The sequence below is a fragment of the Cupressus sempervirens genome, chromosome 3, assembly GCF_028749045.1.
Source record: "Cupressus sempervirens isolate cs-2001-9-10 chromosome 3, ASM2874904v1, whole genome shotgun sequence".
Lineage (NCBI taxonomy): Eukaryota > Viridiplantae > Streptophyta > Pinopsida > Cupressales > Cupressaceae > Cupressus > Cupressus sempervirens.
In genome coordinates, this window is record NC_143120.1 from 437,822,900 (window position 1) to 437,967,078 (window position 144,179).

Here is a 144,179-nt window from a genome sequence, read left to right on the forward strand (position 1 = left end):
TACAATGAAAATTAGACAATCATTTTACATTTAAACCATAACCATATTAATGCAAACAACTGCAGTTCATATGTTTCAACATATTCAACTTGGTAAATAAGGGAAATAAATAACAACAGTTTCACCAAAATCTCAATGCACCAAATATTGGAGATAAATAGACATGACTTTGAGTAGCCAAAAATGGACATTGAGTTGTTATGTTGTCAGATGGAGCAATGAGGTCCCAAGTTGAAGGCGGGCATGAAGGTGCTTCCATGAAAATTAGGCATCCATCTGGCTTACCCCTACAAACTGAGCTTGCCATATTGTTCACATGTATTTCCATTCTTATTATTTTTAAGCTTGGTCATGCTACCCTCCAGTAAACACAAACCTCCATACCTATTTTTGAGCAAATTGCTTTTACTAAGCATCTCTATTTTATTCATAAATAAATGAATGTTGTAATTTGGTATACTAGTTAATAAGAGGAAATAGTTAGTTCAATTCAATCCCCCATTAAATTTGAAACTAAAGGCATAATTATTTAAATCTAGATTGACTTTTACAAAATAAAACTAAAACTAAAATAAACAAGATTTGAACTATAATAATATACTAATTTGTGACATTCTAGAGTTACTCCCACACATGACATGTAAGCTTTGTGATGAATGACTATACTAGAGCTAAAAAAAACATGGGTCATCCACCGCTCTCTTCCAAATCCACTGGTACCACTGCACACTCCTGATTCACTCTCTAGAAGAAATTGATATTAAAAAAACTTTTTGCAAATAATTCCAATCCATAACTTGCAAACGGATAGAATATAAATTCACATAATCATAATATAGCTTAATGGGTCAAAACTACTATCTCCAACATAAGCAACAATAGAAAAATGCATGATTGCATCAAATGCATTATTTTTAAAATTGACTTTTTGAAGCTGACTTTTGACTGATCTAAATTTACTAGGTACAGGTTTTCATTGAATGTTCTCATTTTTAAAGAAATCTTAATGTTTTCTTATTGTATTTCATTCGTCGTTATCATTTTATCAAATGTCAAATAAGTTATATCTTCGTAGGGTAGACATTATGCAATACATATGAGAATGTGTAGTAGGAATTTAGAATTTAATGATATGTACATGCCATCAACTAATTCTAAATACCATGTTATTGCTTTCTATTTTAATATAAAATGGCATGTTCAAAATAAATAGAATTATAGTGAGGAGCACTACTCTTGATTGATTTAAAGTAGTGTTTACAATGAATATGGTCCATATAGTTTTTTAGTCATGAAAGTTAGCCACATTTTTAAGATATCAAAATATGTAAATATAGGTCATGGAAGATATTAATTTATTAAAAGAACACTAAGCATTCATTTTTACATGTGAAACAACATTTATTTTCTCTAGATTTTCATTACCCAGATTTATCAAAAGTTCCAAGTCAAAAAAATTCATGGAGGGGCAATAGACTTTGTTGATTATTTATTTATGAAATTTAGGCATGATTGAGTGAATGTTGTAAGTCTATCCATCAACACCAGAATATGAGATATTGATCTTCTACAAAATGAGATGCATGATGTAGAATTACATTTTTATACATTTGCTAAACAATTATTTACTCAAATGCCAAGTTAATTTTATTTCTCAGGTTGAACTAACATATTTTTGTTTTTATAATTTTAGTTTTATTCATGTACTTATTAAAATTAGTAAAAGGCTATTGAAATATCCCAAAAATTGCACTTTTTTTTGAGAATTACAGGCTTATATTATTTGCCCATTCTTTTTTCATTATGCCAAGCTGGCTCAATTCTGTATTACAATATTACATTTGTTATATGCGCAACTAAATTTTTGAAGCAGTTGAATTTCATCTCTTTAGCCATTTTGTTTCTTAAATGATTAATCTGGATTGCTCTTATCCTAACATATTACATATGATAAGAGGAAGCTTTGTGAAAGCTTTATATACTAATAGAAGTCAAGTCACAGAGTTTGTTGTATATTCTAGTTCAACACTAGAAATAATTTTTGTGACTGGTAACAATATTCACTTTGTTTTCACCAATCAGAATAATCCACAAATAGAATGATACACTACATGATAAAAAAAATAAAAAGATGTTAGAAAATGATTGATTATGGTGTTCTTGTTCATGATGGCTGGAGCACACATTTTGGTCATTATTTCTACTTTTTTGAGTCACTTAAACCTTTCAAAATTATTTTTATGCTGGGAACTCTAGGTTATAGTCTTAGAAAAGTATTTTATTCATTAACAATTGCTTCAACCTGGCTTGTAGGTGAAGTACACACAATGTTCTTATTGCTCAAATAAATTTGATCCTTTCTTAGATTTGAGCCTAGAGATCATTCGAGCAGATTTCTTGTTGAACGCATTATCCCATTACATGGCAGTGGAGCAGTTAGATGGGGGTGTGAAAAGAGATCAATGTGAATGATGCAAAGTAAAAGTGAAGGCTCTAGAACAACTCAAAATTGATAAAGCACCATATGTTCTTGCAATTCATCTCAAGCGCTTTAGTGTAGTTGGATCTGGAGGAAAAATCGACAAAAAAGTAGACTTTGGTTGTACATTGGATCTCAAACCATTTGTTAGCAGTTCACATGTAAGTAGCCCTTACAATATTATTTGCCAGTGGATCACATTTTTAGTGGAATCTAATAATATAGTTTTTGTAATACCTACTGGTTTTTTAATAAATTTTGCACATTTGAATGATATTCTAGTTTCTCTGTCTATTGATCAATCACGGGAGGGCAATTTTAAGAACACTCTTTATGGTGTTCTTGTTCATGATGGCTGGAGCACACATTCTGGTCATTATTTCTACTTTATTCATTCATTCACAGGCATCTAGCATGTTTTAGATAATAATTGGGTATACATTTGCTACAGTTGTGAAGACATGTTTAATTTTGTGGAGCAAGCTCATTATAATTTGTGTATAACAGAATACACAAAAGAACTACAATTTTATGTAGAACCTTTTCTTTATATGGTAACACTAATTATATTGAAGTTGCTTAGACTGATTGAAGTTATTCTTATGACATTTTGTACTTTAGGTCTATTCAGTCAGTGAGAAAAGTGTGCTTTCCCAGAAAGCTTACATGCTATTCTATATACAAGATAAGAAAACTAGCATTCAAATAGTAGGTGGGTCTGAATCTCAGTATAAAGGCTCTAAACTAAAGAAGAGGGTGTCATTGAACATTGGACATCCAAAGGAAAACCACTTACAAGATTCATATGCCCCCCAGGTGACAGAAAACATGCATTCTTTCCAAACAACAACAATCTCTTTTAGTGTTGCAAGTGTAAACAAGATATCCCAACAGGTAGAAAATTTGTCAAATGTCAATTTCATTTTAGAAAGTCTAGAAAAGAACACAAGTTCTAGCCAGTCATGCAGTAAATCCAGATCATCAATAGATCGTGATGTTACATTACAGATGGTGCCTCCAAGAACCAATGGTATTCAAACAAATAATGTCTTCTAGTCAAGTCATACCATAAGTAATGGATGCACATCGAATGGGTCTAGTAATAATGTTAAGAAGCAGGAATCTGAAATAAAGGGAACTGATTCTATGGATAATTTTAATATTATGGTTGTTAGACATTCTCAGAACTGTGATGTGAGCAATGATAATGAGAACTATATTGGTAGAAATTCTAAAGCTTATTCAAAAATTAATGGTAACAGATCATGAGAATGTCAAAAATTCTACAAATGGTTTGATAGGTATTATTACTCGGCATCATGCTACTAAACTTCCAAAAAATGATTCAAATGGTAAACTTGTAGTTGGTGAGCATCTAGAGAATGGTAGTGTGGTCCACAATTCTATAGATAATGAGAGGCTGCTAAGCTCCTATCCCTGGAAGATGGTTCCTTATTTCGAGTGCTTGTTTTTTGTATTTAATGCTACAGTGTATATGTTTGTTTTTGAGAAAATTGCTTTTAGTCCTAATGAATCTTTATATGTTCCTTTTGGCAAGGAGGCAAAAATAGTACTTTTCTCTGTAAGGGAAGGGAAATGAATGGGTCATGTGTAAAAGTTATGCATCCACATAGGTTGCAGAAATATAGTCAAGAAACTAAATGTATTTCCAGCCAAAAGTACCAAAAACACCATGGCTGAAGGCACAACAAGCTAAATATGCTTGTGGTGGGGTCGTTGTGGCGGCGACAGTAGTTTGCGTCGTCACCACAGTGGCCTCGCCATAGTTCTTACCGTAGATGTCATAATTGCGATGTCCACTCGACCATTGCGACAGAACGTGTGTCACAGACATAGCGTCACCGTTGCAATTCTTGCATGGACGTCGCAATTGTGACAACTAGCGACATCGCCGCCACAACGAACCTACCACCAAGTGTCGTCACGTCCCTGTCGCAATTTGTCGAGGACGTCACAATTGCGACGTCTAGGGAAGTAATGGGATGGCTACCGCCACAGCGACCCCATGGCTAGATGCCGACGCGACCCTGTCGCAATGCTTGGGGTGGATGTCGAAATTGCGACGTACATTGCATGCATTGCGACAGGATTTGTGCCAGAATAAAGTGGTTTTATTGCGACAGATAGGCATCAAAATTGCAATGGCAGAGGATAGATGTCGTAATTTGCAACTAAAAAACAACGACGTCTATTACTATCGCTGTGGTGACACATTGCCGTCATAATTGTGACACTTAGCTGTCACAAATTGATGCCAAATGTATTAGTGTATATCAGTGTGACATACTATTTTATTGCATCTTTGGTTCATGCTTGCATAACTTATTTTCTCTAGAGAAGCCATATTAATTGAGCTACTTGTGGAAGTATAATATATATAATCCATAAGTTTCATCATTTGAGAGGGTGTGCTCATCAAAAGCATCTAATCTTTATATTAAAAGAATATATTTTGGTTGTGTTATTAATATCTATTTTCAAGTGAATCTTGCATCTTTTGTGCAACCAATTTCTAGAGTACAATATATTTAATTGGTGGTCATAATGACTAGGTGAGTCAAAGGTTGGGGATAAACACAATTATTTAGGTCATTTTTTATTTGTGTGGAAGAAGATATTAGAATGGCTACTTGAATTAATTCAATCTGTCAGTATAATGCGTGTAACAAAATTTATTCCTATGAACATAAATGTTATTTTAGGGTTGGTGTAGTAAGAAAGGCAATAGAAATAGTGGATGAAGATCAGGCACAAACTTTGACCTTATACTTTTATGCTTGGACGTATAATGCCTTCAAAATGATTGAAAAGGAAAGCTTTGCTATGAATTATCTAATATTAGACTACAAACTTCTTTGACTTGACTAAGAAGTAGTCTGAAGATGTAGACTATAGGATGCAGTTATATATGCATTGATTAATGCACTTTTTTTTAGATGCTAGCTATCTTACATGCTACTTTTTATTATTTACTGTGTAGTTAAAACATGCTTTAGATCTTCTAGATAATAGAGGGCACACTAGACTGGCTTATTATTGGGTTAGAATTCTCTGAGGACAAGTCAATAAAGTAGTGTTTCTAAATGTGTTCCACTTTTAAATGAGTTCTTAAGTTTTAGAACTTATGACAACTAAATGAAGACAAGTGATAGAGAATGGTGCTACAACTCAAATGGATCACAAAGCAACATAGACAAGTTTTAGAATTGGCCAAGTAAGTGCCTATGATAACCTTTTAATTCAAAACTATTTCATTGAATATAAATTTTGGTATCTATGAAATTGAGTTCAAAAATTTTTAATGTAGAAATAGTACTCTCTATAATAAAAACAATACTATCTATTATACAAATAGGACTTTACACAACACTTAAATTATTTTTTGCACATTTTCTTGTATACAATGAAAGTTCTCTAAGTTGCTTCCATTTGGCAAGGTTGAATGTTCTTTGTGTTTGAGATAGCTGGTAATATCTATTAATAACCTGATCAACATAGTTGTATAAAGGATTTTACACTTCATATGTTTGAGTTACAAACTTGTTATATATCCATGATGTTTTGTTTGTTGTCTTTGGCTCTTCTATTGGCTACATAATTTGTCTTAGGTTGTCAAGGTTCATTTTTTTATTCTTAGAAGAGGTCAGTTAAATATTAGTCTATTTCTAAACCATTATTTGGAACCTTTTGTTTTGCAAGCCACCATTTTTTTTTTGCAAACCTAGCTACAAAACTTGAATTGGTTCGAAAAATCAATTCATTCTTGGCCTTCCCCTATAGTAGAAGTCTCCTAGTTTTTCTTTAAAAATATATGTGATTGCAATAGATTTATCCATAATATAGGTTTTTTATAAATAGTATATGTTTTCTGTTTAGCTTTATTAAGCCCAAGATCCACTGGAATCGTAAATGCTCTATTATGTGGTTGGTCAAGATTATGATAGGTTTTCAAGATGAAATGTTTCATTGGGGTCTTAGTTGTGCAAGAGTGGGAGTTATTAAGATTAATTTAGTTAAATTATATTTCCATAGTGGGTTGGAGATGGACATCAGAAAGTTCAATTAATATGAAGATGGATTGTTTTAACCATATGCCATGATACTAGGAATTGAACAATCTTTGTTGATATTGGAAATTGGATGACAACCTGCAGAAGAGTTGGTAATTAATGAAGAAATAAGTAATTAAAATGTCCATACATGTTCAAGGTAGTTTGGGGGAGTAAATAGGAATTAGAAAAGAAGTCCTCAATTGCTAACAGGGGTTGTAAAAAGGATCCAATCAAGGATGCTTTCTTGGAAGACAAAATTAAAGAATATTTTACATAGATGATGAGCAAGGCATAAGATTATCTCAAGTGACCAACATGTGTTTGGGTAGATTTTTGGAGATATTTTTGTTTGATAAGTGGGCATTGCAAATCTTAAAGATGATAATATGGTATATGTTGAGAGAGATGTGGTTTGCAAATCTAGAAGTTCAAATACATTTTTGTGGTGCAAGGGATGGAATGTTATTTTAAATGGTTCTCAAAATTATTGTCCAAAAGGATTAGCTTGAATCATAATTGGTGGAAAAGATGCCAACATCTTTTGAAATTATTGTAAAAAGGTTTAGATAAGGTGGAAAGGGTGATTCCCTAAACATAATTGAAAAATACTAGAAGGAAAATACATTACAATTGGTTTATTTGTTATGGTCAAGGATTTGTTTTTTCAAATTTAGAGAATGTTAGGGTCATGTTTGTATGTTTTGAATTTTAATTTGAGTGGTAGTTGACCCTCAATGTTGGTTGGGAGAGAAAATGTCGAAAAGTGATGAGGTGCCTTAGCAACAATTGACCTCAAAAATCTGTTAGGAGGAGAGAATTTTGAGGATTATAAAGTGCTTAGTAGATCTTGCAAGGGTAGATGTTTCATGTAGATATTTTGTAGATCTATTGTTATTTATTTAATGTGCAATCATGAAATTTTTTTTATATTATCTAATTTTGTGTTTCTGAGGTTTTCTTACAAGTAAGAAACATTACTTGATTAAAAAAATCACAATGTCTTTTAGACTCATGTGGTTCTTCTTGATATGAACATTCCATCTGGCCTGACTTTTCTTTTACCAAGTTGTTAATTGCAAGTTGTGATAAGGTGGAAAACATCTTTGAATTGTATTAACTTGAATATTTTGGTTTTTTGGGTCAAAATATCTAGATCAAGACCCCATCATTCTACACATGAACTTCTTAGAGGGTGTCAGACTAGTGACATATGGTGGTAACCAAAAAAAGCAATCTGTATAGCAGTAGGCATTCACTTTGAGTGTAATTATTTTAAATTCTATTGTAGGATCACGATGTGCTATTTTTATAACATTTTGATCTATTGAAATAAGTTGTTTTACATACAATTATGTTCATATAAATCATTCTCATTAACCTTTCCTTTTGTGATATATGTGTATAGATACACATAACTATATTGGCCTGTTCATAATAAAGACAAGAACAAGAAGTTGTCCATTGCTTTCATTGAATCAATGAGGGAAGTAATTCAAAATGTTAGGAAAGTGATATGTTAGGAAAAAATGATTAGGTTAGATTAGGTTTTTTAGATGAACCAGAGCCTCAAGAATTTGGGAGGTTGCAAGTTCTGAAAAAAACAAAAAAGTATTGCTTATGTTGGTGGATTAAGGTGGTTTTGTTATGCTTTTCTCTATTGGCACTTGTAGTTGCTTTCATCATCTAGGGAATGCCAATTCTAATTGACCAGGTTTTGAAATGTTTTAACTCCTTTTGCTTTTCTTTGGAGATCTATAAAATTAATTTTTCATTTTCTTTTCATCATTGATAAATTTGGTATGCCATCCAGCTTAATTGAGATGGCATCATTTTTTGAGTACGTATTATGATAGTTTTTTGACTTATCCACTACAATTGACGATTTTCCTTGACATAATTTAGTTTTATATGGAAAATAATATGACTACTATAGATCTAAGATATCTAGGAATAGCTTATATATGGCTCCATTTCATTCTTGTGGAGAAATTTAAACCATTACTATATGGTTCCCTTTCACCTTCCATTTAGTCATATGTTTAACCATGCTTTATGACCTTTTATCTCTTCCACATTTGGTGGGAAATATTTTCTTTTCCCATCATGTTGTTTATGATGGTAACCATCCCCTCATCACATCCTTTATTATAGTAACTATCTCCTGGGCTACAAGCAATGGCAATTCTTGGATAATGTTATAAAAGTGTGCTCCATTGCTTCCTTATCTTCATCATCAAGCTTGAAATAACTATATTGGACACATTTGGTCTAATGGTAGTGCTTGTTTTGAAATTGTTGAAGTCTTCCACTAGTGCCCTTAAAGTTTCATTAGAACATTTTGGACTATTTATCTCTGCTAGATCAAAGGGTTTTGGGATCACCAACAATTGGAGGAACCTGACTCGCAAGGAAAAAACACTTTCTTCTTCTACAGTTGTTCCCTCTTCTTGAACCTTGCAAACTTCCCTTTACTAATGCTTTAGTATATGCATAATGGTTCAATCTGGTGAAATTTTGTTGGACTTAGTTGTGTTATATGGTAGGGAATAATATGATGGCCTTTAGGTATGCTCAAACTATAGTTATTGACAATAAAAACTAACCTTTTAACTATCTCTTCTCCCTTATCTCTTTCTCCAAGCTTCTTGGGAATAAAGTCCTATACAAATAAGGTTTAGACTTTAGAGCTTATAAAGGGGAGTTAGTTTACCCACATTGTTGTAATTGTTTACACTTCATTCTATAACTCGTGTGTGGTAAACTCATTGTTGTAATTGTTTACACTTCATTCTATAACTCATGTATGGTAATTGTTTACACTTCATTCTATATTTCTACTTCATGTGCTATTGAAATGGCTCTAAGGGTGAAGCTTGTCTAAGGTAAGTCAACTGTATGCTTGTACTCATTTTCATCTTCAATTTTGCCTTGAGATGTTTTATGTGTTGTTGTCATGATGAAAACCTTCTTTCCAAATGAAAGACTTGAGCAAGACTTATCAGAAACTAAAACACGAAATGGGTATTGTTTTTTGTAGCAAATAGATGCATTACCAAATCACTTGAAACTGGGAACGGATGTAGAGTTGTGTTTAAGAAAAATCCACAAAGAAGAAAGTGCAAGGCCAAAAGAAGTAGCCAACAACCTATTTCCTCGTAGGGTTGTACATGTAATAGTTAAAGAGGATGCAATGCTACCCCTAATTGGACATTGAAGAATTGCCTAGTCCATAGCCCTTAAATAAACAATGTTGACCAAGTTGAGATTAGAAACATTATTCAACACACTTTCACTTATTTTTTCCACTTCAGTTTCTACATCAACACTCACATAGGGGACAGAAGCCCACAACAAAAATGAAGACTGTTGGTCTATGGTACAAGTTAATCAGTGATGAAGTGGACAATAAAGAAGTGACCTCTCCACAACCCTTACAACCACAATGTCGACCTCATGGGGATTGGAAACCTTATATTAATTGGTGGCTTTGACCCCAAAAATTTTGGTTGCATCTGCATCTCTCACATAGTTGATGGTGCACTATGCATAAATGTTCATTTGTTCCATGTTGTATCACACAATTGTTTCTTATTCAAGCCATTTAATTTGCAACCTTTTAAATCTTTGTAAAGGTAAAGTTGAAGTAGGAGAATTTTTCTTCTCAAAGGTGTCCTCTAATTGTAAAGTGTCCATTCCATTATCTATTGAACTATATATGTCTTGTTTGTTGAATAGATAATGGAATCAATGCTTTACAATCAGAGGACACCTTTGAAAAGAAAAATTTTCCTACTCCAACATTATCTTTGCAGAGATTTAAAAGGTTGCGAATTAAATGGTTTGGATAAGAAGCAATTTCTTGATACAGCATAAAAAAAAAAATTCAACCAAACATGGTGGAAATTTTGACCAATGCTTGTTAGTTTTCTACCAAGCATTAGTCGAAATTTCCACCAACTAAAAAAAAATTGACCAACCATCGGTGGAAATTTCCACCAATCACAAATTTTTTGACGAATGGATTGGTGGAAATTTTGACCAATCAAAAAAAAATTGATGAATGGATTGGTCAAAATTTCAACCAACATTGACAAATCAGGACCACCAAAATATAAAACTTTTAGAAAAATATATTGGTCAAAATTTTGATGAGAAAAACTTCAACAAACATCTTGGCCAAAATTTTGACCAACCTAGGTGGAAATTTCAACCAAATTTGGTTGAAAATTGAGCTCAAATTTACTAGTGAGTTTAGTGAGAGGAGTACATAATACAAGATACATTACATAATTATGGCATATCAAAATCGATAGCTAGATACATAAGACCTTTTCCCATTGGCAACATGAATATTTTGGGGGAGTCTTAATAATACTATTTGGCAACTTCAAAGAATTACCACTTGTTATGGATGAATAAAACTATATGTCACAATCTGATGCCAAGTTGTTGTGGTGCCATTTCATAATAGTTGTTACTTTACAAGTAATCTAGTCCAACAAGAATATTAGAGAGACACAATAATATTTTTGCCAATTGTTGTTGAATATACGTGATGCAAACAAAACAGAAGAATAATGGAAGCTTCACATGACTCGTAGAGACATATACCTTTTAGTAAAAAAAATATACATATATATTTTTCATAGTTCTATACACTAATTCACTTCTAATGATTTAGTAAAACTACATAATAGAAGGTTGTTGAAGTTATTGAATTTCCTAATCACAATAAGTACATGCTCAATAAACTTTGCAAGAAGAAATGACAATGTAAGTAATTATGGACAATAAGAAAAATATATAATCCGTTGCAAAGAAAAATAAGTTATGCTTACAACAAACATATGGATAGAGAGAGGAATTGTTAATATAACTCTTTGTTAAAATTTTTAACATTGATGTTACTATTTCATACATACAAAATAATAAAGATTATATTAAAAGTTTTCACATCAAAAAACAACCATCATTGTCTAATATATATAACACTATCAACATAATGCTTGCACCCTTCAAAAATGAAAGTGCTAGTTATTATCCCTCTCATATATTACCCATAACATATTTTACTACAGCAATGTGACAATCATGAAATCAATCCTCACCATTCAATTTTATTTCACCTTTTCTCTACCACTTTTCACCACTTTCAAATGTTTGGCTATTCAAAAAGTGGTTATTGAGGGTTTTGTATGAAAAAGAATAGGAGTCCAAGCATGGGGTTTATTGAGAATGAATAAACCAACCATTTTCTCCATGTGTGATGTACATTCTAGACAATTCTAATGCCAGCAAAATTGCTCATGTCATGACATGCAAATTCAACTCTCCCAAAGAAAGAAAGCCTTGTGCTTCATGATAGTATCCTAGTCAAATTTGGGGATTAAAAATACATAAACATGAAAGGGATAGGTGAAGGATGCAAAGAGATATTGTATATATTATTAGGCATATATTAGTAATGTTGAATTTATATCAATCAGTATCCCTATGTTTAGACATAAATATGCTAAAGAAAAAGAAAATACTCATTGTAATTTTATGACAACTGTCTACTTTGTATGTCTGATGTTATCCATAATCATATTTGTGGCTATTGTTAAGTGGTCCAAGGAGAAATATCGCTTGGCCTATATTAACGATCACTTGAAAACAAAAACAAAAAAAAATTAGATCAAAATAAGAATAGGGAGTCTTTCTTTAGTTATCTTTAAATTTAGAATGGGATAGAGCCATAGAATTAAACTAATTTTACTTGTCTCAAATTGGTAACAGTCTTGTTAGAGTATTTTGTAGGTTTTCAACTACTATTAATATTTTCCTTTACATGTATTCATTTATATGCTAATGTTGTAAAGTTGCTTACAAATAATTACAGTTGAAATCTTTGTAGTGTCAATCTCTAACTAATTAAAGAAGTATGAATATGTGTTCTCCTAAAGCCTTCTCTTAAATGGTCAAGGTTATTTTGTATGATACAAGGCACATTAGTAACATTGTTAGTAGATAATTGAAAAAGCTAGTAGTTACTCCATAGGGCTAAAATTTAAGGCCATTTTTTTGTTCATGTTATAAGAAGATGAAGTCTATCATGCCCAAAAATACGAGGGCAAAACACACACAAATTTTATTTTATTTTTAATAATAAAGTTCACTAAGGTTGAAGAGTTGAATAGGCAAGTGCAAGAATAGATTCACTACATTTTCACTAAGTTTGCAATCATGAGGATTGAATTGATCATTAAATATGATCTTTCATTATTAAAATGATATCGACATTAGTTACGTTACTACTTAATTTAAATTTCTTTAATTATAATCTAATTTTAACAATTACTAACCAATTTTCAATTAAAGCTAACTTTAAAAAAAATACAAGATCATAGTTAACACTAAGCACATTGAAACTTTTATACATATCAATTAATTTTACTATTTAATTTAAAACTAATTCCCAAATTTGTAATTAATCCTACAAAAACTTTTTAAATAACAAATGAACTAATCTAAATTAAATCTAACTAATCTTAAACTAAATTACATTAAAAAACTTTAACAAATCAAATCTTGATAACACAACTAACTTACATACTTTAAATAATAAAAAAATAAACTAACATACTTAATAACTAAACTAAAACTAACTATATAAAAACTAAGATTTATTTCAAAACACTATAACATCCTAATCTAATTTCTAACCTATCCCTACACCCACATCCACATAGTCCCCCTCAAAACCTAGCGCCTACCTATCTGACCAAAGGGTGGAATGAAAAGTTTTATCCATACAAAATAAATCTACCTCCACTCAACACTTCCTAACCACTAACCTAGTGCCAACACATCCCTTCTTCATGAAGACTTGCGCATTTCCAAGTGCTTCCCATGGGTACAGTGCGCTACCCAAGTGATATTACTCTCTGACACCAACTACCAAGTGATGTGCTGACAAGGGATGGAAGGCAAAGTATAATTTAAACAAAGCAATCAAATATCCTCACAACACTTCCTTCCCTCTAAACTAGCGCCAACCCATCTCTTCTTCCATGAAGACCTGCACGCTGTCCCACAAGACTATACCTGTGTCAGTCTTGTCCCCCCCCTTCTTGTCACAAGTGGGAGCCAAGTTGGCGCTCAAGGGGAAAAAGACTAAGTTTTTTTTTTAAATAAACAATTTTGTTTTAATCCATCCCATCTGTGAAATGAGATCAGCGCGCCAAGTAGAAGGAAGAAGGGGTTGGGGTGATGTCACCCCATCATGACAACGTTGACTTGCTTTAAAACCCCTTTCTAAGACATTTCCAAATGTTGGCGCCAACTAAGGGCACCGGCTACGGTGCAACATATTTGCACCGTGCCGTTTGTGTTTCCGTCAGTCTCCCCACTCCTCTGAGGCACCGGCTACGGTGCAACATATTTGCACCGTGCCGTTTGCGTTTCCGTCAGTCTCCCCACTCCTCTGACGGCTTCTCCGACATGCACGCTTTCAACTCTCCCGCACTCTGTTGAAAGTGCTGGTACATTCCGGTAATGAATATTTCCATTATGTGACGATGATCTACCAACTTTATAAAGAAAAAGGTTTCATTATGTGACAATGAAATATAATATTTGTATAAGACAGACAGCTGTGATATATCGTTGAGAGTTTACAAAGAACGGCCTGATATTTTTCGAAAAGTAAGATGTCTCGTATGACTTTTGAGTATATCTAGATTCACATACTTCTTGTTTTTCTATTTGAAAAATGTGTCTAGAACAATGGCAAATTCATTTTCAAATAAAAAATTACTTCAAACTTTTCATTTGTGGATATTCAATAAATAGATAAAATTTTGTGGGATAGAAAAATGTAAAAGAGGAGGATAGGAGAAGGGAGACTAAGAGTGGTTAGTTTCATTTGGTTGGATTAGATATTTTTTGATGTTATAGATTGTTTATTTATATAAATTTTTAAGAGTATGTTTTTTATCAAGTAAGATAGATTTAAAAAGATCTTAAACTTCTTACATAAAAAGGATAGAGCTTGAAGCACAACCAAATGACAACAAACAAATAAGAAGAAATACTAGAAGACTACAAAAGACAAATATTAGAAAAATTGGACCGACCTACTCAAAATCAAGGTGGATGAAAAATATATTCCAACGAACTTATATGAAAATGAACAATTGGGAGTCATTAAATCATTGACATAAACATCTACCACCCCTAAATCATTATATGGAGAATCCATCATCAAAAAATCTATTGAAAATCTTCCTTAAACATCTACTTTGCAAACCTCCTTAAATATGTCTTCCGAATTAAGTGTTATGTCCTACTTTTAAATGCCTCACCCACTCTAACACAAGAATGATAGATAAATAGAGAGTCTTCATAGTCAATCTCTTGCACCCAAGTTTCAAATTTTAAAGATAAGGTGATTTGAGAGGGAAGCTCGTGAGTTTTTTCCACAAACACATAAAATCTAGTGGAAATATTATTCTTGGCAAAATAATTTTTATATGGTTAGTGAAATTAAATTGACTTTCGTAATTAATTAATTAGATTTAAATAAAGCTTCTTACTCATCTTATATTTCAGTATTAATTTTATCTAATTTCTTCAATCCTAATTTTTTTAACACTTCACTCTATAGAAATATTATTCTTGGCAAAATAGTTTTTATATGGTTAGTGAAATTAAATTGACTTTCATAAAAAAGTAAATCAAATCAATTTTTTTACAAAATTATTATATTAAAAATTACAAATTTTTAAAATTTGTCATATAGTTTCCATCTTTTTGAACTATAGACAAAAAAAAAATATTACACACTAAGAAATGTAGAAGAAAAGGTTGGTAGTAATTGTAAACCCTAATTGGGACATTAAAATATACTATATGTTTTTAAAATAGATTTTTTTTTTTGTTTCAACTTTATCATCTATTATCATTACCATTCTTCCTTCATCTTTCTTATTTCTTTATTTCTAACAACTATATATTCATTATTTGAGTACTCTCTTTAAATTTAATAATACAATCTTTTAATTTTTCTATGTTCAAAGATTATATTATTAAATTCAAATAAGTAACCATTAGGTTATTCAATAGTAAATTATTTAACTTCAAAATTACATTCAAATGATAGCCATATCAGAATTAGAGTTATAGAAAATATTTTATACTTATATATTACAACTTTATTTTTATTCAAATGAATAGCTTAAATATTTCTTTCTCTCATAAATTAATAGTTAAAAAATCTTACTCACACTATCTTCCATAAAAAATATTTTATGCTTTTTTAATAATTTAATACTTCTTAACCATATAACAATTAAAATATTAGAATTTTTTTTTTATTCGTAGCTTTAAAGGGCTTTTAGTGCTAAATGTGGAGAATATAAAAACATTAAATTATTTGATTTAAATTATTAGATACTAATAAATGTAGAAAAAAAGGTTGGTAGTAATTGTAAACCCTAATTGGGACATTTCATGTTGAATACTCAGTTCGTCAAGGTACAGGTCCTTTCTCCTATTTTTTTGTTTCATTCTAATTTAAATTTGACACTCACTATATTTCTTGAAATTACATTGACTTTCATTATTAATTAATTACAAAACTAAATAGTTGAATAAAAAAGTATTTGATTTAAATTATTTAAATTATTAGAGAATAAAAAAACATTAAATTATTTGATTTAAATAAAGCTTCTTACTCATCTTATATTTCAATATTAATTTTATCTAATTTCTACAATATTAATTTTTTTAACACTTACTCTATAGAAATATTATTCTTGGCAAAATAGTTTTTATATGGTTAATTTAATTTCACTAACCATATAAAAACTATTTTGCCAAGAATAATATTTCTATAGAGTGAAGTGTTAAAAAAATTAGGATTGAAGAAATTAGATAAAATTAATACTGAAATATAAGATGAGTAAGAAGCTTTATTTAAATCTAATTAATTAATTACGAAAGTCAATTTAATTTCACTAACCATATAAAAATTATTTTGCCAAGAATAATATTTCCACTAGATTTTATGTGTTTGTGGAAAAAACTCACGAGCTTCCCTCTCAAATCACCTTATCTTTAAAATTTGAAACTTGGGTGCAAGAGATTGACTATGAAGACTCTCTATTTATCTATCATTCTTGTGTTAGAGTGGGTGAGGCATTTAAAAGTAGGACATAACACTTAATTCGGAAGACATATTTAAGGAGGTTTGCAAAGTAGATGTTTAAGGAAGATTTTCAATAGATTTTTTGATGATGGATTCTCCATATAATGATTTAGGGGTGGTAGATGTTTATGTCAATGATTTAATGACTCCCAATTGTTCATTTTCATATAAGTTCGTTGGAATATATTTTTCATCCACCTTGATTTTGAGTAGGTCGGTCCAATTTTTCTAATATTTGTCTTTTGTAGTCTTCTAGTATTTCTTCTTATTTGTTTGTTGCCATTTGGTTGTGCTTCAAGCTCTATCCTTTTTATGTAAGAAGTTTAAGATCTTTTTAAATCCATCTTACTTGATAAAAAACATACTCTTAAAAATTTATATAAATAAACAATCTATAACATCAAAAAATATCTAATCCAACCAAACGAAACCAACCACTCTTAGTCTCCCTTCTCCTATCCTCCTCTTTTACATTTTTCTATCCCACAAAATTTTATCTATTTATTGAATATCCACAAATGAAAAGTTTGAAGTAATTTTTTATTTGAAAATGAATTTGCCATTGTTCTAGACACATTTTTCAAATAGAAAAACAAGAAGTATGTGAATCTAGATATACTCAAAAGTCATACGAGACATCTTACTTTTCAAAAAATATCAGGCCGTTCTTTGTAAACTCTCAACGATATATCACAGCTGTCTGTCTTATACAAATATTATATTTCATTGTCACATAATGAAACCTTTTTCTTTATAAAGTTGGTAGATCATTGTCACATAATGGAAATATTCATTACCGGAATGTACCAGCACTTTCAACAGAGTACGAGAGAGTTGAAAGCGTGCATGTCAGAGAAGCCATCAGAGGAGTGGGGAGACTGACGAAAACGCAAACGGCACGGTGCAAATATGTTGCACCATAGCCGGTGCCCCAACTAAGAGGGAGATAGTTAATGCAAAAAGTTTATTTGGTGGGAGAAAGATATTTAGGATATTAAGTTAGATAGTTATTAACTTATACATTTTCATGTTATAATATACTTATATTTCCTTTTAATATCTAATTTTAAATTTAAGAATATTTTCAAGAATATTTTTTGTTGCAATATGACATTAAATCTCAAGCCCATACAAAATTCAAAGGGCTTTTGCTCTAGGAAAGTATAAATTTTTTTTTGTGTCATTTTTCTCTAAGTGTTGAAAATTTTAAGAACAACAACAAAAGCATAAAGATAAATTATTATTTTTGTAAGTATGACTACCAATTTTGTCCATTTATCAAAGGAGGGTATATATATAATTTTTTTAATCATTGATTTTCGCTAACACCTAGTTAAGCCAAGAATTTAATATCTACTTAAAATAACATTGGAAGATTGATTTTTGGTTTACAATAATCACAAATTTGAACCTTCATTTATAACATAATTTTCATTTTCAACATATAAGGAAACTTGAAATTTTGCCTAATTGAACATCATCATTTCATCTGATTTTTGATGTGCATCCATATAACCAAAAATTTCAAGAAAACTCATGAGAAGCAATAATATTCAATCACTATTTTATTTGCAACTTGATTCAAGGGCTCCGTCGAGAAAGAACCAGGAAGAAGACCTGGTGTCGTTGCCATTACAACAAAGTTTTTAAATACAATTTACATAGGATTCCAAATCCTGAAATTACAACAATCCAATTAAATTAACTTCATGACCCTTATCAAGGGTTCCATATCATTTTCGGCAATACATTACTAAGATCGTGGAGGGAACAAAATCTGACCGGGTGACAAACAAGCATGACCAAGAGACAAAATCAAACATGCATATTCATACTAGGTTTTCACAACAGGATTCACAATGAATCAAAACTAGGGAAAGGTGGATTTTTCTAACAAGAGATGTTAGACACAACACCAAAATAGATGCCCAATCAGAGCTATAATTCAAGAACTTCCATTCTTCCATTTTAACATGCCAAAACTCCTACGAAGTTTGTGCTAATAGGTAGGGGTCCATAACACCCTACCGTCTCTCCCTCTTCTCATCTTGAGAAGAGACTCTACACTGTTGGAGTCCAACTAAAAAGACCTTTCCCAAAATTGGCCACTTCTTCCCTATCCAAGAGTGAGTAATGCCAAAACACCCATACAAGAAAAATTTGAAAGTCAAACAAAAACATGAAAGAAAAGCATTCAAGAAACATGGTTTCAATCCTTCCCAACATACCCAACATACATACAAGCATACAAATAAACAATCCCAATAGCATAAGCATGAAACAAGCATGAACAATCTGAACAAAGGAGATGAAGAACTCCTACCTTCACAAAGAGGTTATGGTAAATGAACAATTTTGAGAAGAGCTTTTCCTTCCTTGCCTTCAATCTTCGAAGACTTCTCTCTAAAAGTAGAGATTGGGTAACAACAAAAACTACTCCAAGAAGGGCCTCTAAATAAGATCCAAATTCAACCACCAAAAAGGGCAATAACTTCCTCCACTCACCTACAAATCTAGAATTTTCTAACTCAACCAATCCTAAGGTTAACCACTGAGTGGAGTTGAGTTTATGCAACTCATGGTAACCACTTTCAATTTTCGCACAAAGGCAAAAATAGACTTTTTGAGTGACCTCAAAAGTCAACAAAAGGGGCTTAGGGGGTGGAAAATGCCCCCAACCCATACCCATACCCCTTGGGTTTAAAGATTTCATGTTTTAAAGCCTTAGGAATTGATTTGGAACCAAACAAAAGCTAGTAATAATTAAGACCATCTAACAACTCTAAAATGTAGATTAAGCACTAATACAGATTAGGGGTGACTAAACTTGATTAAGAAACAAATTAGCAAAAATGAGACTAAATCTGACTTAGGTCCAAAGCTTACAGAGATAAGCCTAACTGGCTTGCTGGAATGCATATGAAAATTCATGAGTGTCAAGTGATACTATCAGAACATAGTTACGAACATTAACATTTACTGATCATGAAAAGATACATTCATACATCTCACAAAATAATTAAGTTACGAACAACAAGGTTTCCACAAATAGCACATAGGGATCAGTTCCATTCCTCTGTCGAGTTTCTCAGCTAAAATATCCTGCACACTCATTGCACACATCAATAGTCCCATAAAATCACATGCACATATGTATATACATATCAGGAAATCACATAAATTAAAACATACATCTATAAATCAGTCAGGGTTTCTCTCATCCTACTCAATTCTTAACCATTAAAATCTCTTAATCAAAGTGTTAATCCTACATTTACTTATTTCATCAACATACATATACATAAAACATTAAATGACGAACATCAAATATCTAAAAGTAACATCACACAACATGAAATAATATAATATGTTCAAAGCATCAGATAATGTCCTGACATCTCGAGTTGTAAGTATAAAAATAATAATGTATCTCTATGCTACGATGGGTCGAGGCGAGGCCTCACAAAGTCAATATCATGTTTAAAGTTCCATCAAAGGGATGTCATTTAACTGAGATAATGAGAAACAAGAAAGTTTCTCATAGGAATGACATTTAACTGAGATAATGAGAAACAAGATATATGCAACATAATGGATAGTGTTGATGAACCTAGTCACTAGTTGTAGTGCATTAGGAGATTCCAATGTTAACAACAAAGAAATATAAATAGTTTTAATCTAATGCCACATATGACCCTTCGACAAACAAGATGTCAAAAAGCCCAAAGGGGCAAAACAACTATATGAGACAACAACCTATACCAAAATGATACCAAAAAAATTCAGTTACATTCAATTACAACATTGTAATCATATTATCATTCTTCTAATGATATTCTCATTAATGTATTTGACTTTCTATCGTGCCCTATTATAGTTTCTGGAAGGAAAACTCCTAAAGTTGCTATGTTCTTTTTATGTATAAGGAATAAAAGTCCATACCTTTTATTTTTATGTTATTTATTTTTATAAATGTAATATAAATATAGTTATGATGTGTTATTTTATTTATTTGATACATGATGGATTGATATTATTTTTAACTATGTGATGTACACAATGTTTATCACTTTTGAGTAATGATAAATTCTTTGTTGTGATGTTTTAAATATTCAATCATTACTCTCATAGTCAAATTTATTTACAAGTGTCCAATATAAAGCCACTGTAAAAATTAATGTACAATTCTCCAAGTCAAGTCTTTGTAAAATAACTATCATATCACTTGGTGATACAACAATAATTAGTTCCAAATGGTGAAATATTGTCCTCTCTCTTTTGGATAGGGTCCTTCTCCCACTCAATCTTTATCTTTTAGTTATATTATAAGATTTTTTTTTTTTTACAAGATCTAACATTGGTTTCAAGACCCTTTTTCCTTTTGTCTTGTGAATTTAACCACCTTAAGTTATGCTTGAGGGGTTGTTGGTGTGGAAGTAGTATTAAAAGACTATCTTATGCATATACTAAACAAACATTAGTAGGAATTTTTATTTTTATTTTTAAAGTTAATGTTTCTCTAAATGTGTCATAAAATTTCTTTTCCATATCATTTATTCTTAGGAAATGTGGATTTTGTAAACTTACAACCCCACTATTCTTAATGTATTTTAAAAGATAGATCTCAAAAAAATTGTCTTCAAAATTATATATTACATCTCACATATATATTTCAAATTCTAGATTTTTTCAAGTGATTATTTATCTATTGGTGAAGCTAACTAATTATTGTTACAATTGAATTAACCTACAAGTGTACAATATTAAGCCACTACAAAATAAATGCATGACTCTTCTGATTCAAGTCGCTACAAAATAACTATCATATCACTTGTAGATACAACAATAATGAGTTCCAAGTGGTCAAATTTTGTCAAGATGGAGCATTAATAACAAGATGTCCATAGAATAGAGCATTGAAATCATTTATTCTATTCTATAACTCATTTGACAAGATGTGTAGTTTTCACCTTATCCATATCCCAAAAGAATCAAAGCATGGGCCTACAATTTTAACTATATATGTAGCCCTCCCATCATTCAAATATCTTTGTTAACATATTCATAGCATGTGGATAGGAGCTCCTATGGTGAATAACAAAGATAACTCATCTAAACATTAGAATTACATTTAACAAGTTTTAAGAATCCCATCTTTGGAAGAGTAATGGCCCAGTTATCAAATACACACCTAATAGGAGTGCTAAAGATTATAATTATATAATTGTAATTTTATTCAAATTAGAAATTGCACAAAGTAACATACCATAGAATTGTATGTTGTAAAAGCTTATAGTTTTTAACATAAAGATTTCGTTTATTTTAGGAGAAAAATCCCTAACTATGAAAATAGTACAATCTCAATAACCTCTAGCTTTGATATTTTAAGTCTAAGCTTTGTAGAGAGGATAAGCCCAAAAGCTCTCTAACTCAAGGGATAGTTGATTGCTAGAGAAAAAAACACACGATTAGAAAGCTAAAACCCATTTTTTTAATCTAAAAAGCATAATGGTAGGTAAACCTTTAAAGAGTAAAAGACATTACTTACTACAACCTAAACATGTATGTTTGAAGGAATCAGCTTTGCCTTGCCAAGAGTAAAGGAAAATACTTTCCAGCATCTAGTTTACACTTTATGTTGAAAAGAAATACCCTGGCCTTGAGAAAATTACCCTTCCAATGTACCACCTATATTACAATTAGGTGACCTTGTAATTAATCAAATTTGTATGCACTCTCACTTGTGTGTTTTAGGCAATCATATTTCTATTGCATATTGCCAAAGATAGATGAGAAAAATGAGACAAATTAAAATTATTCTATAATTTGGTAGAAAAATTATGTCACTAATAATTTGTAATCCTTGGCACATAATTCAGTCATCTACATTATCAAAGCATGATGTTTTCCAATGCTTTTGTGGGAATCTCTCTAGAGAATATTTGTGGATAACCTCTATTATTCACTAGAAAATGAATAATTTAATGTACTGTTAGATAGCCAAAAGCTACATGGGGGATTAGATCAACTCAACTCTTCAATCTAGGAAATTAGAATTTATTTCATCCACATCCCTATTTTCTATAGGAAATTTGCACATTCTCACCAAGGCTTAGATGAGGCATCACATATATGAAAATCAAAAGGTATAGTTACACCCTTAAAAGGAGGACTCTTAGCAATGAGATATCAAGATGTTGATTTTTAATCTTGAATTAGATGATCAATTGTGATTGTTATATAAAGTACTGGAATGATTTCAATAGGATAATGATCAAGGGGGATTAAATTTTGATAAATAGATATGTTAAATATGACTGAGTATGTTGGCCTTTCTTGTTTAATAGGGTGATCAATTGTGAATTGTTATAATATTTCAATAGTAGAGTAGTTATGTTTAATTCAATCAAATTTTTTTACTACATTTAATAGGGGAAGGTATAGAAAAATAAATGTAGATCTACAAAGGAAATAGAGAGATAGGAAAATAATGGGAGGGACATATGAATGAATGTGAAGAGGGATGTGTATTTAGAGATAGAGAGATAAATAGAGGGGCGGGAAGAAAGAGGGAGAAGATATAGGGAGATAGAAAGTGGTATATATATATATAGATATATATATATATATATATATAGAGAGAGAGAGAGAGAGAGAGAGAGAGAGATAAGTACACATACATATAGACATGAAGATGAGAAGAGATAAAGAGTGAGAGGAAAAAATAGAGGAGATAGGTGGAGGGAGGGAGAAATAGATAGAGATTTAAATGAAAGAGAAAGAGAAAGATATTTGACCATCTAAATGGGGGAAATACATTAGGGATAGAGAGGGATGAAGAGATAAATAAATAGTGATACCAATAGAGGTAGATGTGGTCCAGGAAGTACAAAGATGTAGATATTTAAAGGATATAAAAGAGGTGATGGAGAGGGATGGATAGAGATAGGGAGATATGGATGGATAGAGATAGGGATAAATATAGGGAGATTAAGAGATAAAGATAGAAATAAATCTTGGGATGTGCATAAGAAGAGATAAAGAGGAAGATATAAATAGAGATCTGAATGGTGAGATAGATTGGCAAAGAGATAAGAAAATATCAACAAGATGAAAAAAGTGATTTAAAATAAGACAAATACATAATTAAACTTCTATACATATATAACCCCATTGCACATTAAGATCCAATTGCTAATACATTTTACTTTTTAGTTTGCTGGATGGCCATTTCCTTTTGTTAGCAGTACAACTATTGCAGTTCACTGAAATTAGACCAGTGTAGCATTCTGCACAGTAAGAATTCACATGTAAAAACTGAACCAAAGTCAACCGAGAAGGATTAGATGAGTTTGATAGAAATTTCTTTTTTAAATGCTTCTCTGACAATTCTTAAAGGTTGGTGGCAGAAGTTAATGTTCACCGACTAAATAGAGACTGTTCATTTACATTAACTATCCAACCTGTCTTGTTCAACAACTAAATAAACACTGCTCATTTTCAAATAACTCTCCAACGCGTAGCTTGGAATCACATAAGCGGCACAGGGACTTTGGCCATGGGAATATTATTGGTAAGCCTTAATTTCACCGTTCTTTTTATAATTCAACGCAAGAGTAATAGTGCTACTGCAATTGAAGCTCGAGATACATTTTTTCTGGGCACCACGCTTAGCAGAAATGAGAGAATTATCTCAAAGAACGGCACATTTGAGTTGGGATTCTTCAGCCTCAACGGAAGCAACTAGTATATTGGCATCTGGTACGCCCAAATTCCAGAGAAGACGTATGTTTGGGTGGCCAACAGGGAGACTCCCACCAAGAAACAGCCAGGCATTTTGAAGCTGTCAAAAGATGGTAATCTGGTGCTGTTCGATGCAGAGGACGCATCTATTTGGTCAGCCAACACAACAAACAAGGCATCCCGGGCTGTGCTGTTGGATTCTGGCAATTTCTTAATGCTGACCAGTGTAGGCAATGAGTCTAATATTGTTTGGCAGAGTTTCGACAATCCTGCAGATACCTGGTTGCCGGGGATGATGTTCGGTGGATATCATCGAAAGGTATTTTCATGGAAAAACTCAATGGATCCTGCTCCTGGGCTCTTTTCCTTTGCCATGGATCCATCAGGGGCCAAACAATTTGTGCTCACATGGAACAATTCTGTACAGTATTGGGCGACTAGAATTTGGGACGGCAAAATATACAGTGGAGTTCCAGAAAGTGGACTCAAACAAACCTTGATTTTCAGCATGAAGAAGAACAGATCTGGTTTGTTTCAATCGTATACGTTGGTTCCTCCCTTCAATGCACTTGTACGTTTCGTTCTTACTCAGTTCGGGGAAGCAGAGGAGCGCATATTCGATGGCAGTAAATGGATCCTTCCTTGGTTTGCTCCCAGAGATTAATGCGATGTTTATGGTGCCTACGGTATCTATGACTCTATAAATCTTAAGCTCTGCAGCTGCGTGGAAGGCTTCAAACCCACATACAATCACGACTGGGTTTCCCGAGATTGGGCGTCCAGTAGATGTGTTCGGAAGAGCCCATTAAACTGTAGCACCGATCAATTCATCCATCTTGGCATAACATTTCCCGATGATTACACTCTCTCATACCCTGCAATAGCCACAAAGAAAGATTGCGAGGAAGTCTACCTGCGCAACTGCTCGTGCACCGCATTTTCTTTCAACCCGCCTTCAGGGCCCTGTAAAATATTCTGGTCTGGAGATTTTCTCAATATGCGCAACTCTACTAGATCAAATAGTAATTCTAGTATCTTCATTCGGATAGGACGTGCCTCTCAAGTTTCAAAGAAAGGCAAGATTACCAGAACTATTGTGGGCAGTGCTTGGTGTCATTGGTGCACTCACGGTGGCTCTGATTTTCTATTTAATTTATAATTCGAGGAAACGTCAGCTACAATCGATAGAAAGGCATGCGGATTCCTCAGACTCTTTTCTCAAAATGTTTACTTACAAGGAGTTGAAAACTGCAACAAAGAATTTCAGGTGCAAGTTGGGGAGCGGAGGATTTGTGTCCGTATTCAAAGGCTCTCTACCAGATGGCACAGTCATGGCCGTGAAAAAGATGAAGGGACCTGGACGATATGAGAAGCAATTTCGAGCAGAAATCAGTTCCCTCGGAAACATACAACATGTCAATTTGGTCAGGCTTCGAGGGTTTTGTGCACAGGGATCTAAACGGTTATTAATCTATGATTACATGTCCAACGGCTCTCTCAATTCTTTATTGTTTACAAATAAATTGAAAAATAAACGAGAAGTACTCAATTGGAAGACCCGATTTGGAATCGCATTAGGCATTGCAAGAGGGTTGCTTTATCTCCATGAAGAATGCAGAGATTGCATAATTCATTGTGATGTTAAGCCTGAAAACATTCTGCTGGATGGTAATATGTCACCGAAATTGGCCGATTTTGGGCTGGCAAAGCTCGTGGGTAGAGATTTCAGCCATGTGCTGACTACTATAAGAGGAACAAGAGGATACTTGGCTAGGATACTTGGCTCCAAAGTGGATTTCTGGTGTTCCCATCACTCCCAAGGTTGACGTCTATAGTTTTGGTATGACCATTTTCGAACTCATTTCAAATGAAGAAATTTGGATTTTAATGTGCAAAACTCAAGTATGTTTTACTTTCTTCCATGGGCTAGAACTCAAGTTCACCAAGGGAACATGATAAATATTGTGGAGGAGGGTGTTGTAGAGGAGGTAGACATGAAAGAGGTGAGAAGATCATGTGTTGCATGTGAGAAATATATTAAATTAAATTTAACACTCACAACTCTAAACCTAAAATCTTTTCTTGGCACATGAAGGTGCCGAGTGCCAGTTTTGCTCTCAACACTTGATGGTGCCGAGTGATAGGCAACAGGTGCTAAGTTGGCTCAGCACAAGAAGAGCTCAGCACACAAAAAAATGCTCGACACCAGAAGAGCTCAACACACAAAAAATGCTCGGCACCAATGGATGCCGAGTGAGCTCGGCTCCAACTAAGAAAGAGGATGCTGAGTGTTCTGTTTCAAATTGAATAAATATAACTTAAAGAATTTTTCAACGTGAATGCTTTCACCATTAAAACCAGAGAGCCAAGCTTTAACCTTTCAACCAAGTTTTTCAAATACAATGAATAGAAGAGGAAGAACAATACATTCAAGTATGCCTGCTTGCTTTTCTATTCAACTAAGATTTAAACTATTACAAAATTTGAGAGCATTTGGCTTCAACTAGAAAATTCTAAAGTAACCCTAAACTGATAATACTTTAAACTTCAATAAACTTTTAAACTTGCAGCTCTAATGGCTACATACAAAGGTGCCTAGAGCAATCACTGCTTCAACAAGACAAAACAAAACAACAATAAACTCACAGAGTGAACAGGGGAAGTACGTGCAACTGCAGGCACAAACTTGTTTTCTTCTTCTTTCTTTGCTCTGGTCTGCAACTACTAATCTGCTTGATCTACTTGAAATTTGAATAATCTAACTAAATAAATATGAATGAAGAAACATTCCCTTTTGTCACATTCCATTTTCTCCCTCATTTCTGATTTCAAAAATCTCACCCATCGTATTTATGTTTCGATCTGTTTTGGATGTCAAAGGTGGTAGGTGAGCGTTTGGCTCTAGGGGCAAACATCAATTGCTGAATTAAATATTTCAACACTCCCCCTTTGTCCCAAGCCAAACAAACAAGGATCAGTGCTGATCCAAATCAATTACACCAAGACACTCTCTTAGGTATACAAAGATCCAATGCCTAAAGGCTTAGTAAAGATGTCTGCTAGTTGCTGCTCAGACTTACAAAATTCTATCATCATATCCCCATTCTCCACCAACTATCTGATGAAGTGATATCTGATCTCAATATGCTTTCTTCTCCCATGGAAGACTGGATTCTTAGACAATGCAATTGATGAGATGTTGTCACAATAAATTGTGGTTCCATCCTCTTGCCTTTCATTCAAATTTGTCAAGATCCTCCTTAGCCAAATTGCTTGACATGCTACTGCATTTGCTGCTATGTATTCAACCTCTGCTGTAGATTGAGCAACAATGGGTTGCTTCTTGGATGCCCATGAAATTGCACCCGATCCCATGTGAAACATGTATTCGAAAGTGCTCTTTCTATCATCTAAACTTCCAGCCCAATCACTGTCAGTATGACCTACCAACTTGAATTCATTTGATGCAGTATACAAAATTCCAAATCCCTTGGTACCTTTCACATATCTTAGGATCGTCTTTCCCACTTGCCAATGGGAATCTTTTGGTGTTTTCATAAATTTGGAAATTAAACTTACTGCATGCATTAGGTCTAGTCGAGTTGCAGTCAAATACATTAAACTTCCAACCATACTCTTGTATAGTGTTGGATCCACTCTTTTGCTATTGTCTTCTTTGCTCAACTTCAGACCTACTACAATTGGTGTGGGGGCTGCCTTACTGTTTTTCATTTTGAATCTCTCCAAGATCTGCCCTACATACTTTTCTTGAGAGATGAAGATGCCATCATGCATTTGTTTTACTTCAATGCCTAGAAAATATTGCAAGAGACCTAGGTCTGTCATTTCAAATTTACTTTTCATGGCCTCTTTAAACTCACCAATTAGAGCCTTGTCATTTTCAATAAAAATTAAATCATCTACATACAAGACAACAATCAATACATTACCATCTGCTGCCTTGATGTAAAGAGTGGGCTCACCATTGCTTTTGCTAAAGCTATTGCTCATCAAATATGAGTCAATCATACTATACCATGCTCTTGGAGCTTTCTTGAGCCCACAGAGAGATCTCTTCAATCTATATACTTTGTTCTCTTCAGTTGCAACTTCATAACCAAGTGGCTGCTCCACATATACTTCTTCTTTCAATACACCGTTTAGGAAGGCGGACTTCACATCCATTTGAAATACCTTCCACTTGTCCTGAGTTGCAATTGCTATGACAACACGCACGGTTTCCATTCTTGCAACTGGGGCATATGTCTCATCATAATCTCTTCCATACTGTTGTTTGTATCCCTTGACTACCAACCTTGCCTTATGCCTATCAACTTTTCCTTCAACATTGCATTTGGTCTTATAGACCCATTTCACTACAATCACTTACTTCTTGGGAGGCAATTCAGTTAGCTCGCATGTCTCATTCCTTTCTATAGCATCTATCTCCTCATCCATGGCCTTACACCATTTCTTCTCCTTAATAGCTTCTTCAAAATTTATTGGATCACTATGAGAAAATAATGCAAAATTAACACTCTCATCATAATCTTCATACCTTTCATCTTGGTATATCTCCCTAAGACTTTTGGTCTTTCTTGGTAACAGGGAGGAGAGTGTGGGATCAAAATCTTCACTGCTGCTGCTTTGTCGACCAGCTCGGTCTTCACTGTTACTCGGCACTGACACTCAGTCATACCTAGAGGAGCTCAGCAATGACTGAACCTGCTTGCCTTTTCTTTTATTTTCTCCTTCTTCTTGCTGTTCATTAGCATCTTCTTCTCTCATAATTGGCACTTTACTTGAAGTGCTTGGTGACTCATCAGTTGGACTATACAACGACTGATTTTCAAGAAATTTCACATCTCTTGAAAGCAACATCTTCAATGGGTCATACAATTTGTATGCCTTTGATTCTGAACTGTACCCTGTGAAGATGCACTTCACACCTTTTTTATCTAATTTCTACCTTTTCTCTTTAGGCACATGAGCATATGCAACACATCCAAACACCCTTAGGTGTTCAACTATCCATCTTCCTCATGACCATGCTTCCATTGGAATTCTATCATGAACTGCCTTTGTAGGACACCTATTAATTAGGTAAATTGCTGTTGCCACAGCCTCTCTCCAAAATTTAGTTGGAAGACCTTTCTCTTTCATCATGCTCCTTGCCATTTCAACAATGGTGCTATTCTTTCTTTTAGCCACTCTATTCTGATGTGGTGTGTAGCTGGCTGTGAGCTCTTTCTTTATGCTATGTTTCCTGCAAAAATTTACAAAAGAATTGGAGGTATACTCCCCTCCTCTATCTAATCTTAGGACTTTGATGTAGTGTCCACATTCTCTTTCAGCCTAGGCTTTAAATTCTACAAATTTATCAAATGCTTCAGATTTATTTTTAAGAAATACATCCATGTCCTACGACTGAAATCATCAATAAATCTCATGAAATAAGTACTCCTCCCAATGGAAGTAACTTGCATAGGACCGACTAGGTGAGTATGCACTAACTCTAATGGATATCTAGCCCTCCTAGAATTTTCAGAATTAAAGGGAAGCCTATGTTGCTTACCCAAAATACAAGCCTCACACTTGTCACATGAATTTCCTATGCGTGGCAAACCTTCTAGCATTCTTTTATTTGATAACAAATTTAAACCAGCATAGCCTATATGACCATACCTCAGGTGCCATAGCCGTGAGGGGTCTTCAATCAAACTCCTTAGAGTTGATTGTGTGGGAGGTGTAGCACCAACCTGAGATGAGAAACATGTCTCTATCTTCAAGGGAATCATTATGTTCTTTTTCATCTGAACTGCTGCAAGTAAATTCTTGCTCCCATCTTTTTCATGGATGACAGACTTGTCATTCTCCATCAGCACCTTTTATCCATTTTGAATGAGCTGACCAATGCTCATCAAATTGTGCTTCATACCAGGGGCAAAATACACATTTTTTATTTCCTTCTTCTCACCTTTCTTGGTGCATACCATAATAGATCCTTTGCCCACAACTAGTAGGGTTCCATTGTTACCCATCTTAATTTCTGATTTGAAACTCTTGTCAATGAATGAAAACAAGGTTTCATTACCACTCATGTGGTTGCTACATCCATTGTCGAGGTACTAAACCTCAAGGCTTCCTTCTTCACCAACATTACACATGATAAAGGTAGTGGCATTATTTCCACTTCCCATATTCACATCAGTCATATTTTTTTGTCCTAATTGATCATTTTGCTTCTTTCAGCATTCATTTGCATAATGCCCATATTTATGACAGTAGTAGCATTCTACATTATTCTTATTTGAGTTGTAATTTTTCTTACCTCCTCTTGAAGTATTTTGTGAGCTACTTGCTCCATCTGCTCTTCCCGAGCTTTCTGCTGCAACATTCTTTTGTCCTCCATTACCTCTGCCTCTGCCTCTAGAGTTTCTGCCTGAGCCATTTCTTCCTCTCCCCCTTCCTCTTGGATTTGACTGAGCTTTGAATGCTTGCTCTTGGGAAGAAGAAGATACAGATCTATTGATCCTATGCTCATGGGTTTGAAGTGTACCCATTAACTCATCCATTGTCAAAACAATGAGGTCTTTTGCCTCTTCTATGGTCATGACCAAATTGTCATATTTATGAGGTAAACTCTTCAATATCTTTTAGACTATCCTCTGCTCTTGATAGTCTTCTCCATTTGACTTCAATTGGTTAATCACATTGGAGGTCCTTGAATTGAAGTCTGCAACTGATTCGTTCTCCTTCATTTGAAGGTTCTCAAACTGCCTCCTGATGTTCTGTAGCTTTATAGTACGGACTTTATCAGTCCCCTTGAAGTTCATCTCAAGGATATCCCATGCTTCCTTTGCATAATTTGCTGCTGCAATCTTTGAGAATACTATCTCTGTTATTGCTACTTCAATAAGACTTAATGCCTTTGCATCTTTCCTCCTTGCCTCTTTCAAATGAGTCTTCTATGCATTTGTGAGAGTAGCATCCTGAGTTGGGTTTGTTACATCATTGAACCCATTAACTATAAACTACCACAAATTATTTGCAACCATTATAGTCTTCATCTTCTTTGCCCATGTATCATAATTTTGTTCATTAAAGGATGGTGGCTATTGCCATATCTTTCTTGCATCTCTTGCCATGTCAAATATCCCAAGAAAACAAATGCCCTGACTCACTGTGGATGTGGGGCCTCAAAGCTCTGATACCATGTGAAAAATATATTAAATTAAATTTAACATTCACAACTCTAAACCTAAAATCTTTGCTCGGCACATGAAGGTGCCAAGTGCCAGTTTTTCTCGGCACTTGAAGGTGTCGAGTCACAGATTGCTTGGCACTTGATGGTGTCAAGTGACAGGCAACAGGTGTTGAGTTGGCTTGGCACAAGAAGAGCTCGGCACACAAAAAAATGCTCGGCACCAGAAGAACTCAGCATACAAAAAATGCTCAGCACCAATGGATGCCGAGTGAGCTTGGCTCCAACTGAGAAAGAGGATGACGAGTGTTCTGTTTCAAACTGAATAAATATAACTTAAATAATATTTCAACGTGAATGCTTTCACCATTAAAACCAAAGAGCCAAGCTTTAACCTTTCAACCAAGTTTCTCAAATACAATGAATAGAAGAGGAAGAACAATAGATTCAAGTATGTCTGCTTTCTTTTCTATTCAACTAAGATTTAAACTATTACAAAATCTAGGAGCATTCAGCTTCAACCAAAAAATCCTAAAATAACCCTAACCTGATAATACTTCAAACGTCAATAAACTTTTAAACTTGCAGCTCTAATGGCTGCATACAAAGGTGCCTAGAGCAAACACTGCTTCAATAGGACAAAACAAAACAATAATAAACTCACAGAGTGAATAGGGGAAGTACATGCAACTGCAAGCACAAACTTGTTTCTTCTTCCTTCTCTGCTCTGCTTTGCAACTACTGATCTGCTTGATCTGCTTGAATTCTGAATAATCTGACTGAATGAATATGGATGAAGAAACATTCCCTTTTGTCACATTCCATTTTCTCCCTCATTTCTGATTTCAAAAATCTCACCCACAGTATTTATGTTTCTGTCTATTCTGGATGTCAAAGGTGGTAGGTGAGTGTTTGGCTCTAGAGGCAAACATCAACTACTGCATTAAATATTCCAACACTGCATTCAAGAGTGTTGGTGTAAATAAGTACTTTACTATTTACACTTACTTAAGTTTACTTAGGTTAATGCATTATTTAATTATTTTGCATTGTTTTTATTTTTATTTGTGAGACACTTAGTAGTTTGCACACCTTGTGATTTGTCATGTTGACAATACAGGAGTATGCAACTTTATTTGAGCACATGGTATCTACAACACTATTTTGCGTATCCCACCCTTGTAGGCTTATCCTCTCATCACCACACTTACTTTCATGCTTAATGAAGGATAATCCATATCTAGTGGACATGTGCTTGGTTGTATGATACATCATGATGCTAACTTCTATGCATTCTAGAAGCTTTCCTGAGGCCTTTATATTCAGGCACTCCTAGTGTACTCATGTATCAAATTATTGAATACATTGTTATTTTGATCATACTCTCTCCTTTTTTGGTCTACAATTGTGCTTGTGTTTGAGTTTTTAGTTCTTGGGTGAATTTTGCCCTTAGGCAAATTCTTACATGGTATTAGAACTTGGAGATTTTTTCATCACAAGTCGTTCAAGACCTCTTGCTTCATTACCTCAGCCTGAATTTGGAGTGCTGCAGAAATTGGAAGCATCCAACATCAGATATGACCTCTCCATTGCATTCAGAATGTTGAACTGGTAAAAATTGACTATAAGCATGCCTACCTTGGCCCAAAGTCAATCGTGAGGTTAAATTTTTTTGCAAAGTGGCCCTTGAAGGCACCGATTTGTAATTTTGGGCATGATTATTTTCGGATCTATTGCATTTATTTTTTAGATCTGAACATTATCTCTTCTCTGTAATTTTTAGATTTATTTTTCAAAAAATTTAGATTTATTATTCGAAGCAGAGAAAGTAACTTTTACAGACCCAAGGGATCAAATCCCATTTCTGTATTATATTTTTGGTGGCATTTTAATTATTTGTAGGGCATCTTATATTAAATCTGCGAGCTTCAATATTATACCTGCAGCAACATTAGTGAAATCCAGCCACATAACACAAGCCTCGACGAACTCTTTTGTTTAAACCCCACGGCCCTTTGTTTATAAAGGCCGCAGAGACCCACAACAGCGTAGATGTGGGATATTGCACACGAGTTCCAGCGAAACCCTCCCACCCCAACGACCTGCGGCATTGTTGTCAAAAATTCGGCATGATCTGCAGTAAATGCTCTGGCTGCAACCACAGATCTTCAGCGTCGACAAATAGGCCCTACGTTCCCGATGCAATTTTTTGCATCTTCAGCATGCTATCACATAGTCTGGCAAGGGTTTGAAAAATTGGCGTGTTCTTTTTCTCTGGTCTCGCGCTTCAGTCTGGCATGCTCAAACCTCTCACACAACATCCGTAGATCCGACGACTTCAAGGTTTCCAGGCACGCCTTTGTCATTATCGGCAACTATGTCCTTGGTGGATGGCGAACAACTCTGCAGTCACCATTAATATTTCTAGCGACTGGTAGTTTTTAATCTGTGACCTCCAATTTAAACTCCTACCCTTTTTGCCACGTCACCTGTTGTGACTGCATGCCCCGCCACGTCCGCGATTTAATATTTGACACGCAGGATCTGCCACAACCAATCTGGTCATGCCACATCATCCTATGGAAATTGGTTTGTGTATTTGCCACATAGGTTTAAGGATTTCACATGTCACATTTTGTATAGTACAGACTATTGACTCAGCTTGCCATGTCAGCTAGTGGGTCCATTTCTGCTGACATCATCATTTCAGGAGCTTAAATTTGATGCTCGTCTAAACATCATTCTAGGGAATTTTAAAATTGCTTTGACGACTATTTGATCGTCAAATTTCAACTCGCAATTTCTCCTCCAAACCCCTCTCTAGATTGCTTTTCATTTTGGTAGCCTAACTTTGTGAGCTCCTAACTTGGTCATCTGGACTCTGATTCAGGTGCAATTTTTTTTGAAATTAGGTAAAATTTCCTAAATTTTCTAGTGGTGGTGTTTTTTTCTAGTTTTGGTGCACAAATTTTGAAGAATTGGCTTTTTTTGGCGACTGTACCTATATAATCCTGCCTTTTGCAACTTCAGAAGCTTCGTATGGGCACATTAGGTCACTTTTTCAGGTTCTATTTTTTTTCAAAGTGCATATTTTTTTGTCTACTTTCCAGATCTGAAGTTAGATTCTAGGGTTGTGTGGACTAATTTCTCACTTTCAGAATTAGGCCTTCTTTGGCATTGTAAAGCTTTGATTTTTTTTAGAATTGTTGTAAATCTGAGCTACAGTGCTTAAGTGACAGAATTCAGCCTCATAAGGTAGTTGTAAAAGAAAAATTAGAAAGTCCACTTTGTTCATTTTGACAAGTGGCCCATTGTAAATGCACTACTTATAAAGTCCCAAAGCATCTCTTTTGGGGGGGTCTTTTGATTGAGTGAAAAGGGGGGGTGTGTACTGTGTTTTTTGTGTCTCTCTATTGTGCTCTTTTCATTTCTGCATCATGGGTTTTAAATGTCCTCCTCTCACTTCACGCAACTATTCTACTTGGAAAGATATTGCATGGAGGAGATTAATGGAAAAAGAATATAGTTTATATGTTGATGGTACAATTATCCAACCTACTGATGCTAAAGAACTCATTGATTGGACAATTCATGACCGACAAGCTTTAGTTGTAATTAGAAGTTGTGTACATGGGGATCTTCTCTTTCACATTAAAAATTGTTCATAATCTAAGGAAGCTTGGGATAAACTTGAACAGTTGTATGGTAAAGTGGATGAAGAAAAGGGATTTTAGATTGAGGATGATCTACTTCTCTTAGATCCTAAGAATTATGACACAATTCAAGATTATATCATCAAAGTCAATGAGTATAGGGCACTTCTTAAAGATTGTGGAAATCTCATTAAGGATGATAGGTTGATACATCACATCCTAAAAAAGCTACCTACTAAGTACACCAACTTTGTTTCGAGTTTTAATACTCACAAGTTGACCATGGGATTTGCTTACCAGAAGCCTTCCTTTGATGGATTTGCAGACATGTTGATTGTTGAACAATCTCACTTGGTGAATTTTGAACTTCTCAAGTCATCTAAGACCAAAGCCTTGGTGGCTAGTGATGATTCAAAATCAAGTCAAGGGGGAAAAAGCAACAAGAAGAAGAAGCAGTGGAAGCAAAAAACACAATCTGAGACACAACATGACTCCTCTCAACAAGGAAATTCTTCTTTAAACAAGAAGGGAAGTAATGAAAAGAAGGACAAACTCTTTTGTGCATACTGTAAAAAGCCAAATCATGATGAGCATCATTGTAAAACAAAAAGAATCGATGAGTTAGAAAATCTACTCAAGAAGAATAAGATTCAAGTGCTAGGTACTTCCAAGGATTCTACTCCTAACCCTTCAAAGGGTAAAGGTCAATCACTTATGGCCAACACAAATTCTTCTTCGGAATGGATACTTGACTCAAGTGCCTCTTACCACATGGGTTCTTCAAGGGAAGACTTTTCTTCATTGAAGCAGTCACAAGTACCACACATCTTCGTCAAAGATGATGCAAAGATGGAAGTTGAAGGGAAAGGACATGTTAAAATGGAAGATGGAGAATTCAAAGATGTACTCTATGTTCCAAATCTAAGCTCCAATCTCCTCTTAGTTTACCAAATCACTCACCTTGGAGATGGTCATAAGGTTGAGTTCCTTCCCGATTCAGTGATGGTGCGAAGTCTCAAAGATGATTCACTAGTAGCAGTTGGGAAAGTCAATGATGACAGGAGGCTTTATTCCTTCTCCCATTTTGTGCCTAAGAGTTCTTCTCAAGCCTTGTTAACTCACTCTCATTCAAACATCAACTTATGGCATGAGCGGTTTCATCACCTTGACTACCACTATCTTCAACAACTTTGCACATACCAAATGGTCAAAGGTCTACCTCAAATTAAATTTTCTAAGGGTAAATGTTCATCAGATTTAGTGGATATGCATCTAGAGGGAAAGTTACAAAGAGGGAAGTCTTCTAGAGCAACAAGTGTTCTTCAAATGGTTCACATGGTATTAGCAGGTCCTTTTACATTCATCCAGGGTCGCTACATACTCACTTTTGTTGATGACTTTTCAAGGTTCTCTTAGGTCTACTTTCTGCATAGTAAGAATGAAGTTTTGGACGCATTTCTAGACTTCAAGGCTCATGTAGAACGAAAATCCAGAAAGGCCATCAAAGTACTCCGCATGGACAATGGAAACATGGATGTGAACAAAAGACTTAAGGACTTTTGTAAACATCAGGGAATTGATCTTCAAACTCCTTCAACATTCAGTCCACACAAGATAGATGTTGCAACATTGAGGATTAGAACTCTTAAGTCTATGGCAAGTTGCATTATTCATGCCAAGTCTCTCGATCCATCATTAGAAGTCGAAGCAATCTCCAATGCCGCTCACATTCTTAATTGTTCTCCTCATCCAGCCTTAGATGGAAAAACTCCTTTTGAGGCATGGTGTCGCAGAAAACCTATTGTGACACACTTCAGAGTCTTCGGTTGTCCTGCTTGGGCAAATAGATCTTCCAAGGGTCGCAAGGCACAAACACCTAGGCCTTGTACTTTCATTGGTTATGAAGACAGTGTGAAGGGATATAGACTTATGGATCCAGAGACTCATGAGATTTTTGTGGAGAAGGATGTTCACTTTGAGAAAAGTTCTCCTAGCTTATCCTCTACTCCTCTCCGCACTTCATACACAGTGGAAACTGATAGTGACACTAGCGATAGTGCTTCAACAAGTTTAGACATGTGGGGTTCTGTCGACAGTTGTAGTCAGAGGTCACATCAGTCCAGTCCACATGCTTATATTGCCACAATGAAAGGTCCAACACAACATGGTACATCTCGTCTTCCAGCTCCAGCATTAGTTGACTTGGGAGACAGACTTGAGAACTTACATCTTCTCATTGATGATGATACTTCTATAGTTGTTGCGAGGGCTCACTCTGACCCTCAAGTCCATTCTCTACATGATCAATCTTTCGAGGTTGGCGTGATTGTGGATCCTTATGAACAACAATTACTGGATGTCTCTTTGTCAGTTGAGGAGACAGATGGTTCAGTGGAACAGGTTCGGTAGACATCCTTAATAGATCTGCATTCATTCTTTTCAGTACAGTTGGAAGGGGTGAACTTCAGCATCAATACAAGGATACTTGAGCAGGTTTCATGGCCAGCACACATCTTCAGGATTGTACCTTGGGCATTGTTTCTTCCTAAGGGGAGGAACACCATTCTGCATTCTTGGACCAGCTTCTTCATCGGAGAAGTTTTCACTTGTTGGCATTCTTCTTTTGTGGGGGGGAGCCTCTTATGTCTCTCTTCTTTCTCTCATTCTCTTATGTATATACTGGATGTATGTTGTAATGGGGGGGTCTTGATTTCTCCATCCATCGATGCATCCTCTTTCATCTCTCTTTTTGGGGGAGGGTTTTTCCCATGAGGTTTTCCCTCTTTTCCCACTTTATGGGAGATTGCATTTCATTATGTACATGGGTACCTAACATGGCCTAGTAGCCGGGACCCATTATGCATCTTCATCCTAGTTTCATAAGCTTAAGGGCATCCCCTAAGTTGCACTTAAGGGGGGGTGTTGGTGTAAATACGTACTTTACTATTTACACTTAAGTTTACTTAGGTTAATGCATTATTTAGTTATTTTGCATTATTTTTATTTTTATTTGTGAGACACTTAGGAGTTTGCACACCTTGTGATTTTTTATGTTGACAACACAGGAGTATGCAACTTTATTTGAGCACATGGTGTCTACAACACTATTTTGCATATCCCATCCTTGTAGGCTTATCCTCTCATCACTGCACTTACTTCCGTGCTTAATGGAGGATAATCCATATTTGGTGGACATGTGCTTGGTTGTATGACACATCATGATGCTAACTTCTATGCATTCTAGAAGCTCTCCTAAGGCCTTTATATTTAGGCACTCCTAGTGTACTCATGTATCAAATTATTGAATACATTGTTATTCTAATCATACTCTCTCCTTTTTTGGTCTACAGTTGTGCTTGTGTTTGAGTTCTTAGTTCTTGGGTGAATTTTTTCCTTAGGAAAATTCTTACAAAGAGGAGGAGGAGTTGAGGCCAAGTATAGAGCAAGTGGTGCAGATGCTGGAAGGGAAGAGAGAGCCTCAAATGCAACAGATTATGATCTCTATCCTAGACCAACATACCTTAGTGATACTAGCAGTTACATCGATGTCAATGGCAATGGTACTAATTAGAATGATGTATGTACAATAAGGTAAGTGATAATTCATTTTAAAATCTAGAGTCAGATTATTGAAGCTTAAATGTTAGCCAACTAAACTAAACATTGTATATTTATTTCAATAAATTAATATATCCGAGTATTTTATACTTGTCTTTGAACATAAATTGTGGTTTTCAGTTTTATAAATTAATAGATAAGCCAAAGAGAAATTGTTTTCCTCTCCCCCTCCTTGTTGCTAACCTCCAATGTGAGGGCTACTACTGTCAATTTTGATCTCAACACTGATCTCTTCTATTTACAATAGTTTCCAAAGGGTAGAGGGAGGACGTGATAGAAGGGCACAACATGAATCTAGGCTCTCAATCTAACAAAACTTGTTATACATCTTGTAGGCTTTGAAATCTTAAGTCGCTGACTTCTAAACATGTTTTCTCTTCTAATCAAATTGAAAAGCTAAGTATTTGTAGTAGCATATTTCTTATACTTATAAATTTATAAATTTATTTTATCGAAAAATTGGAGTCTCAATTTTAGGAACAGCTATGTCTTTCCAAATTTTTAGTCATTTTTTATAGAACATATATAATAATTAATAAAATTAATCATAAGAAACAATGTTATATGTTAAATTATTAATAGATTAAAATAATTAATTTTTTGCATTTTTTCTTTTTTAATGTTTGTAGTTATTTACATTAAAATTTTGATTATGTTTTTTAATTTATGAAATATTATATCTATGAATTTACACATTAAAATAAAATTAAGATTATTATAATATTTTATTAAATAATCATAAATAAATTTAATTTTAATATAATTAATTTAGCAATACAACTTGCAAAATCTATTATAAAATATTGTAATAGTTAAAAACTAATACTTATAATACTTTATTAAATATATAATTAAATTATAATTAAATTTACAAATTAAAATTAGTTAAGGCAAGTACCAAGCCACTATGTGGCACTTGTTTAGAAATATAGTGAAGTTAATTCAAATTTTAGATAATATTTGATATGTGAAAAAGAATCTTATTATGTGTCATTGTAAAATTATGAGATCTCCTTCATTTTAGAATCTATATTATGACTATGGAGATCCAAAGCCACTTTCAAACATCTTCATTATATATAAATGCAATATTATATTTTATGTATTTACTCTAACGAAAAAGCATTAACATGTATGTGTTAAATACATTATTTAGCTTTTATTGAGAGACATATATTTATTTTGCTATTAAAATATTCATCAAGAGGGTTATATGTTTTACTTAACTGACATAATGTGTATATATTTTGGCTTGTATTTTCTAAGCCATAAAAGGTACATATTTTTTGAATCATAAAAAATACACATATATTTTGCTGATTTTTCTTTTTTATGATGAATGATCACTTTTGTGTTCACCATGTTGGTACACATACCCATTACTAATATCTTTTTGAAATTAATGAAAACCAATCATATATCAAGAAGATCCACTATGTTAATTTAGTGTATCATAACAATTGTGTAATGTTCCAAAGATCAAGCATTCACATACCTTAAGGAAAAGAAACATATCATTTATTTTTTAAGTTTGCTAGACATTGATAAATATGAAATTAATAATTTACTATTATTTTTAAAATTTGAATTTTGTTTGTTATATTTCTTATTTCTAATTATGTTATATACACAAATCATAGGTTCATTTTGATTCTCCCGACTAATTTTTTTAAAAATATTTTCTAACTAATATTAAAGATTTTTACTTGGTTCATGATTAACTTTTAATCTAGTAAAGTAAACATAATATGGCAACTTCGATACATGGTGGACACTAGGAAGTTTTTTTATTAAAGAAAGTAGTGAAGGGTGCTAACCCATGATACATCTAGTAAACACTCTAGAGACACTGTAACATAGCATATTAACAACACCTAGTGCCAGACATCTAGCAAACACATCAAATAAAGTCTACCTCTATAAAAAAAAACAAAGGTCTGAATGTGGAAAACACACTAGCCATGGTTGCATTGCCAAGGATCGACATGGGACAAGTCCCCTTAGTAGTTGCATTCTCAAACTAGAAAATAAGAACAAAGGACCTGGGTGAGCCCTTCAAAACTATTAGCAATGACTTGGTCATAGGAAGAAAATAAACAAAGAGGGGGAGACAAGCTCATCCTTGAGGGAGACAAACTCGTCCTCAGAAGGCTCAAAAACCAACCTTAGGCTACAAGTAGCATGTTTTTCTTTTACGCTTGTAGCCATAGGTCTATAGCCAACATAACCACCTATTTAGGTGAGCATTCCCAAAAACCTTTTGCCCCTCTGCACACTTCCTTCCCACCACAATATCAAAGGGATCCACCTCAATAGAAGGAGGAGGAGGAAAGATCATGAAACCAATTCTAAGGGAGAAAAACTCCCAAACATCAATTCTATCACTAATGGTAGCCTAGCTACCTTCCCGTCGAATTAATACTACCTCCACCACCAAAGTCACAAGGAACTCCACCTCTATAGGAGTCAATCTCACTATCAAAAACTTGGAGGGGGAAACCAAAAAACTTCAAGTCTATCACTTAGAAGGAACACATTAAATCCACAAAAGGGGAATAATAGAAATTTTCCTCCCCATATAGCTTTCTTTCACCTTAATAAAAAGGAGCCCCACCTCAATAGGGATAATGGGGAGGAAGAGAATCCCCAAAAAATCCTTATTTTAAATTCATCCTGCCTTCCAAGCATTGACCTTATGAGAAGGATCATCCAGCTCACTATCAAGAATACCCACATAGCATATCACCACCTTAATAGATGATATCTCCACCTCAATAATAGTTGTGTGCTTAATAAACAATAGTAATAACCTTTCCTCAAACCAGGAAGTCAACCAAAGGTGCCTTTGAAACCAAAGGTAAGACTTTGTCTTTATAGAAATCTTGAGGCAAAAATGTTTGGGAAAGAATAGAGACCACTCGATTCTCAAAAAAAGAAAGTACCAAACTCTATTATTGGGAAGTACCCCAAGAAAGAAACCTATACTTAACCAAACACAAGGAGCCAAAGAGGGCCCTTGAGAAATTAGGCACTAGTCCCCATTAGGAGAAGAAAATTCTCCACTAAAACATGAATAATACTGAGCCATAGAGGGCCCTAGAAAATTTTAAACATCCTCCTGGTAGCACCCAAAAGAACCCATCTATGAATCTGGGAAAAGAACACCCACAAATTCCAAATATTGACAACATCATAAAGAGCCCCATATCTCAAAGGGAAATAAGGAAGGGAAAAAGATGTAACTTTCTTGGCTAGAAGCACAAACCTGTGTCACCTTTGGTGATATTCATAGGGGTTCTAGTGGAAACAGTTTCGGCCAGAACATTTTCAACCATACAGATGTGGCACTTTCTAACGTCGACATGGTAGTGAGGTTTTCAGCCAAAACCCTTTTGCCGAAAGCATTTCAATTGTAACCCCTTTGGTTTTATAAATAACCAAAAATTTCTCTTGACAATCATTTTCACTGTTCATTTCACTGTAGTGGCTACCAAGCAGTCAGAGTGTTTCAACCATAACAAGTAGGTGTATTGTTTGTTTTTTGTTTTTTTGTTTTTTTGATATTTTTTATTTATTACATGATAATATTAATTAAATAAATTGTTTTAAAGTTTTTTTAAAATTAAGTTTATTAAATTTAAATTTTTTTTTTAGTAATTGATAATAAAACATTAGTTACATTTTACAAAACATTAACATAGTAAACATTTTACAAAACATTAGCATAGAGTTAAGTAGTTGATAATAAAACATTAGTTACATTTTAGAAAATATTAACGTAGTAAACATCAATGTTCAACAAACCTATTAGTTACATTTTAGAAAACATTAACATAATAAAGATTAATAGCAAACCTATTGGTTACATTTTACAAAACATTAACATACTAAATATTAACAACAAACCTATTAGTTACATTTTACAAAACATTAACATAGCAAACCTATATGTCCTAAATAACATTACATTTTACAAACCTATTAGTTACATTTTAGAAAATATTAACATAGTAAACCTAGATATACTCAATAACATACATACATACTTTTTATTCACATACATGAGCTAGATGTGCATATTTGAGTTAGATATTCATATACATGAGCTAGATGTACTAAATAACTTGTGCATATTTTTAATTACATTCAACTTTGTACATATTTATATACATACATGTTTTAAATTAAATTTAACTTTTAGTTTTATATGAACTTATATATGTATATCTTAACTCTGCATTTATAGATATCTAGATCTTTGCATATATCATTATGGCATCTGGTACTGGCAGGGCACCTACATCCTTAGGGGAGGCTAGTGTTATGCAGGGGGTCCTAGTGCTGAGTTGGGCACAACACGTAGACCAACATCATCTACTAAGGAGAGACAACGTTTATTTACAGATACTATTGCTAGATTATCTCATGCTCTCGAGTATCTTGATTCTACATTGTTAGCTTCTACCACTCTCCCTAATAGAGAGAAGGTTGTTTCTATTAGAGATGAGTTGTGCTAGATGATCGAGATGATCTTTAGGTACAACCCAATTTATTACATTAGTATTGAGACATTTTAATCTTCCCTTTATCACAGTGTCACTAGCACTGTGAAGTATTCACAGATTGATGGTTAGGTCTCCACCACTATGGTGAAGACCATGTTTCCCTTTTATATAGATAGGGCTACGGTTAGATGTTATTTAGCAATGAAGTGTATAGATCAGCTCATTACTCCATTTATATATCCTTGATGGTTAGCCATGCATCATAGGTGGCCATAGAAGGATGAGTTTCCCCTTTATTTCTACAAATAATTTTTTGTAGAATTTCATTTACATCAAGATGTTGAGTATACAGATTTTTCAGGTCATGTTGGACAAGGCCAATGCCGATTGTCAAACAGATTTAGACCTGCAAACACCCCTATGCTCGTTAATAAATGGGCAATGGTGGGTCCAAACCTTTTGGTCGTGTCGAGAGGTCCAAAAATGACTGTTGTGGGTTTGAGTGTTCTTGATGATACAGTCAAGACTCAGATATATTCTAGCATTGCCACAGTTGTCACATAGTTATAGGAGATATCTTCAGATAGATGTGGCAGATACATGTTATGATCTCGTGGTCCTGTTTCGATAAGTGCATTCTCTAGCACAGGAGCTGATGATATGTATGAGATGAAAGATATACCATCACCACTAGAGGGTTTGGCCATATCAAATGTGGATGCATTATTTTGTATGGCATCTTATTTAGCATCTGATCTTCCTAGATCATATTAGGCATTTTTGACAATCACAGGGATTCCTCTTCATGATATTGGTGGACACATCAGCCATATTTTATCATGCACAGTGGGACCATAGCCCTCACAGAGATAGGAGGATATCCCTGCACATTCTACAACACCTACTCCTACAGAGGGTCATACATCTCATGTCCCCACAACACCTATCTCCACACCTACTTGGGATCCTATAACACCTACTCCTACACAGCCTGGCCTTAGAACACCTACAATCTGTGATTCAAAGATCACTCTATCACTACATGACTCAGATATTAGTGAGATTGGTAGAGCATTACATGATGCTACGGTAAATATGGTAAATTTATATATGTTTATATTTATTTGTTACTATAATTTACACATACATATTCTTGAGTGATTCAATTTAACTTGTGTACATGTACATGTGTGTTCTATAGGATCTTAGTGATAGTTTGTTGCATTTTGGAGATCTTCAGACCCCAACAGATCCTCCATGACATGATTCACAAGTATGTTATGTATTTTTTATTATATATATATATATATATATATATATTTAATACATGCACATATGCACATGAATATGTATAATTTTATAATTTTACAAATTACTTTCATTTGACATAGGGCACAGATCCAGATCATAGAGCCTTTTAGGGTCAAGGATTAGGAGGGGGATGTGATTGATGTTAGTTTACACATGGATCTATTTCATTGATGTTTCCAGGATATTTTATATATACATGTCATTTTAGATACTTTTATATGGATGTACATGTTATTTCAGATACATTTGATGCATGTGGTATTTTAAAGATATTTGATGTGGTATTTTGGAGACATTTTATATGGTATTTTGGATACATTTTACATGGGTATGTATACATTATTTCATAGATGTGTTATTTTACATAGATGTACATATTATGTTCATGTCTTATGTTCATGTTGAATGTATGTATGTTTTCAATATTTTAATCAATAAATTTAAAACATATTTAAGAACATAACTTGAGTACTAGAACTTAATGTCTTATGTACACACATGTTAAACTAATCTTTTAATGTCTTATTCTTTTATGTTTATGTATGCGTTATTCATGTTTCTATATATGTTATTCATCTTAATACCTTATTCATGTTTTCAATATTTAATCAATAAATTTAATACATATTTAAAAACATAACTTGAGTACAAAATTCAATATTCAATATTCATACATAAATTCAATATATTCATGTATATTTTATTTCATAGATGTATGTAACTATGTTCATGTATTAAATGTAGGCATGTATGTTTTCAATATTTATGTAAATATGTATATGTTATTATTTTTAATGCCTTAATCTAAGTATAATTAACTATATTTAATGACATGTCTTAAGGGTAACATATACATGTACATGTAACATATAAAGAGTATAACCTAGAAAGAATGTATGTTACAAAATTTAATTAATAAAATATAACATGTAACATGTAACATAGAATATAACATATGCATGTAAGAACATATAAAGAGTATGACCTAAAAAATGCATGTTACAACATTTAATTAATAAAAGTTAATACATATAAGAACATAAAGATTATATACAAACATAAAGAATGTATCCTATAAGAACATAAAGATTATATGTACATAAATACATAACAACATTAACAATCATATGTAGAAAACATAAACAATGTATATAAATACATACAAATACTAAAGGGGTTGTCTTAAGGAGAGGTCCTAAAAGGTGGTACTAAAGGGATGTCCTAATAGGTGGTCTTAAGGGGAGGTCCTAAGAGGTTGTCTTAAATGAGATATCCATGTCTAATTTAAATAAAAATAACAAAACATGTCTAATTTTGCATATCCAAGATAAATGATCCAATGTATACAAATTTATAAAACAAATATCCTGTCAACATTAAATGTGAAAGTATAAGAGCTATATAGACATAGCTGAATTAGAGCTCCACAATAAGTACATAGGTAAACTAGAGCTCTACAAACAATGTATTGTTAGGATCCTCTCTAGTTTTTATTATCTCTAGAAGTTTTTCATGTTCTTCAATAGACAGTTTCCACTTTTGATTTCCATGACATCCTCTTCTTTGTATTGCTTCAAATTGTAACTTGGTTGCCATAACATGGTTAATATAATCTAAAACCTTTCCTCCAAGCTTGTATTCAATAAATTCAATACCACTATCAGTTACCCTTGTTTGTTGATAATATGTTCCTTCAATAACAACTGATCCAATTGGATATGACTATTGATCAACATCTATATTTCCTTCTAGTAACTTGTGTTTTTCTTTTGTGCATCTTAAAAGATAATAGTCCACATTATCTAGGAAGGTTTGAACTTCAAAAATATCTCTTGCATCTATATAAAAATATAGATAAATATAAATTAATTTTAAAATGAATATATATATATATATATATATATATATATATATATATATATATATATATATATATATATATATATATATATATATATATATATATATATATATATGCACACAAACCTATCATAACTCAATAAAAAATGCACTCATAATCAGCTAAATATATAGGATCATGAATGTCAATGTCAATGTTATCATCTTCAAAAGGAGGCTTTCTAACTATCTCCTTCAAATCCTGATGTGAAACATATCCATTAACAATATTTTCACATGTACTCACTGGATTGTCCTTAATGCAATCATCACAAAAACATATTTTCTCTCTTACTTTAATTACTGGAGGTTTATGGTTTCGTGTAGTCATCACTTGATGTAAGCTTCTAATACCAGGGATCGTTTGACAATTGTAAGGATTAGAGCGATCTATATCTATTACAAATACAAAAAATAATTGTCATATTTCAAAATATTTATATATAATAAAAAAAAATCAACAATTTGAAAAATACATTAAAAATAAATATAACTTAGTTCACCTTTCACTTCCCAAAAGTAACGCTTATTGTATTTAGTATCTCGAGTAGCAAAATGAACTTTGCACCATTCAACAATTTGATTTTAACTCTCTATCCTATTCCTTGTATGTACATACAATATGCATATATATAAAATTCAAAAGTATATATGCTACTAGTATTAAACGTGCACATTAAATGCATATATTTACCTACAAGTTCATGTTGTTGAAGTGCATGCTTTATATATACTCCCGCTCTATCATGCTCCCCTTTTCCATGTCCACTTTCAAAGAAATTCCATAAAAACCTAACATTGGTTCTAGCACGTTGCATTGCTAATGAATTAAATTCTTTTGTAGATTTGAATTGTCCTGTGAACATTAAACATGATAAGTATCTACAATTATCTATGTACATGTATCAAATCGAAATAGGTATGTACAAATAAATATAAGTTAAACTAAAGTTAAATAAATGTGTAAGTTGATGTATACTAACCTGCACATCCATCAGAGATCTTCAGAGAACATTGCAAAACAATGAGCCACATAACTCCTATCATGAATTCTATCATCACTAATATAGAAATGAACCTCTTTGATGATGATGCATTCATTTTCATCCAACCTTTCTATCTGATCCACTTCAAATTGTGCATGTCTCTAGGTCACTTGCACAAATATTGCAACTTGTTCATAATGATAATATTGCCCTTGCAGCTCTGTTTGATGTGCAAATGTATAATTATTAGAAAAATCTACAACTGAAAGTATACAACTAGGTGGAAAACAATTTTTGGAATCATGAAACTATTTAGCTTGCCATCATGCACCATGACAATGTTGGATATGTGGATATATCAATGGACGAAACTTGGTCATAAACTCATCATAACGCAATTCAGTCTCCTTCAATACAATTTTTCTAGATTCATCTCCTATCTTGTTTTGGTATGTCTCATATTCATATCTCATCCATGAAACTAGTGTGGATTCATTAATATTCTCAATTTGCATTTCAAAAAATTTGCATAAATCTCCACAATCTTCACACTAATTTTTGATGCATTGTACTTTGAACTCATCTGAATCTTCTAATTTATCACATAATATGGACTTGTCACTTCACAAATTGTGTTGTATTGCTAGGGATGACTAAATTAGGATCAGGTACTACCATAACTTTTTTATATGATTGCAACTGTAGTCCAAATTCAACATGATTTCGACAACAAGAAGTTTCACGCATCCTATTTATGTGTACAAAGGAAGGACACAAACTCTCAAACATTCTCTGACATATTTTGACATTTGAAAATTCTTGCTTGAATGTTTGAAATAATTTGAACTTTGAGTTATATCTATGAAATGTTTTGGATGTTCAATTTTGGCCCTTGTCTCTTGATCTTTAATTTGTATAGTATCATTCCTGTTGGAAGAAACATGAGAATGTGTGGTCCAAAATTCAATAACTTGTCTTTTCACATCTTTAAAAATTGTCTTTTTGAGGAACTCTACAAATATTCACCCAATTATTCTCAATGTTATCATCTAGCATATTTCTCCTCTTGATGCATCTTTGAACAGTTCTTCTAGATATATGTAGTACATCAAAAATTGCATGTACCTTTTTTCTATGTGTCAATTTTATACTAGATATAGTAGTCATCAATGCTCTATGTGCATTACTCAAATCACCTCCTCAAGTTGTGTTGTCAATTTTGTTATAAGCATTTTGCAAGTTTTCAACTATTTTTTAATTAATATTATGTGCATGGTTTTTCTTGTTATCAACACCCAACAACTCTAAAATAGGTCTCATATCTTTTCTCCTAAATAACTTGACAAATAATTGTGCCTATCTAAATATACTTTTATCTTTGAAATATTCATCCCACATGTTCTAACAATGCTTTCTAATAGTGTTATCATTTCTCATATCTTTAGATGGAACTTGGTTAAAATTTAGTTCCTCATCCAAATCCATCAAATTTGTTATGCCTTCTAATTTGTTTCTATCAATAGAACTATCAGTTTCTTCCTCTTCATTACTGTCATTCTCTTCATGAATCTCATCCTATTCAAGAATTTCAGTAGGTTGGTTTTGGTTATGTTTTCTATGACCTTTCATTTTGCCATCTCTTTTCCTATCATATTTCTTTGATCTTTTCCTTTTACTGCCTATTGAATACTTTAATCTATAAAAAACAAAAAAATAAATTTAGATTTTGAACACCAAATAGTAGCTAATGCTTCAATTTAGAATACATAAAAATAACATAAGTAGATAGGAAAAAACACCTTAAAAATATTCGATCCTTTGTGATTCTAAGGATTTCCATGAAATAGTTGCTGAAAATGGCTTAAAAAATCATTGTCTTTTGAAAATGCTCGTCTACTTTCTGTTGTTTTCTATATTTATTAAAATAAAGGAAACACAAATTTTATTTGTTACATGAAGCAGCCTGGAAACTAACTTATTTTATACATGAAACTGCCAAACTAACCACTTGCAGTTTGTTGGGCTAATAGGGGTCCCAGCCGAAACTTTTTCAGCTGGAATAGTTATGGCCAAAACAATTTCAGTCATAACTACCTATGTGGCATCCTAGATGGTAGCCACACAAGCAAAAATAAGAACTTCTACAAACTTCTCACTTTGAAGGCCAATTTGACATACTAAATTGAAGTTTTTTTAAAAACTAAAAATATACTTTTGTACGTCTCAAAGTCAAGATTATGATCATATAATTTTTAAATTATTTTGATTATGGATAATATATTATAATTTGAAAATATTACAAGTAGGTATTTTAAGATTCAAGAAGATGTCTATTCAAAAATAGGAAAAAAATAGTAAATCATGTTCAAAAATTATTATTTTTGAATGCTACATTAGAGGAGAGAGTCTTCTTCAACAATATGTAATTTGTTCTAAAAAATATATAGATTTGATAGAAAAAGATTGATGGGAGAAAAAACTGTCAATTTTTGATAACTTTGACTTTGACCAGTTATAACTTAAAAAATATTAGCGAAATTTCAATTTTTCTTTTTTGGTGCACTAGGTATACATGCCAACTCTAACACATTCCAAAATCATACCAAAATATGAACATTTGCATTTTTTTTTTGACAGGAAAAAAACTCTATATTTTTAGCATTTTAAAAAAATTTAAAAATAGACTTTAAAAATTCAAAAATAAATAAAAAGTTCACTTAATTTTTTATAAAAAAATTACAAACATAAATTTCATCTAATTGTACACATTTCATTAGTTTACATCATCTTTAAATTCTAAGCACAAATGCCCATTTTATGTCATTAAAGTTGAAGACTTTAAATTCTAATATCACTTTTCCTTCATAAAAGGTGACATATATTTGTGCTTTTACCCTCTTCCAAAGAAGAACTACAGAGCATCCAAAACGTATTGGCCCTAACCTAAAGACTCTTCGAGTTCACAAATCATGCTTGAATCCTAAGAAAACCCAAACCAACAAGCTTGTCCAAAAAAGCCACAAAAAATAGACAAAGGAGCAGAGTCCCAACAAATCCCTCAAATCAAACAAAATAGAAGGGTTTCAAGGGAATGGTGAAACCAAAAAAGCCAACTAGAATAAATCTAGATGGCTCTCTAGAATAGAAGGATTATCCACCAAATGCACCCAAGAGATGAAAAGTGGGACACATCCCAAACAACCAACTCCAAATAATAGACCAAGAGTCAACAAATAAAAAACCCTAGTTTCCCAAGAGAATCTCTGAAGCTATCCAAGTTTGATCTCCCACCAAAACAAATACACCACTACGAATAGATAGACTACAAGCCACACAACCGCAACCCCCAAACCCAAATCACCCCAACAGTCTTAGCCCACAACCCTTATCACCCAATAACCTAGGTCTAGATGTAGGAACCCAAAAGGAAGGCACCAAAACACCCCATCCTCCTCTAGACCATCCTCGTTCAACTCCCCACCTCTATCTCCATCATTTGATCCTTCAACCCCAAAAACCCTAGCTACTCCATTTTGATCGGCACTCCCACTCTCCATTTTTGCTTTTTCTTATCAATAAGATAATAATATTATCTCTTAATATTGGACACTAGGAAGTTTCTTGAAGTGTGTGTGTGTGTGTGAATGTATGTATGTAGATACATATATACATACATATACATACATATATATACATATGTATATATATGTATGTATATATATGTATATATACACATACATATCTACATACATATATATATATATACATATATATACATACATATATATACATATGTATATATATGTATATATATATATATGTATATATACACATACATATCTATATATATATATATATATATATATATATATATGTAGATATGTATGTGTATATATACATATATATATATACATATATATACATATGTATATATATTTATGTATATATATGTATATATACACATACATATATAGACATATATGTATGTATACATGTTTGTACATACATGCATACATACACACACACACACACACACACACACACATATATATATATATATATACATATGTATATATATTTATGTATATATATGTATATATACACATACATATATATACATATATGTATGTATACATGTTTGTACATACATGCATACATGCATATATATATATATATATATATATATATATATATATATATATATATATATATATATATATATATATATATATATATATATATGGCTTGTAATTTTTCCAGTTTCCTCCTAAGGGTGCATTTATATAGGGTGTTAATAGCATCTAAAGGAGTTTTACATGTTTATCAAGATCAACTAGTAAATTCAAATTGATTTATCATATTTTTGTATAAAATTTGGCTATATAAGATTACAGGAAGACCTTATGAACATTTTGCAAATAAAAATATTTAACATTAATTTAATCATTAAACTATGTTTTGAGTGTTGAATGATTAGTACTCTCTTATTTATTTCACACGTGAAAATTATACATATTTAAATATTGAGGGTGATTAATTTAGAATGTTGAGTAGATTTTAAATTGATTGATTTGGCTTTAAATTTTTATTTGACCAAAATAATTTATTTCCAATATTATAAAAAAATGCAGTTGTGTGAAATTACCTTATAAAATAATTTATTTAACTTCAAAACCCAAATATTATTTAATGAGATCTAACAAGGTTTATTTGTATCAACAAGACGTGTCCATAAAAATTGATTAGTTACTCCCTTCTTTTTTTCAATTTGACTATATGGGTGACAATCATGATTGGCTACATTTTTAGTAAGATTAGGAAGTTAAAGGTAAAGGATTGCAATTTTTACCTTTGGTTATGTTGTTGGTGTAAGAATATAAAATAACTACTTACCTACTCCCTTGACTTTGTGATCCAATTATATAGTTCACAACAATATTAGACTGTAATTTTGAGAAAAGTCCAAGAGTTAAAGGAGAAAAATTGTGATATTTACATTGAGATTGATATGTTTGCCACATATTCTCTTGAATTTATGATTTAACTATAGGGTCTACAATCAAATTTGGCTATTAATTTTTAAATCTATTACAATAATATTCTCTCACCCCAAGAATGTGTGTATGTATGTATGTATTTATACATGCATGCTCCAAATCTATAATATGTAGGCATAGTAACTATAATTTGTTTGAAAGCTTACATGCTCACTATGTACTAAAATTAGAAATCTTACAATAAAACTAGAAAATAGAAAAGGACATAGGTTTTTCTTCTCCAAACAACTACTACGAGACAAAAAAAAAATTAGGAATGAAGTGGCTATTGTATGGTAAGAAACCAATTTGATAAAAAATAGAGATTGATAGCTTATTCTCATTGAAATACGCCATAGGATGTTCATAATATGTAGAGATGGTTGTGGTGCATAATCAACCTACTAACCATAGAATAAATAAATTTAAGTTTATTATATATGTTAATTTTGAGTGATAGAAGGATTCTCGCATGGAAGGTAATAAGAAGCATGTTGCAAGATATATTTTCCAACGCATAAACTAACAATGAAATGTTCTTAATTTAATTCTAGAACAATATTAAATACTTCTTTTATATATTAAAAGCAGGGGATGTGAGAGTGGATGTGATGGATGCATGGGATTGATGTATCACGTGATGGAGGACTGGGAAAACAGTCAGCTGCGTAGGCGGCTCCATCACATGTAGAAACAGAACCAAAGTCAACAAAGATGCCTCTAGATGTGTTTAACGAAAATATCCATTTTAAATGCTTCTCTGACAATTCTTGAAGGTTGGTGGCAGACGTTAATGTTCACCAACTCAATAGAAATTGTTCGTTTACATTAACTCTCCAACTGATCTTGTTTCCCAACTCAATAGACACTGTTCATTTACAATACCTCTCCAACGCATGTTGGAATTATATAAGCAGCACAGGGACTTCGGCCATGGGAAAATTATTTGCAAGCCTTTTCTTAACCATTCTTTTTATAATTCAACTTAAGAGTAATAGTGCTACTGCAGTTTAGGCTCAAGATACACTTTAGCTGGGCGCCTCGCTTAGCGGGAATCAGACATTTATCTCGAAGGACAGAACATTTGAGTTGGGATTCTTCAGCCCCAATGGAAGCAACTGGTATATTGACATCTGGTATGCCAAATTTTCAGAGAAGACTAATGTTTGGGTGGCCAACAAGGAGACTCCCGCCAGAAACTGGCCTGGCGATTTCATATTGTCAAAAAATGGTAGATTGGCACTGTTCGATGTGTAAAAGGTTCATTTCTAACTGGCCTGGCGATTTCATATTGTCAAAAAATGGTAGATTGGCACTGTTCGATGTGTAACAGGTTCAAAGAAATGAAATGAAATGCACACATACAAGCAAATTTTATTAAAATAACAAAAGAATATATACAACCTAAAAACTGTTCTGGCAGTTGAGAAAACTATATTAATCATTACATAATCAAACTGCCAGACTACTTCTTAAACTAAAGATATCCCAAATGATTATTTAGCATTCCCCCCTTAATCTGAAGGGATATTTGTCATGCCAAGTAGCATTTGAAATTGTTCAAATTTAACACGTCTCAGTGCTTTAGTAAAAATATCAGCAATTTGTTCTTCAGTGGAACAATGTTTCAGCTGTATAGTTTTTACCTCAACATGATATCGAATCAAGTGATATTTGATGTTGATATGCTTGGTTTGATCATGGAATTTAGAATTCTTTTCCAATTGTATTGTAGAATTATTATCAACAAATAAAGTTGTTGAAGCTGTCTGTGCCTCTTGCAAGTCGTCAAGAATTTTCCTCAGCCACACAATTTCCTTCGTAGCTTGAGCTGCTGCTACATATTCTACTTCAGTTGTAGAGTCAGCAGGAATTGTTTGTTTCTTTGATCTCCAAGTAATAGCTACTGATCCTAAGGTCATCAAATAACTAGAAGTAGATAACCCATGCTCTTTGTCACCATCAAAATCTGAATCAGCATAGCCAGTAAGATGGAAGTCTGAAACTCTTGAATATTTTATGCCAAGAGTTTGAGTTCCCTTTAAATATTTCAAAACACATTGTGCTGCAATCCAATGCCCCTCACATGGTTTATGCATAAATCTGGACAAAATTCCTACTACAAAGGTAATGTCAAGGTGAGTAGTGGTGAGATAAATCAAACTTCCAACAAGCTACCTATACTTGGTTGGATCTTCAAAACTATTTCCTTCATTGGATGAAAGCTTCATATTTTGCTTCATTGGAGTGGAAACAAAATTACAATCCTTCATGCCAAACCTGTATAATAAATCTCCAATATATTTTCTCTGAGAAATAAAAATGAACTTAGGATTTTGAATCATTTCAATATCTAGGTAATAATGAAGTAATCCCAAGTTAGTCATATCAAAACATTTTTTCAACTCTCTCTTAATGGATTCTATATAACAAGCATTATTTCCTGTGATGAGAAGATCGTCAACATATACAACTAGATACACAATTGATTTACCAATTTTCTTGACAAAGAGAGTTGCATCATCAAGACTAAAATGCTTGTAGTCTAATTTTAGGAGGTGCTTAGTCAATTTTTCATACCAAACACATGGTGCTTGCTTCGAACCATACAAAGATTTTACCAATTTACATACCTTTTGTTCCTGGCCTTTGAGAACAAAACCTTGAGGTTGTAGCATATAGACATCTTCCTTCAAATCTCCATTTAAAAGGGTTGTTTTAACATCCATATAATGTATATGCCATTCTTTTTGTACTACCAAATAAAACAATGCTCGAATAGTTCCCCACTTGGCTGTAGGAGCAAAAGTTTCAGTGTAGTCAACACCTTCTCTCTGAGCATATCATTTTGCTACAAGTCTTGCTTTATGTTTATCAAGTGAACCATCAGCTTTATATTTGTTCTTATATACCCACCTACAGCCACAGGTTTGGCACCAATTGGAGGATCCACTAACCTCCAAGTTCCATTTTTTATGAGAGCATCATACTCCCTTTGCATTGTACTTCTCCATGCATCACTTTTTGTTGCTTCTTGAAATGAAGAAGGTTCGTCAACAATAGAAAAATTTAATTCAAACTCTTCATACCTCTGAGGAATTTTCTTGGTCTGCATTGATCTATGAATTGATTGCTTTGATGTTTTATCAACCTCTAGAGCCTTTGAATTAGATTCTTCACAAGCTGGTTCACATTCTTGTGCAATAGGTTTAGATGGTTCACATTCTTGTGCAACATGTTCTTCACAAAAGATTCATGATATTTTGGAATTGTTATCTTCTCTGTCACAAACTATTTTAGATTCTAAAATTTTTTGAGAGCTAGTGTCTACTCTTTCAATAGGTTCTTCATTCCTCGTAACTTCCAAAGATTGACCTAGAAAGGGAAATCCCCCATTCAAGAGTTGGAAGTTCATTATCCCATTCATGATAGAATTTTTTTTATTAAAATCTATCAAGATGAGAAAGTTGTTTGTCAACATTGTGTGCATCTTTGTCAAATTCAAGAAATATGACATCTCTAGAAAGAACAAATTTTTTATTCTCCTCATCATATAGACGGTAAGCTTTGGAAGTAGTAGAATATCCCAAAAAAATGCACTTTCTACTCCTAGCTTCTAATTTATTGCTCAAGTGAGAAAGAATTAAAGCATAACATGTGCAACCAAAAACCTTAAAATGCTTAACTCTTGGAAGATGGTCGTACCAGATTTCATAGGGGGTTTTACTTTGCAGTGCAACAGAAGGACTTCTATTCTTTATGTAGACAACACAAAGAATTGCTTCTCCCCAAAATATTAATTTAACATTTTTGAAAAACATCATAGATCTTACTGTTATCTCTTGTTCACCTACCAAAGATTCAAAATTCAAATGTTTAGCCTGTCCAACAGCTAGTCCCAGAATTAATATTATTTTAATGCCTAAGAGACATCAAAAAAATCTAAGTGATCAAACCTTGTAAAAGTTTCTACGGCCCGCAAGTTCTCAGCCATCAGATCTAAGTCAGATCGACGGTTGGCGCTGTCTCGCCATCGAAAGTTGCACGGTTAATTACATTAGCGACATCACGCCTTGTTGACGCGTGTCCGGTGGGTCCAACTTGTAGGGCAAACATGTTTTGGTGGTAAGAAAATTTTGCGGCACCGTGGATGCTATGTCGCTATCGTGTGTTGGCCAAAAAATCTGCATAGCGACATAACACCCGACGGAAAGGTCTAACGGTAGGCAGGTTGCGTCAATGGGAAAGTTAGCGGCGGGTGGTCAGTTTTACGGGCCCAACAATTTTCAGTGGAAAGGATGTGCAGAGTACAAGGAGGTTCTGACCGTCAGATTGAGATTGATCTACGATGGGCGCCATCGCGCTATGGAGAAGTTACGTGAGATTTACAACAGCGACATAGTGCCTGGGCATCACGTGTCTCACAGTAGGGTCAAGGCAATACGAACCCTCCAGGTTGGTGCCTTGTCAGACCAAGGTGGTGTTGCATTAGTCCAATGGGGAACAGCCACGTATGCCAGGTCAGAAGACAGTCAGCACATGGGACCAGATCTTCACCGTCGCCAGTGTAAGAAAAGGTTAACTTCTCTACTGTCGGATCTACAAAGATCAACAGTAGGCACCATCACGCTATGGAGAAGCCGTACGAGTTTTATGTTAGCGACATGGCACTTGGAGGACACGTTTCTTCGTGGGTCCAGGGTCAGAGGCACAGGAAATATAGGCAGCGTACATGGCTAGTTTCTATTGATTGATGCACTGAGAACAGTACCTATCTTGCCTATCATCAGATCAAGGAGATCGACAGATGGCGCCATGTCGCCATGGTGAAGTTGTGCGATCTTTACCATAGCGACATGGTGCGATCTCGCCACGTGGATCAGTGGGGCCAAGTTGCAACAGGGTACGTCGGTCAGATATTGCCAGGTGTCGTTTGGGTGTAGTGCGATTGCTGAGGTGGTGCCAGATATGATGGGCTCGGGGTAAGGACAGTGCGGAGCATGAAGAGTCTTCACAATCGTCAAATCAAGGCAGATCGACAGAAGGCGCAGTCTCGTTATGGTGAAACTGCACGACGGATACCATGGCGATATAGCGTCTTGCCGACACGTGTCTCGCTGGCTCGGCCAAGGTTGGCGATTAGCGGTTGACAGTTAGTGTCATTGTTATAGTTAATAATAACAGTTTGAGGGGTGGCGCGGTTAGTCCAATAAAAGGAGGTCAACCACAGAGGACTTCCTAGGTGGCAGAACGAGAAGAAGTGATTGGCCCGCTTGGCCTAGTTGGCTTGTGAAACTAGGTTGACTCTTTGAACCACGCTGATTCATGAACCTAAGGGGGCGAAGGTGATTGATTTTATCTTGCGATCTGATCTTCATGATCAATCCTGACCTACTAGAAATGAATGCAAAACATGGGGAGACACTCCACCATCTTAGTCAATCCATCTACCCAATCAGAACATTGATGGCGGTTTTCTCAGTCCTCTCAGGACACCTGTTGCAACAAGATCAAATTTTCCTTAGATTTCCATGATTGTCCTCTGCAGGACTTAATGGTAGGTAGCTATAGGGTCACTTTAGTAGCAAAAAAGATCTCAGTTATGCCTGAGCTATAAAGGCGGATTTTTTTGTTTTTGTAAGGGGACTCCTTTTCTGATTTCTCTGCTACTGCTCGTAGGTCTACAGTGTAAAATTCCCTTTGTCTCTAAGCTGTATAACATTCCGTATCATCTCCTTCAGCCATCAATGCGTATGTGCATCCATCTGGCCTCTCATTGGTGTATTGTTGAGATCTGTGACTGGCATACTGTATCTATTTTGGGCTTACTGGATAATATATACAGTGAAATCCTTTCCTTGTGTTATTCAGTTTGGTTCCCTGATTTGTATGTGGTTATGGATTGACATAAGTCTGGGTGTGTATGTCTTTTGAATGTTATCTTGGTTTTGTAGTGCATATATGGGCAGAAAGGAAGTCTGAACACTCTATTTTGGTGCATCACCTCCTTAGATTAGACTAGGTAGATTTGCTTTTGTGCTCTTCTTGTCCCTTTTTCTTTCCAAGAGTAGATAGGTGCACCCTGATAGTAAGAGGAAGCCGGCCTTCTTCGGAGACTCAACCTTGCAGTTCAAGTCCCACAGCTTGGAGGTTGTTTCCATGTTTCACTAGGTTGTCCTCGTGCATAGGCCTTGGACAAGGGTGCAAACCTAAGTGACAACAATTTTTGGCACACCCGGTGGGACACTTTTCAAACAAATTTAAGGTCTACTGGTGTCAAGAAGAAAGAGTTTCAGAGATTAATGTTGAAGAGGTAGTGCTGGCTTTAGTATTCAAGCCTTTAAGAGGTTGACCCTTCAAAGTACTTAGCGACTCTGAACATCAACAAATCTAGTTCCAGGCCAAAGCTGCAGTGATTCATGCCCAGAGCTAAAACAAGGGCGTCTTCTAGAGGTAAATTTCAATATCAAGATCTTTCTCTTTCAAATCCTAGAAGAAGGAGGACTAGAACTTCATTATCACCAGTTAGGGGTGTAATAACAGTTAATATACCTGTAAGATCTGTCTCTACTCTTCCTGTTGCTCGAACTCGGCCTAGATTGCCATCAACACTCATCAATAGAACACTTGTTTACATGGCACAGCCAAGAGTTCATGCTGTTGCCACCTTTAATGGTGGAAGTCCTCTATTGTTAGCCCAAAGACATGATATACCAGTATCTGCACTCAAAAGTATACCTGATTTTACTGGTGAAACTTCCATCTCCCCTTTAGAGCATATCCAAGAAGTAGAAAATGTCTGTAATATTCATGGTATTACAGAGGATGATGTTGCTGTCAGACTTCTAGCCTCATCTTTAAAAGGAAAAGCATTACAATGGTATAGAGGCTTAGCTCACGGTTCTATAACTGATTGGGATGGACTAGGAGCAGGGTTATGCAAACATTTTGAGGATAGAAGTGACTATCTATCACTTTTAGAGCATTTGACTACTATAAAAAGAGCCCCCCATGAGTGTATGACTGATTTTAACTATAGATTTCAAAAGACATGGGATAGAATACCTACTACAGTGAAACCTACCCCTGGTAATGCCTTCTTGCATTACCTTAGAGCTTTTAACAGTGATATTGCCACTACAATCCAAACTATGGAAGGAGATACTTTGCCTAATGCCTATGAGATAGCCATAAAAGCTGAGAACATCCTAATACAAGGAGGAAAGTTGGCTCCAAGGCCCCCTATGCCTTTCTTTCCTAATGTTCCCAACCACCAACCATCAATGGCCCCTCTTCCTACAACTTCTACATCACAAGCCCTTACTCCAGTTCCCCAAGCTTCCACATCCTCAAATAGGATAGATGAACTCAAAGAAATTCTCCAAGGTCTAGTGTTGAATACAGATAAGAGAGAGAAGACCCTGGATAAAAAATTGCAAGAGCAGGGGAGGGAGTTGAAAGACCAAGGGAAGAGATTAGAGGATAGTTTCTCTATGATACAAAAAATGAGTAACAAGGTGGTGGCCTTGGAAAGGCAACAAGCTCAAGGTGGCAAGCCTCCCCAATTGCAATATCAAGCTCCAAATGGTGGTAGGCCTCCTAATCAGTAGAATAGCTCTTTTGATCAGGGTAGGCAAAATAGTCATGCTTCTACTTCAAGCTCAAATCAGAACAGAGCTATAGTCCCTCAAAATAACTTGGCCCAAGACCAAGATTTCCGTCCTTCCTGCAACTATTCTTATGCCTATTGCATGTGCCAGAAGGTAGAATCTTATTTGGCCCTAACTGACCAAGAATTTGCAGCAAAGCAACTATACAAGGAAGATCATCCCAAGGAGGCCTCATATATTCAAGGACGTGATGATTGCTCTTTCATGAATCATCAGATTGGGGAGCATTGTAATGTAAACCAGGATTCCGTTGCTAATAACACAAGAAGTAAGAAGAGAGCTATGGAACATGCTGCCCCTCCTTCTCCGAAGCAGGCCTCAACTTCAAGTGCTACACCTCATGCACATGCAGCAAATGAACAAACAAGTAATTCACAACAGCAAAAGCAAGATTCTAGAAAGAAAGATGCAAGTGATCCTTATGTTGCTCCATCTCAACCTCTTATAAGTGCAGCTCCCAAAGTTTCTACCAAAGATCCTAATACACCTTTTAGTGTGGTAGAACAAATGAAGAAGACAAATGTGAACATTTCTATGTGGGATGTTGTTGCTATCATACCAATGTAGAAGAGGATGTTGTAGCAAGAATTAGAGAAGATTGAACCCAAGGATCAACCATCTACCATGGAGAGTGCCACAAGTCTAGTACAACCAACAGGGTATGTGGAGACAAATAAAATGGTTAGACCTCCTCCATTCTATGTTTCTCTGATTATAGGGGGAAAATTAGTCCACAATTGCATGATAGATTTAGGGGCTAGCAGCTCAGTAATGCCTAGGTGTGTTGCTGATGCTTTAGGAGTGAAATATGAGCCCATTGTTAGGGATGTGTTACAGTTGGATGGTAGTACTATCAAAACTGTAGATATCTTAGGAATGTGGAGATGGCCCTACACGCATGCCCTAGTTGCACTGTGATTCAAGACATATCTATTGCTGAAGTCAAGCCCTATTTTGCCATCTGTCTTTCAAGAGATTTCACTACTCAAATTGGTGGATTCATATCTGCTGATTGGTCATATATGTCATTTAAGACCAGATAAGGAGCCAATGCCTCAATTAGAGCAGAACCTCAAGCTCTTCATCACACTGAATCTTACAACCCCAATCCCATCAACATGAATTGCCCTATTCTAGAGATGGATGAAAATGACATAGTAAATGAGCCTGTTACTTCTATAGTGAAGATAAATGATTTCTTCTTGGATGAGTGGACAAATGCATTTCAGTTTGAGCCTATGTTAGAAACTCTTAAGACATGCCTTAGTACATATTGCACAATAGAGAGAGATGCTCAAGTTCCTGACCTTGTTAGGACTAATGATGATATGAATGGAACATGAAGTATGTACTTTGATGGGTCAAGGAATAAAAATGGATTAGGGGCTGGTGTTATGTTGATCTCTCCTACACAAATAAGATACTACTTCTCCTTTAGACTCCAATTTAGTTGCACCAATAATGTACCCGAGTATGAATCTTTGATTCAAGGTCTCTTACTTGCCCAAAAGAGAGGAATTCAAGCCTTGAGAGTATATGGGGATAGTGAGTTGGTAGTTAGCCAAGTGAGAAACCAGAATATCACCAAAAATGGCCTGCTCAAGTCTTACAAACACAAAGTCTCGGATTTGCTTGAGGGCTTCAATGCATTTAATATTCAGAGCATTCCTAGGAAAGAAAATAGACATGCTGATAGACTTGTAGCAGTGGGTGTAGCTTATGATGTACCAGGGAATCTTGAAGAAGAGAAGAAGAAATAAATAAGGGTGGTAGTGAGGCCTGCCATCCCTGACAACAACACTCATTGGCAGGTGTTTGATTTTGATGAGAAAATTGTGAGTTTCTTGCAGAATGAGGCAGAATTCTCAGATAGAAATCAGTCAAGACTACAAGATTAGTATGGTGATCAGATCATTCACCTTAGTTCTAACAAGTTTCCCAAGGGTCTCATAACCTTGGAGAGTGTCTTTAATTCCGATGATCAAACAAGAGGCAAAGGAATGAATCTAGCTGCAGAAAAGGATGATTATGCCCCAGTTACAATTGCTAATGGAAAATCTCTGAATATGGGGAAGGTATGTTCTGAAACTGAGCAAGAAAACTTCATTCATTTATGTCACGAATTTAATGATGTATTTTCTTGGACATATGATGACTTAAAAGGGTTTGACCCTAGTTTGTTTCAGCATATCATAGATTTAATGTATAAGGCCAAACTAGTAAGGCAAAAATAGAGGCCAATAAATCCTAAGATTGAGCCCCTAATGAGAAAAGAACTATCCAAGTTGATAGAGGCTAATATAATATTTACTATCAAACACTCATCATGGGTAGCTAACCTTGTCCCTGTAAGGAAGAAGAATGGAGAAATCAGACTGTGTGTAGACTTTAGAGACCTTAATTAGGCTTCTCTTAAAGATCACCATCCTCTCCCTTCCATGGAGCAGATTCTGTCCAAGGTCAGTGGTTCAAGGAGATTCTCTTTTCTTGATGGATTCTCTGGTTATAATCAAGTGCTGGTTAAAGAATCTGACAGATATAAGACAACATTCACTACTAAATGGGGCACCTATGCTTATTGCAAGATGCCATTTGGACTAACAAATGTAGGTGCCACATTTCAGAAGGCAATGGAGATGGCCTTCAAAAGATTAATTGACAAATTCATCTTAGTATACCTTGATGATATAATTGTATATTCAAAAAATGTAAAAGATCATTTTGATCATCTAAGACAAGTATTTCTAAGATGTAGAGAGTTTGGGGTTTCCCTTAACCCAGCCAAGTGTGTCTTTGCTACGAGCCAAGGAAAATTATTGGGACACATTGTATCTGAGGATGGGCTGACCATTGATCCAGAGAGAACAAAGGCAATACTTGCCCTTCCTCTTCCTAAACATAAGAAGGGGCTGCAAAGTTTCCTTGGTAGAATAAATTTTGTGAGAAGGTTTATTCCTAATCTTGCTACCATGGTGAAACCTCTTACAACTATGCTTAAGAAAGGTATGGTCTTCTCATGGACCAAGGAAGGGAAGGATAATTTTGAAGAGATCAAGACAACCATAGCCTCAACCCCTACTCTCACAAACCCAAATTTTGAGAAAGATTTCATCCTCTACACTTTAGGTGGTGAGTCAAGTATCTCTGCTGTCTTGACTCAAACAAATGACAAGGATGAGGAGCAGCCCATAGCCTTCTTCAGTGAAGGGCTCAAGGAATATGAAGATAAGTACAACTTTTTAGAGAAACAAGCCCTTGCAGTCATCAGAGCCTTGAAGAAATTCAAGCACCTCTTATCCCACAATAGGATCCATTTTTTGAAGCCCCATGCCAGTGTAAAGGATTTCCTGTTAAGCAAAGATATCAGTGAAAAGAGAGCTAGATGGATCACTAGGGTAATGGAATATGATGTTGATATTCGGATTACCAAGCTGGTAAGAGGGAAGGGGTTGTGCAAAGAAATGTTATTAGGCTAGGATTCAAATGAAGAGGCTACTATGGTAATAACAGAGCAGCAAGAGGAAGGAAATGTTAATGGTCCAAGGAGCTGGATAAATGATATGAAGAGCTTCTTATCAGGGGATGGATACCCTCAGGGATTGGACAGAGCTAAAAGGAGACAATATAGACTGCAGTCCATTCCCTATGTTGTGATTGATGGTATACTATTCAGGAAGGATTTTAATGGGACCCTGTTGAGATGTATTGAAGAGGATCAGGCTAAAAGGATGATTAAGGAACTTCATGATGGCCCTGATGGTGGCCATTTCTCTACAAGAACAACTACCATGAAGATCATGAGGGCTGGTTATTATTGGTCATCTTTGTTCCATGATTGTTATGGATATGTGAGAAAATGTGAGAAATGTTCTTTCTTCTCAGGAAAACAGAGGCTTGCAGCTTTTCCCCTTCGTCCTATTTAGGTGAATCAGCCCTTTACTCAGTGGGGGTTGGATTTTATAGGTCCTATTAATCCTCCATCTAGTGCAGGTCATAAATGGATATTGGGTGCTACTGATTATTTCACTAGATGGACAGAGGCAGTTGCCTTGAAGGATGCCACAGAACCATTAGTTGTTGAATTCCTTGATGGAATTGTATCTAGGTTTGGTGCTCCTTCTACTATCATCTTGGACAATGCTAGGTCTTTTGTTGGAACCCAAATTTGTGCATGGGAAATGAATCACAATATCTATCTAAGCACATCATCAAATTATTATCCCCTGGGTAATGGTTTGGCTGAGTCTTCCAACAAGAATCTGATCAGAATCATGAAGAGGACAATAGAAGACAATCAGAGGGTCTGGCATAAGAAATTAAGAACTACTCCGTGGGCTAATAGGATAACACCCAAGAGATCTATTGGGAATTGACCTTTTGTGCTGGTATATGGTAGGGAGGCTAGACTCCCAATTTCATTAGAATTCCCATCCTTGGAATTGGCTCATCAGCTTGAATTGATGGAGGATAGTACCATGTCAGTAAGAATGGTAGAGCTGATTGAACTAGAAGAAAAGAGAATTAAAGCTATGCAAACCTTAGAGACACATTAGCAGCAGATGAAAAGGAGTTTTGATAAGAAGGCTAGGGTTAGGACCTTCAGAGAAGGAGATGTAGTTCTAAAGTGGGATTCTGACAGAGCAAAACCAGGAAGACATTCCAAGTTTGACCCACTATGGAGTGGCCCCTATCTGATTGCCAGTTGCAAATAGGCTAATGCATTCTAGCTGAGCAGACCCAATGGTGAAGTTTTGCCCATTCCAATCAATGGGATTTATCTTAAAGCTTGTTTCTGATTTGGATCGAGTTCCTATATATAGGCAGTTTAGTTTCTTTTTTGTTGTTTCCTCCTTTTCAAGAAGTGTGCGGGCACAGCCATCTCCCTATGAGGTAGCAGTTTTTAAGGTGTCTTAAGAGCAGAGGGAGTTTTGTTTTTTGTTGTAGTTGCAAAGCTAGGGCTTTCAATGTTTTAATCACTCACAGGAAGGGTTAGGGTTTCACAGTATGCACAGACCCATTTTTTGACTCCATAGCCCAATGGATTGATCCCAGGCACTGGTCATACACATAGCAGGCTTTTGCCCCTTGTAAGTCGCCAGAAATGTTATCTCTTGTTCACCCGCCAAAGATTCAAAATTCAAATGTTCAGCCCATCCAACGGCTAGTCCAAAAATTAATATTATTTTAATTCCTAAGAGACATCAAAAAAATCTAAGCGATCAAACCTTGTAAAAGTTTCTACGGCCCGCAGGTTCTCAGAAGTCAGATCTAAGTCAGATCGATAGTTGGTGCTGTCTCGCCATCGAAAGTTTCACGGTTAATTATGTTAGCGACATCACGCCCTATTGACGCATGTCCAGTGGGTCCAGCTTGTAGGGCAAACATGTTTCGGCGGTCAAAAAAGTTCGCGGCACCATGGGTGCTATGTCGCTATCGTGTGTTGGCCAAAAAATTTACACAACGACATAGTGCTCGATGGAAAGGTCTGACGGTGGGCAAGTTGCGTCACCAGGAAAGTTAGTGGCAGACGGTTAGTTTCACGAGCCCAGCAATTTTTAGCAGAAAGCATGTGTAGAGTACGAGGAGGTTATGACCGTCAGATTGAGATTGATCTTCGATGGGCACCATCGTGCTATGGAGAATCTGTGCGAGATTTATAATAGCGACATAGCACCTAGGCGCCACATGTCCCTCAGTAGGGTCAGGGTAGTATGAACCCTCTAGGTTGGTGCCTTGTTAGACCAAGGTGGTGCTGCATTAGTCCAATGGGGAACAACCACGTATGCCAGGTCAGAAGACAGTCAGCACATGGGACAAGATCTTCACTGTCGCTAGTGCAAGAAAAGGTTAGCTTCTCTACCATCAGATCTGCAGAGATCAACGGTAGGCGCCATCATGCTATGGAGAAGCCGCACGAGTTTTATGTTAGCGACATGGTGCTTGGAGGACATGTGTCCTCGTGGGTCCAGGGTTGGAGGCACAGGAAATACAGACAGCGTATGTGGCCAATTTCTATTGATTAATGCACTGAGAACAGTACCTATCTTGCCTGTCGTCAGATCAAGGAGATCGACGGATGGCGCCATGTCACCATGGTGAAGTTGCGCGATCTTTACCATAGCGACATGGCACCCTTTCGCCACATGGATCAGTGGGGCCAAGCTGCAACAAGGTACGTCGGTCAGATATTGCCAGGTGTTGTTTGGGTGTAGTGTGGTTGCTGAGGTGGTGCCAGATATGATGGGCCCGGGGTAAGGACAGCGTGGAGCATGACAAGTCTTCATGATCGTTAGATCAGGCCAGATTGATAGAAGGCATTGTCTTGCTATGGTGAAACTGCACGACGGATACCATGGCGACATAGCGTCTTGCCGACACGTGTCTCGCTGGCTCAGCCAAGGTTGGCAGTTAGCGATTGACGGTAAGTGTCATTGTTATAGTTAATAATAACAATTTGATGGGTGGTGCGGTTAGTCCAATAAAAGGAGGTCAACCACAGAGGACTTCTCAAGTGGCAGAACGAGAAGAAGCGATTGGCCCGCGTGGCCCAGTTGGCTTGTGAAACTAGGTTGACTCTTTGACCCATGTTGATTCATGAACCTAAGGGGGCGAAGGTGATCAATTTTATCTTGCGATCTGATCTTCATGATCAATCTCGACCTACCAGAAATGAATGAAAAACATAGGGAGACACTCCACCGTCTCAGTCGATCCATATACCCAGTCAAAACATTGATGGCGCCGTTCTCAATCCTCTCAAGACACCTGTTGCAAAAAGATCAAATTTTTCTCAGATTTCCATGATTGTCCTCCGCAAGACTTAATGGCAAGTAGCTGCAGGGTCACTTCAGCGGCAAAAAAGATCTCAGTTATGCCTGAGCTATAAAGGCGGATTTTTTTGTTTTTGTAAGGGGACTCCTTTTCTGATTTCTCTACTACTGCTCACAGGTCTGCAGTGTAAAATTCCCTTTGTCTCTAAGCTGTATAACATTCTGTATCATCTCCTTCAGCCATCAATGCATATGTGCATCCATCTGGCCTCTCATTGGTGTATTGTTGAGATCTGTGACTGGCATACTATATCTATTTTGGGCTTACTAGATAATATATACAGTGAAATCCTTTCCTTGTGTTATTCAGTTTGGTTCCCTGATCTGTATGTGGTTATGGATTGACATAAGTCTGGGTGTGTATGTCTTTTGAATGTTATCTTGGTTTTGTAGTGCATATATGGGCAGAAAGGAAGTCTGGACACTCTATTTTGGTGCATCACCTCCTTAGATTAGACTAGGTAGATTTTCTTTTGTGCACTTCTTCTCCCTTTTCCTTTCCAAGAGTATAGGTGTGCCCTGATAGTAAGAGGAAGCCGGCCTTCTCCGGAGACTCAACTTTGCAGTTCAAGTCCCACAACTTGGAGGTTGTTTCCATGTTTCACTAGGTTGTCCTCGTGCATAGGCCTTGGACAAGCGTGCAAACCTAAGTGACAACACTTACCATATTCAAGAGTGTTTGATTCATATGTTTTGCTACACCATTCTGTTGTGGGTTATGTGGAACACTTTTTTGATGCTTAATACCATTTTCTTACAAATAATTTTCAAAATCTTTAGAAGTGTACTCACCACCATTATCACTTCTTAGGGTTCCAATAATGAGTTGAGTCTCATTTTTAATCCACAAATGGAAATTTTTGAAAGTATCAAAAGCTTGAGATTTCTCTTTTAGTAAATAAACCCAACACATCCTGGTATAGTCATCAATAAAAGTCATTATGTATTTTTTTCCATTTGCTGATGAAAAGGGCATAGGCCCACACAAATCTGAGTGAATGAGACCCAACTTTCTAGAAGCTCTAAACATAGAATCATGAAAAGGTTATTTACTATGTTTGCCTAAAATGCAAGCATCACATTGAGAAATTTGTTTTGGGATAGTGGGAAGTCCTTGAACTCCATTTTGTTTCAGAATTTTGAGACTATCATAGTTAATGTGACCAAATCTTGCATTCCATAACAAACTAGAAGAAATATTACGACCATCTTGTGAGAAATTTGCATAATTTTGAGAACTTGATGAAGTACCTTTCAAATATAAAAATTTTCCATCTTCAACTCCACTCATTACAATCACATGATCATCTCAATAATACCATCAAACATATGTATAGAATGACCTTGTTGTCTAATATGCACAAGTGATATTAAATTTCTCTTCAACTGTGGAAGATATAGAACATTAGAAAGTATATAATCAACAAGACCTGGTAATTTAAGTCTAATAGACGCAATGCCTGAAGGTTTTATCTCAGATTTATCAAGAAAATATACTACTCCATCCACTTGATCATTGAATGTCTCAAAAAAATCTCTTCTAAAGGTCATATGACATGTGGCTCTAGTATCTAACAACCAAGTATCATTCAAACAAGAATTTGAAGTAATAAAAACTTCTTCAATCCCAACATTGCAATGTGCAATAACATAATGTGCAGATTCAGGAGGGTTACCTCTTTCTGGTGGCTTCTCCTTCTTTTCACAAATCTTCTCCCATGGAGTTCTATAAGCATTGGCACTATTACCCATTTTTCCACATCTATAGCATTGTATAGATTTCCTTTCTTTCTGTTGATAATCGCTATGTTGGTGTTGTGACTAAGAATATTGTCTATCACCTTGATAATTTTTAATCCCCCAACCTCTAGATTGTCTTCTTCCATGACCTCTATTGCTATTGTCATGTCTGAAAGGCTCATCTTTGGATGTTTGACTTTGTTCTTTCTGTGCAAGACACAAAGTCTCTGCATTTGAAAGTGAATCTTTTTTTCCAAATGCTTTTTCCCTCTCTGCAATCTTCTCCACAAGTTTTTCAAATGTTATATCTTTCATCTTTTCACTAGCTTGAAGAGATTCAAGATAGTGTGAATAGGTAGGATAAAGAGCTTTAATAAAAGCAGTGAATTGTAAATCTACTTTTACAACTGTGGCTTCAATATCATGAAATAAAGCCCTAATTTTAGAGGCTAACTTCATTGGATCATTATCTTTCATTTCTAATTGAATAACTTCATCAATAATTGAATGATTTCAAGTTCTGAATGAGAATCATATAGATCTTTGAGTTTCTTTAATGCTGCAAATGCACTCTTACAAGAGATTATATGTCTACTTACCTCTTCAGTAATGGAGGCAGTAATGAGAGCATAAGCCTTTTTGTCTTTACCCTTCCAGATAATGAGTTCCTTTGCATCTATAGGCTACTCTGGCTTGTCTTTGTCATCTTTGCTTTCACAAACATCAACCCACAAATTATTAAAAATAAGGGTATTTTAAATTTGTTGAAACCATTCATGATAATTCTCTTTTCCAGAAAGAACTATTCCAACAATTGAAATTAAAGAATGCATTGGAATCACAATTCAATCTAAATTATTTTCTCCAACAACTTGGCTCTGATACCACTGTAACAAGCCCAAAGAAATGAAATAAAATGCACACACACACGAGAAAATTTGATTAAAAAAACAAAAGAATATATACAACCTAAAAATTGTTCAGGCAGTTGAGAAAACTATATTAATCATTACATAATCAAACTGCCAGACTACTTAAACGAAACATATCCCGAATGATTATTTAGCATGATGTAGAGGGCGCATCTATTTGGTCAGTGAACATGACAAATAAGGTCTCCCAGGCTATGTTTTTATATTTTGGCCATTTCTTAATGCTAACCAATGACAATAAATTTGAAATTGTTTGGCAGAGTTTCGATTTGCACAAAAAGTGCAATTTTTAAATTTTTCACTTGATTCCACTTCTAGGACTTGGAAAAGGTTCCAACATACCTAAAACAAACTAAAAGAACTAATCCTAAGATTTCTTGACCAAAAACATTAAAAATCTTGAATTTTCCTAATGTGCAACTTTTTCTTATAAATTGCATAAAGCACCTTAAGCATACAAAAGGTGTCTTTCTTTGACAATAATGGACTTCTCATCCAACATTTGTTCATTCTAGCCTAAGTAGGTCAATTAAGACTCATTTGGGTAGTTGATATGCATTTTAGGCTCTAAAATGTAAAAAATGCAATGAAAGTACAAAAGTTGCTATGCAACTTTGCAACTTTTTGCATAACTAAGCAAAATGATTTGTTATCATTCCTCCAACAGTCAAAACCTTTCTAATTTGGTTGGATCAGTTGGAGAAGACCTTTATATAGCCCTTTTAGGTGGGTGGAAGGTACAATGTAATATTTTGGCATTAAAATCAATAAAGAGAACCCTGATTTCTGCATTTTTAGTGAGTTTTTTGAATGGTACAGACATATATAGATGTCTAGGGATTTGTGCCTAGTATGGTTGGATGCATACTTGAATCACTTTCTAATGCAACTTGTTTGAGGTTTTGAGAATTTTTAAAACTCAATTTATACCTATTTTCATGCAAACAACACAAATTTTGAGGGTTTGTAGGGTTTTGAAGGAAATCAGGTTATAACTTTAGATTCCACCATAGGAAATTTATGGCCTTTGGTGGAATCCTTGTGCTTCTAATGCAGTTGTAAATTATTAAGCCCTTATTTTTGTCAAGGTGCAAATGTGGGGTTTTGGGCCTTGTTTAGGCTTTCAAACTTTGTTTAGGTGTCCTTGTGGGTTGTACTCTCCCAACCTTCATTGTTAGTACCCTGCCACTTGCATCAATGATTCAAGGTGACCCTACACCACTCTTTCTCTCTCTCCTTCTCTCCCTATTCAATCTAATGAATCAACTAGATCTGCTCTACCTTTTAATGTCTCAAGTATTGCCTAGCCTCGTGGTTTGACTTGCAAACTTTCCAAAGAGTCTTATTATGTGGTTTTCTACCATATTTTATCAAGTGGACATTTGATGCGACAACAACATTCAAATAATGAAGAATCTTCCTCTTTGCTTGCCAATCCTTGAATAACCACATGTTAGGGTTCTTCATAGAATATCGTCTAAGCCATGTACCCATTATAACCACCGCACCAATATGGTACTCTAAACCTTCACCATCTACAACTGAGTGATCTAATTTTTTTATAGCTTAGACACAATGACACAAATAATAATCTATCCCTTCTTCATTGGCTTTAGGTGAAATAACAGCAAAAACATGGCCTATAGTGATAAATGTACAAAATGTGGTCATTAATTCAAAAAATACTTAGTTAAAAGTTATAAAGTTACATATTGAAATTACAAAGATATATAAATATATATATTACCAAGTTGCACTAGATTAGACAAGTGGTCAAAGTCAATAGACAAATCCATCTTTACCATTTTTAGTGCTTGTGGGGGATGATAGGGGTTAATTGGTCCAAAAATCGTATATCCCATTTGTCCACCAATTTAGTCAACTCATAGTCATTCCAATTTTTCTTTGCACATAATGGACAATAGCATGCCATTCTTCTTGTGTGGATACTCCATGAACTTGCATCAGAGCTTCTAAAAAAGTGCAACTCACCTTATCTTGTTAGTGTGCAACAATCCTCATATGGTGTAATGTTAGTATTATCTATCAACCAAAAGAATTTATGAACCATAGACTCACCTTCCTTACCTGGACCCATTGTAGCATTACACCATTGGACTATGGATTTTGCATCTATCAATACTGCTCCATCTTTGTATTTTAGTTCTTCATGATCTAAGGCTCTTTTGATGCATGAGCATGCACAAAATTTCGCATATATTAAATTTTATACAACCTGTGCATCTTGCTCAACCAATAGAACATCCGTGCATTCTTGAATTGAGATGCACAATTGTTTGACTAAATAATGTGCTGATGATATGGTATGCCCTTGTTAGCCAAATCTCCATAAAATAGTTGAAAACAACCATGTACAAACTCCATAGAATGTGATCAATTATCGCTGATGTAAAAATGGTACTCCTTCAAAATCTTCCTATCATCCTTTGTACTTGTAGTCAAATGCATCAATGTTATGTGAACAAATATGGAAACTTGTTATGAAGTATAATACTTTTCTTGCATCTCATTTTGTGGTTGTAGTGTGTAGTTCTCTGCAAATTCTACAATCAAAACAATGGTATCCAGTGGAAATGTATCTTTGCATAATTTGAATTTCAAATCCAGCCATCGAGCTTTATGTGTATGCCTTGTATACTTGTAAATAATTTTTTCTTGAAAAATCTTCATGAACTCATACAATGGAATCTTTTCAATTGCTAAATCACATATTTTACCTTATTTCCCATTGTTTAGAGCATATGTCACTATTTTATATTTTTTTAAATTTACTATTTTATTTCCAATTGCATGTTTACTATCCATATGTTTACAAGTTGATAAAAGTTGCAAAGAATCACAAAATAATCATGTACCATCCAAGCATGATGTCTTGTAAAATTGTTGCCATCCCCTGTTTCAAATAAAATGTTGGATATGAATTTCCTTGAAGATTTTGGTGACTCATTCATGTCACAATTCTACAATACAAACTTAGAATGCAAAAACACACATATATGCCTAAAATCATCAAAATGGTTAGAAAATTCAATATGTATCTTACAACAACAAATTGTGTGTGTGTTTGATTTATCTTCACATAAAAAGGTTTACCCATCTAAAAAAGTCATGGACTCATTTGAATTTGAGGATACATAACAATAAATTTTGCAAAAAATTGTGTCTAAGTTGAGTCCAAAAAATGTTTTGCATGTGGGTCGTGATTTTGGCTACCAAGCCTCCTTCTTACATCCCTTTGATTAGGTGAAACACGTGTTATTTTTCCAAAAATATTTGATCAATTATTTCAAAGCTTCCTTTACTAATTTTTTAATCTTTTCATGGTAGTCTACCACTAAATATCCATAACTCATTTTTTGTTGGATCTTCCAATGTCTCACAACTTAGCATGGCTCTACTTAGAGTACCTCTACCAATTTTCAATATTTTGCTTATCTTTCTCATGAGTCAAGATTTCTTCATTTTTGTACTTACTATTGTAAATTTAAGTACTCATCTTGTGATAATACTATCTTTGGTGCGTGATTTAGAACCCACTTTATCATAAGCACTCATTAAATTCTTTACTATGCTTTTTTCATTTGAATCATCCATCATTCTTAGCCCAAGAATCTTCATGATAGGCCTAAATTTTAAATTTCTCATCATTTAAAAAAATAATTGACATTGATTTATAATATTTAATTCTTCAAAGAATAATCTCCACATATGATTAAGTTTTCTTTGACAATTACACTTGCTAATCTTGTCAAGCGTTGATTTCAAAATGTTAGTATCAATATCAATCAAATATTTTGGTCTTCTAAAAAAAATTCTAGAAGGTGTTATAATCTCTTCCATTCCTTCAACATTTTGAACATCAACATAAGGTTGAGTGTTTTATGTATCTTGAACCGAAGATGATGTGCCTTGGCAATAAGATGTGAAAGATGAAATATCACCTACTTGATATGTTGATGTTGTGCCTTCAAGATGACATGATGGTGTGTGTACATTGTTGGATCTACAAATTAGCACCTCTTTAACATGAGAGGATGATATGACTCCAACATTAGAAGATGTTGTAGCTTCACAATTCAATTTTTTTTCTTTAGTGTAACAGTCTCATTCGTTCTCTTTGTCTTTCCAATTCTTCCTCTTTGTTTCTTTGTATTGGTGGTTCTTGTTCCTCTTTAAAAGTTAATTATTCATTATTGCTTTTCAATTTTCTTTGTTCATGTAGTAGTTTCATTTTATCTCTTTTAATTACCAAATCTCTCTCCCTCTCTTCATTTTGGTTTCTTCCTTGGTATGATGATGATTTCTATATGTCAAATATTTATTTAGACATCTAAATTACTTACAATTTGTAAATTGCAAATCATTCAAATACATATAAAAATTATAATTATTTCAATGAATACACAATATATATTAAACAACTTTCCAAATTTCTAACCATTTCCAAATAACAATTCATTCAAACATACAAATTTTAATGAATTCAGTATATATTAAATAGCATATCAAATTATAATTAAATTTGTCTCTATATAATAACAAAGAATATTTAAAAAGGACTCCACTAACCTTTCCTATAGAAAGAATATTTAAAAATCCTTCAAATGGCATATTCAATGATTGAATTTGGTGTTTTCTAGCTTCAAATAGAATGAAAGAATGTTCAAAAAGCCTTCAAAATGTGTTTGCTAACTTCCAACAGCTTGAAACTCATGTTTTGTGTTGGAACAACAGAATACACAAGAGACAAAAAGAAAAGTATGGATCAATGGGGACCCAAACATGTGTTATGACCTTTATTTGTGTTTTCGTATAGTGCATACACACTATAAAGCACGTATGCACTATAGTGTGTACGCACTATGTCAAAAATAATCTCTCCCTATCCCACCATACCCCATCCCCTACTCTCTCTTGCTCTCTCTCCTCTCCCATCCCCTACACTCTCTTACAATCTTTTCCCTCTCCCATCCCCTACTCTCTCTCGCTCTCCCTCTCCTACTCCCTCTCCCACTACCTACTTTCTCTCTCACTCTCTCTCCCATCCCCGACTTTGTCTTGCTCTCTTTATCTCCTCGCAGATCCCCTATTCTCTTTCGCTTTCTCTCCTCTCCCATCCCCTACTCTCTCTCTCTCTTGCTCTCCCTCTCCCTCAACCTATTCTCTCTCTCCCCCATCCCCTACTCTCTCTCATCATCTCTCCTCTCCCATCCCCTACTCTCTCTCACACACTCCCATCCCCCCTTTCTCTCCCTCTCCCATTGCCTACTCTCTCTCTCTCCCATCCCCTACTCTCTCTCCTCTCCCATCCCCTACTCTCTCTCTCACTCTCCCTCTCCCACCACCTACTCTCTCTCCCATCCCCTAGTCTCTCTCACCCTCTCTCCTCTCCCATCCTCTACTCTCTCTCACACACTCCCACCCTCCCTCTTTCTCCCTCTCCCACTACCTACTCTCCCTCTCCCATCCCCTACTCTCTCCCTCTACTCTCTCTCCTCTCCCATCTCCTACTCTCTATCTCTCTCTCTCCCCTATTTCATCCCCTACTCTATCTCACTCTCTCTCTCTCCTCTCCCATCCCCTACTCTCTCTCTCTCGCTCTCACTCTCCTACTCCATCTCCCACCACCTACTCTCTCTCACTCTCTCCCATCCCCTACTCTCTCTCTCACTCTCTCTCCTCTCTCATCCCCTACTCTCTCTCTCTCTCTTGCTCTCTCTCCTCTCCCATCCCCTACTCTCTCTCTCCCTCCCTCTCTTACTCCCTCTCTCACTACCTACTCTCTCTCCCATCCCCTACTCTCTCTCTCTCTCACACACACACTCTCATCCCCAAACTCTCTCCCTCTCCCACCACCTATTCTCTCTCTCTCTCTCTCTCTCTCTCTCTCTCTCTCTCTCTCTCTCTCTCTCTCTCTCTCTCTCATCCCCTACTCTCTCTCTCTCTCTCTCACTCACACACTCTCATCCTTCTCTATCTCTTACTCTCCATCTCCCCCTCCCTCTCCTACTGCCTAATATCTCTCCCCCATCCCCTACTCTCACTCTCTCCCATCTCATTCTCTCTCACTGCCACCCCCTACTCTCTCTCACGCTCTCTCCCATCCCCTACTCTCTCACACACACTCTCTCATTCCCCCTCTCTCTCTCCCTCTCCGACTCCCTCTTCCACCACCTGCTCTCTCTCATACTCTCTCTCTCAGGCTATTCTCTCTCTCTCTCTCTCTCTCTCTCTCTCTCTCTCTCTCTCTCTCTCTCTCTCCCCCCCATCCCCTACTCTCTCTCTCTTTCACACACACACACACACACTCCCATCCCCCCCTCTCTATCCTCTCCCATCCCCTACTCTCTAGATCTCTCACACACTCCAATCCCCACTCTCTCTCCCTCTCCTAGTCCCTCTCCCACCACCTACTATCTCTCTGTCTCCCCCTCTCTACTCTCTCTCTCTCCCCTATCCCCTACTCTCTCACACACACACACACTCTCTCTCTCCCATCCCCTACTCTCACTCTCTCTCCCATCTAGTACTCTCTCTACCACCCCCTACTCTCTCTCACACTCTCTCCGATCCCATACTCTCTCTCTCTCTCTCTTACACACATTCCCATCCTCCATCTCTCTTCCTCTCCCACTCCCTCTCCCACTACCTACTCTCTCTCTCTCATCTCGTACTCTCTCTCTTTCACACACACACTCTCTCTCCCATCCCCCCTCTCTCCTCTCGAATCCTTACTCTCTAGATCTCTCACACACACTCCCTCTCCCCCTCTCCCACTGCCTATTGTCTCTCTCTCTCACTCTCTTCCTCTCTACTCTTCCTCTCTACTCTCTCTCTCTCTCTCTCTCTCCTCCTATACTCTATCTGCCACCCCTACTCTCTCTCTCACACTTCCTCTCTCTCCCATCCCCTAATCTCAATCTCTCCATCTCGTACTCTCTCTTTAACACCCTACTCTCTCCCATCTCCTAATCTCAATCTCTCTTTCCCATCCTGTACTCTCTCTACACCACCTCTACTCTCTCTCACACTTCCTCTCTCTCCTATCCCCTACTCTCTCTCTCCCCCCTCTCCCATCCCCTACTCTCTCTCTATATCCCTCTCTCTCTCTCTCTCTCTCTCTCTCTCTCTCTCTCTCTCTCTCACTCTACCTCTCTCCTTCCCTCTCTATGCACTATTTAGGTCTTAATAGTACATGTGCACTCAAGCGTGCACACACTATTAAGAATCAAATTTTAAAAAGCTTTAAATAGCTCACATAAATGCTATAGCGCACATGCACTATAGGGTGCACATGCTATTTAAAGTTTGGCATTCTACCAAGCCTAATGATTAGTTTTGCCTTGGGGATCCAACTGAAAGGTTTGGAGTCTATAAATTGGTTTGAGACATGTTCTTCTCAAAATATACAAAAAATGATTGATTTTTCTTATGTGATCTCCTTCATGTTTCCTCACGGTTGAACATAGATAAAATCAGGTTACATGACATTGTGGGTCTCTATGTTAGCTATATAATAAGATATTTTATTTTTTATTTGAACTATTTCAAGCCTTTCAACTATAATTTCTTTTAAATATATGTCCATTTTTTGTCAAAAATCAACATGTACTAATTGGGCTATAGATTTTAGCTCATTCATCAAATTTTGCAACAACTTAGTTTTTAAGAAACTAGATTCCATTCTACACACTTTGAAAAAATAAAATTTTGATTTTAGATTAGTTTTCAATCATTTCTAGGGGGAGCAAATAGATATTTCATGTTTTTTGGATGTGTCTAATTAAAAAATTCATTAAAAAAAATACACATTATAAAATTACCCAAAAAATTTGGGATAAACTATATAGTGTTAGGTAAGTTTTGACCAGAGTGACTAAAGAATTTCAAAAAAAAAATGGTTAAAATTTTAGGGGGACCACACTTTGTACTGTGTTATGGTTTTTTTGGAATAAACAATACCTCTTTCTATGGCCCCCTTTTTTGAGGACCTAAAACTAAACCATTTTGAAATTTTTTTAGTAGTTTAGAAACTAGATTCAAAGAACTACTACTTTTGTTTTGCTTATATCTTAAAATGTTGAGCGTAACTATCTTCAAATTCTTGTTCAAGTTCAGAAATTGTTGATTTTAGAAGAAAAGTGTCCACTTATACCCCCCTTTTGGCACCACAACTTGGTGGACTTACCCTACAATGATATTGAAACACATTTAAACATATGATTTGTTAAGAATCCTATACCAATAAAATAAATAAACAAATTTTGTTGTCATACCAGGGTATGTGTAGGATCATGGTGTGCCAAAAAGTGGCGATGTAAAAAAAATAGAGTTTGAAAATATCTAAAAGTGTTCCAAAATCCACTCTGACTTTTTTTCACCCATCCTAGTACCAAATCTAGAAAGTAGGCCCCCGACCCTTATTGGGTATCTAATTTGATATTGGATACCCGATATTATCGGATATCTAATTTTATATTGGATATCTGATAATATTGGGTATCCATATCAAAATAGATACTTGATAACTTTACTATTATTTAAAAAAAACACAACCTAAGGGTTGCTATTTTGATAGTGATATAGAATTTTTTGAGCTCAAATATCCATTTTGTAATCAGATACATGATAATAGGTTTTTTTAATGTTTTTAATCAATTTTAATACAAATTTATCAAATTTTATTATAAATTTGTTAGTTTTAGTAGAATTTGTTAGAATTTAGGTTTTTTTTTATAGAAATTGTTAAAATTTAGGTTTCTTTTAATATAAATTATGTTTTGCAAATTAATAGATATGGATGACCAAAATGATGATACGAAGACAACGAATACTGTTCCTTGTAACCCCCTACCAAATGATCCAGTGCCTCCACAAAATCATCTATCAAATGATTCTTTACCCCCTTAAAACCATCCTCAAATCAAAGATTTTATATTTGAAAATCTCACTGAATTGAGGGCTTTGCAAACAACATATAATACTATACCTGCATTGGCTCCTATGTTATAGATGTTAAACACCAGTGGATAACATTGAAACACTTATCACACAATGGAATGCCACTCTTCGTTGGCCTGACAAAATGCACGAGATTTTTGATGATGGGTTGGACTATGACAAGGTTGTGGCCCTCAATATAAGTAAAGATTATTTGATTGCTCTTTTTGTGAACCCAAAAACTAGTTTACTAGTTGACCACAAAAAGCCCAAACTATTGATTAAATGTTGCACAAATGATGCCATACATGTAACTTTTGGGATCATTGATGGATGGTTTTTGACATCCCTCCACATAGCAATTTAAAGGTGGCATTTTATTTCCTTACAAAATTTTATGCAAAATTTGTGTTGAAACTCAAGGTGAACTATTGGAGCATGAAGCCCAACATGGTGTAGGAGGAGGAGCTCCTCAAGATAGACCCTCTTCCTAGTGGAAGAAAGTTGGCACTTATGTCACCCTACCGATGTCTCCCCCCCTCCTCAAGTCCAACATCTTAATATTATTGCAAAGGCTAGCTGTCAGACCATTAGAACCATCCATAGACTGAGTAGCCTATTGATATCTCAAGCTAGGTTAGTCCTGCATCCTCATGTTGATGATGTTGGCATGAGTTCATCATCAGCTAGCTCATCACACATTTGCATGCCTCATACTTGCATTACATGCAAGAATATTTGTTTGGGTCTCATAGGTGATCTTGCTAAGTATTAGTTTGTATTAGACGAGGATACACCAGATGCATGTGCAGAGGCTACAGACCCTGATGCAAGAGAGGAAGGGCATGCAGAGGCATGGACTCCTATTGTGTTAGTACATGTATACATTTTTTTTTTAATGAAATATGTGATTTAAAGGTACTTTTTATAATAGATTAATTTTAACTTTAGAGCCATACTAACTTATACATGCATGTGATCTTCATTCATGTTTAGTTGATGACTGAGGAGGAGCTGAGATAGGTTGATTATGCCAAATGCTTGGCTATTTCATTTAGCCTTGAGACATCTCTGGTACATTATGTTGTGTTCTCAATATTTTTTCTATTTGATATTGTAGCATATATGGTTTCTAATCTTTCTTTTATCTTGCAGGTACCACCTGTCCCTAGGGGACAAAGTGCAGGGGATGAGTAGTGATAAAGGAAAGGTAATTAGGTTCTGTCTATTTGATTAAATATTGATGCATTCTTGTAAAATATTTGTGGTAGTGAAATTTAATTACATTCTTTATTATATAGGGCATGGCTACTAGTGATGAGCCCATGTAGATTCTGTGACATAGATGCTCAGGCATTTCTATTTGCACTGATAGCGCCATTGTATGTATAATTATCATTTATTTTTTTATTTTTATTATCTTCATAAATAAATTCAAAACTGATTTCCATGATATTAACAACTACTATTTTGTATCTCATAGGAAACTCCTAGTGCACACAAGGTTGGATGAGAGAGTTTTGTATCTTTGATGATGTAGCCACTATATCTTGAGGAGGAGCCTACACTAGTAAGTTGTACTTTGAATTCTTGATTGAATATGTTATAAATATAGCATGCTATGAATTATAATTTTATAGTTTAAGTTGTAGATTTATCTGACAAACATATTTGAACATACGCAAGTCACAATCAGCAAGGTACAAGCATTGCCAAGGGCATACAAGAGGAATCCTAATTGGTGTAGGAGGTCGATGAGAGAGGTATTTATTATAAAAGTTTAATAGTATAAAATATTGCTAAAAAAGATCATTATGCATTTGAGTAATTCAATGTTAGATACAAAGAATCATATAAATTTAGTAGTCTAACATTGGGTCTTCCTTTTTTGTTTATGTAGGAGACATTTGATCCACCTAGTGCAACAAAGAGGTTGCATTTTGATCATTCACTAGCAGCCTAGGATAGTATAGTTGTCATAGGATGCGTCATGAGACATTTTGAGATGGCATATACCACATTATTTACAAATTTGATGGCATGAGTAGCCACATTTTGTATATGGATCTATGTATTTTGATGTATATTTGTGTAATTTGTCTATGGATACATGAACATTGATATATATTTGTGTAATTTTTCTATGGATACATGTATTTTGATATATATTTTTGTCATTTATGTGCACAATGATATACATATTAATTTAGTATCTAGTATTGTTCAATTTAAAAAGATCATGTGTATTGTTCATGTTTATGGAATATCATTAATTTTGATCATATTTGTTATATTTGATTCAAATGCAATAATTTGTGAATAAAATTTTAACAACCTTTATTATCAAATTTGGATGCAATGTTTAATTTGAAGTGCTATCATGACATAAACACACTTGTTAACCTCCTACACAAGATTCACATAACCCCAAATCTAATTTTAAATTCCACCTTCAACCTTGAAACTAACTCTTGGCTTCAAATCTAATCTCAACACACTTAAGGACTCCACTCCTCAACCATGGATTCTATTCCCAACCACAAACTCATTCCTAGACTCATAATCTTTGATAACTAGCCATTCACTTTGTTACCATCCTCATACTAAAACTTTTCAATTTCAACATAACCTCAAAATATCCCAACTTAAGAGACTTGATTGGATCAAATCTTTTTAACTTGGTTCCCGAATACCATATCCATATGAATAACATCTATACATTTCTCACATTGATCAAATTACCCATATTGATCCACTTAAAAAAACTAACTGGCTTCATTAATGCATGCTATCATTTCACACATTATATAGGTGTTTCCAACCTTTTATGGTCATGCTCAAACCCCTAACTAACTCTTTGCACTCATTTTCACTTTGCAAGAAAAAGTTGCAAAATTGTAATTTTGTAACTTTTGCAATTTTGAGTAATTTTTTCTATAACTTTAAATTCTTAATTAGATGAGTTCACCAAAATTGGTAAGGGGTTATAGATAGCCCACACGAGCTTTGAGTTATGATCCTTGAAAGATTGACCTTGAAACACACTTCGAGCACCTTAGAGTCTCCTTGGTATAGGGTGGCCACAGATGATGGATGGTCTCTGTGATTGAAACAAGGGTGTCACCAGGATTCACCCACCCATATGGAACTAATGACACTGATGATTTGATTCCTAGATCAGTGGTTTCAAAGTTATGATGTGGTGCACCTATGAATTGAGGCACAGTACAAGTTTTGGCATCGAGCAAGATTGTTATGCCAAATCCAAACAGAACATGATCTCTCAAAAATGAGATAGGTTATTTTAGGTGCCAGAATCACCATCCTATAAAATTTTATGTTTCATCGATCTCTCAAACAATTTTTGAGTTACGACCCTTGGAAGATTGACCTTGACATGCACTTAGAGCACCTTGGAGTCTCTTTAGTACAAGGTGGCCACTGATGATGGATGATCTCCATGGCTAGAACAAGGGTGTCATTAGGGTTCACCCACCCATCTAGAGCTAATGGCATTGACAATTCAATGTCAAAATCAATGGTTTCAAAGTTACATTGTGGTGCACCTATGAACTGAGCCACACTGTGAGTTTTGGCATCAAGCAAGATCACTATGCCAAATCCAAATAGAATGTGATGTCTCAAAAATGAGATAGGTTATTTTAGACCTTGGCATCACTGTCCTATAGCATTCAATGTTTCATCGATAGCCCTCACAAGCTTTGATTTATGACCCTCAAGAGATCGACCTCAAGACATACTTAGAGATCATTGGAGACTCTTTGGTATGGGATGGCCATGGATGATGGATACCGTGCCTAGAAAAAAGTGTCACTAGGGTTCACTCACCCATCCAAAGCTAATGGCATTGATGATTCGATGCCAAGATGAATGGTTTCAAAGTTACACTGTGGTGCACCTATGAATTGAGGTACACTACAAGTTTTGGAATTGAGCAAGATCATTGTGCCGAATCCACATGAAATGTGATCTCTCAAAAATGAGATAGGTTATTTTAGCCCTCAGCATCATCATCTTGTAGCATTTGATGTTTCATCGATAACCCTCACAAGCTCCAAGTTATGACCCTTAGAAGATCAACCTCAAAATGCACTTAGATCACCTTGGAGACTTCTCGATACAGGGAAGCCATAGATGATGGATGGTCTCCATGGCTGGAAGAAGGGTGTCAATAGGGTTCACCCACCCATCCAAAGCTAATGGCACTAACAATTCGATGCCAAGATTAGCAGTTCCAAAGTCACACTGTGGTGCACCTATGAACCTGAGGTACACTACGAGTTTTGGCATCGAGCAAGATCACTTTGCCAAATTGAAACAGAATGTGATCTCTTGAGAATGAGATAGTTTATTTTAGGCCTTGGCATCATCATCCTATAGAATTCAACATTTCATCAATAGCCCTCACGAGCTCCGAGTTACTACCCTCAGAAGATCAACCTTGAAACACACTTAGAGCACCTTGGAGAATCCTTGGTATGGGGTGGCCATGGACGAAGGAGGGTCTTTGTAGCTAGAAAAAGGGTGTCACTAGGGTTAGCATTAAAATTAAAAAACATTATTTTTTACCTCTCTCAAGTTTTTGGCATTTGTCACAATGCAGGTTTGGTATTAATATGTATTAAAATAATCATTTTTTAGGCCCCACCACATAAATTGCATTAAGCGAAATCATCTTTGTTTGTTACATTAAATCAACAAGTTTACATTTACAATATGTTAAATGTTTCATCATTATTACATCAATACACAACTACCAAAAATTGTTGTGTCAAAAATAGTAGTGTCAAAAATCATAGTATCAATAAAAGTATTGTCAAAAATTGTAGTGTCAAAAATAGAATGGATTTTTCTTCATTCTGCTTCTTATTTAGCTTTTTATCTTCATGCATGGCTACTCTTCATGATGTATGTACATTCCAATATCATAAAAATATTAGTAACTTATTGTACTAAACAAGATAATCATTAGTTCACTTAATCATTATGAAGAAAATAACATAAGAAGTAAATATACCTAGTCGAGTGTTCTAGTAGGGTCTTCTCTCTATTTTAGGGTCTCCAAGAGGGCTTCATGATCAACATTAGTAATAGTAAAAAGTTCTTTTACTTTTGCTCTTCCTTGATGCTTCAACAACTTTACATTTGTTGCTATAGTAAGATGCGAATATATGAGAATTATTTTGTGCTTTTGATAGTCTTTGAATGTAGGAATTCCATTCCTTCTAAGCATGTATGTCTGTAGCCATGTTCCAGTGACAACCACTGAACTTGTAGGATATGTGAATCCATCATCATTTGTGATCAATTGTGCAAGCTTTTGTTTACCTCTTACACAATGTGCTAACCAATAATCAAATTTCTCATCATTCCCCTATGGTACAACCAATATAAAGACATGTCATGGTTGAAGAAGATCTGATAGATGGTTATGCTCAAGTGAACTTTCCATGTCATCATTTCTATTAGAGGGTATGATAAAAAATGGAGTAAGATAATGTGGAGCCCATGTTTCCACCCACTCACTTGACTCACATTGATCACATTGAAAACAACTAGGACAAAAGCAAGCTAGCTATTGTGTCCACATGGTCCATGTACTAGAATCAGAGCTCCAGAATGAATGCATTTTTGATGAGTCTCTCACTGTAGTGCAATCTGATCTATCACCTATGGACTCTTCCTCAACCAACCAAAATAATCTACATACCACTGAATCAAGAGTCCCCGCTATGATAATGCTAAACTACACAAATCAACAACGCTACAAGCATCAGGAAGCTCTACTCCTAAAATTTTCAATTGCTCCTTAACTAGAGCTCTCTTCACACATGCCCATCCTCCATCATGTTCCCCTTTCCTATGGCTAGACTCAAAAAAACTACAAATATGAGGCACCTTTCTCTCTACATGCATCCTACACAATTAATAAAACATGCGAGCATTCTTGAATTGACTTATAAGTTATCTAACCAAATGATATGTCTATCCATAGCAATTGTATGCTCTTGTAAGAAATCAAAATAATTCTTGAACCAATGTTGCACAAACTCGTGAGAGTGAGATCTATCATCACTCATATAAAAATGATACTCTCTAATAATCTTCTAATTATATTTTGCACTATCAAGAGCATGTCTATATGTTTTGTTGATGAAAATAACAATCTGAATGGAATTGTAATATTGAGATTGTGTCTCATTTTAAGGTTGCAATGTGTACTTCTCCACAAAGTCAACAATTTTTTGGTTTAAAGAATAATTTTGATAGATGAGTATCAATACACTTAACCATTTTTCACTATACATGCCGAGAAAAGAGTGATATCAAGTGCCAAGTGATACAGAGTTTATCAAGTGCCGAGTGATATCAAGTGCCGAGTAATATCAGGTGCCGAGTGATATAGTTTTGTTTAGGTGCTAAGCATCAGTAATGCTTCATGAGCCGAGTAACTCAGAATATCAGCATAAGAGTTTTTAATTGCACAAACTATGATGTAAACCATTTTTGTAGCCGACACAAGGTAAATTTCGAAAGATCTAGAGATAAGAAAAAATCTTTTACATTTCCTATGCAATCTGCATGCAACCAATCAGCAAAAGGCAAGTATTGAGCGAGAAATTGAGATTCAATGTGGATTGTAGATCCATACCTAACCGTAAGTCTTCGAAGTCTTTTTAAGGAAGACAAAAGTCTCACTGTAATAAGGATGAAAAAGGGAAAACATAGTGGAATTCACTGAAAGGAGACATAGAGGGTAAGAGCAACAATTCAATATTTAATTGATCAGAACAAAGCAAAGGAGATGAACAAAAATCAGATCTTAGAGGATTGAAATCAGAGAGAGAGCCCCAACAAGTGCTTGCATTTAGTAATCAAGGATTGCAAACTGTCAGGTTTATAATACCTAATACTCTCTTACCATTGTATTAGAAAGGAAACCCTATGTAGATAGGTTGGCTTAACAGCTATTTGTAGATCCTTATCAAAAGGTGATTAAATCCTTTAATAGGGTGACACTTCATGTTAAGTGTTTGTAAATCTTTAACCAGGTCACTATTGACACAGTGTAAAGCCTTTAATAGGGCAGGCCTTTAACAGGGTAGACCATCAGAAGTGGTTGAATAATATTGCTACAGTAATTTTGTGGGTATCATCCCCACCCCAGTTTTACCTTCTTATTTCTCGAGGATTTCTGGGTTGCCAAATTCCAGTGTTATGTTTTTTTGATGCATGTATTAGTTTCATGTTTATTTGATGTGTTTGCATGCAGATAAAAGTTTAATTAGTTAAAGTGCGATACTTCTGATTCACCACCCCCCCCCGCCTCTCATAAGTATTATTTCCATATTTGAATATTCCAACAATTGGTATCAGAGCATCAATGTTCTCACAAGAAGAAGTCTAACAACTTGAAGAAAAAGATCTAAAGATGGAAGTCTTCAAACTTGGGAAGATTATTGATAATCAAGTGATTGATGTGCAACTGGCTCTACACAAAGTAGAGGAAGCAAGGGAGGAACTGAGAAAATCCTTGAAAAGAAGAAAGGATTTAGCCATAGCTGAAAATGAGATAAACTACAAGGAGATTGATACCACAAATATATTTGCCAATGGAGATACTAAAGAGTTTGATGTAGCAATCGTAGAACTGATGGAGAAAAACAAAGTTCAAGCAGATAAGATAAGATCTCTCAAGATGGAACATGAATCACAGGCCATAATGTTATGTGAAATCACTGAACAAAAGAAAAGAGCATTTGAAGATAAAGTCATGATGGAAAATGATAAAAGAAATCTTGCAAACAGACTTGAAGAAAAATGTACTGAACTGACAAGGATCTCAAACATGCAGATGGATACACTTGCCCAAATGATGAACCTTCATCATGAACTCAATGTGAAAGACATTGAGATCTCTACACTGAAGATGCAGAATGACTTGAGAAGAGAAAAGGAAATTTTAGAGAGCTTCAACAAACCCAATGAAGCCATCAAGTATTTTGAGCAATTGCTAAAATCCCCAAGATCAACCCATGATATATCAGGACTTGGATACAACAGCACTGAAGTTGGAGAATCATCAAAGAGTGCTGAACAAAGAAGCGACAAAGGTAAGGATTCAAAACCCACTTTTCATTACTATAATAAGAAGGGGCATACTGCTAATGTTTGTAGAAGTAGGAGAATCAATCAGCCAAACACACATAAAAGCAAGAGTTACTGTCACAAGTGCAAAATGCAAGGACATATGACACAAGATTGTAGATCCAATGTCACAAGGACACAAAGATTTGATGGACATTGTCATAATTGCAAGAAATATGGACATAGGGCATTTGAATGTAGATCAAAGCCTATGTGGACATCAAATCAGCCAGCAAAAACAAAAGGGAATGAAAGTCATTATCATTGGGATTACAACACCAGGTACAGTTGTCACTATTGTCAAGAATATGGACATGCTCTTGAAAATTGCATAAGAACACATTTCAGGGGAAACTATAAAAGATGGTTGAGTCAAACCACATGTTTCAGTTGCTTGAAAACTGGTTATATCAGCAAGAATTGCCCAACAAGGTCAACGGAACCATGTTCTGAGTTCAACAATGGAAAGGCAAAGATAGATGTTGAACACATTAGAAGTGAGATGAATAAGACATGGAAGAAGAAAGATGAGTGCAGCACATCAAGTGCAGAGATCACTTCACCTAATGGGTCAAGTGATCACACTTCATCTAATTAAGCAAGAATGGGTGTGTGGGACTGATATACTAAGTTATATCATACATCAGTCCCAACACATAGAAGAACTACAAAGAAGAAATCAACATAACCAAAGATGCTAAGTCAAAATTGAGTCTTGCAAAATCTTCTGAGTCATCCTTCAGGTGCCGAGTAGATAGTTGTCAGCACACTAAGCATTAATTGCTCTATTTTGAAGGGTACATAGGTCAATTTTCAATCTTTTCTCACCATTCAAATGTGAAGCAAATATGAAAAGAGCACAAAAGATCAAGGGCGGCTTAGAAGCCATTTGCAAGGATTTCCACAGCGATTCAGCACAAGTTTCATCGATTTGAGGTATTTTACTTGTGTGCCGAGCTACACAGTGTTTATAAACTTGTTTAAACTGTAAACCCTAGTTTTGAAAACAATGGCATATGGGTCTAGAACCACTAAGGGCGAGGAGAGTCATGAAATACAGTTGGTTAGTAATGAAGTCAAGCAACCAGAGTTCAAGCCCATTCCAGAAGATGCAGACAAGAATGATCTCGCAGGTGCATTATTTTTTATTTCTGATAAATTTGTCATGGTCCAAGATGTTCGTAGATGTTATAATTGCAAAATTGGAGCCATAGGAGATCTAGAAATCTATAATGCATATGACAAGCTATGTGAGAACAAAATACTGAAAGATGAGTTCTCAATAATTGAGAGAAATAGATTGACCAAAACCCTAGAGTTTCCAATTGTTTTCAAAGTTGAATGGGTACGCATAGTTTTGAGCAAAATACATGATGGAGCCTTTTGGTTAGAAATAGGGCCAGTGAAATTTACCAAGAAAATTGTTCATAGGGTTACTGCTATTCCAACCCTAGATCGGCCAAAGACCCTGCGTAGTGACAAAAAGGAAGTAATAGAGAGAAACATAGGTGCTAAATGGAACAATAGGGGAATGACTATTGATACAATCACAGAACCCCTACTAGATTTTGCTGTGAGAATCATTTCACACAAATTCTATCAGTCAAGCAGGTTAAATAGTGTGCCTTGTATAGCAGTTGATGTTGCATACAAATTGGTTAAAAAGGATCATACCTATGATCTAGCAGAGCTCATGTTTCAACAGATTAATGAGAATCTGGGAGCTATAAGGAAGAGCAAGGGAGCTCATTGCAAATTTGGATCAGTTTTGGTGTGCATATTTTTCTATCTGATGAAAGAATTCCCTTCTGTGGGTAAGGTGAAATGGAATCTAGATAAAACAATTGTTGAACAAATCAATGGATATATTGAATAGATGGGTGATAATTTTGATGCCCAAATGACTAGCTACTTTGAGGACTTCAAACAGTCCATGAAAAAAAGAATGAGGATTCCAGTCTCATTGACTGAGAAATATGAAAAAGACATTTACTTTCTTGTAGATATTAATTATACTTATATACAGGTAGTCATACCTAGGATGAGATGGCTTAAGCCACTAGGTTATGAACTTGATATTTATCAAGCCTCTGTAATAATAATAGCTCTCCTTGCAGAGGAAGTTGATAAGAATGCAAAAGCCTTTGGAACTTATGATGTTGTCAAATCAAGGGTGGTAACAGATTTGAAGACTACCTCAGCAGTAAAGAAGAAAGAAAAATTGGTAAGGCAAATCAAGAGAAAATTTGGTGTTGAAGGAGAAGGAACAGCAGAAAAGGAAGAAGAAGACATTGAAGATGAGGGAGATGAACCTCAAGGCCTGACTCAAGTGTTAGGAGAAGATAAAGAGGAAAGTGTTGAGGAAGAAGAAGTCGAGGAAGCACAAGTTAGAACCAAGGTCACAAAAAGAAGGGCCACAAATCCTCCTGCTCCTCAACCCAAGGCAAAGAAAGTAGCTACTCCTGCACCAAAGAGACCTACTACAAGGGCTGCAACACAAAAAGCCCAAGAGGAGGCAAAAGAGAAGAAGAAAGCTTCAAAGAAGACTGCTGCTAAGCCAAAGAAGAAAATAAAATTTGTTGCCCAGCCTCAAATAGATGAAGAGAAGATTGAATAAGAGGACAACAACCAATTTCAAGTGGCAAGTCACAAACCTCAGACTGCTATTGATAAATTATTCTCAAAGATTAAGAATGATGATTTGAAAGGTTTAAAGAACCTAAATTTTTCTAAGCTCACCAAGGAGGAACAAAATAAATTAGAGGAATTAGTGTATGCTATGATGGCTGATTATAAGCAAACACCTCTAGAGTTAGATGAATCAATGCCTAAGAAATTGTACAAAATTGTAGAGGATAAATGGCATTTTTGTTTGCAAATGGAAAGGGAGATAAGGGAATCAACATTAGCCAGGTTGTTTCCTGATTTGACTAAGGATCAAATAACAAGTGTAGTTAAGAGGCATAACAATAGATTCACTCCCAAACATAGAGCTTTTAGCATTTTGCAGAACAAAATTGAGGATGTAGTTACGAAGTCCACAGAATTGTGGAAGATAGTTTACAAGAAAACATAAGATGTTTACAATGAAGAATATAAGGTAGAATCAAGTGCCAGGAAAAAGGAGATGAAGGCATCAAGAATTAAAGAAAAAGAAAAGGAACAAGTGGAGAAGAAGGTTGAAGAAGAAAAGGAAGATGAAGAGGCACATACAGAGGAGAAAGAGGAAGAGAAAGATACAGCTGAGCAACAAGATCAAAGTGGGCAAGACACACAGCTATCACCTCCTAGTCCTCCTCATAGCATCATTACACCTATAGAGATTGTCAAAATCAAGGATGTTACAAACGCTTTTGGTCCAAACATCAATCCATTAACTGTAGAAGACTTAGCAAAAATCCTTGACCAATCAACACTAGTAGCAAAATTGTGTTCAAGTCCTATATTGGTCAGTGTTGATGAATTGAAGAATCCAGTAGCTAAAAAAAAGGCAGTAAAGGTGAAAACACAAGAACCACCTTTGACCATACAACCTACTGCTATTCTATTCCTTCCTCCACCACCTCTACCAAGTGTAGTCACTGATACACTTCAGATGTTGAGTATAGCAATAGGGGAAGTCAAAGAAACATCTGAATAGCCAGTAAGTTCAACCCCACCTATTGATTACCAAAAGGATAAACAAGCTGAAGAAAAAGATGAGAGAAGTAAGAAGGAGGAGTCTACAATACAAATATTGGTTGCATTACCCAAATCTAGTACTCCAACACAGACTCTTCAGCAGTCGACCACTGATAGGTTACCATTAAAAATTAGGACACCAGGCTCGAGCTCATCAAGGGTAGTCAGGAAACTTCACTATGGAGTTCTTGAGCTTGATGAAGAAATAAAGATTCCACATTATGAATCCAACACTCTCATTGAAGAGGAGATCAATGAGATTCAGAGTGCATTGGATAGAAGAAAGAGACAAGAAGCACTAAGAAGAGAACACAAGAACAAGCAAGCTTTGAATGAAATCAAAGATATATTCATAGAAGCTTTCAACTTAAAGTCTCTAGATGAGTCAAGGCCAATCATAGAGCAACTATCTGATATAGTTGACCAGGTGACTATGGAAGACCAAGATATAGACGCCAAATTATTGGAATGGTTAGAAAGAAAGTTCCAAGGCAAGGTAAATGAGAAAATATCCAGTGATATAGCACTATCACAAGTGGAGCTAGATATGAAAATTGAAACAGTCAAAACTGTACTTGGAAACATATTTTCCATGTACAACAAGTTGTGTGATTTTTCCACATTCACACAAAACACTAGCCATAGAATATTGAGCTTGGAGAGAAATTTGAAGATTTCTAGCATGCAACTCCTTACAAATCTAGCTCAAAGTGAGAAGCATTTTTCCCAATCGCTTCACACACAAAGAGAGTTAGCTGTCTTAACAGCAGAGGAGGCAACCACCAAAGCCAAATTGATGCAAATTCAATCCTCAATCACTCCTCATTTGGAAGTACTTCATAAGGAGCAGATGTATGTAGAGACAGTCCTCAAGAAAGACCCCAATCTTTCTACATCTGATGGACTTTTACACCTAGCAGCAGAGATTGGCATCTATTATAAGTCATTGGATGTTGCACTAGCAAATTGGGATGTAGCTCTGAAGGTACTCCTTGAAGTAAACAATACATTTTTTGCCAAGTATGGCATTTCCCTATTGAACCCTTGACATAAGTGTCAAAAAGGGGGAGATTAAGTATGGGGGAGTTAAGTAGAGATTAAGTATGGGGGAGTTAAGCAGAGATTAAGTATGGGGGAGATATAAGTTGAGAAGGAGATACAGAATGAAATGATAAGTATGATGAAAGGGGTAAAATTTTGAAATTTTTTGATATAACATGTTGGTCAGAATGTAGAAACAAGATAGAAGTCACTGAGTGTACAAAGCATAATCAACTCATAGGGAGTCATAACATATATTGTTATTTGTTCTTAAAATTTTTGAGCAAATAAGATGATGCATGAAATAATGTCAAGATCATAGGATCTTAGTTAAGTGTTTTTGCCACTCATGTCAAAGGGGGAAATTGTTGGTTTAAAGAATAATTTCGACAGCAGAGTGTCAATAAACTTAACCATTTTTCACTATACATACCGAGCAAAGAGTGACATCAAGTGCCGAGTGATATCAAGTGCCAAGTAATATCAGGTGCCAAGTGATATAGTTTTGTTTAGGTGCTGAGCTATCCAGGAAACAACATGTGTCGAGCATCAGTAATGCTTCATGAGCCGAGTAACTCAGAATATCAGCATAAGAGTTTGTAATTGCACAAACTATGATGTAAACCATTTTTTTAGTAGACACAAGGTAAATCTCGAAAGATCTAGAGATAAGAATGAATCTTTTACATTTCCTATGCAATCTACATGCAGCCAATTGGAAAATTGGAAAGGCATGCAACCAATCAGAAAAAGGAAAGTATTGAGCAGGAAATTGAGATTCAATGTGGATCGTAGATCCATACCTAACCCTAAGTCTTCGAAGTCTTTTTAAGGAAGACAAAAGTCTCACTGTAACAAGGATGAAAAAGGGAAAACATAATGGAATTCAGTGAAAGGAGACATAGAGGGTAAGAGCAGCAATTTGATATTCAATTGATTAGAACAAAGCAAAAGAGATGAATAGAAATTAGATCTCAGAGGATCGAAATTAGAGAGAGAGCCCCAACAAGTGCCTGCATTCAGCAATCAAGGATTGCAAACTATTAGGTTTATAATACCTAATACTCTCTTACCATTGTATTAGAAAGGAAACCCTATGTAGATAGGTTGGCTTAATAGCTATTTGTAGATCCTTATCAAAAGGTGAATAAATCCTTTAACATGGTGACACTGCATGTTAAGTGTTTGTAAATCTTTAACCGGGTCACTATTGACATAGTGTAAAGCCTTTAACAGGGCAGACCATCAGAAGTGGTTGAACAATATTGCTGCAGTAATTTTGTGGGTATCATCCCCACCCCAATTTTACCTTCTTATTTCTGGAGGGTTTCTGGGTTACCAAATTCCAGTGTTATGTGTTGTTGATGCATGTATTAGTTTCATGTTTATTTGATGTGTTTACATGCAGATAAAAGTTTAATTGGTTAAAGTGTGATACTTCTGATTCACACCCCCCCCCCTCATAAGTATTCTTTCCATATTTGAATATTCCAACACAATTGATATAATAGTGCCAATGGGAAAAGTCTCCTTACGCATTTTAAATTGTTGATTCAACCATTGAGATTTGTGACTATGTCTTGCATACTTGTAGAAAAGATTTGTCTTGAAATCTGAAATAAAGCTAGCCACACTGATTTCTTTTTCAACTAATACACATCTAGAGCCCTCACCCCCACTCTTCAATGTGTATTTCTCCATTTCATATATATATTTACTATTTTCTTTCCAAGATCTTGTTTGGACCCCTCATGGAAACATGTGTCAAACTTGGATAAGCCACCACATTCTGAACACTTCTCATTTAAGCAAGAATTTTTATAAAAGAAACAACCATCAACTCTATGACATAAAAATTGATCTAGAAATTCTCTTGATGATTTCGAAAGCCCACTGGTACCACAATTTTCCAATATTTCTTTACTATGCAAAGTAGAATGGATGGAGCGTAATAGTTCATGGTGCATAGAAAAATCGACATGATATTTGCAACATGTATTTTGAATTTTAAACGGCACACAATAAAATGGCTTCAAAGATTCAAAAGCCCTTTGTGATATATGAAGAATTGGATGACTCTCTAAATTTTTTGAACAACATAGTTTGACTTAACTCCAAATAATGTTTAGGATGTGGCGTGTGGTCTATGATGCCAATTCTCAACTTTAACATGTCTTTAGTATTAGGTGATACTCTTGAGCTAGAGTGCCAAAATTATGTAATTTATTCCTTCACATCATTAGATAGCTTATTATTAGAACATGGAAGTCTCCCACCAAAAGCCCATGTTTCATTTTGAAGAGGATTGTCAATTCTCTCTTCTCTACTGAGTGCTCTTCTCAAAGTAGTATGATTTAGGTTCAAGCCAATACAATTTTGTCTCATATATCTACCCTTTCTCAAATGATGATTTATCAAAGATGTTGTAATAACCCTTCAAGCAGCTCTCTTACCCTTCTCCTTGCTATTTTTTCCAATACTATTGAGAGCACTAAAAAGATTCTTCACAATAATGGCATTTCTTTCCAATTGTTTATTCACACGAATCTTGAATTTGGAAAGCATAGGTCTCATCTTTGGTATCTTTAATAAGTGCATAAAAAGCTCACATTACTCCACCACTATCTTGATGCTGAAAAACATCTTATATAGTCTTGAAGCCCATAACTAAATGGTTCTTTCTATTTTTTCCCCTTCCAAATTGGTAATAATTGTTTCATCAATTCCAATTATCCATTTTGGTATTCTAGAACCTTCATGTCAATTATAATTAGGAGATATGTAAGGTTCATGTGCATTGTCATCTTTGGCATGGTCAATCATGTAATTTACATTTTGACTTGATAGGATTTCATCCTCCAAATTTTCATTCTCCAAATTTTCAATCCTGACATTATCATTATCAATTGGTATATTTTCATTCTCCAACTACACATTTTCATTATTTGACTCTATGATTTCACCTTTGACCAATTCATTACCAACTTGACTCATATTTAACATACCTTGTCTTTTCCTTCGGCGATTTACCTTGTCCCTTTTCTTATATGCCACAATGTCTTCATTGGATACCTTCCTTTTGTGTTTAGCCTTTCAATCACTACTACTCCCTATTCAGATGACAATATTGAACACCTAATGATATAATATCAAACCTTTTTTGATCGTTTGGGCCCCAAAATGTGTTTTCCCAAAACATGTGAAAATGACCCACAAAAAGCGATTTTGTCAGGTCTACAATGATAGGGAATATTTTGAAAAAATCTTTCAAGTTTAATTAGGTATCCAATCTAAGATTAGATACCCAATAATAAATTGGATATCCAATTTTAGATCCGATATCTGATATCAATGCCAAAATTTTGGAGGGAATCAAGGCAAATGTATGATGAGTAACATTATTTAGGAGAATGTATGATGAGTAATATTATTTAGGATTATTTTTATGTATTATATATTATTATGACCTATTATTATTATTAATATATGTGACTATTATATTATATTATTATGAAATATAATAACATATGGTGTTGTTGTTATTATTATTATTATCTAGAAATATAATAATAATATATATTATAATTATATTAAATATAATAATAAAATATATATTATAATTATATTATATATATATTATTATAATATATAAATATAATATATATATTAATATTATATTATTGTTATTTTTACCATATTATTATTAAATATAATAACATAATATATTATATATGTTATTATTATTATTATTATTAAATATAACAACATATATTATTATTGTTATTATTATTATGACCTATGATCCATTTGGTTGGTTCTAAAATGCGTCGAGAGGGATCATAGGTTAACATATGACCCCTCTCGATGCATTTCATGACAAGGTATGTCCCTAGGAGCCCTAGGAACCCTAGGGACACATTTGGTTGGTTCTAATGCATTAAGAGGAGTCATAGGTAAACGTATGACCCCTCTTGACACATTTCATGATAACGTGTGTTCCTAGGGGCCCTATGACCCCTCAAGACACATGTGGTTGTTTTCAATGCATTGAGAGGGGTCATAGGTTAACCTATGACCCCTCAAAACACATGTGGTTGGTTCCAATGTGTCGAGAGGTTTCATAGGTTAACTTATGACCCCTCTCGATGCACTTCATGACAATGTGTGTCCCTAGGGGCCCTAAGACCACTAGGGATACATTTGGTTGGTTCTACAATGTCGAGAGGGGTCATAGGTTAACCTATGACACCTCTTGACACATTTCATGACAACTTATGTTCGTAGGGGTCATACGGCCCCTAGGGACACATTTGGTTGGTTCCAATGCATTGAGAGGGGTCATAGCTTAACCTATGATCCCTCTTGATGCATTTCATGACAATGTATGTCCCTAAGGGCCCTAGGACCCCTAAGGATGTATTTGGTTAGTTTCAATGCATCGAGCAAGGTCATAGGTTAACTTATGACCCTTCTCGACGTATTTCATGACAACATATGTCCCTAGGACCCCTAGGGATGCACCTAGTTGGTTCCAATGCATCGAGAGGGATGCATGTGATTGGTTCTAATGCATTGAGAGGGGTCATAGGTTAACCTATGAACCCTCTCAATGCATTTCATTACAACGTATATCCCTAGGGGCCCTAGGACTCCTAGGGACACATTTGGTTGGTTTTAATGTATCGAGAAGGGTCATAGGTTAACTTATGACCCTTCTTGATGCTTTTCATGACAACCTACGTCCTTAAGGGCCCTAGGATCCCTAGGGATGCATCTAGTTGGTTCTAATGCCTTGAGAGGCATGAAAGGTTAACCTATGACCCCCCTCAATGCATTTTTATGACAACATATGTCCCTAGGGATCCTAGGTCCCCTAGGGACACATTTGGTTGGTTCCAATGTGTCGAGAGGGGTCATAGGTTAACCTATGACCCTCCTTGACACATTTTCATGATAGTGTATGAACCTAGGGGCCCTAGGACCCCTAGGGACACATCTAGTTGGTTCCAATGCATTGAGAGGGGTCACAAGTTAACCTATGACACCTCTCAATGTATTTCATGACAACCTATGTCCTCAGGTGTCCTAGGGCCCCTAGAGATGCATTTGTTTGGTTCTAATATGTTGAGATGAGTCGTAGGTTAACCTATGACCCCTCTCAACACATTTCATGACAATATATGTCCCTAGGGGTCCTAGGGACCATAGGGATGCATTTGGTTGGTCCCAATACATTCAGAGCCTCTTGATGCATTGCATGACAATGTATGTCCTAAGGGGCCCTAGGACCCCTAGGGATGCATTTGGTTGATTCTAATGCATCAAAAGGGGTCATAGGTTAACCTATGAACCCTCTCTATACATTTCATGATAATGTATGTCCCTAGGGGCCATGCAACCACTAGGGATGTATGTGGTTGGTTCTAATGTGTAGAGAGGGCTCATATGTCTCTCGATGCATTTCACAATAATGTATGTCCCTAAGGGCCCTAAGACCCTTAGGGACACATTTGGTTGGTTCTAATGTGTTGAGAGGGGTCATAGGTTAACCTATGACCCATCTTGAAGTATTTCATGACAATGTATATCCCTATGGGCCCTAGGACCCTTACAGATGCATTTGGTTGGTTCCAACGTGTCAAGAGGGGTCATAGGTTAACCTATGACCACTCTTGATTAATTTCATGACAATAAATGTCCCTAGTGGCCCTACGACCCCTAGGGATGCATGTGGTTGGTTCCAATGCATCGAGAGGCATCATGGGTTAACCTATGACCCCTCTCAATGCATTTCATGACAATGTATGTCCCTAGGGGTCCTAGGACCCCTAAGGACTCATTTGGTTGGTTTCAATGCATCGAGAGGGGTCATAGGTTCTCAATGAATTTCATGACAACCTATGTTCCTAGGGGTATCTGGTTGGTTCTAATGTGTTGTGAGTAACCTATGACCCCTCAAATGAATTTCATGACAACTTATGTCTAAGGATGCATCTGGTTGGTTCCAATGTGTTGAGAGGGGTGATAGGTTAACCTATGATGCCCCTCAACACATTTTCATGACAACATATGTCCCTAGGGGTCCTATGGCCCCTTGGGATGCATCTAGTTGGTTCCAATGCATTGAGAGGGGTTATAGGTTAACCTATGACACCCTTGATGCATTTTCATAACAACTTATGTCCCTAGGGGCCCAGGGACACTTAGGTACACATCTGGTTGGTTCCAATGCATCAAGAGTGGTCATAGGTTAACCTATGACCCCTCTCGATGCATTTCATAACAACCTATGTCCTTAGGGGTCTTAGGGCCCCTAAGGATGCATTTAGTTGGTTCCAATGCATTGAGAGGGGTCATAGGTTAATGTATGACCCCTCTAAATGTACTGCATGACAATGTATGTCCTTAGGGGCCCTAGGATCCCTAGGGACACATTTGGTTGGTTCCAATGTGTCGAGCTCGATGCATTTCATTACAATGTATATCCCTAGGGGCCCTAATACCCCTAGGGACACATGTGGCTAGTTCTAATGTGTTGAGAGGGGTCATAGGTTAGGTTAACCTATGACCCCTCTCAATGCATTTCATGACAACGTATGTCCTTATGGGCCCTAGAACCTCTAGGGATTCATTTGGTTAGTTCCAATGCTTCAAGAGGGGTCATAGCTTAACCTATGACCCCTCTTGATGCATTTTATAACAACCTATGTCCCTAGTGGTCCTAGGGCCCCTAATGATGCATTTGGTTGGTTCTAATGCATTGAGAGGTGTCATAGGTTAACTTGTGACCCCTTTTAATGTATTTCATGACAACATATGTCCCTAGGGGCCCGAGGACCCCTAATGACCCTTTGGGATTGCGTCAAAATGGGTTACTAGGGGCCCTAGGGACACATGTTGTCATGAAATATGTCGAAAGGGGTCATAGGTTAACCTATGACCCCTTTCGATGCATTTCATGACAATATTATATTTAATGATAATAAAATACTATATATTTTAATATAATAATAATAATAATATATTATTAGATTATACAACAATAATAATCATATATGTTACTAGATTATAGATTTAATAATAGTAATAACCATATATATTATTATATATAATAATAGTCATATAATATTACTATATATATTTACTAATAATATTTATCATATATATTACTATATTATATTTAGTTATAATTATTATTATTATATTTATAACTATATTATATTTAATAATAATAACTATACATATTACTATATATAATAATTATTATAATCATATATAATAATAATAGTTAATAATAATAATCATAATCATATGTAATAATAATATTAATGTCCACACTTCCCCCAAATAAATTTCACTCTAAAACCCTCTAAAGTTTCCCTATCAAATTTCTTTCCAAAATTGTAATTGGAAATTTTATTTTCTCTCAAATTTCCCTCCCTCCGAAATTGCAATTGGAAAATCTTTCCTCTCAAATTTCCCTCTAGAATTACAATTGTAAAAAGTTGTAGTGATTGGATACTTGATTTCATATTGCGTACCCAATTACAGATTGGATACCCAATATTATTTTGGGTATCCGATTAGGCTCAATATTTACCAAGCCTATTTGGTCAACACAAAAAAATGTGTTTGAGAAGGGTTTCACTGACACTTAGACTTTGGGTAGCCATCTAACAATGTTATTTTTATCGAAACTGAATGAAATAAAAGGGTTTTTCTATAACACTCTTGAGATTCCATCAATATAATTACTATCAAATTCTGCGTTCGATAAGTATTTATTAGTTAATTTTCAATGAAGATGATTGTAAAGTGTTGACTGACATACTGATTGAAAAATAGCTATAACTTTCAAATGGTATAACATTTTTTAAATACAGAAGTTGTGTCACATTCTATGCTTCGCCTAGTATAAGGAAAAATAATAATAACTTGGTAAAGTTTTCAACTAGTTAAGGTGGCCAGACATGGGAGTTTTTTTCTGAAAAAGTTTTAGAAGAAAATTCATATTTAATTATTTATTTGGAATAAAAATAACCAAAAATATGCGTCACATCTGGGCATGAGTCTACTTTTTATATCTATAATTATATTGAAAAATATTATCATTTGATTTTAATTAAGGTGGTTAGACATACACCTACTTTTTATTTTTGCCTTGAAATTTTTGTAGTACTACATTAAAATCCAAACTTTTGACCAATCAAATATATTTTTTTCTCTAGATAAGGCCTAGTAGTTTAGAAACTACATCCAATTTCCTACAGATTATTTTCTTACAAATTTTTGATATAAAGTTTAGAACCACTTTAAAATTATGTGTCAAGTTGACATAACCCCAATTTGCTGGTTTTTCACTATCATTTAAGGCCATAGTTTGGTTGACCATGATCCTGCATATACCCACCAAATGATTGGAAATACCAATTGGACATCTTTCTTTTGTAGAATCAATTGTAGTGATAAGACAATCTTGTCTACATGCAAATTATTATTAGATAAATTTTGTCTCTCTCTCATAAAGTTCACCTTAATCACATGTTTGCACATGTATCCTTGTATTGAAAAGTTGCAAGAGCACATAAATAGATCAGGTGATGTGATATACACCTGATATTAGAAACAAGTATCACTTTGACTTAGCACCCATGCTATACGATCATCAAGATCACTAAATATAATATTTTCATCTAGAATTTGCAATGCTCAAACCCAAGATGTGTTTTGAATCTTCTCAATTTCAAAGTTTCTATAGAAACTGTGCTTCTTGCTAATTTGTACTCACCAATAATAGATATAAACATGTGTTGTTAATTCATGCACCAACTAGTCAACATGATAATTTTTGGCATGCTCTACTACTTTTAAGAATCATCCTTTTAGGTGTGAGTGGTATGACTCTATGGCTCCACTTGTTTCTTGCCTTGCATGCTTGAGTGTATGGCAACATCTAGCCAACATACTCAATCTTTCAGACCATTGACTCTTAAAATAATCAACAAATGAGGGTTGTATGTATTTAAAGTCTTCAATAAACATGTGAACATCATTCCTTGCTAAATATTTATTTACTAAATGATGCATGATATATCCAAGTCTATCAAACATTTCTTGTCTAATTACATTATCTTTGACCTTTGTAATTAAGTTTTTCAACCATGCACATTTAACATGCCAAGAACATAGATGCACATCACATTCAAATACTTCTATGCATCATAAATATTATACATTTAGTACTTAAAACTATTTTTCAATGGTTTCATACATTCTCAAAGAGATGTATTTACTCTCCTTTATAAGATATGATTATAAAAGAAATTAAGCAAGCCTACCTATTAAAAGAAATAAGTAATTTATAACTTGATGAAACTTGAGGCTGACAAAGACATGATAGATAAATTACATGAATATTGCATAATAAAAATTAGTTAAAAAATATGAGGTTGATCTAACTAATATTATGGGATCTGGACCTAAAGGATAAATTACCACCTTTGAAATTGAGAGTGCAACAAATAATATAATAATACCTTATCCATATGTTACTGTCATGGCTAAATTTGAACCAACCCCTATTGTTGTTGCTGCTGCTAAACTTGCAGCTTCTTAGAAAATAGTTGTGTTGCTAGGAACCATACTGCCTTTTACCATAATACATGTGGCTATGGCAAGAAATATGGTAGAGATCCTTTCAGTTCCTACAATCCAGGTTGGGTACTCTATCACCACAAATGCTCTAGATTCTCTCTATAAAAAGGTCAAATCCAAGGGGGTTACCATGAATTATCTACTAGAAAGACAACTACAATGACTTTAGCACAACATTTGATTGTCAACTCAAGCTACAAGGATGATCAAAGTTGTACATATAACAATAACATAAATATCACAATTGAAGTTGTAATAAATCGAGGACTTATAAATCTTGTTCTTCAAGATGCAGATAAGGAAAACCTATGTTTAATTTCTAAAAGGCAGAAGGAGCTTATTGAGAAAGCTCATGCAAAGAAACTTCAACCTCATGAATACAATTCAAGAATCTTTACTTTATGCAATCTTGGAATGTTCAGAGTAGACAGATTTGATGCAATTCTTCCACCAGAACAAGGTGCAACTAGGGTTGTTGGGGGATCAAAGAATACAATCACAACAACTGGAGATGGGTTACTTGGTGTGAAAACTAAAATATAGGTGAATGTAAGTACAATACACTAAAAATATATGGTGCTCATTTGGCAACCTTCTTGCAAATATTTGCAAAAGTTGTGGAAAACCCTTTGTGAGGGTAAGGTATGAATGATGCCTTCTTTGTGTATGTGTCATGTTTTGGAAAAAAAATTCACCATTCAATGTTGATGTGCCCACATTGTGTTACAAAAAGATGCAGTAAATCTGCAACACATGGAGAGAGTAATTGTGTTTGGAATTTTCTTTTTGTATAAGCTTCATTTTGTGACTAAAATTTATCTCTTTAGAGTCTTAGACAAGTACTATGAAACTCTGCATCTTTTTGAAAATGTTATAAAGGTGGATATAATAGCTTAAATTCACCTTGTGGTTGTTATTGTGGTCAACATTTTCTATAGATTCTATAATTCAATGAAGCAAGCCTAGTTTGATCTAATAATAATAATAATAATGTAAACATTAAGTCAAATAACAATATTCATATGTTATTAATGGACAACCATATCTTAACAAAGGGTAGGTCATATATGAAATGGATAACCATTAAATTTCATGTAAGTTGAAATCACTTCTCTAGTGTCAAATAGTGGGCATGGATAGAACAATGATCCAAAGGAAAGACATGATATTAGTTGTGATAAATACTTAATGGTGCCAACAAATTGGGATTAAAAAAATCTTGATAATTCTTTATAGAAAAAAGGGCATTCATCAAAGAAAATTTAGTGAGATCCAAATATATGTTAGAATGAAGTGTCTTAGTTTGAAGTACACTTCTATTAATGTCCTAAAATAATACTAAAATATAACATTTACATAAAAATAAGGTTTTGAAGAAAATAGAAATACCTGATAGCTTTGATCTTAGCACTTGCATCATCTACCATAAATGTGTTTAATCTCTAGCCAATATTATTCAAGTGAACCCATTGGAGAAGTATATGCATCCAATATACAATATCGTATGCATAATACCTTGACATTTACTTTTTCTTGGTCTTCTTATCATAGCATGCCTCACTCTTCTCTACAATCCACCATAGTTCCTCTTGATAATGACCCATGCCACAGGCAACCCCATATGCTTTGAACTGAATGCAAGGATTGTATATAATTGAAACTGTCATAAGACATCCAGTATGATATATCAATACTATATTTAATTGACAATACAAAAAATAAATTCAACTCTATAATGAAATAATAATAACATACCTTCATTTCATTCATATTAAATGTAGAATCCATTGCTAATACGCTATTATGGGCATAATGGAGTATCCAATCAAGTTGCTTTGGTAATTAAATCCCCAATACAAATGGGATATCATCATCTCCATCAACAATAGTGGCACTATATTGTTGATATGCAAACCACTTATCTAGATTTGCCAAAACCCATTGTTGCGCTGAATGAGCATCATTACAAGCTAACACATATCTTAATATCTTAATTTTATGATCAATATTTGCAATATCATCCATGGTAAGAAAATCATCCCTACATGTTTGACACTCAAACATGGTCATCTTTTCATGCACCATCTATTTATGTTTTTTATGCATTGCATTTGTGGGCATGCCAAGTAATAGTAATGACTCCACCCATTGATGCAATTGTTTGCTAATATATGGTGCAAAAAAGGGCCCTGTTCCTAAAAACTCATTATTTATTTGATCATGATAGATTTTTCCTTCACTATCCACATGTTAAACTTGATGATACCATATTAACACATGTGGTTTGTCTTACAAGCTGTTATTCATGTGCTAAAATGACAGGTTCAACCAAATTGTGTATGTTTACGACAAGTGTACTACCCTTCCCTATTTTAGGCACTAAAGAAGGATCAAAAGATGCCACATTTTTTCCCCTATAATCATTCCATACGCACACAAGTACCTATTAAATTCAATAAGAACATTCAAGTATAGTTAACTAATCATTAGAGACATTATTTTTAAATCACTAATGTGAGTATAAAAATTTGTATTTACTAGTTCATTATCCTTATTTGTACATGATATGTTCTGAAAAGCTATTAATTCTAGTTGTTATATCTGAATTCAAAGGATTCTTCTTATTATGACTTTTGCAAAAGAAGGTTTTGTATGACTCGCTTGAGTTTTCTCCCTCTATAAAATCATTCAATCTATTGGCCTCAATCCAAGTTGAAAATAATTCTGAGCATTTGTAGACATATTTCTCCCATGAGAGATCTTTGTACAAAAAATTTCCATGATGGGGTAGTTGAATGACTCCATTCATGATGTGACACCAATTGACATCCATCTAGTACAAAAAAAAGGTTAGAATTAGAAAGGGAATATCCACACTTAGTAGTCTACATAATTTATGTCTTACCATGAATTTGATCCTTATTATGCTTATAATTACCAATAACCATAAATTTGATGGTTCGTTGGAAGGAAATTCAGAGGAAAGGCATTGCAAGACTCTAAAAATATGTAAATGAAACTACGATCTTGTTTAATATTTATTTATAGTGCTTCCATTATCTTCCATGAAAATGTATAAATGTATCTATGATTCTTTAAAATTTAGTTCACACTACTGAAATTTTTCTCTTGGAAAAAGAAGCACTTCTATTATGTGATGTGTTACACTCCTGAAATTTAGTTCACTCCTAAAATTTTGACTCTACATTACAAAGTACTACATTGAATACCCCCTTAACCCTTACTGAAATAATTTGGGACTAATACTTGTCAAAGCACCTAGAATGTATCTATCAAGCTACTCCATTATGAAAGGGCCAAACTCCTAGCTATTGTCATAATAATACTAATAAAAAATAAATTAAAATTTATGAAAAGAAGTTACAAAACATTGCAATGCATGCACACAATCAACCAAACATAAAGAGCTCTAAGAAAAATTTTCATTAAAGAGGAAAGGGATTGGCTTGGCTATTAATCCTACAACATGAATTGCTGATTTAGAAACTCTCAACAAAGAGAAATACAAATTTGTTCAAATAGTTATTAAATTTGAACCTGATCATTGTGTATTTATTATTTTCCTATTTTAAACAAACTAAATTATCATAAACAATAGATCATGTATGACATGCATCATTTCAAAAAACAAAAAAACTAGATCAACAATTTCAATAGTGTTTTTTTATTTAAATTTAACGTGAATTGTGATTAATTTAGTTTTCTATTATTACATTTTTATAGTGATTATAATTGAACAAGCATACCCAAGCCATACCAAAATCAAGGAAACTGACAAATCCTCAATATCACCCACATCTATAGCATTAAACTACTAACTTTATGACTTGATGAACAATAAAAAGTAGAAAATTTATCTAAGACTTCTTACAACATCAAAAATAAAAAATAAACAAGCTCAAAGATCTATAGTAAGAACATACAAGACTAAAGGACTACAATGCACTTTTGTAAAATATGATAAAAGAAAATGGATGATTATGATGTGTACCTGGAAAGAATTGAGTGGAACTCAAAATGATAGGCTAGAATATTGCATCAACATGTATGGTAAAAAGTACCTATCCCCCCATTAAAATAATATTGTAGGTTAACATTGAAATTGATAAACACCCTATTAAGACACAATAAAACTCATTCTGAGATATATTACAATAAAAATACATAACAAATTACTTGACTGAAATAATTTAACATACAACTTGTAGTTCTTCTTGATAACATTTCTTGGGGAAAATGAATTTGGGAATTTCTAATAATTAAATTCATAAGTAACTTTATCATATTACATGAAAAAATAATGTGGCATGATCTTCACATATTTTACTATTTGACCGGTCTACATTCATATGACCTTGTATTTCCTATTTTTGAATTTCAATTTATTGTCCACTACTTTTCTTAGAATCATTAAATTCATTCAAGCTCATAAGTTTCAAAATCAAGAATCTAGAAAAGAAACCTTTACTTTTCATGATGCATCAACCACATGCATTTCCTAATCAAAGCTCTAGCAGTAGACCATTGCAATCTTCTATGTATTCTTCCATGAATAGAAGACAATTCAAACAAGAACTATTTTGCATTAATATGAATCAAAACTCAATAGTGAATTCATTGTCTTACCTCAAAGATTACCTCTCTCTATACATGTTTCTTGGCTCGACATTTCATCAAATAGGTTATTACCAAGCTCTTACATCATATTTGGTTCCAACCATCATACATCAAACTAGAAGTTCAACACAAATCATTTTCATTTAACCCACAAGCAATATCTTTCAACTCCCCGTGACAAATAACCTTTATCTATTTGATCAGGTAATTCTTGAATATAGCTACATTCACTTTTTGATGTCCTATTTCAAAGCATGATTTACCAAAATTTAAAATTTGACTTGCTTCAATTAGTAATGAAATGCCCAAAAGAACAAACAAACACATGCAATGTCCAACATGATTGATTGGAAAAATTGAACCCGTGCTATTATAACCATGGTAAATCAACTATTTCAAAAGTCTAACATTTGTAAATAGAGAAACTTGACTCCCAATTTAAAACTCATAAATTTGAGCAGACAAATATTTCACAAATCAAGATTTTATCCATAGACAAAGATGCACTTGAAATTTTGAAATAGAATGGGATCATCTTCAAGACAACCAATTGTGAAATCAATTTCTCTTGATATTGGATAAATTTACTTTAAAAATTATTGCTCTTGCATTGTCATGAGTCTACAAGAAAGATCCACCCTATTTAAATGTGAAGATGCAACACATTTATAATTGATAACATAAGGTCAATAATACACAGGCATTGAACATTGATTAGAACCGATGATGCAGAGCTCTAAGAGGACAACAAATATGAAGATACAAAATCATTTTTGAAGTGATTGAGTCAAGTGGTCTTTTCGGTTTGTAAGCATAAAATTATAAGTTTTAATGAAATTCAATATTAAATTAGCATTAGATTTACATTATATGGTCCATAAAATGTGGAGGAAACATATATGGTATGAAACATTTAGAACATGATGTAAACATAATGGGCCAATTAATTAGTTGAGATAAGTTCACAGTATTTATGTTTTGGTTTTAGTAGATGTTGGTTATGTTTTAAAAATAGTTTGGATTTGTAACTAAAAATTAGATTCTAGAGTGGTAACAGAAAAAAATATCTCTATTGAGAATGAATCTAGAGAGGTAAAAGACAAGAGAATTTGGAAATTAAAAACTAAACAAAAATAAGTCTACATTTTCAAGCACTTCCTAACTGCACTACTAAGTGTTCTTTTGGAGGTTGATTTAGTAGCAATCTAGCTTGGGATTGTTGAAAACTGTTTTGGTTTAGATTTATGATTTAATTCATTATTCCTACATTAACATTTTATGCATATTTTTTTCATTCTTACCATAATCTAATATGGCTTTTATCTCTTAGTTTCGGTTTGGATGAGAGATTATTTTCTTTGAAAAGTCTATTTTTGTTGAGATTTGTTATCACATGGTAATCGATTTAAGCCAATAATTTGGGGTTGTATGCTTCAAAATGGTGAAGTCTAATTTTGTACAAAAAATTATTCTCCTAAATTTGAAAGTGGTCCTAGCGGTTTATTGTTTTTGTCTTAAAAAACATTAATTTCAAGCATGATTGTTAGGCTGAAAGTTATGGAATGTCTTATCTTTTTTTTGGGCACCAAAAACAATATTATTGGGCTGCAAGAATTAAGTTAACATGATATGGTACTGATTCATGGAGTTGAATCTTTCATGGATATGGAATATTTGAAATAGATGCCAATTAATGTTGGGTGCAAAATATTCTTGGTTATTCCAAGTGAAATTAATATTTCTGATTTACATTATGATATGGATGTGAAAAGTTGATATTAATATTGGAAGTAAGAGCCCGACATGAATCAAATGTTTCACCAAATGCCAAGAGTAAAGCATGTCTTGCTGAAACAGAGGACTCAAACCAATTTTGTAAAGTTGTTCTAAAAGATCAATTCAAAAGACTCTGGACTTTCATATTGGGGAATTTCTACAACAAATTTTATGCATAGTTGATTGTCCAAGCTTGACATTGAGATAGAAATGAAAAAGTTGTTTTAGATGTTTTGGACTGTGAGTTGGTGTGAGACATCCAAATTGAATTTTGAATTAAAATTTTTATTTTATTTTTGTTGATTCTACCTTTTCTTTGACAAAGTTATAGTGAAAGTAAGGGAAAATAACCACTGCTTTTCCCAATTTGGCACTTAAATTCTATGATTCAGTGAGTTATGGATAGGTTCTCATATTAATAGTTAATGTGTTTAATAAAGTTTAACTTGATAGAAATGCTATATCAATAATAAATAATAGCATTCAGAGTACCCTCCCAACTAATTTTGAAATACTTTAAATTTTTCTTATACGTAAGAAAAGATCTCCCATTTTTGTTCAACACACAATGGATTTTTTTGTGAACCATCATAGATTATTATTTTCCAAACATCATTATGTTCTTCTCAATTAACTTCTATCCCACAAGGTACAAATAAATATGAAAATGATCATGTGGGATTGGTTCCAACTTTGATAACGAATGGTGGAACATCTTGTAGAATGTGAACGAGTTCTGCCAATTCTAAAGATTTGTCACTCTCTTTGCAAATATTTAAAATAAAAAAGGCACTGATTTTCTACAACTTAGAAGTAAGTCAATGCCAAAGTTTGTGAAGACTTCAAGACAACACAACCTAAAAAATTGTTATAATATTCAGGTCTTTAATTTTCCTTGGCAAGCAATAATAATTCCTTACTAGTCCTACACAAGTAGCAAAATGGTGACCCTCAAAATGTGTATCTAGCGTCACTTGAAAGTTTTTAGCATCTATCTATTATATCAAATTATTGGACCAATCACCATTCAGAGCAGATAGATAGTAAGTGCAATAGAATCAAATTATATATCTTAGATTTATCATTCAATGGACTAAGTTCAAAAAGTTCTCATTACAGTGCAGATGTTTCAAAAAAAAATGTTAGGTGTTTCAAACGTTAGCTGGATAGCTTCAATATTAGAAGTTTAGATAAAATTAGTCATCAAAGAAAAGAGAGCAAATTTTGTAGAATTTCTACTATAACACAGATTTAGCAAGGAAAATAGAAGTCAGATTTGCAGGAAAGGATGGAGAAAAATAAAGTACCACATAGTGAAAAAATAACTAATTCTATTATTTAGAATACTGAAGTTGCCTGAATTATAATGATGGAAACCACTGTAGTTATGGTGATGATGTTAAGAATTAACATCTCTAGGAATAGACCAAGCAAGGTTCCATTTACTACCATCGAATAGGTGCTTCTCTGCTTCCTCGAACTAAGTAAGGATGAAATGTACAAGTCCATTGAAGGGAGGAACCAACATATACAATTGAAACAAACCAGATTTGTTCTTTTGCATGCCTAAATTCAAGATTTGTTTGAGTCCACTTTCTAGAACTCCACTGAAGATTTTGTCGTCCCAAATTTTGGTCTCTCAATACTGTATAGAATTGGTCCATGTGAGCACGAATTATTTGGCCCTTGACGAATCCATGTACCAAGAAAAGAGCCTAGGAGAAGGATCCATTGAGTTTTTCCATGAAAATAGCTTTCGATGATATCCACCGAACACCATCCCCAGCAACCAGGTATCTGTAGGATTAGTTGCATTGTTGAAAGTTGTAAAAGTTGCTCAAATTTGCAACTTAGTGGAAAAAGGGTTATAACTATTAAAATATTGGTTGTAAACATTAAAATAAAAATAGGAGATATATATACCTCATTTGTAAGGTTTGGAGGGCATTAATGTATGGATTGGAAGAAGTTGCAAAGAAAGAAATTCAATTTTGGAGTCATTTCTACTGTTGTTTGCACACTACACAAAATATACGAACTTTTAGACTAGATGTGATGGATTTTTGAGATAGAGCTTTGAATCAGATTTCTTTTTCTTCTCATTGTTCTACGTGTTTGCTAACTCAAGTTATTGCATTTTTAGTGAAACTAGGTTTTTAGGATAGCATTTTGGTGCACACAACAAAAATGGGCCTCTAACTGCAATTTCCTTGGTTGAAATTTCATGGCTAGTTGGGAAATGGTAGTTAGTAGGGCCCTTTTTAAGATTCCAAGGTTTCAAGACTAGAGGATGTGTTTTGTGATTTTTCCAATCAAGCCCTAGGTCAAGTACCATAAAGGATTTAACCTCTTGTAGCGTGTTGATTTGTTAATGGTAGAAGTTTGGAAATTGGTGAAAGGCTAACCATTTGGAAATAAGTTATTTTAGTGTTGCCAAACCTTCTTGAGCATTGAGTTCATTTCCATGACCGTATTTCCTACTAGTTGCTTTGCAAGCCAATCATCTACTTGAGTGGGACATGTTTGGGAACTAACAATCTCCATTTAAACTGAAGTCTCCATTTAAAGGTGGCAATGAGATATTTTTTGTTCTATTAAGATCATTACTATATTTGGATGAGAACTTTAAGGGATCATGCCTAGCTTGAGTATCCTGACTCCCAAGTCTTGTAAATGCAAGGCCATTGATGAATAGGCTTTTCTAATTGAAACATCTATGGTGTTGGAATGAAGTGTGTGACTAGATTCTTTGCCTACTAATGAGCCAATGTGAGGCTTCACTTCACATTGCTCTATGGACAATTCTATAGTAATTGTTACTTCTCTGTCTGAAAATTTTGTGTTTGTGTACATGTGCACTCCTTCCCAATAGTTGTAGGTTTTCTCTCTTCATCCTAAATAATTGTCATACATTGGATGGCACTAAGATAACCATTTTCTTCTAAAATGTCCATTTCTCTCAAATTAATCTCTCTATTAAGCAAGTTTTCTATATCTTCCTTTGTATATTTAATAGATGTAGCTACAATTCCTTTGTCTATATATTCCTTTGTATATTAACCTTTCCTCCATACAAATGAGAAGGCATGTAGAGTGTGGCCAACTGTTGGTCACTATATTAAAAAGGTAGTTCTTGGTCATGCCATTGATGGTAATCATTTCAATCTTATTTTCAGAATCGGTATCTCATTTCAATCTTGCATAAAGTGGCCTCGTTGGCATACATATGTTGCTCATATCTCTCTCATCATTTGTCATGCGATCAAACTATTTATTTTGTTAGCTCTAGGTGGATGGGTAAACCCTAGCCCCAAGCTCATCTCGTCCCATTGAGCACTTGAACATTCTTAGGCATGTTGAACCAAAGCATCCCTAAGAGTCACTAAATGCCATAGGAAAATGATCTTTGAAAGGGCATATCTTAGATGTGCAAGGTATGGATGTGATTCTAGGTGGTATAGGATCATGTTATGGAGACTTATAATAACCTCTCTCACTTTTGGTGATCTTACTCCATTTTCATTTTGTGACACCATCTCGAGTGATGCTGAAACTCATAGTGTTGGCTAGTACAAAGTTTCCAACTACCAAATCTCCCTTACCATTTGTCATGGGATCAAATTGTCTATTCTATTAGCTCTATGTGGTTGAGTAAACCCTAACTCCAAGCTCATCCCATCTCATTGAGTGCTCAAACATTCTCGGGCATGCCGAACCAAAATGTCCCTAAGAGTCACTAAATGCCATAGGATAGCGATCTTTGATAGGGCATATCTCAAATCTCATGTGAGGTATGGATGTGATTCTAGGTGTTATAGGACTATATTTCTGAGACCTACAATAGCCTCTCTCACTTTTTGGAGATCTTACTCCATTTTGATTTTGTGATGCCATCTCAGGTGATGTTGAGACTTGTAGTGTTGGCTAGTACAAAGTTGCCAACTACCAAATCTCCCTCACTGTTTGTCGATCAAACTATCTATTCTATTAGCTCTAAGTGGTTGGGTAAACCCTAGCCTCAAGCCCATCCCATTCTATTGAGCACTCAAACATTCTCATGTATGCTGAATCAAAACATCCTGAAGAGTCACTAAATGCCATAGGGCAGTGATCTTTGATGCGGCATATCTCAAAGCTCATGTGAGGTATGGATGCAATTCTAGGTGCTACAGGACCAAGTTATAGAGACGTATAATAACTTCTCTCACTTTTTAGAGATCTTAGTCTATTTTGATTTTGTGATGCCATCTTGGGTGATGCTGAAACTCGTAGTGTTGGACAATACAAAGTTTTCAACTACCAAATCTCCCTTATCGCTCTTCATGGGATCAAAATCTCTATTATGTTAGCTCTAGGTGGCTGGTTAAACCCTACACCCAAGCTCATCTCATCTTGTTGAGCACTCAAACATTTTTAGGCATGTCAAACCGAAACGTCCCTAAGAGTCACTAAATGTCATAGGGTAGTGATCTTTGATGGGGCATATCTCAGAGCTCGTGTGAGGTATGGATGCAATTCTAGGTGCTATAGGACCATGTTATGGTGACCTATAATAATCTCTCTCACTTTTTGGAGATCTTACTACATTTTGATTTTACAATGCCATCTTGGGTGATATGAAATACATAGTGTTGGCTAGTATAAAGTTGCCAATTGCCAAATCTCCCTCACTGTTCATTGTGGGATGAAATTCTCTATTCCATTAGCTCTGAGTGGCTAATAAACCCTTGCCCCAAGATCATCCCATCCTATTGAGTGCTCAAACATTCTTGAACACACCGAATCAAAATGTCCTTAAGAGTTAATAAATGTCATAGGGCAACGATCTTTGATAAGGCATATGTTGAAGCTTGTGTGAGGTATGGATGTTATTCTAGGTGCTATAGAACCATGTTGAAAAGACCTACAATAACCTCTCTCATTTTTGGAGATCTTACTCCATTTTGACTTTGTAACACCATCTTAGGTGATGCTGAAACTTATAGTGTTGACTAGTACAAAGTTGCCAACTACCAAAACTCTCTCACTATTCATCATGGGATCAAACTATCTATTATGTTAGCTTTGAGTGGCTAGGTTAACCCTAGCCCCAAGCTCATCTCATCCCATTAAGAACTCAAACATTCTCAAGCATGTTGAATTGAAATGTCCCTAAGAGTCACTAAATGCCATAAGAGAGTGATCTTTGACATGACGTATCTTGGAGCTCGTGTAAGGTATGGATGAAATTTTGAGTGCTATAGGACCATGTTATGAAGACCTACAATAACCTCTCTCATTTTTTAGAGATCTTACTCTATTTTGATTTTGTGATGTCATCTCGTGTATTAGCACAAACTAGTATGTAAAACATTTTTGAGCCAATGTAAAGATTGAATTATGATATTTTGGTGATAATGATGAATCTGAAGTTGGAATTAATTCCTATGTATTACATGTACCCAATCAGGTAAAGGGAAGGTTTAAGCAATAAGATGGATGAATGACAATCATTGATTCATACCTAACCCTAAGTCACCTAGGTCTTCTTAAGGAGGACAAACCCTAAACTTCATATAAGTGTGAAAGGGAATGAATGAATGATTAAGGAGAGTTTTGCATGTGCAAACCAGGACATCATGGTGATCAAGGAATTATGATTTGAATTGTAGAATCAATTAAAGGAAAACAAAGGAAGGAAATAGTGGACAACAAAGATACATATGATCAAGAAGGATCATGTACAAAATAGAATAGAGGTGATATGTTATCAAGCATCAAAGTGTTAACCGCAAGATCATTGCTGAGACATTTTAACAGGTGAATAAGTTAAATCTCTTAATAGAGCATTCCTAACAAGGTGTATTGAAATCCTCTAACAAGGTGCTTACTTAATTGTGAGTTGAAGTCCTTTTACTAGGCACACTTCTAATAGGGTGTTGAAATCCTTTAATAAGGTGACACCTAATAGTCTTTGTAAGTCTTTAACAGGGTAAACCTTTCATAGGTTAGATCATGTTTCATGTTCAAACATTTTAACCTTCATTAGATACACTTTACTACTGCAACACTTTACTACTGCAATAGTGAAGATTTGTGGGTGTCATCCCCACCCTATTTTTACCTTCTCATTGGAGGGTTTCTAGGTAAACATATCTTGTGTCATGAATGTGTGAATGCTTACTTACATGCTATATATATATATATATATATATATATATGCTTTACATGGTATTATAATTTACTTATTGAATGTGTGAGATGGATATGTGGTGAATATTTTATAGGTCAAAGATTAAAGCACTAATTCCCCCCCCCAGAAGTTTAGATTTTCTATTGTAATTCCAACAATTGCTATTGGGAGAAACTCTCCACTCATGAGTCATTCCAAATAAATATTATCAAGTCGAGGGTAAGAATTATACCACTCTAAGCAAAACTAGTCCTATAGCAATATATTAGGAGTAGCAGTTCGTCATATTATACTAAGAAACATTTGAAAGATAATTGCATATGTTTAAGGATCAAAATTAGACACAATGATAGCACCATTGAGAACACTTGCACATTTTCATCAATAGAAGAAGAATAGAAAATGCATCACTATGAGCGATAGTAATTATAGTGAGAGTAGGAATAGATTGTAGCTTACTTATAGTGTCATATCAGATACAACTACCAATCTCATTAGTTGCATAGTTCAAACTAAATATCATCCTTGCATAAATGTTATCAATCATATTAGAAATAATAGAGATAATCTTAACATTGTTGCATTGCACTAAGTGCAGATATATACACCAAAATCATCTTACATATACCTAATTGTTGTATTAGAGATATTAGTGGAATTATTCTCACATAACATATCAATTATATAACATAAGAACAATCATTTAAAAGTGGTACTGTAGACTATTTTTCTTATATCAATCATTATCATTTTAAAGCATTATTTGAGCTTTAAGGAAAGAACTCTCTTATAATTGAGTTTTGTAAGTTATTTCTACCTAATTCCCATGTTTTAATAAAATGAGACACTACATCAAGGACATTATCGATGAGGAGCTCATAATGAAAAAGACATCCATAAATGAATTTATATGGATTTATAAGTTTTTATGACAATGACAATGAAATCATATCAAAGGCAACAATACATTTAAGACTATATCATCATAATGGTTCAGCAATTATAATTAGAAAAGATATATGAGTTTTTCACATACAACTAATATAACATATTGGGAATGAGTATGAATTATAGAGTATGGATAATGGATTTTATTGATCTTAAGTATCAAAGAATGAATGCAAGTGGTCAGGTAAAGGAGAAGAGTGAACATGAACATGACAACAATAGCATAAAACTATTAATAATAATTATGAAGAAAATAATGTCCCTTCTGATGATTGAGAATTGAAATCACATACCTATAGCACATACATTGGTACCCTCATCACATGGAAGAACTCAGTGTGGTCTCAAAAAATCCTGTAACAAAACATACATATTGTGGTTCATGATCCATAAATTAGTATAGAGCATAAAGCTTTATTGAACTATTGTCCTATCAAAAGACTCATTGTATCTTACTTCCAAACAGCGTGCTCTATGACACAATTCATTTCTTATGGCCCCTTTCTCTTTTGTTGGATGTGGATCAATCACAAGCCCAAGAATTTGTATATTAACGGTCTTGAGGGTTTTTTTACATAGCCTAATAGGATCACTGCTATATGTGATGTCATCATCACATAATATTATGGTTACCATATCATTAAGTAATTTTTGTTGTGCAATATGTAAAATTACAATAATTGTTGTTGTTGTACAATAATCTGACATTTTGTAAAATTACAATTGCATTAATTTTTATAGAAAAGGTTTACCTACATTGGAGAAGGGGTGGGAAAAACATCCTTGCCTCTATCATTTGATGGATTGTCCATGTTGCCCTATGACAAGGAATATATATAAAAACATTAGCATAATCAAAGGAATAGTCAACTTAGCAAAAAAACTTATTATTAAAATGGTAAATTGTATATTAGAGTTCTAATTGGAAGTAATTAGTTTAAATTTTACATATATAGTACTTATAAGTCCTGTGATAGTAACTTTCTTTGTATCTATGTGATTCAAATTGTAATCCATTAGCAACTCTTCCCCTAAACTTATTGGCTTTATCGCACATACAAAAACATGATTTCCCTCATGCACCTAAAAAATGCGATTGGGCTGCTTATTAGTTGATCCAAGAAACATACGATTTATAAAACCTACAATGTTCACTATTGCTTTTTGCCTTCCATCAATGTACACCAGTTCTTTTACATTGATCACTTTCTTTCCATTGTAGATAATTTTTTGATAGTGCATACCTATGCATACTTTTTTTTTTATTGAACTATTAGCATCTAGTTTTTGTAATTGTAACAAGGTCCTTCCTACTCCATCAATTCAGCAACTTTGTTATAAATAGATTTTATGCCATCCGTGGAAAATAGGCCCAAACCATGTAATGATGATGGAGCTATGTGATATATCCTCTCGTTAACACAAAAACTAGTGTTAATTGGAGGTAATTCCTTGGGTATGCATTCTTTCTCAAGATGTGTGTACCTTAAGGGAACCTTCATGTCACCCTTTGTTTCATCATCATAAGAACATGACCCCCTTTGAGCAAGCAAAAATTGCATGTTTTTATTTAATTTTCTTCTAATCTTTTTCCCTCTAGTTTGTCTCTCTTTCATAGACCTACTACATGTCTCACTGTCCTCTTCTATTCTAGTATTTCCCTCACTTGAGGAAGACAAATTTGATAGATACCTATTTGGTGGTACCTAGAGCCCATCAAATGAGAGATATAGTTGAAGGAGCAAAATATTTTTCTATAAAATGAGGCTAATATTGATGAAGTTTCCCTAAAGTTAGTATCGAAGGTTAAGAGAAAGCATGTGATAAACTTATACCTCCCAATCCATGTCACTTTGTATGATCCTCATTAAAGTGGTATAGTTTCTTGCATATGTAATTCATTTTTCTTATGATAGTTACAAATTACATGATACTCATTCTACAAATTATGCATGGAACATAACATGAACAATATGCATACATTGCAAAAAACACAAAATTGTATATTTTTTAATTGGTTACCTCTACAAAAAACATGTTATAAGTAATCAACACCTAATACATTTCTATTGATCATGTCATTGATTATATTCTTCATTCATCTTATCATCATAAACAACACATTATTGACATCATCATCCAAATCGTCAAAATGACCATCATTAACATCATGATTGTCACTATGACCATCATCATCATCATCATCATCACCATCACCATCACCATCACCATCACCATCACCATCACCATCACCATCACCACCATCATCATATTCACTACCACCACCACCACTACCACCACCACCACCATCATCATCAATTCCATCACCATCATCATGAACATCTTCACCATCATCAACATCATCATCTCCTCCTTCATCTTTGCCATCATCATGATCTACTTTGTCTTCCACTTCTTCAATATCTTCTTCTTTAATCATATTATACTTTATTGGTCTTCCTCTTTGATCGTGTCTAACAGCAAATGACCAACCTAGTTTATGTGGAATACCAAAGTAAAACACTTGCTCACATTAGCTTGGAAGAAAATATGGCTCATTTCCAAGTGGCTCAAATGACCTTGTATTAATAATTGTAAATCCATTATCATGTTCAATAATAGTTCTATTAGGATCATTCTGATTTAGTTATAGCCTATACCATTTGATGTCAAATAGAACTTGTTTGAAGGAATTAAAGTTGCACTCAATTATATCATCCAAAATGCCATAGTATCTATTTTTAGATTGTTAAGTATGCATGTCATTTCTCTACAAAATATTGGTAACCTCAAACATTGCAATTATATCAAAATCACAAGTTTTCTGAGTCTCGTCCACCTTTTTTATGCAAAATTTATCTCCATTATAGTACATAGCTCTGTGATGCTTGACCTATTATTTTTCAAACATGTCAAAATTATGCATCCATCCTTGAGTTGATAGTAAACAAATGGGTCATGATAGATTAACTTATACATACCTTTACACCTCTTAAACCATTTGCTAGATCAACTACCATTGGTGTAATATTGGGATCTTAATTACAATGAGTTTCTTTAACCAATGAAGCAACAATTTCCCATGTGGATGAGAGACCATTTTATTGAGATCATTCTTGATCCATACCATCATCCAATCAAGATTGTTTGCAATATACAAATAAAGTGCATCTCACTCACAAGAAACTATATAAAATGAATAGACTAGTTAGAAAAAACTTATATTGATGATAGATAAGAATTAATTAAGTACAATAACATCTTATAATTTCTCTCACTTTTCTCAATCTACATTTTCCCATCAAGTACTCCCCTTCGAATCTGTTCATGGAGTTGGGATCCCAAATGTGATCTACATGGATCTTTGATGAAAACTTGGGAAGATATTCACTAATATAAACCATGGTCTGGTAGACCATATATCTCTCAACCATGGAACCCTCACAACGTTCTTTTTTTCAAACAAGGCCCTTTAAAAATTTCAAGTGCCTCTCAACCATCCACATTGACCTAGTTTGTATAGGTCCATGCAATTTGATCTCCTCAACTAGATGTATGAGGTAGTGTTCTTGTGCATTAAAAAAGTTGAAGGTAGACACTTTTGCATCTCACACAAAAGTTGTGGAATTTTTCTCTTCCATTGCTTTATGTCTTTTTTATCAATTTTTTTAGATGACAACCACCTAGAAGATATTCATTACGCAAAAATATATTAACAAGACTAATAACACTTCTATACAACAAATCTAATAAATAGCATTTCTAACCTCATGTATTTCCCAAAATTATACATAATATGTTTGATACTCATGTTGTCAAAGTTCTATGGGAGAGATAGAGGTAAAATGTATAGTAGTAATAATAAAATGATCTTTTCAATATATTATAAAATAAAACAATCAAAAGTACATGATGTTTTATAAATTTATTATAAATAGAAAAGAACATGACTTACCTTGATGAAGGTATGCCAATCATACATTTTCAACATGACCCAAAATCACCTTTCTTTGATATGAGTTTGCTTATGTTTGTAGCAATTTTGTGGGAAATTTAGTTTTTTTTATGGCTTCATATGTGGCATTAGTTTATTATTGTGTTAATAACCAAGGAATGATGCTCATATTAATCTAGTTTCCATTGCTATTTGATTCAACAAAAAACTTCAATGTATGATTAGATTCATCAATGCCATTGCAAATTTTGACTAATGTTTCTTTGTCACACCTTCCATCCAATATTTTCCATGGTGTCTCTATTACATTCTTTTCAATATGCATAGCATCAAAAAAATGTATGATTAAGAGGTGCTTGTAGTATGACAACCTACTAAATTGCCTACGATATATTTTAAGTCCTTTTGGAAGTTTCTCATTGATGCCTTGACAACCTTCAAAAACATCAATTCTATCATCACTAAACAAAAGATAGTATCCAAATTTAAATTTCATACAAAAACCTACATCAAATGTAATGACATCACCTCAATGATTCATTCTATTGTATTCCAACTTCCACATGTGAGGTGTCATTCTTTGTGGTTTTGATGTTATCTCTTCTTTCCTATTGAAAAGATATTTTTTATTAATTCTAGACTTATGATATTTTTGCATAAAGTGTCTATGCTCATCGAACACTTTCTTTCCTAAACTTTTTGAATGGTGAGATTTCATCTTTGGAACACAAATTGGACATGCAAATTTTTCCTTTGTCTGAAGACCTACAAGATCATGTATAATTGGATGACATGTGTACTACAAGATTCATATTTACAATTATCACATGCAACTTAAACATATAATGAAAAATATACGTTAACAGTTTTACATACCACAAAAATGTGTTAGTCCAAAGGCATCATGTATTATCCATAAAAGCATTGTATGGAATTAAAATTTCCTTTCACCAATTAGTCTAGAGATGTCATACATAATGACCCCATTCCATAACTCCAACAACTCATCAATCAAGAGCTCAATATATACATTCATATCTTTCACTTGGTACTTACCTAATTGAATGAACATAAACAAAACACAATTATTATGACCATTTTGATATTGTGTTTATAAATTAATTTAGATGACTATTAAATAGAAAAATAGATGGTAAAATTATTGCCAACATTATGTTCTCCCTCTTTATGGCCAAGGAGGAATATTATTAATAATAATAATAGGCCAGACTGAGTAAATAGATCTCATCTCTCCAAATGGATTGACACCATTTGCTACTAATGAAAGCTTCATATTAGGAAGTTCTTCTTTAAATACTAGCTACCTATCTTCTATGTCCTTAAATGAAAAACCATCCATAGGCATTCATATAATATCATCTTGACTTCTATTGCATGCATGGTAATCCATAAATTGTGCCAAGCTAGTACACCTGAATAATCATTATAGACGTGGAATAATGAGAATGTACCAAAGAAACTTGTGAGACACCTTTTCATTATTTCATATGATCAATATCTACTAATGTGACAATTAGGGCACTCTATTGCAAATTCATGTTCTTTATGATATATAATATAATCATTGGGACACGCATGTACTGTTTGATACTCTATTCCAATATCTTTCATAATGGTCGATAATTCTTGGTAAGAGTGAGGTAGAATGTTAACAAACACTCACCTATCAACTAATGGAATTCTTTTTTATTAATATAAATAACATTAATGGTACACTAACATCAAATATGACAAAAATGACAACTATACCTTAGCATATGTGAGATTTCTAAATTGGATATACCATTCATAACCTTGAAGTTTATTGGCAATAATATAATGGAGAGAAGTGTTGTTTGGGAGCCTTGGTAAAAAGGCTCATATTCCTTTTCAATTATAGGTATTTCAAAGTTCTCTTCATCATCATCATTAGATGTACAACTATCATCATCTTCATCAATTGCGCCAGTAAAATCTTCTTCAATCCTATTCTCTAGCACATTATCAGTTGCATCAATACCAACATCTTCAATTGTGTTCTCTACCTCATGATCATCTTCTTTCATAGGAGTATTACCTTATACATTGATATTCACACCTCTGTGTTCCACCAATTCAAAATCCACATTCACCAAACCTGATGAAAATCCTTTCCCCCTTTAATGTGATCATGTTGCCTACAATGTCTTTGAGCTGATGTGATTGAAATTCTTCAATTCTTTAAACCCTTGAATTTTTTTCAAGGACAATAACATTTTCTATCACCATTTATTTTGAATTGAGACCACAATCTAGCAATTTTTTCCTTATTTTATTCTGGGTTCATATTATTAGGCGTGGACTTTCTTTACAAGAAAATATTCAGGCTATAAAATTATATCAAATATAAGCATATAAGCATTAGTAGTATCTTGTATATAATTGATAATAATAAAATAACTAAATATCATTATCTCTTTAGTAAATATTGCATCTAAACAAATCTACAAGAATGTGAAAACAATGTACTACAGTCTCAAAAACAATAAGAGGTTGATAATGAAGAATGCCTAGAAATATCACCTAATTATGTCTCTAGAAACTGTTCAACAATTGATTAAAAAGTAAGTCCAAAAAGTAATAGTCTAGCCTCAAGAAAATCAAATATATTCAAAAAAACATTTATTAGGGAAATGCTAGAGAGCTCAAGTGTTTCAAGGATGAAATGTCAATGAAACCCCTCTCTATTCTTGAGGTAAAAGTTTTAAACTTTGAAAATGAAGTTGAAAATTATAAAAATCTAAATAAAAAATTAAGTAGAATGCTTGGTGTATTTAATGATGCTAGTTTGGGTGATCATTTGGGTATGAAGGTAAATATAATACTTAATATATTTAAAAGTTCTCCACCAAGAATATCAAGGATCACTAGTAAGGAGTGTATGATGCTAGTGAGTTTTATACCAATATATATAAGCATATTTCTATACCCTTATAGTTGCAAGCCTAATGTCACAGATTTATACACAATGTTTAAATGACAGCACTTCTACCAATATATTCATGTTATTGGAGGTTAATGTTTAGTCAACTATTGTCGTCACCCAATCTAAATTTCATTGTTATGTATTAACAATTTGAGTTACTACACTAACTATAATCCCATGTGATTTCATTTCCCCTATTCTTCAATTTAACACGTGTTGATTTAGTTATTGTCCACAATAGCATTGGTTTAACTATGGGTTTCATGCATTTTTTTCTCCATACCCCTTTACTGGTTATTTTACCTTCTTATAAGCTCATAATTTCCTATTGTTTGTCTTGTATGAAAAAGGGTAAGCAATGGAAAATACAAGCACCAAACTTCAGAACTAAATTGTTCTTCATGCATATTTCTAGTAACATAAAATAAATCAAAATGCATGAAGTGGTTAAAAGAAGAGAACAATTTTTTTTTGGAAAGAAGTCCATTTTTTTTTATATAGTGTGTTTTTATCATGTGTAGCTATAGGAAAGAAAATATGGATCATTAAAGGGATGTATCTTTAAGATGCAAAACATTTTGATTCGTCACTTACCAGTAGTTGCAAATCACATGAAGACATAAATTGTTAGAGACATAAAACCTTCTAAATTAACATTCAATGCAGCTATAGATTTAATGTTCAAAATAAATTATTGAAGTGACATATAGTAAAATATATGAAACCATTTAGTTTAGTGTTTAAGAGGCAAATATATGGTACAAAAATAGAACAATAAAAGTACTTGTAAGTAGTATAATCTTAATGACAAAATAGAATATGTATAATATAATTACACTATTATCAGAATACAAAAGAAACTAAGTCAAGATGATAAGGTATGGAGATGAAACTCTTGTAGGGATCATACATTACATAAATATTAGATATCCCTAGTAGGAACTATTATAAAGTAAGGATCTTGTATATTCAAGAGAATATAGTATTCATATGACTGATCAATCATAATGTAAAAAAGATTACAAACTTTAGAAGATATTAGATACCTGTTAAAACAACTATCCCATGAAAATGAATATTGTGAGTTTATATTAAAGAAAGAGACAAATGATATTTATTTAGATGTAAAGGAAAAGGATAAAAAAATATATTTAATGGGATCAAATGAAAACATAATAGTAGGAAGGTGCTTTTAGGTGATACATTGTTAAGCATATCGAGCCCAAAATGGAAATCAATAGAAGATTGAAACATGCCACGGGTGAAGGGAACAATTCAAATTCAAGGATTAGGATGGGTAAAGATAGAATGGAATTGTTTGCAGAATGAGGAGGGATCATCATTTTGTACACTTTTCTTAGCAATCACTATGTTCCCTCATTGATGTCTTAGTCATTCTAAACGTAAATTATGCATATGATGCTAATGTAAAGGTTCATTTTAGATTTGGTTATAATTAAATGTGGTGAATACTATTTATCTCACTATGACTTCTAATTCAAAGAGCCTTTGAATAGTTGATATAGACATTGAAAGAAACATCTTTATCAACAACATATAGGCAAGAGACATTTTGGGAGTATAGAGTTTCCATGCCACCTTGAATGTTGAATTAAAAAGAAGTAAATCTATTGTAATTCAAATTCACTATTTTAGTCTACTTAGTGCAGAAAATAGTGCATCCTATTACAAATAGGTTTCAAAGGATAGTTGCAATCAATGTTAGCAGTTATATCCCTCTTGATGACATTGTTGATCCAGACAAGCAAATTGAGTGTAGGAATATACTCTTGTCTAACTTAGGACTAACAATATTCTAGATTAACATATCCAAACATGCCATGGGACATCCTAGTGACATAGTTGATAATTAAGATAATTAAAATAACTTTAAAACAAAAATTCTCTCAAAAATTTGTGTAGAAATTAAATGATAATGACTCCAACTCTCACTAATTTTAACACACTTTGCTTCCCTCTTAGATGTGATGTGATGTATCTAACTCCAGCTTACTTAAACTTCAAGATATGACTATCTCCACTTTCCTATATTATAATATATTTGAAACTTTTTATAATATATATAAAAACCATTTCCATTTCTCATCATCTGTGAATTTATTTAGAACCTTGTATCACAATGATTTACAATCATTAAAGATACGGGGAAAAAAAAACCTCAAACCTAGCTAGTTTGCACTAGTCTCAAGACAATATAATAAAAATATAGAAAAAAAAACCTTCAATGATTCTTCCACATGTTAGATCCATGACACTTTCAGTGCCTCTTTTCTATCCCCACAAAGATTCAACTATGCTTCAATGGATTAGAGTCTACCTTAGAAGTTGAATTTGCAAAGTTTAAGTAAGGTGGAGTTGGAGTCATTATCATTTAATTTCTATACATATTTTTGAGAGATTTTTTGCATTAAATTTATTTTAATTATCTTAATTATCTTAGTTACATGTATTTTTAGGTATTTAGTGTGTTAATCAACTTTTTTGGGTATGAATTTGAGAGGGATGTGACATTTGAGTGCTATTGAATGGGACATCAAATGAGTGGGTGACTCCACTAAATGTATCACTGCTAGTGATGAAATTCATAATAATTAATGACATAAAATCAAGAGTGGAAGTATCTTGTAGTGGAATTGTGTCCAACACAAACATCTTGGATTTGGCTGCTTGTGACTCTATCAACAAGGTCTTGAAATTTTTAATTCCAACCATATCTTTCATCTTATTGATTAAGTTTTCAAGATTTTTAAAGGTTTTTTTTGTAACATAATTTTAGGGTTTATTTTATCCATTGCTACTAAGGTTTATTTTATCTAAAAATTTAAGGTTTGTTTTATTTGAAGGCTAAAGGAACATTCTATCCATCACCACTAACAAGGAGAGACAACCTTAGCTTCACAAATTTAAGAACTATTCTTGACAATTTACTTGTTCCTAGTTTGAACTCAATTGGACTTATGAGCATCTTGTCTCTCAAAAACTTAAAATGCATAGATTTGATGGCTCTTTCAGGTAAACATGTATATATTTTTTATTATTGATCTTATCAATATGCATTCCCATTGATTTTATTTCTTACAATATTTTATTATTAGGTGGGTACACAATGAGCAAAGCAAGTTGCTTCTTGTTTGGCAACAAACTACACAACAACACTACTAGTGAAAAGCAACAACATGAAACTCTTGACCAACATTTGATAATAATAAAACTCATAGCATGATAAACATAGAGCCTTGATTAAGGAGAATGCACAAAAAATTGGTTATCTCAAGTTGTTCAAAAAGACTTACCTTCAATGGTGTTATAAAACTCTCTGTCAAGCCTCCCTCCCACACACTCACACTTTGACGTGTGAACAAATGAAGTTTCACTTTTCTTTTTTGTTTTGTTTATATCATTGAAAATATCAAAATTTCAATGCTAAACTTAACTATCATCAAAATTTTGAAGTTATCAGGATCATCTTTTTTTTAAAAAGAATTTGACAAGCCAATTTGGCTTGCCATCAAAAATTGAGGTTGAAAATGACCCCCAAATGTACTAGTGTTATAATTCTTTAGAATAACTAAGGGGGGGGTTGGTGGTGAATCAGTTATCCAAGGTCCAAATGCCCTAATAATATTTTCTTTCTACAAATCCTTAATGGTGCACAACTGAAATTATCATGCATACAATTGAACATTAAACAATCATGAAAAGTAAACATGCATCACATTATAAAACTAAGAATTTGATAACCTAGAAACCCTCCAGGAATAAGAAGGTAAAACTAGAGTGGGGATGATACCCACAAACTAACTGGGCAATTGATTTCAACCACTTCTAATGGTCTTCCCTATTAAAGGCTTGCCCTGTTAAAGGCTACAACGCATTGTTAAATGTGACCTTGTTAGAGGATTTCACCATACTATTAGGAATGGGCCTGGTTAAAGGAATTTGGAACATTTACTTGGAATGTCACCCTACTAAAGGATTTACAACATGGCTATTAATCCAACCTAAGTCCATAGGATTTATTTTAACTATTACAATTGCTAGAGAGTAACAATAATGAGTTTTGATTTGATACAACTTACAACATATCTTGCAGATTACAAATCACACTTCAATTTAATCCTTTGCTTGGCTTTAATCACTGTAGCTCTGAAAGATTTTCATCTCAAGCTTTGTCACCTTGATTCTTCTTACTCATCATACCAATGCAATCATATCTATGGTCACCTATCGAAGCAGAGTAATTGTTCTCTCTTCCACCTTAGCACCTTCTTCAGCACTTCATGCTTATATGCTCGACCACCTCACACTTGCTTCGTGACCTTATGACTCCTTAAATAAAAATTTGGAATACCTTTCCCGCTCGATTCTTCCTCTCCATATTTAGGGTTTCAATAGATTAGGTAAGATACAATGTATCTATCCCATATCTTGCTCTTATCTAGAAACTTTGTCTAGAATCTAATTGTATTTGCCAAAAATGGTTTACATAGTGTTCTGTGCCACCAGCTCATCATTCTTATCTTCTCTCTAATTCAAAAAATTCTAGATAACAACCATGTCGGCTCAGATCTGGTGAATCTTCGATTTTCAAAATAATGCAGCAACTCGGCATTATTGATTTATTGATGCTCGGCACCTAAAGAAATTCTATGAAACTCAGCTCTTGAAATTCACTCGGCATTTATATCTTGCTCAGCACTTGAAAAGTTACTCGACACCTATTTCTTTTCTGCTACTCGGCACCTGATCTTCACTCAACACTAGAAGACTGCTCGACACTTGAAGACCACTTGGCACACACTAAGCTGAACTTTGCTTGGCTTCAACTGAGAATATGTTCGACACTAACTAGCCTACTTAGCTCTTGATCTTTGATATATCTTGGTGTGTCCATCCTCTATGTCTTAGAGTATGTCATCAATACACTATTTCATCAATGGCTTAGGTGATCCTTATACTTCATTATAACATCATAACTTCAACCTTTCTCTAGGTACTCTAGTTACATCTTATTGATTGTCACCTCCTTGTCAATCAACCAACTTATAGTATTTGGATCACTAAAGCAATTGTCATTCCTACAAGTAGCAAGTTTGACATCAATGACAAAACAATGATTGAAAATATTATTTACCAGTTCCATTACTCTTCATTCATGAGCTTTTCAATCATTTCCAACAACTAGTGAGTTTACAAATAGAAATTTGAATCCCAAGTTTGTTTAAGTAGACATTTTAGAAGTAGTTGTCCCTAAGTTTATTTTAGGGCTATATCTTTTAGTCCAATTTATTCATTTTAAATAACTTCCATCAAATCATTAGTTAGTGAAATAGAGAGAAATCTAGTTGGAAAAAATGAAAGACACTTACCATCTTAAATCTGTCACAAAAAGATACACTAGAAACCCTAAGAACAAAGATTAGAGATGTCAACCAACTTACCTCATTACCAACTTGATCTTCCTTGATTATTTTGGAATAGAATGATTAATAGGTGGATAATTAGTTAAGTGACTACTAAAATGATCCTTACTCTCCATCATCATACACATGCAAGGTGGAATTATAGTGGAGTATATTCAAAAAAAAAACCCAAACACCATCAACATCACTACACAAATAAAAAAATTAAGGAACACAATTAAAGTAGAGCAATGCTACTAGGCCATTTCATAGAAAGTATACCCCTATGAAAATATATTGGACCGATCAATGATAAAAAAACTCTAAGCCTAGGTGAAGGGTGACATATTATGTATAACTTCTCTTAACTCCTTATGTTTTCTTCCTCTTTTATTTTATATTTAATTTAATAATAATTTAATTATATAAAGGTGGTTATATATTAAAAAAATGTATGTATAGTTTATCATTTAATCATCAAATCCTAAATAAAAAAGTGAAACATAATATGAATATTATTAATAAATATAATATTTACAATGTCAAAAGTTTGAAACTAAATTATTATTTTTTATATTTAAATTTGAAAGATACATAAAATAATGACATAGACATGTAAGGAAAATTTAATGAGTGGGGGAAAGTTCCCAGTAGCCATTGAGGATATTTTTGATGAAAAATGTTCAACACTTCCCTTGGGGTTTGTGAAAAGGGTTTAACCACATCTTTTGTACTATAAGTTGGATGGTTGTATCAAGCACTAGAACATTGGTCTTTAGGTGGAACAACCCCACTCTAACAAGTGGTATGAGAGCTTGGTCACATTTTCAAATCCTTAGACCCTCGGGTAATGTTGAGGGGGAGATTGTAGGAAAAATGTTCAATGCTCCCCTTGGGATTTGTGATAGGGGATTGAACACCTCATGTGTACTATAAGTCTAGTGAGTGTATCAAGTACTAAAAGATCAGCCTTTTGGTGAAATGACAACCCCACTATAAAAAAATTTGCATACTTAGAACTCCTAAACCATATGTTAGATTTCAATAAAGAAGTTTGTAGCCTCATATGTGAGTTAAGAGCTGAGAAGATAAGATTTCAACTTTTAGGTATTTAAAGATCTCTTTTTAGAGATCTTCAAACACCCAAGTGATAAAAAATATCATTTTCAAAGTGTCGCCTACTAGCCTCTATCTTTCACACCAATAATTGATCACTCAAAAATGGCAATACCTATGGCCAATCCAATAGTGGTGCATAAATGGGCTAATGGTCAACCAAAAAATCTAAAATGTGATAGAATATTAGTACATGTGTGATTGACCTATTGGTACATGTCTTGCAATTCTTTGAGCTCCTTTAATATTAGTAATTGAGGAAACATGTCAAAAATTTCATAGTTATTGGACCACCTAATAGTTACTAGGGACTTTCTCTTTGGAGATATTTTCTAAAATAAGTCAAATTGTGATATTGATTTCAATAATCAATTATGTAGATTTTGGATTTATGAATTTAACTCAAAATATACAATTTTGAACTGTAATAATAACATGACAAGGTAAAGTAACTTCTATAATTTGCCTCTACATTTTAAGATGCATTATCCACTTACATTGCTCTAACTACATAATATCCTAACAAGTTTATTTTGTTATCTTTATTTTACATTTGGTTACATATATAAAAGAGGTATTTAATATTGTTCTTATATTAAATTAAGAACATTTCATTGTTAGTTGATGCCTTGGAAAATATATCTTACAACATGCTTCCTATTACCTTCTATGCGAGAATCCTTCTATCACTCAAAATTACCATATATAATAAACTTTAAAATATTTATTCTATGGTTAGTGGGTTGATTATGCACTACCACCATCTCTACATATTATGAACATCCTATGGCGTATTTCAATAACAACAACCTATCAATCTCTATTTTTATCATATTGGTTTCTTACCATACACTAGCTACTTCATTCCTAAAGATTTTGTCTCTTGGTAGTGGTTTGGAGAAACAAAACCTATGTCATTTTCTATTTTCTAGTTTTTTTGTGGGAAGCCTTATTTTAGTACATGGTCAACATGTATGCTTTCAAATAAATTATCATTACTATGCCTACGTATTATAGATTTGAACACACATGCACACACAGGCATGCATGTATAAATACATACATACATACACATATACTTGGGTGAGAGAAGATAATTATAATAGATCTAAAAAATAATAGCCAAATTTGATTGTAGACCTTATAGTCAAATCGTAAATTCAAGAGAATATGTGACAAACATATCAATCTCAACATTAGTATCATAATTTCTCTTCCTTTTCTCTCATAATTTCTCTCCTTTAACTCTTCAGCCCTTTTGTTTCTTGGGTTCAGCCCCCCATCTTTATTGGCTACTATCTAATACTTCAAAAACTCTTGGATTTTTCTCAAAATTACAGTCCAATATTATTGTGAACCATATAATTGGATCACAAAGTCATGGGAGTAGGTAAGTAGTTATTTTATATTCTATGACACCAACTACATAACCAAAGGTAAAAATTGCAATCCTTTACCTTTAACTTCTTGATCTTACTAAAAATGTAGCCAATCATGATTGTCACCCACATTGTCAAATTGAAAAAAAAGTAGGTAAATAATCAATTTTTATGGACACATGTCTTGTTGATATAGATAAACCTTGTTAGATGTTTTTAAATAATATTCGGGTTTTGAAGTTAAATAAATTGTTTTAGAAGGTGATCTCAGACAACTGTAATTTTTTATAATATTGAAAATAACTTATTTTGGTCAAATAAAAATCTAAAGCCAAATCAATCAATTTAAAATCTACTCAACATTATAAATTAATCATCCTAAATATTCAAATATGTATGATTTTCGCATGTGAAATAAATAAGAGAGTACTAATCATTCAACACTCAAAACATAGTTCAATGATTAAATTAATATTAAATATTTTTGTTTGTAAAAAGTTTACAAAGTCTTCCTGTAATTTTATATAGCCAAATCTTATACAAAAATATGATAACAATTTGAATTTACTAGCTAATCTTGATAAACATGTAAAATTTCTTTAGAGAGAGAGAGAGAGAGAGAGAGAGAGAGAGAGAGAGAGAGAGAGAGAGAGAGAGAGAGAGAGTGTGTGTGTATGTGTGTGTGTGTTTGTGTGTGTGTGCGCACGCGCACGTGTGCATGCATGCGTGCGTGCGTGCGTGCGTGTGTGTGTGTGTGTGTAACTTCCTAGTGTCCAATAGTAAGAGATATTATTATTAACTTATTGATAAGAAAAAGTGAAGATGGTGAGCAGGAGTAGGGATTGAAATGGAGCAACTAAGGTTTCAAGGATTGAAGGATCAAGTGATGGAGATCGAAGTGGGGAGTCGAATGAGTATGGTCTGGAGGAGAATGAGGTGCTTTGGTGGCTTCCTTTTGGGTTTCTACATCTAGACCTAGGTTATTGGGTGATAAGTGTTTGGGGCTAAGGATGTTGGGGTGATGTGGATTTTGGGGTTGCGGTTATGTGGACTGCAGTCTCTCTCTTCTCAGTGGTGTATTTCTTTTGCTGGAAGATTTGACTTGGATAGCTTTAGATATTCCCTGGGCAACTAGGATTTTTTTTTGTTGACTCCCACTCTATTATTTGGAGTTGGTGGTTTGGATGCATCCCACTTTGCATCTCTTAGGTGCATTTGGTGGATGGGCCTTCTATTCTAGAGAGCTAGAGCCATGTGGATTTATTTTGGCTAGCTTTTCTAGGTTCACCATTCCCTTGGCCCTCCTATTTTTCTAATTGAAGGGATTTGTTGGGACTTTGCTCCTTTGTTTTTTTCTTTTTGTGGCTTTTTAGGACAAGCTTTTTGGTTTGGGTTTTCTTAGGATGAAGCATGATTTGTGACCTCGATGAGTGTTTAGATTTAGGGCCAATAAATTTTGGATGCTTTGTAGCTCTCTTTTGGAAGAAAGTTACAAATTTTTTCCCTTCCTTCTTTCCCTTTGAGATATGGGGCTCATTGTGATTTTGTTAATATTTAGAATTTGTGGGTGTTCCTTTCCCAAATTCATAAGTGGGTTCTTCTTGGATGTTGCCAAGAGAATGTTGAACATTTTCTAGGGACCTCTATGGTTTAGTATTATTTATGTTTTAGTGGAGACTTTCTTCTCCTAATCGAGATTAGTGCCCAATTTTTCAAGGTCCCTCTTTAGCTCCTTGTGTTTGGTTAAGTGTAGGTTTCTTTCTAGGGATGCTTCCCCATAATAGAGTCTATTACTTTCTTTTTTTGAGTATCTAGTGGTCTCTATGCTTTCTCTTGCACTTCTACCTTGAGATTTTTATAAAGATGAAGTCTTACCTTTGGTTTCAAAGGCACCTTTAATTGAATTCTTGGTTTAAGGAATGGTTCTTGTTGTTTTCTATTAAGTACACAACTCTTCTTAAGGTAGATATATCATCTATTAAGGTGGTGATATGTTGTGTGTGTATTCTTGATAGTGGGTTGGATGTTCCTTCTCATAAGGTCAATACTAGGAATGTAGGGTGGATTTAACATAAGGATTTTTTTGGGATTCACTTCTTCCCTATTATCCATATTGAGGTGGGACTCTTTTTTTTTAAGGTAAAAGAAAGCTTCAAAGGGAGGAAAATTTCTAATTTTCTCCTTTTCTAGATTTGGGGTGTTCCTTCTAAGTGGCAGATTTGAAGTTTTTTTTGGTTTTATTTGTAAGTTTTTGACAATGAGATTGACTCCTATAGAGGTGGAGTTCCTTGAGATTTTTGTGGTGGAGGTAGTCTTTATTGGAGGGGAAAGTAGTTGGTCTACCATTAGTGATAGCGTTGATGTTTGGGGGCTTCACTTGCCTAGTATTGGGTTCATGATCTTTCCTCCTACTTCTATTAAGGTGGATCCCTTCAAAATTGTGGTGGGAAGGGAGTGTGTAGAGGGACACAAGGTTTTTGGGAATGCTCACCTAAACAGCTAATTCTATTGGCTGTGGACCTATGGCTAGAAGAGTGAAAGAAGAACATGTTACATATTGCTTGAGGTTGGTTTTTGAGCCTTCTAAGGATGAGTTTGTCTCCCCCTCTTTATTTCTTTTCTTCCTATGACCAAGTCATTGCTAATAGTTTCAAAGGACTCACCTAGGTCCTTTGTTCTTATTTTTTGGTTTTAGAATGCAACTAGTAAAGGGAATCATCCCATGCCAATCCTTAGCAATGCAACCATGGTTGTTGTATTTGCCACATTCAGACCTTTGCTTTTGATAGAGGTAGAATTTATTTGATGTGTTTATTGTTTAAATAATTAAGTAATTATGCATTATCTTTGATGTTACACAAAATGTCATATCATTATCAGTGAGTGCATACCAAGCTCACTTGGGAATTGAAGATATTTTTTTGTGGCTATTGAGCAATCTAGAGTTTTCCTAGTTCAGAAGGCAATATCTTTCGAGTTTACTCGAGTGTCAAAGCAATGTTTGTAAAAGATGAGTGTTAACCAAGTTCACTCGATTAATGAAGGAAATTTGGATGGAACTAGTGTTAACCAAGCTCACTCAATTAGCAAAGGAACTTTTCTAGTATGCAATTTTGATCGAGTTTCACTTGGTTAACACAATAAAATCATTTCTCAATTAGTGTCTACTGATAAGGTTGGCTAACAAAGGATTTTCTTATTTTGGCATATTAAGTTTAATTGATTTATCTATTGGTTCTAGTCAACTAAGAAGATGAATATTAGTTATTCTAAGTTGTATTTGAGCTGACTTGACAAAATGAAAGATATTAATAAAAGGTCAAGTTGAGGATTTAAGTGTGTGTGGAAGTAAAAATGAAGATTTCAAGATGCAAAGAGGAAGTGAATCAGAAGAATAAGAAGAATATCCTTGAGATGCTAAAAAGATATATTCAATCAGGAAGGATGAATTATAGGCTAGAATTGAGATCTATAATCATTAATTCAGTTGTATCCAAATCAAGTCATGTCATTTTTACTCTCTAATCACTGTAGCAGTGATCTAAATCTCTTAATAGAGTTAGATTAACAACTATTGGTAAATCCTCTAATAAGGTGTTAGTTCTATTGAATTGTCTAAAGACCTCTAATAAGACCACTCATAACAAGGTGATGAAATCCTCTAATAGGGTCACACCTAACAATGTGTTTTGTAACCTTTAATAGGTTTGGCTCCTAAAAGGGCTCACTTTAGAAGAGTGAAAATAGTAACTAGTTGCAATTGGTGGTTTTTCTCAAATTGAATTTCCACTTTAAATCTTGATGTCAAATGTGTTCATATTTTTTATTTTGTATACTTGTTAATATGTTAAAGTAATTAGTAATCATAGATAACATCTTAATATTTTCATGTTAAGTGTTTCCCAAGCAACTATACTATTTACCGAGTTACAACATTTCTTTGTTTACAAAGCATCAGTAGAGTTAAGTTTTCATAGAATTATTTTGTATTGACATCTAAAGGATCTAAGATTTATTTTATATATATATTTACACCTGTTCCCTCTTAGTTACTCCTCTTATATTTCCAATAATTGATATAAGAGCTTTTTTTGCTTGCAGAGAAGGTTTTAAGGATCACAGCTAAAAGTTAGGATGTCTTATAGAAGAGAGATTCCCAAGTTGAACAAAGACAATTTTGCAGCATGGCAAGGACTTATGAGATTACATTTTGTGACTATTAGTGATGCAAGTTGTAAATATCTTGGTAATAAATACAAGACTCCTACTGTAACATTATTAGTTGAAGACATTTTTGAAAAGAAGAATCATAATATCATGATGATTGATATTGCATTTGCTCTTAATTATGTTGAATTTGATGTAGTAAAAGACTGTAAAATAACTCATGCAATGTGGACCAAACTAAAAGACATTTATGGAGGATATGACAATGTAAGAAGAGCCAAAGCAAAAAGTCTTAGAGGACAATTTGATTAGATGAAAATGAGAGAAGATGAAAACATTGTAAAATATGTGGAAAGAATCAAAACAAGTGTGAGCACAATCAAAGCATTTGGAGGAGACATTGATGACAAAACAATTGTAAGCAAGGTACTTAGAATTGTTCTTCCTATTTATGCAATTAAAGTGTGAGCTATTTAAGAAATAAAATATGATCCAAATAACAAAATAACTTTAGATACTCTAGTTGGAAGATTGATAGCTTTTGAGTTGGATAACTATGATAACTATGTTCCTAGCTCAAAAGGTATTGAGTCTACATTTGAAGCTAAATTGTCACTCAAGGAAAAGAGCAAGAAATCAAAGGCCAATCAATCAAGAAGTGAGAAAAAATAGAAGAAATTTTTGATAGTGATCTTGGGGTAAAAGTAAAAAGTTGTATCACCTTTCAGGCTAACTGATCGGAATGATTGAATTTGAGTATTTCTATCTAAAAATCAATTTTGTTCAAACATATGATCTAGATAAATTCATTCAAGCTAAGCTATATATGGTCTCACACTTTTCTAATTGAAATTTTCTATTAAATGCATGTTTTATACTAGTTTGTATTCAATTACTAAAGAAATATAATTATTTCATAAAACTAACATTTCAATAACTCTTACTATATTTTATGGGTTTTTTTAATAACTTATAAACACCATTTTATAGAGCTCAGAGTCAAGAATATTATCATATAGAGTTTATAGTGTTTTATTAAATATAGTATATTATAATTAAAGAAAATCCACAAGCACATTTTTTAACACTCAAAAAGTGCTGAGAATATATTGAAAACAATAAAGGAGGGAGATTGTTGAGATCAGATTGAAGAAGACTATCAAAAAGGGAGATTTTTAAGAACATACAAGTATGATTAATATGTTTCAATCATTGTTTTTTCATTGATGTTAAAGCTACTATTTACTGATAAGACAACTGCTTATATGATTTAAGTACTATTACTTACTTGATTGATGAAGAGGATTTGACCAAAAGATGTAACAATAGCATGTAGAGGAAATGTTAAGTTATGATGATGTAATGAAGTACAAGAATCAATTAAGATAGTGATAACATGATGTATTGATAATCTACTTAAGGTTACAAAAGGCTGGTTACACTAAGAAAGTTTAAAAGAACAAGTTACACAAAAATTGTATGCCAAGCTTGACCAAGTGGAGAGTAGGAGCCAAGTAGAAAATTAGTTGGAGCCAAGTAAAAGTTCATTCTAGTGTATGCCAAATAGAATAATGGATGTCGAGTAAATTTTAGTTGATGTTGAGCACAAGTAAACTTTAGTTCATGCCAAGTGATTTCATAGAGGATGTTGAGCAATGTAGTATGTGCCAAGAATCAAAAGCTACATAATGTTGAGTCGTTGCATTATTTAAAAGATCATAAAATCGATAAATCTGAGCTAACAAGTTTATTTTCTTGAAATTTGTGAACCAGGTGGAAGATAAGGTTGATGAGGTGGTGACATAGAATTCAAGGTAAACTATTTTTAGGCAAATTCAAAGAGGATTCAAGAAGAATTTTCTAGAAGAGATATAAAATGTGGGATAGATTGATTATATCCTACGTAATCCATCCTAAACCCTAAATTTAGATGATGGAGAATGAGTGGGAAAATATCTTAATTTCCTATTTATAAGAATGGTTGGTCAGAAGCAAAAGGGGTTGAGTGCAAGAACTTAAGGAATACAAGGAGTCAAGGGTTTTGCTTCATCAAGCAACCTGAGAGAAAAGACTGCATTGGCATGTTAAGCATGAAAGCTTAAGGATATGTATGCTTAAAGGGTGAAAAAGCTATCAAAGATGAAAAGTGAGAAGGTCAAGCAGAATGGAGGACTAAATCAGTGATCTATAATCTACAAATAAAGTCGTAAGTTTCTATCAAATCAAGCCTTACTGTCACTTTATAACAATTGTATCGGTCTAGGGTAAAATCCTTTAGATTAAGGTTGACCTAACAGTCATTGGTAAATCCTTTAACTGGATGACATTCAAATGAATGGTCTAAAATACACTAACAAGGCTCACTCCTAAAAAGGTGATTAAAATCCTTTAATGGGGTCACATTTAGCAGTGTGTATTGTAACCTTTAATAGGGTTGACCTTTCACAGGGCATCACTTCAGAAGAGTGAAAAAGAGTAGCATGCTACTGGTGGTTTTTTTCAAATTGGATTTCCACAAAAATCATTGTGTCAAGTGTGTTGATGAATTTATTATGTTTCATTTTACATTTTTGCCAGTTGATTTGATAGTAACCTACAATTTTTAAGTGATTGCATAATCTTATGGATGCATGCATGATGAAGATAAATGTTTTGTGAGTTCAGTAAGCTGTGAAAAGTTATATTTATACATCTAGACTCTGGATAACTAATTCACCCTCCACCCCCCACCCCACCTCAAGTTATTGTAAAGTATTCTAACAATTGTTATTAGATCCATCTGCTTAAGAGGACTAGTTTGAAGGTACTAGAAGCACAAATATCAAAATGTCAAAAAGAGAAGTACCAATGCTCAACAAAGAAAAATTTCCTGCATGACAAAGTTTGATGAAGCTACACCTTGGAGGACTTGTAGATCATGCACTATCTACCATTACCATTGAACATGTTAACTATGTTGGAGCCCCAACTGCTGAGGACATGAGAAATAAGAAAAAAACATAACTAGGCAATGTTGGAGATTGCCTCTGCCCTACGCTATGATTAATATGATGATATCAAAGGTCTTGATAGTGAAAAGAAAATGTGGGATGCCCTAGCCACTATCTATGGAGGAGACACCAATGTTCTTAGAGACAAAGCTAAAATTCTCAAAGGTAAGTTTGATGATATGAAAATGGGAGAAGGAAAAAACATTGCTCAATATGTTGCAAGAATAAAAGTAGTTAATGCAATAATAGGAGCTAATGGAAAATTAGATGATGATATAGTGTTAAGAAAAGTTTTAAGAACACTACTACCTATATATGATATTAGAGTCTCTACAATTCAAGAGCTAAGATGCATACCAAGGAATGATCTTTCACTTGAAGGATGGTAGGTAGACTTTCTGCTTTTGAGCTATCTAACTTTGATAATTACAAACCTAAGAATATTGAATTTTCTTTCAAAGCCAAAGTGCCATTGAAGGAACCTAATGAGAAGAAGAAGAAGAAGATCAAATGTGGATCCAATGATAGTGATACAAATGAGGAGGATGTTGAACAACTTGAAGCACTACTAGCAAGAAGATTCCACAAAGGTAAAGGTAAGTTCAAAGGTAAATTGCCTATCATTTGTTTCAATTGCAATGAGGTTGTCATACTGTTGTTGGATGTCTAGAAAAGAAAAATTATAGAGGTTGTGACAAGTACAAGAGTAGAAGAGACGAAGACAACAAAGAATGTAAAGACAAAGGAAAAAATTTGTGTGACATTTCTGAAAAGGAAACATCTAATGAACATGATGATGAAGTGATATATGTTGTAATGAAGGAAGAATCTGATGAAGATGAGGCAACTACACTTGTAACCTATGTAAATAAGAATAACAGGTGGATCATTGACAATGAGTATTCACATCACATGACTGGAGACAAAAGTAAGTTCATTTCCTTGAATTGTTATGATGGAAATAGTGTAAGATTTGGTAATGATGCACCATGCTTGATAAAAAGGAAAAGGTTCTATCAAACTTATAGATAAGAGTTTGTGTGACAATACTTACTATGTTGAAGGTCTTAACTATAATCTCTTGAGTGTGTCATAATTAAGCAATTTAAGATGTAAGGTTGAATTTGAAAACAAGGTTGCTAAGATATATGATAGATGGAAGACTGATTGGAAAAGGTGATCAGACTAGAAGTAATCTATTCTATCTTGATATAGATGATACTACTTGTCTAATTGTAAAATTTGATGATGTATGGCTATGGCATAATAGGTTATGTCATGTCAATTTTGACAACTTGGTTAGTATCAGTAACATGAGAAAGGTTAGAGGATTGCCTAAGTTGAAAAGGCCTAATAATGTAATATGCAAACAATGTCAATTGGGCAAGATGAAAAAGTCAAGTTTTAAGAGTAAAACTTATACCTCTAAAGAAATACTAGAGATTGTTCATACTGACTTGTGTGGACCAATTGAAGTGCAATTCTACAAAGGAGATAAGAATATTATGCTCTTTGTTGATGATTATTCTAGAATGATGACATCTATGTTTCTGAAAAAGAAATCTAATGCATTACAAATGTTTAAGTGGTACTTAGCAAGAGTTGAAAAGGAAACAGGTAAAAGTCTAAAGTGTTTGAGATCTAACAAAGGAGGAGAATATACATCAAATGAGTTTGAAATGTTCTACAATGATAGAGGAATCAAAAGACAGACATCTGCTCGTAGAACCCCTCCACAAAATGGAATTACTGAAAGAAGGAATATATCTATAATGGACTGTGCTAAAACACTCATGATGGAGAAGAATGTTGCATTAAAATACTGGAAAGAAGCTATAAGTACAACTATCTATACCTTGAACCATGTACAAGTCAAGAAAGGTACTCATTCAACACCTTTTGAATTATGGTATGGATACTCACCTAATGTGAAATACTTTAAAGTATTTGGAATCAAATGTTACATTCTTGAAGATTTTAGGAATGGTAAACTTGATGCAAAAAGTGAAGAAGGTATATTCCTAGGCTATTCCACAAGAAGTAAAGCTTACAAGTGTTTAAATACTGACACTAATAAAGTTGTGGAAAGTGAAAATGTAATTTTTGATGAATATACAGAAGTACATGAGGTTGAACGTATGAAAGAACCAAAAGAATACAAATCATTTGTATACTCTTATGAAGGTATGCCTACTAAAGAAGATGCTATAAATCAAGATACAAACCAACAGATCAAGTTTCAATGACTACCGAGTCACACACTATGAATGTTGAGTTACATTCAGGAACCAAGCTACATTCAAAAGCCATGTTACAAAAAGAAGTTGAAGCACATTTAGATTTTGAGATTATTAGAGATGTTGAGTTACCTAATAGAGATGTACAAAATGATTCTGAAACTAAAAGATCAAATGAAGAAACAAGAGCTCAACTAAGATTGTCTAAATAAGTCAAAAGACATCATCTTGCTACACCAATTATTGAAGATAAAGAGATAGTTCAATTTTTTTGAACTTATTCTCAAATTATGTACATTAAATCAAATTGAGATGATTTGGCATGAGGATTACTTTAATTAAAATATTAGAGATTCAATATTTTTCTTTTTAGGATAGAAGATAATTTATTTTCATTAGAATAAATTGATAATATTTGTGTTTAAAATATAATTTTTTTATTATGAAAATAGCTAATTTCTAAAATATTGATACTTTTGTTGAAATAGTTTATTATATTATGTTAAATATTTTTAAGTGATAGTTTAGTTGTATGATTTTTGGATCATATTAAAAAAACTTATTTTTAGAAATTTAAATTTGCTTAAATTACTACTCTCAATCTTGTAAACTAGCAGACCTAAAATCTTAATTAAATTTCTTTATAAATAAAGCTCAGAGATATCTAATTTCAAGATATCTAAAGTTCACAAATATAAATAGTTCATCAAATTATGTATTAGGAAAGTTAGAAGGCTGCAAATAACTAAAAAATAATATTATGGAAAAAATTTAGTTTAACAAATGTATATCTACAATATACATCAAATTCATAAGATCCAAAAAAATTTATTCCTTATATGTACAATATACATATCATTATTCCTTATGAAGCCTAGTCAATATGGGCATCTTCTCTTTTCAAAGAAAAATTAAGAGAGCCATGTTCGTATCTGCAAAGACCCATGAATCTGTGATGAGATTTCACAAAGATCACACTAGAAAAAATTATGGCAATTAGATATAGATATACGCACTTAGATATATATCCATCCTCAACATTTTTGGGAAAATTGTCACCTAACTCAGCAATTGAATGATACCATTAGCCACAGTTGCAAGTACAAGAAAAAACAAAGCCATGATAAGATCCTATACTAAGAAGCTTTGGTGATTGGTACAAAGATAGTCAAAGAACATGACTCAACTACAACAGAGACCCCACAGTATCCAAGCAATTGAACCAATATTTTGTTACTAATTGCAACAGGTCATTTGACATGATGGAGTCTCAACCAAAGGTCAAGCATCAATAGTAATTTGTAAATCAAATTTGTGGGTAATATGCATGCCAAGATTAGAAAGAAGATCAAAAAGTTAATGTAAGACAAATTTGAGAACTAAGACTATGCTAATGCATCACTGCTGCAATTAAGACAATTGAAATGTCAATTCAATTGGAATCCATATGCCACATGTTTGTAACTGAAAAATATAAATTAAATTTGGATTGCATGAAGCATGTTTGTAACAAAATTCTCTTGTACTTCCACTTCTATCAATTTCATATTCTCCACTTTCACTTTTTTTTGGTAACTATTAGACAATATGTGCAAAGGTACAACTACTCATTCATTTTTAAAAGTCCTAACAAATGTCAATTTTTTTAAAAAGTCCTACTATAGAAAGCCTCTCAACTTAAAAAATTTATAATTTTCATTCTTCTCTATTTATTCTTAGACCTCATTCTAGAAAGACATGTCAAACTCAAATCAACTAACTTTTCTAGATTTCTCCTTAATACCCATGGCTGTGCATTTGTTAAACAAATTTAGCTTTAATTTTTGTTTTTCAATTTTAAGGACAGTACTTTGAAGATATGAAGTTAAGCATTTTTGTTATTTATTGTGTTTTGAAAGGCTTTGACAACCAACATCCTAACAGAATAAATACCGATAGAAAAAATAAGTCTGTTGTTCAAAACTATGAAATTTGAACTCTATCTAATGTATGCCCATTTTAACACACTAATGACTCATATCGACTAAATGTTGCATGTACCTAAATGTACATACAATTGTAATCAAATGTTTATGGAATAGAACATGCTGAAATACATTATTTTATTTTTTTTTTTAAATTGAAATTAAGTTATTATTTTTTTGAATAAATTAATAAAATATGCTAAACTACATTTCAAGTACTCGTGTTAAATTTTTTTTTTATTGAAGTATTAAAGTACCATAACAATGAATTCAAAAATTTGTGTATATTTATTTTTAGTTATTTATTTATTATTAGCGCTCCCATTTATTAACCTATAATAAATTGAAATTAAGTTATTTTTTTTTGAATAAATTAATAAAATATGCTAAACTACATTTCAAGTACTCGTGTTAAATTTTTTTTTTATTGAAGTATTAAAGTACCATAACAATGAATTCAAAAATTTGTGTATATTTATTTTTAGTTATTTATTTATTATTAGCGCTCCCATTTATTAACCTATAATATATTTTGTTACCAACGCAACTATTACACTTCACTAAAATGCAAGACTAGTTTATAGAGATCTTAGATCAATCTATCATTCTTCACAGTCAAAAACCACAAGCAGACGGAGGTCCAAAGTCAAAGGAAATGGACATATATATGGCCCATGGCTATACAGCTACGAAAATGCACTTCTTTTACATTGCCTTTCTAACTTTTTAAAAAATTAACTGAGTCCTCTCCTTCGTATGGAAGTGCATTTTCGTGGCTGTATAGACGTTGCCATATATATGTGGGGATGGAGAAGTCTCTATTTTAACTGCTTGGTTGACAATACTGTACGTTTGGTGGCAGAAATTAATGCTTACCAACTTAATTGACATTATTCTCCTACAGGACTTTCTACCTTCCAAGTTCTGTCGGAACCATAAAGGACTTCTGATTTGAGATTGAACTAGTCGCTGCAAGAGGGTTACTCTATCATTCACGACGATGTCAAGCCTGAAAACATTCTGCTTGATGGTAATATGTCACCGAAATTGGCTGACTTTGGGTTGGCGAAGCTCATGGGTAGAAATTTGAGCCGCGTGCTGACGATTACAAGAGGACGAGAGGATATTTGGCTCGAGAGTGGATCTATGGTGCTCCCATCTTTCGAGGCAGATGTCTACAATTTTTGAATGACCCTTTTGGAAATCATTTCTGGGCAAAGAAATCTGGACATAAATGTGCAAGATTCAAGTAATTCTTAGTTTCCCTCATGAGCTAGTACTCAAATTTACCAAGGGAACGTAATTAATATTGTGGAGGAGGATGTTGCAGAGGAGGAAAACTTGGAAGACGTGAGAAGAAAATGTGCTTCAGCTATGTTGTGCATTGAAGAGGATGAGAAGTGAGGCCAAACATCAATCAAGTGGTCCAGATGCTGGAAGGAAAGTTGGAACTTCAAACTCTGCAAATTGGGTGGTCTATGCTTAGCCCAACACACCGAAGTGACACGAGCAGCAACAGCGATAGCAATGGTACTAGGAGAATTCATTTTAAAATGTAGAGGCACATTATTGAAGTTTAGTAGTTAACTTTTAAGTTGTGGTAATACTATTAGATTTCAATTATGTAGATTTTCATTCAAATTTATTGATCTAAAATCTATACAGTTTTTTCTAAAAGTAATTTTACAGTTTTTTCTAATAGTAACATTACAGTTTGATTGTTTTCAAAAATATCTCACTTATTAACTTTATGCTATATATTTATTTTAATAAACTTAAGTATGTGGGAATCTTTGTTATATTTTAAATTTATATTAAAAATGATTCAATTTAGAGTTTTTTATGATTAAATGACATTATAAATATCATATTTATTATTAAATATTCATGTTTTTAAATTTTTATAATTTTAGGTTAAGAGTTATTTTATGATTGAATAATATTACAAATATTATGTTTATTATTAGATACTATTTTTTTTATACTAATTAAATTAAATATTAAGTATAAAAGAAATAAAAATTAAGTAGTTGAGGGAGGCTACACACTATGTTTCATCCTTCACCAAGGCTTGGAGATGTTCAACATCAATTGGTCCAAATGGCATATTAATATTGTACTATTTTTATACTAGGACTTGCACCTTTAAGGGGTGTAATGCTTAAGTCCATAGCAAAATATATAAAAATATTGATAGTGTGGTATATTTATTCAATTTCTATATTCTTATATCTCATTTCCCCTACTTCTCTTTGATCTACTCTATTTGTATGTCTATCTATCTATCTATCTATCTGTGTGTCTGTCTGTCTGTCTATTCATCCATCTATTTGTCTATTTATCTACTATCTCTCTACCTATATCTCATTTCCTCTATCTCTCTCTTATCTACTCTATCTATCTATTTGTCCATCTATCCATCCATTTAAATGTCAGTTTATCTACTATGTATCTATTATCCCATATATATTTATCATTGTATCCCATCATCTCCTCTTTAACTACCGAAAATTGGTGGGTGTTAATGCCATAGTTTAAAAGTATAAGGATTTTTTAAAATAATTTCTTAAAGGTTTGGGCATCAATAGGAAACCTAATACAATATATTCCATAAAAAAAATAAAAGACAGCAAGTTATGTTGATGTTTTTCAAATAATGATAAAACTATATCATCAACCTTTTGTAATTCTAGTGTGTTTTAGTTTAAATATCAATTGTAACCTCATCACTATTATGAAGAGAAAAATATAATACAACCTTGAATCAGAGTCACATTCCATTGGCATTTAACAATGTGCAATATTTATACCTATAGAAAAATATAGTTTTAACAATGACATTTGGTATATTTATACATCTTTATCCTCCTCCACCTCTATCTATTACTGCCCTAATACAACTAAATCAAGGTTTTTTAAGAAATGTTGTTGTTCTAATATCTTTTATTATTTAAGAATCTTATAGTTAGGTTTATGATGTACATAATGGTTAGTATTTTTTTGGAGCTAACATTTTGTCTCATTCAATAATTTGGAGTAGTTCTTTTCACACATAGGATGCACGTTAGACATCGA

The 144,179-nt window shown here is 34.0% G+C and overlaps 1 protein-coding gene and 1 pseudogene across 1 annotated transcript; both read left to right on the forward strand.

Moving 5' to 3' along the window:
• The first annotated feature begins 13,863 nt into the window (after window positions 1-13,863).
• LOC149566931 (G-type lectin S-receptor-like serine/threonine-protein kinase At2g19130) lies at window positions 13,864-54,026 on the forward strand. Its single transcript, XM_089816577.1, has 6 exons — window positions 13,864-14,062; window positions 14,183-14,238; window positions 24,489-25,129; window positions 25,205-25,449; window positions 25,589-26,217; window positions 53,706-54,026. The coding sequence occupies exons 1-6, from the start codon at window positions 13,864-13,866 to the stop codon at window positions 54,024-54,026; spliced, it is 2,091 nt and encodes a 696-aa protein (XP_089672703.1).
• Window positions 54,027-66,131: 12,105 nt separating this feature from the next.
• On the forward strand, window positions 66,132-102,009 carry LOC149566932 (dihydrolipoyllysine-residue acetyltransferase component 4 of pyruvate dehydrogenase complex, chloroplastic pseudogene; annotated as a pseudogene).
• Window positions 102,010-144,179: the final 42,170 nt, after the last annotated feature.

What these genes read in the sequence shown, in the direction of transcription:
- LOC149566931 (XM_089816577.1), top strand. Translation starts at nt 13,864, where the DNA reads ATGTTGGCGCCAACTAAGGGCACCGGCTACGGTGCAACATATTTGCAC. An exon ending in TTTCAACTCTCCCGCACTCT is followed by an intron (nt 14,063 to 14,182) that starts GTTGAAAGTGCT and finishes TGTATAAGACAG; the next exon opens with ACAGCTGTGATATATCGTTG. An exon ending in GGCCTGATATTTTTCGAAAA is followed by an intron (nt 14,239 to 24,488) that starts GTAAGATGTCTC and finishes GGAAGCAACTAG; the next exon opens with TATATTGGCATCTGGTACGC.